At 47.6% G+C, this 144179-nt stretch overlaps 1 protein-coding gene across 1 annotated transcript; it reads right to left on the bottom strand.

The window, feature by feature from the left end:
* Window positions 1-24015: 24015 nt before the first annotated feature.
* On the bottom strand, window positions 24016-24579 carry LOC123439738 (heavy metal-associated isoprenylated plant protein 43-like). The gene is made up of 2 exons (XM_045116423.1): window positions 24513-24579; window positions 24016-24428 (listed from the first exon to the last, which is right to left on the bottom strand). Exons 1-2 carry the CDS (start codon window positions 24577-24579, stop codon window positions 24016-24018), a joined length of 480 nt encoding a protein of 159 aa, XP_044972358.1.
* Window positions 24580-144179: the final 119600 nt, after the last annotated feature.

Here is a 144179-nt window from a genome sequence, read left to right as displayed (position 1 = left end):
GTAGGGATAACTTTCTAAGACCATGTTATTTTGAAACGAAGCAATTACCTTGTTAGTATGCTTGAATAATTATTGTTTTATGTCAATATTAGACTTTTGTTTTGAATCTTATGGATCTGAATATTCATGCCACAATAAAGAATATTACTTGGATAAATATGTTAGGTAGCATTCCACATCAAAAATTCTATTTTTATCATTTATCTACTCGAGGACGAGCAAGAAGTAAGCTTGGGGATGTTTGATACGTCTCCAACGTATCTATAATTTTTGATTGTTCCATGCTATTATATTATCTGTTTTGGATGTTTTATATGCATTAATATGCTATTTTATATTATTATTGGGACTAACCTATTAATCTAGAGCCTAGTGCCAGTTTCTGTTTTTCCCATTTTTTTGAGTATTACAGATAAGGAATATTAAATGGAGTCCAAACGGAATAAAATCTCCGGAATGATTTTTCTTGGACTCGAAGACATCTGCCAGACTTGGAGAAGGGGGTAGGAGACCTGCTGGGAGGCGACAAGCCTGCAGGGCACACCTTAGGGGGCCCTGGCTTGTGGGCCCCGTGCAGCTCTCCTAACCCTAATCCTTTGCCTACAAATTCCCAAATATTCCCCCATTATCGAATAGAGCCACAAAAATACTTTTCCGCCATCGAGAGCCTCTATTACCATGAGATCCAATCTGGGAGCCTTTTCCGGTAATACACCGGAGAGGGAATTGATCATGGAGGGCATCTACATAACCTCCATTGCCCCTTCGATGATGCGTGAGAAGTTCACCACAGACCCGCGGGTCCATAACTAGTAGCTAGATGGCTTCTTCTCTCTCTTTGTTCTTCAATACCATGTTCTTCATGATCTTCATGGAGATCTATCTGATGTAATACTCTCTCGGAGTGTGTTTGTCGAGATCCGATGAATGGTGGGTTTATGTTCAGATTATCTATGAATATTATTTGAATCTTCTTTGAATTCTTATATGCATGATTTCATATCTTAGCAAGTCTCTTCGAGTTATTGGTTTGGTTTATCCAACTAGATTGGTAATTCTTGCGATGGGAGAAGTGCTTAGTTTTGGGTTCAGTCTTGCGGTGTACTCACCCAGTGACAAAGTAGGGGTAGCGAGGCACGTATTGCATTGTTGCCATCGAGGATAAAAATATGGGGGTTTCATCATATTGCTTTAGTTTATCTCTCTACATAATGTCATCCTGGGTAATGTGTTACTCTGTTCTATTGGAAATATGCCCTAGAGCCAATAATAAAATAGTTATTATATATTTCCTGTTTCAAGCTAATCGTTTATTATCCATTCTATAATTGTATCGAATGGAAACACGAATGCATGTGTGGATATATAGACAAAACAACGTCCTTAGTGAGCCTCTAGTTGTCTCGCTCGTTGATCCAAGATGCTTAAGGTTTCCTAGCCATAGACAAGTGTTGTTAGTTGATAACAAGATCACATCATTAAGGGAATGATGTGATGGACAAGACCCAAACTATAAATATAGCATGTGATCATGTCATTTTGCTGCTATTGTTTTCTGCATGTAAAGTATACGTTCCTATGACCATGAGATCATGTAACTCACTAACACCGGAGGAATGCCTTGTGTGTATCAAACATCACAACGTTACTAGGTGACTATAAAGGTGATCTATAGGTATCTCTAAAGGTGTTCGTTGAGTTAGCATGGATCAAGACTGAGATTTGTCACTCCGTATGACAGAGAGGTATCACGGGGCCCTCTCGGTAATACAACATCACAAGCAAGCCTTCCAAGCAATGTGGATAAAGACTTAACCACAAGATCTTGTATTATGGAACAAGTAAAGAGACTTGCCAGTAATGAGATTGAAATATGTATAGAGATACCGACGATCGAATCTCGGGCAAGTAACATACGGAAGGACAAAGGGAACATTATATTGGGTTAACTGAATCCTTGACATAGAGGTTCAACCGATAAGATCTTAGTAGAATATGTAGGATCCAATATAGGCACCCAGGTCCTGCTATTGGATATTGACCAAATAGTGTCTCGGTCATGTCTACATAGTTCTCAAACCCGCAGGGTCTGCACACTTAAGGTTCGATGAGTTTTCGGTATAGTTGAATTATTGATGTTGGTGACCGAATGTTCTTCGGAGTCTCGAATGAGATCACAGACGTCGCGAGGGTCTCCGGAATGGTCCATAAATAAATATGGATATATAGGATTGTTGCATTTGGCTTCCGGAAAGATTTCACGTATTATGGTAAAGTACTCGGAGTGATGTATGGGTTCCGTGGTTTTACCGGGAGGGGCCGCCCACCCGGGAGAGAACCTAATAGGCCCATAGGTGGCGCACCAGACTTTTGTGGGCTGGTAAGGCCAGCCCAATCATCCTATTTCTCCTATAAGAAATAAAGAAAAGGAGAAAGAAAATAAAAGGAAGGATTTGGACAAGATGGGAAGGAGTCCTCCACCAAACCGAATTGGAGGAGGAGGACTCCCTCTTGGGCTTGACCGAACCCTCCTACTTGGAGTAGGAGGCAAGCCACCCTCCCTCTTGTTCCTCCTATATATATAGTGGAGGTTCAACAGGATTTTTGCACCCCAAGCCTTTGTGCAGCCCTCTCTCGCTCCACTACTTCGTGACACCCCGTAGCTAGTTCGGTATGGCACGACAAAGCCCTATCGGAGTAGCTCCACCACCATCACCGCCACATCGTCGTGCTGCCGGAGAATTCAGCTACCTGTTCATCTCTCTTTCTGGATGAAGAAGGCAGAGATCGTCATCGAACTATACATGTGCTGAACGCGGAGGTGCCATCAGTTCGGTACTAGATCGGGATGGACTTCGTGGGACGGATCATGATTGGACGGAGAAGACGTTCAACTACATCAACCGTGTTTCTTAACGCTTCTCGCTTAGAGATCTACATGGGTATGTGGATCCGATCTCCCCTCTCATAGATGATCATCACCATGATAGGTCTTCCGTGTGTGTGGAATGTTTTCGTTTCCCATGCAACGTTCCCCAAGAGTGGCATCATGAGCCAGGTTCATGCATAGATGATATCTCGAATAGAACACAAAAGAGTTTGCGGGCATTGATGTTCAGTTTGCTGCCCTCCTTAGTCCTTTCTTGATTCATCGGATGGTTGGATCGAAGCGGCCCGGACCAACATTACTCGTACGCTTACGACAGATCGGTTTCATCGACAATCATGAAAATTGTTGCATAAAGATGACTGGCGGGTGTCTGTTTCTTTAACTTTAGTTGAATCGGATTTGACCAAGGAGGTTCTTGGACAAGATTAAATAACAATTTGCATATCACCGTTGTGGCTTTGCGTAAGTAAGATGGGATCATACTAGATACCCATAGCAGCCACGTAAAATTTGCAACAACAAATTAGAGGACGTCTAACTTGTTTTTGCAGGGTATGCATGTGATATGATATGGCCAAAGACATGATATGATACATTGGATGTATGGGATGATCATGTTTTAATAGTTAAATATCGACTGGCACGTCGATGCTACGGCAACCGGCAGGAGCCATAGGGTTGTTTTTATTATTTTGCGCTTGGAGTAGGTTTAGTAGTAACAACATAGTTAGCGCGACAACCTCGATGGTAGCACGATGATGAAGATCATGATGATGGAGATCATGGTGTGGCACCGGTGACGATGGAGGTCATGTTGGTGCTTTGGTGATGGAAATCAAAGAAGCGCAAGTTCATGGGCATATCATGTCACTTATGATTTGCATGTCATGTTAATCATTTTTATGCACCTTATTTTGCTTAGAATGACGGTAGCATTATAAGGTGATCTTGCACGAAAATTTCATGGTAAAATTGTGTTCTCCGCGACTATGCACCATTGCGACAGCTCGTCATTTTGAGACACCACGTGATAATCGGGTGTGATAGACTCAACGTTCACATACAACGGGTGCAAAATAGTTGCACACGCGGAACACTTGGGTTAAACTTGACGAGCCTATCATGTACATACATGTCCTTAGAACACAAGAGATCGAAAGGTCGAGCATGAATCATATAGTTGATATGATCAACATGGAGATGTTCACCATTGAAACTATAATCAAGTCACGTTATGATCGGACTTGAGATAGTGAATTTGGATCATGCTACATTCGAATAACTAGAGGGATGTCAATTTGAGTGGTAGTTTATTAGTAATATGATTAGCTAAACTCAATTATCTTGAACATAGTCTAAGTAATCTTTGCAAAACTTTATGTTGTAGATCAATGGCTTGCGTAGTAGCAACCCTGAATTTTTATACGTTCCTAGAGAAAGCTAAGTTGAAAGATGATGGAAGCAACTTTGTTGACAGGTCTCATAATCTGAGGCTTATCCTCATGGCTGGACAAAAGCAATATGTCCTTGATGAAGCGCTAGGTGATGCACCACCCGCTACGGTGACCCAAGATGTTTTGAACGCTTGGCAGTCGCGTAAGGATGACTACTCATTAGTTCAATGCGCAGTGTTGTATGGCTTAGAACCGGGACTTCAAAGACGTTTTGAACGTCATGGAGCATATGAGATGTTCTAGGATTTGAAGTTTATCTTTGAGAAGAAGCCCGGGTCGAGAGGTATGAAACCTCTGATAAGTTCTATGCTTGCAAAATGGAGGAGAACGGGTCTGTTAGTGAACACATACTCAGAATGTCCAGGTACTCTAACCGTCTAGCTGAGCTGGGGATTGAACTCCCGCAAGTGGTTTTCACTGACAGGGTTCTTTAGTCAGTCCACCTAGCTAGAAGAGCTTCATTTTGAACTATAACATGCAACGATGAATAAGTCACTCGTCGAGCTGTTCGCGATGCTGAAAGTCGCAGAGTCATAAATCCTGAAAGAGCATCAAGTGTTGATGGTCAATAAGACCACCAGTTTCAAGAAAAATGGCAAAGGAAAGAAGGGTAACTCCAAGACGAGTGGAAAATTTGTTGCCCCTCCGACGAAGAAAACCAGGGTTGGACCTAAGCCGGAAACTAAGTGTTATTATTGTGAGGGAACTGGTCACTAGAAGCGAAACTGCCACAATTATCTAGCCAATAAGAAGGCGGCCAATGCCAAACAAGGTATATTTGATATACATGTTATTTATGTGTACCTCACCAACTTTAGTAGTAGTGCATGCGTACTTTATACCGGTTCTATTGCTCACATTTGCAACTCGAAACAGGAACTGCGGAATAAACGAAGGCTGGCGAAGGATGAAGTAACGATGCGCGTGGGAAATGGTTCCAATGTTGATGTGATCGCTGTCAGCACAATCTCACTTCAATTACCACCAGGATTAGTGATGAACTTAAATAATTGTTATTTAGTGCCTGCGTTGAGCATGAACATTATATCTGGATCTTGTTTATTGTGAGACGCTTACTCATTTAAGTCAGAGAATAATGGTTGTTCTATTTAGATGAGTAATATCTTTTATGGTCATGCACCCAATGTGAGGGGTTTGCTCATATTGAATCTCGATAGTGAGACACTCATGTCCATAATATTGAGACCAAAATTTGTAGGGTTAATAATGATAGCGCCACTTTCTTGTGGCACTGTTGCTTAGGTCATACTGGTGTAAAACACATAAAGAAACTCCATGCTGATGGAGTTTGGAGTCACTTGATTTTTAATCACTTGACACCTGCGAGCCATGTTTCATGGGCAAGATGACTAAGACTCCGTTCTTCGGAATGATGGAGCATGCAAGTGACTTGTTGGAAATCATACATACTGATGTGTGCGGACCGATGAGCATAGAGGCGCATGGTGGATATCATTATTTTCTCACCTTCACTGAAGATTTGAGTAGGTATGGTTATATTTACTTGATGAAGCACAAGTGTGAAACGTTTGAAAAGTTCAAGCAATTTCAGAGTGAAGTTGAAAATCATCGTAACAAGAAGATCAAATTCCTGCGATATGATCGGGGAGGTGAGTATCTGAGTTAGGAGTTTGGTGCTCACTTAAGACAATGTGGAATTGTTTCACAGTTGACACCGCATGGAAATGTTTCTCGTTTATGGAGGTGACAAGAGCTCGTCGCAAAGGATTACATCGATGCAAGCTTCAACACAGATTTGGATGACTCTAAGTCACAAATCGGATACATATTTATTCTTAATGGGGGTGCGGTAAGCTGGTCCATGTCACATCCCTGGATCCCTAACTAGGGTTTAGTATTTGTGCTCATGTATTCTTCCATTGAATTCAAGAAATTGAAACAAAATCGAAGGAAGTGGTGAAACTCAAACCAAAAACCCTAGCCACTTCTTATTCAAAGGAATATCAAATCTTGCCAAAATCAATGAACCCAAAATGGCCTTCTTAAAAGTTCAATATTTGTGATAAATCTTGAAAACAAATTATCAAGGGAAAAAGCTATTTTCAAAACACCCTTGGCATTTTATTTAAATTCAGAAAAGCCGTGAATTCAACTTTATATTTGAATTCAAAAATATTCAAGTTTCAAAAATATTGAAAACTTTAGGAGTAGTTGGGAATATTCCAACTAACACTCAGGGCAATTCAAACTAATTTTTGAATTGCTTTTTGAAGCCAAAATAAATTGCCAATAATATCAGCAAATAAAATAGAAAACAGAAATAGAAGAAAAAGGAAAAACCCTAAACTATGCAAGGCCCAGCCCACCAGGGGCAGGGTCGTCTTCTTCCTGTGCCTTCTGGCAGAGGAGAGATCGACCACGGCGGCCTCCTCCACCTCCTGCTTCGCCGTGGTGCTCTCCGGTGCCCCGGGGACAGCGCGACAACAGGGATGACTTCCCCGAGCGCGTCCCTATCCTTCCCCGCTCTCCATTCTTCCCCCTCCTCTCTCGCCACAGGGAAGCCCCCCCCCCCCCCGAGTGCTCCATCCTCTCCGCCACATCGAGCTCGATGCGCACGCAAACGGAATCGTCCTCCCCGAGCCCTGCAACGCCCCATTGCCGTCGTCTTCAACCTCCGGCCGCCGGCAAATCGGCGGTGGATTCCCGGCTACATCCCCTCCTCGAGCAGTTTGAGCCTCCCATCATAACCACCGTGAGCTCGCGAGCATTTCCCGCTTGTTTCCCCTCGTTCTCCTGCACTCTAGCCACGAGATCGCCGAGCCCGAGCTCCGGCAGCCACCTCGGCTCGTCGCCGGTAAGCTCCGGCCACCCTCAGCCCCTCCTGATGCCCGTAGTGGATCATGCCGAGCCTGGGGATCATCCCAGTGCTCTCGGCACTCGATTCCGAGCACCACAGCCAGATCTGGTGCGTCTCCGGCGAAGATCCGCCGCGGATCTGGTCGCCGCCGGTCAGTCTCCGGCGGGGGACGACGTGGACGGCCTAATCCCTATTAGCTAGCACTAATTAGTCATTGACAGTGGGCCCTAGCAGTGGGTCAAACCCACTTAGGGGTTGGTCAGCGCGGGATTATCTCCTGTGTCGCTGACCAGTGGCCCCCACCTGTCAGGGTTGACCTCACCAGGTCGGTTGACCTGCTAACGCAGTGCTGACGTGGTTATGACGCAATAAAGAGATTTTCTGATTTAAAAGAATTCCAGAAAATGCCCAAAACTTCTAAAAATCATAGAAAATAATCTGTAACTCCAATGAAAATAATTTATATATGAAAAAGGATTAGAAAAATCCAAGGAATCTGATTTTGATACTTTCAAACATGTTTGAAAATGTTAACATCACCAAACAGATTAAATGATTAATAGAATAACCTTATTAAATAATTTAGAGTTGGAATTTGAAATCCATTTGAATTCCACTTCAAATATTATGACCAAACCATGATCAAGCACAACCAGCAGCCCAACATACCATCATCGTGCATGCTAAAACAAGATTACCTGAGCATCAGGTTGAATCAATTAAAAGGGTATTCGAAAATACCTTGTTTGAAGTGATATTTGAATCTTGATTCGAATCAACTTCAACTTAAGAAATGGTAGCTACATTAGTCTACCACCTTTCATTTTCATGCCATGCTCATGCATCATCCTGTTGCATATGATTGTTATTGATTGATGTTGTTTTACCGGTAGGCCCCGCTCCTCCAGATTCCACCGAATATCCGACTGACGGATATTGTCCCTCTGCTGAGCAACAAGGCAAGCAACCATTTTGATCATCCCGATAAATCCCATGTTCTCGCTCCTGCTCTTATTTCTTGCATTAGGGCAAATGCTTTCACTCCTTTTACCACGTTAGTTGAACCCACTTCCTTTGCATGACCTGTCCTTGTCACGGTAAATAGTTGAACCTTGCAACCTAGCATACCTGGTAGATGCTTGAGCCATGATGTGCCTTATCCTGCTATGGATGCTATGCTTAGAGTTGTGTATGGTCTGTCATCTGGGTGATGAACAGAATTGTGAGAATGTGTTCGGTAAGTAAAGGTTGTGTGATGAACCTGATTTGGTAAAGGTACCGGTGAAAGGCTATATAGGAGTACATGGTGGGTTGTTTCATTGGAACCGTCCTTAGGAACTGAGTTCCGTGTATGTAATCCAAGATGAGATACTACCACATGCTGGGCCCTGAAATATGACCCCGCTCGACTTATTAATCGCTTAGTACTCGGTCCAGGAGTTGCAAGTAGTTTCTGGTGTTTATAGTCATGCTGGAGGCCGTGCAGAGCGCTGACCTTAGAGGTGGGCTATGATGCGGTAGGCAGTGGCACGGTGTACCAAGTGGCACCCGGATGATGGGCTTGGGAACCCTGCGCACACCGCTTGGGGCCGCGGCGGAAACCTCGGCCGGACTTCCGTGCGGGTTACCCTCAGATAGGCGATAGACGTGGACTAAGTATTAGCATGGTTAACGGTCGCGGCCAACTCCCTCGCTGGGCTTCCGCTTGAAGGTTGCTGAGGTGCATGACGTGCACATGGCGATAAGTGGCGAGAGCATGTGTGAAGAAGTACACCCCTCCAGGGTTATGAGCTATTCGAATAGCCGCATCCGCGGGTATGGACTACTTGGAAACATATGTTGTTCATAGATAACTATAATGGCTACTCATAAAATTGTCAAGATAAGCGTGAGTGTCATGGACGGCATTTTCGTATGGAGACGGAATGATTCCACGATGGAGTATTGTTGTGGTGTTAGTGGACTTGTGTGCGAGAAATCAAAGTTGTCAAAACTATTTAGAAATGCAAGTTGTCTAGCCATGAGTCAAATGTTGGCTTTCCACATGAAACCCCACAACTCCTTATTGATACATTGCATGAGTAGATAGTTTATCCTAAAGTGTTGCTGAGTACTTTTGTACTCACGTTTGCTTAATAATTGTTGCACAGGTTGTTAATGACCCTAATGGAGGGTTCTACCTAGACATCGACGACGACGAGTAGCTGGTATCCCAGCTACGATCTGGCCCTAGGATGGGTCTCTAGATAGTCAGGCCATGTGCCTTTATCTTTCCCTCTGTCTGTACTCAGATAGTTTTAAATATTCTGCTTGCTTATAAGAATTGTGTGTATGACTTTTGATGATGGGTCGTGAGACCCCTACCTTGTAATATTATGCGTGTGGCTCTTCCGAGCCTTCTAAATAAAGTTGTATGTTATGGTTATGTTGTGATGCCATCGATGTATCTATACATATCGGTATGCCATGCGTACGTGTGTTGTACTTGATATGTATGGGGTTCGAATACCTAGCCGTAGGCTCTAGTAGCACTCCTTACAGGGAAATGCCCCTTTGTGATTCCAATGAGCCATGGTAGTTCGCTACTGCTCCGGACACATTGGTTGACCGGCATGTGTCCTTCTTAGCTGTTGTGTCTATCCCCTTTGGTGAAATGTCACGCGATGTAATGGAGTCCTTGTAGCTTGCTATGACTCGTCTACATTAGCTGGTGATCGACACCTGCTTTGCTGGGTCATGTATGCATGTCCCTGTGCGGAACTGCCGCTTTGGTTTATGACTAGACATGTCGATCCGGGTTCTTTTTCATTGGATTGCTAGCGACACAACTGCATACGTGAGTCAAAAGGCGCAAACGGTCCCGGCGAAGGTAAGGCTGCAGCCGTGGGGATAACCATGCGTAAGACCGCAAAGAGATGCGATGTGTTACAGGCTGGATTCCTATGGCTTAGGATCGGGGTCCCGATAGTGCAGTTCCAAGCAAAGCGTCGTAGCTGATTCTACATGCGAAGCGGAGTTCATAGATGACTCCGAGGCGGCCAAGGAGGGTTTCTGGATGAAGCAGTTCATGTTAGATCTTGGAGTAGTGCCAAGTGGACTGGACCCAATCAATCTGTTATGTGACAACACTGGTGCCATTGCTCTAGCCAAGGAACCAAGGTTTCACAAGAGGACAAGACACATAAAGCGATGCTTCAATGCCATCCACGATTACATCAAGGAGGAGGACATAAATATATCCAAAGTGCAAACGGATCTCAAAGTTGCAGATCCGTTGACTAAGCCTCTTCCACGAGCAAAACATGATCAACACCAGAACTGTATGGGTGTTTGATTCATTACATTGTAAATCACATAGAGATGTGAAGCTAGATTATTGACTCTACTGCAAGTCGGAGACTATTGAAAATATGCCCTAGAGGCAATAATAAAATAGTTATTATTATATTTCCTGTTTCAATATAATCGTCTATTATCCATGCTATAACTGTATCGAATGGAAACACAAATGCATATCTAGATATATAGACAAAAAAATGTCCCTAGTGAGCCTCTAGATGAGTAGCTCATTGATCAAAGATGGTTAAGGTTTCCTAGACATAGAGAAGTGTTGTCACTTGATAACGAGATCATATCATTAGGGGGATGATGTGATGGACAAGACCCAAACTATAAACGTAGCATGTGATCGTGTCATTTTGTTGTTATTGTTTTTTGCATGTCAAGTATACGTTCCTATGACCATGAGATCATGTAACTCACTGACACAAGAGGAATGCCTTGTGTGTATCAAATGACGCAATGTTACTAGGTGACTATAAAGGTGCTTTACAGGTATCTTCGAAGGTGTCCGTTCAGTTAGCATGGATCACGACTAGGATTTGTCACTCCGTATGACGGAGAGGTATCTTGGGGCCCACTCGGTAATACAACATCACAAACAAGCCTTGCTAGCAATGTGGCTAAAGAGTTAACCACGTGATCTTGTATTACGGAACGAGTAAAAAGACTTGGTAGTAACAAGATTGAGATAGGTATTGAGATACCGACGATCGAATCTCGGGCAAGTAACATACCAAAGGACAAAGGGAACATTATACGGGATTAACTGAATCCTTGACATAGAGGTTCAACCGATAAGATCTACGTAGAATATGTAGGATCCAATATGGGCATCCAGGTCCCGCTATTGTATATTGACCAGAGAGTGTCTCGGTCATGTCTACATAGTTCTCGAACCCGCAGGGTCTGCACACTTAAGGTTCATGACGTTCTCGGTATAGTTGAATTATTGATGTTGGTGACCGAATGTTGTTCGGAGTCCCGGATGACATCCCGGACATCACGAGCGTCTCCAGAGTGGTCCGAAAACGAAGATTGATATATAGGAGTGTTGCATTTGGCTTCTGGAAAGATTTCGGGCACTACCGGTAATGTACCGGGAGTGACGAATAGGTTCTGGGGTTTAACCGAGAGGGGCCACCCACCCGGGAGAGAACCTAATAGGCCCACGGGTGGCACACCAGCCTTTAGTGGGCTGGTGAGGCCAACCCAATAAGCCTATTTCGGCTGAAAGCAATAATGAAAAGGAAAAAACAAAATAAAAGTAAGGTGGTGAACACGACGGGAAGGAGTCCTCCACCAAACTGGATTCTCTTGGGTTTGGTCGAACCCTCCTACTTGGAGGAGGAGGAAATCCACCCTCCCTCTTGTTTCTCCTATATATAGTGGAGGTTTGAGAGGATTTTTGCACCCCAAGCCTTTGTGCAGCCCTCTCTCCCTCCACTACTTCGTGACACCCCGTAGCTAGTTCGGTACGACACGCCGAAGCCTTGCCGGAGCAGCTCCACCACCATCACCGCCACCCCTTTGTGCTGCTGGAGAATTTAGCTACCTCTTCGTCTCTCTTGCTGGATCAAGAAGGCGGAGATTATCATCGAGCTGTACGTGTGCTGAACACGGAGGTGCCGTCTGTTCGGTACTAGATCGGGATGGAGTTTGTGGGACGGATCGTGATTGGATCACGAAGACTACATCAACCGCGTTTCTTAATGCTTCCCGCTTAGCGATCTACAAGGGTATTTGGATCCGATCTACACTCTCGTAGATGATCATCACCATGATAGGTCTTTTGTGTGCGTAGGAAATTTTTTGTTTCCCATGCAACGTTCCCCAACATGTTCTTCATAAACTTAATACTCTAGATGCAGGCACGAGTCGGTCGATCTGTGGAGTAATAGTAGTAGATGGAGAAAAGTTTCGGTCTACTTGACACGGAGGTGATGCCTGTATGCATAATCATTGCCTTGGATATCTTCATAATTATTCATTTGTCTATCAATTGCTCGACAGTAATTTGTTCACCCAATGTATTATTTTCCTTCATGAGATAAGTCTCTAGTGAAACCTATGGCCGCTGGGTCTATTTTCCATATTATACTTTCAGATCTATAAACCAAAAATACCAAAAATATATTCATGTTATTTCTTTACTTTTGTTTTGCTTTTGTAGCTAGCAATCTTTTATATCTATCTCTATCAGATCTAATCCCTGCAAATAACTCTGAAAGGATTGACAACCCCTTTTTATCGTTGGGTGCAAGTGTTTGATTGTTTGTGTAGGTACTACGATTGGAGCCTTGCTTGTTCCTCCTACTGGATTGACACCTTGGTTCTCAACAAACTGAGGGAAATACTTATCTACTTTGCTGCATCACCCTTTCCTCTTCAAGGGAAAACCAACACAAGCTCAAGAGGTAACAGCCTGCTCCATTTCGTCCTTGAGTTTCTCGAATTCTTCATCCCGTGCTGCTGACCAAATCGACATAACAAGGTCAGACATTAAAATTGGGTGAGGCCTTCTGTATTAAAAGGGAGTAACACTATTTGCAGCAGTATTTGCAACTTACCCTGCTTTTCGTCAAGACGGACATTCATGCGACTCAGTTCGTCATAGGAAACTCTCAGTTTCTGGTTTAGCTCGGCTATCTCGAGCGCATTGGCATTCGTAGTGGAGCATGAAGCTTGCATGACAAAATTAGGAATTTCAACTATGGGCTATTGGCATACAAGGCATTTGGACGGAATTACTTTAGAATGCCGTTTTTATTGGAAAATATCGGGATTACTCTTCTTGCCTAGGAGTTAATCTGAGCTATGGATAAGGTTGTCAAACTTACCTGTGGCTCGGGGGCTGTTATACCCATGAAGGCATATATAACTTTGTAAATGAAATTTAAAAGATTACACGGCTTACCTTAAAACCCGTTAAGAAGTCGTTGAAGGCTTTGTTCAGTCTGCTATTAACGGTCTGAATACTTTTTAAGACCACACCCATATGGGTGCGATGTTCTTCATTATGGTTGGCCACCCAGACTGTTGGTTCTGTCACGGGCAGCGCTGGGGGCAATACTGAAGACACCGGAGCATCGGGTCCCCCGAAAGCTCTCTCCGGGCAATGCTCGGAGGGAATTTGGTTCTTTTCTCCACTTATGGAGAAGGAACCAGTCCCGTGGGTATGGAGCTCGACCAAAATCTCATGGTCTTCGGTGACCGGTGTATCAACACCAGTCGGGACCTCTCGGTCCTCGGAGGCTTGGGTATCGACTTCAGGTGGGACCTCCTAATCCCTGGCTTTGATGTACCCGCCTCGACCATCGCCACCTCGATAGTGGTCGGCGGGGTTTGATGGAACATCACCTCAGCCATCTCATCCAAGGACCGGGTAGGGGTATTATGAGACGCATTCCCACTCTTCGCCAGCTCGGCGGGCAACGAACCCTCCTCCGACACCTGATCCGTCGAAAGATCTCAAACCGGGCTGTGATAGAAAACAACTCAGTTCTCATTATTGAAAAAAAAATTGGTATAACTCTATTAACTTAAGGAGTGTATTCCATACCTTCTGGCCCGGGACTTGACCCTAGGAGTTCAGCAAGGAATCACCCGAAAGGCTCTGATCTCATCATCGGAGTCCGGGCCAGCACCGAGAAGGGCTTGCTCAGGCAATGTTTCTTCGGAACCCGAGGAGGTAGCCCCTCCTCACCCCCTCTGGTGCCTCCCTCTTCCTCACCTGAAGAGAACCTTTATATTCCTTCTCATCTGAATCCTCCCCCTCGTGGGTGGAGGAGGCATGAGCGTCCTTGAACTTTGCATGCGACGGACCCCTTAAATGGAGACCCCACGTGTCTCCTCCTTCTTATTGTCCGGCGCCACGTATGGCGCCTCTACCAGCATCAGATCCAGCAGAGGATTCTGGGGTTCCTCGGGTAGGGGAGCTGGACCATTTATGTTCTTAGCCAGCTCTAGCCAATCCGGCAAACAAAGAGGGATAGTAAGTCCTTCAATAAAATAAAGACTCCGAGTAACTATCAGAGCTCAGACGTACCTCCAAGGGGGAGTATTGTCATCAAAGCTGGTGTCTTTGTCCGTGGACGGCCACTCCTGCTGCGGTTTGAGCAGTATCTCCCACATGTCTTCATGAGTGGTGCAGTAGAACTCCAGCACCGTCCATGGCTCGTCGGCCTTGTGAGACCACATCGGGTTGCCCCGGTGTTGGCAGGGAAGGATGTGGCAATGTCGGTCAGCCAGATGTTCGGAGCCACCATTTTCTTGATGTGTTTTTTGCAGCAGCTTCACATCCAAAGTCAAGGCCCTGTCCACACCTTTCCTAACCCATGAGGTCAGCCTCACCGGGGCACCTGATGATGTGAACTCGACGGGCATCGCCCAGTTTGCTTCTCGAAGTTCAGTGATATAGAACCACTCTTTTTGCCAGTTCTTGATGGTGTCGATCAGTGTGCCTTCCAGCCATGGCACGTGGCAGATCTTGCTTATCATGACCCCTCCGCAATCGACTGTTGGCTGTTGACCGGCTTTGGCTTGACATTGAAAACTTTGAGCCACAGACCAAAGTGTGGATGAACCCACAGGAAGGCCTCGCAAACGATGAGGAAAATGGAGATGTCCATAATGGAATTCGAGGGAAGGTCATGGAAATCTAACCCATAATAAACATTAGACCCCTAACGAATGGGTGACGCCGGAAGTCCAGTCCCCGGAGGAAGTGGGGGACGAACACTACCCGCACCCTGGGCCTTGGCATAGGTATAACATGGCCCTTTTTTGGTGCTCCGTGTGCGATGCGGGCTGCAATATAGCCACAATGCTTCAGCTCCTTGATGTCCCCTTTAGAGACACAGGAGATCTCCCATTTGCCCTGAGAGCCCGAGCCGGCCATTACAGAGCCTGGGACGGAGGGCGACTCGAAATGGTGGGAGATGGAATGGATCTCGGCGCATGAGCTTGGAAGGAGAAGGAGCAAGGGTTTGGAATGCCTGTGATGGGATTTGTATCTTTTTCCCTTTTAAGGGAGGTCATGAAACCAAGGGTTTCCGCTTACTGCGCCACCAGCTCTGCCACTTCCCGAAACAGCCGCACCAATGGAACGTGGGTAGGCCGGCTCGGGTCATTAATTCGGACCCCTTAAATGTGGGGCACAATCTCTTTGTTGATAGAACGTGCCACAGGGAAAGTGGCTTCAAACCGCGATTCGAGGTTTTCTCATTATTTGTTATTGTGACTTTTCATCAGAAGAATTGTCGGATGGATGACTATTCACCTTTGGGCCTTCAAAATCCTTCAGATTTAATGATGCCCATTTTCGAGAATACGACGTCATTGGAGCGACTAAACTGATACCGGCCGAATATGGGGGAAAGTCATTATGCAAGCTGAATTGTCTATGTGTTCGGCTACCAAAGACCATACACATTGGCGTTGAAGGCTAGTTCGGGGGCTACTAGGGGAGTTCCGGATTAAGGGGTCCTCGGGTTGTCCCTTATGGACCGAGCATATGAGTTGCGTCATTGAAGACCGGATTATCTGGAAACTGCGTAATCAAAATGGAAAGCTCCAAACACCAGGTGTGCACTCCAAGGCAGGAGGACCAGCTTGGCCTATTTACCCCCAATCAAAGCCGGTAACATGTAACCTAGGGGCCATCGTGTCTATATAAACCAGAGGTTCTTAAGCATAGAGGTAGGTTATCTCATCCAGGGTTAGCTCGTACAGTCTCGAGGGAGATCAACTTTGTAACCATCGTCCCCTCATCAATATAATCAAGCAGGACATAGGGTTTTACCTCCTCAAGAGGGCCCGAATGTGGGTAAACCTTGTCTCCCCCCTTTACCGCAACCCATCGATCTAAGATCCATATTTTGGGAGCCCCTACCCAAGATCTGCCGGTTTTGACATCGACACTGAGGACCCCTTAACAGACTCCCTTAGTAGCCCCCAAACTAGCCGCCAATGCCGTAGTCTTGATCCTTAGCATCACGCATCCAAAGTCTTCGGCTTGCGGGGCGAGTTCTTCTCTCCATTTATGATCGACTAACACCAGTTCACCCGCCGATGACTTCATGATTTCCGAGCATAGGTATTCAATTTGGAGACGCTCCTCAGTTCTTCTGAACTGTTCTTCATCTTTGTTCATCGGTCTTGAAAATAGGTTCGACAAATCTTCCCATCACTGATCTTGAGGATCGTCGGGGTGTATCCGAAGAGTTCACATGTTGGGCATCCTCGGATCCCCTTTAAGTTATCAGCCTTTATTAATGCCTTATAATTATTCACGCCACACTTGGGTTTCAAATGTTTCCCGTGCGGCAGTATCCTCTTGCGTCCGAGTTCCAACGCTGAACTGCATCTGAGGTGTCCTTTCGCGTCTGAGCTCCAGTGTCGGACTGCATTCGAGGTGTATTTTTGTAGCCGAGCCCCAACGCTGGTCGGCATCTGAGGTGTCATAGATTACCTCGGTCTATGAAAATTAGAAGTAATTCATCCGAGCTCAAATGTCGGAATAGTCTTTTATGGACCCAGCCATTCACCTCCAAACTATATGCTGGAGTGCTTCCGAGGTGGTGCAGTACCTCGGTCTCGGGTTGTTTTTTGCGGAATTTATTTCCGATTGTTGCAATTTTATACTACCGAGATGTGTAGCCAGTAGACCTCAAGGTGTGTGTGGTCTAAAACCCGAGATGCACCATAAGGGTAAAAATAAAACCGTTGATCCCAGTAGCCCCCGAGACTGAGGTTGATTTGCGAAATCGGCCTCAGGATTAATTCCTTACTCGACATCATACTTTAGGAATGAAAACGCGGTGCACAGTAGCCCCCGAGACTAAGGTTGGGCGCGGCCGACCGACCTGAGGTTCGAATCTCCTCAGAAACTGTATTGCACTTGACGTGTATGTTTTAACAACGCCAAGGTGCAGGTCGGCAGGGAAGATCACGAACTGTGGGTCGGAAAAGATTTTCCGGTTGGTGTAATTTATTATATGATGAGCTGTATAACCAGTAGTCCCCGACACTTGGGTTGGGCAACATGGCCAACCCTAGGATCGTATCTCTTTGGGAACTATTTCATCGACTAAGTGTGTTTTGACAACACCGAGGTGGAGCTCGATAGGGAAGATGCCGAACTATAGGTCATAAAAAAATTCCTCCAAGAAGAAACATCATGCAGAACACCTCGAACAAGAGGATGTCCCGCCTCCTGAAAAAACATATAAATAGGTTAAATGTGCCATATGCTCGGCAATACCAAAAAACTTTTAGCAAAAACATTATATTCCAAACTAAATCAAGTTATTTGGTGCCAATCCGAAAATTGGTCTTGAAATTTATATGTGCTTCGGTCATGCTTTAACATGATACATCTGATCTGTGAGACTTCAAGCGGGTCAGCCTTTGGCTTCAACCTCCATATCCCGAGGGTGGAGTGTTTGTCCGAGGCCTATTTAGCGAACTAAACTCAAGCGGCTTTACAGAGAAATCGGGCTACCCAACTATTGACCAAACACCCGTGTCAAAAAAAGGAGTAGTAGAAAAAGGCTTTGCAACGACCAAGAAAAAACATTTATTATAAACGGCTCATATAAATATAAGAGCTCCGAGGTAACATGGAAAAGGAAGTGTTTTTGAAAACAATGCTCTTAACAAGCTAAGTTTTTAACAAACAACTTTGGTGTTTAACACAAATATAATGCTTGGTTGAACCGCATAGGAATTAAAATTTTAAAAAAGGTTAAGCATGAGAGTGACTTAGCTCGCTAATGTGCTCGGTGTTGATGATGAGGGCAGAGATTGTGGCGGGTCAAGGTCATGCCCCCTCAGCCGGTCACGAGGTAGCCGACGAAGAGCTCGGCATGATAAAGTGACAACACAACACTTCGAAAGGGCCGAGGGGAAATGCAAGGTCCAGCCGAGGAGACACAGTAGTTCTGCGATGTAACGACGAAGCCCATACGTAAGTCGACCATGTCGACGACGCAATTCGGTTGTCGGAGGTGTGACGAAGACGTCGATGCACCGTGGTGAATGTCTAACACGGTCGAAGCCGACCATCTGTGCACATAAAATAGTGCAAGTCAAAGTTAATATCAAATAATAATAAAAATCCTCTACTTTATTAAATTAAGTGAAGTAAATAGTTAGAAAAATATAGCCTGAGCGCCGAGGTTCCCGAGCGAAGAGTTAGGATTGATGAAGTCGCAATTCGACATTCTATGTGGCGAGGAGAAACCCTCTAGTCCAATCGAGGTGATGAAGCTGGTCCGCTGGTGACACCGAAGTCCACGGAACAGGTTGATGAAGAGATGTTGGAGCCTCCGGTCTAGCCGAGGTGATGGAGTAGATCGGTAAGGATAAGCTAGAGCCCCCTGCCAGCTGACGTGTTGAAGGAGGTTGGCGTAGCAGACGATGGCTTGAAGCGACGGCGCGGCAATGCCGATCCAGGTCAAAATTTGTGAAGCGGTCAATGCTGGATTGATAAAGCAACAGAGTGTCCATACCGTGCAACCCCGTGGGTGACGAGGTTCTCCTAATGAGTATTGATCCCTCGCCATGCCTAACTATTGATCGGCTGACCGAGATGATGATCCGACATGGTTGTCGTTGGCTCGATAGAGCGACAACGCATTCGATGCCGGCATAGCTCGGAAGTCGTCGAGAAACATTATCGAGTCGGTTTGAAACCCCGTGGGTGAAAATTTCCTTGGAAAAGGCTCAAAATTTATTGGCATGTGTTTTAGAACAACACATAATACCTTAAAAAAATTCCTTAAAAAGAATGTCCAAAACCCCGTTCATGAAGAAAGATGAACTCGGATCGGATTCGTTTTTGCGAAGAAAACAGATCCAAAATTCGTTGAACTCATCCGATGTTTGCGGGAGTTTGGTTGGTCGTATTGGCCTGAAATTTGAGGGGTGATTCCTACATAAGTTCGGCAGCCGGTGAATTGTGGGATTTTCAACGGATGTACGAGCAGGATAGTGGATCCCTCACACTAAACTCATTCAGATTCCTGTCCAGATTCGAAAGGGCTCCGGTATATCGGAGATCACTGGAATTCCTCCATTGGAACGTGACAAAATTTTGCAAGGTTGTTTTAGACACAATTCCGCAGAATTCCACCAAAGCAATTGTCAAAGTGACGCCTGAGGAAACATGGGCAATGAACATAATCCTTGTGCCGATCAATCTGCAGAGGAACCATCAATCCTTGTGCCGATCACACAACGAAACTCTTAATGAAAGCAGCAATGTCGGTGTGAAAACTGGTGGATCTAGGGTAGGGGGTGCCAAACTGTGGACCTTCGATCGATGAGTTGCAGGAGACAAAGGAGACAGTATTTACCTAGGTTCTGGCCCTCTTGATGGAAGTAAAACCCTACGTATTGCTCTTGTTTATATTGATGATGAAGTATCAAGTACATGCTGATCTACCTTGAGATCGTTTGTTGTGGTCTAAATCCTACGAGTAATGATCATATGAACATGAGATTGTCTATTGACTAGCCCGACCTCGGTTTATATAGTGCACCATAGGCCTAGGATAACAAGAGTCCTAGTCGGTTATGTCGGTGTAGAGGAGTCCTTGTCTTTATCACCAAGTCTTGTGGAATCTTCCTTGTATATGTCATCGGCTGCCCGAAGTAGCCCAGGAGTCTGGCCTGTAGAGATAGGTCGCCGATCCAAGGACCCCTTAATCCTCGACTCCCTCACCAGTGGTTGATAATCCCGTCCCCGCTATACTTACGAACTGTGACAATCAAACGGTGATTGCCAAAGCTAAAAGTTTAAAGGACAACATGCAATCCACAAAGCATATAAGAAGAAAATTGAAATCTGTCAGGTATTCAAGAAACTCCAGAGTAATATGATTATATCTAGACGACTAAGAACCTAGCAAACCCCTTTACAAAAGGGCTATCACCCATTGCGATAGAAAATGCATCGAGGGAGATAGGCATGATACCCACGTAATTTTCCATGGGGGTAACCCAAGATATGTGATCGTAGATCCCTTGAATTAAGACTTGGGAAAACATTCCAACGGTCAAGTGAGGAGAGTATCCTTACTAAGCTAGTTTGTTGGAGATGCAATACTCTCGTAAACTGTAAGGCATGTTGGCTTTGTCTTAATGTGTTTCAAAGCTTGTGTAAGCAATATGCTAACCTACAAAGCATTCTTTAGAGGAACACGCCTATGTGAACCCGACTACTGATCACAGTCTATGAGATTGGTTAACCTCTAGAAAGTTCATGAGAAGATAAGTAGTATGACTAATAAGCTCCATCCGTGGGGTTTAGCCTTCGGCAACCAGATATCAGCTGACAATAGGCAAAACTTCTGCATGCTAAATAACAATTCAAGACATAATCCATTGTTCATTTGTGAAGAAGTCTAATCCTGATGCTCTAGGTGTAAGTTCAACTTAACAGTCTTGACTGAAAATTTTGGTATATCCAACATTGTTTGGAATAGTTGACAAACTTATGTGCCTCGAGATCTCGTAGGGGATTGTTGGATTATAGATGAATTTAGGCCCATATAAGACAATAATCCCTAATTAATCTCTACGGCCCATGTGGGTGTGCGCCAAGTGGTGAAAAGTTTAGCATCATACTGCTATAGTAGTAAGAGTAAGACCCTTTATAACGGTTGCTCTATCACACACCATTGAAAGCTTGGGAAAAGGAGATGTACACGCGCACCTCCTCTTCCTCCGCCCACTTTGCCACGCCTTGCCTCGTCACGACGCGCGCACATCACGGGTTGCGGTTATGAGCCAAGCTGAGCTTTATTTTTACCGTTAAAATGGTTAATTATTTACGGATTAATTAAGGAGTCGTTAAGTGAAAGTGCCACTGTCCGGGATGTTGGAATGTGGTCTGTTCGCGGACACGGTCGTGGGCCTAGCCCATGTTCATCTTCTCGACGACTTATATAAGGAGGCGCTGCATGTGGAGTGAAATCTAATGTGTTCACTCTCTCCATCTTTGTGTAACCCTAGCCGTCATCTCTATTCCTCACAGTGTGCTGCTTCTAGAGATCCCATCCCGACGACTGCGTGCATGGTTGGTTCGGAGAGAAGGTGCCTCCGGAACCCCGTTCGAGATCCTGCCCGGGAGAACGGCAATAGGGTTTTTCGGGAGCATCTTGGCACGACTGCTCCCGACCCATCCACGTTTTCGCCCTCCTCTGCTTCGACTATTTTTTCTGCATCGACACCATGGTCGGCGTCACCGCCGTCAAGAAGAAGGACACGAACGACACCATCGCTGTTGCCGCCGCCGCCGCGTTGGCCTGTCGAGCCGGAGGGTATGATTTGTTGAAATATAATGTAATTCTTACGTAAAAATTGGATTACCTTTTTAATAATAATTTTATTTTTTATTGACTGGTAATAATGTTCATTTTTTGATAATAGCATTTTTGTGTACAACGGTGCTGCTCTCGATGGCCATGAAGGTGCCGAGGGTGACCAAGCAGGGTTGTACGCCGAACGATGTCTCACTTCCCCTGGCTGATGATTTTGCATGTCTTTGCGTTGGAGTGCATTGACAGGTACTGGTCATATGCTTCGTCGCATGCACCTCATATACGGATCCATGACCATACTGGGCTACCTCATGTATGGCGACGACGTTGAGTCTCTGGTGAACCGGAACCTCCCAGAGGGCAAGCTCAGCTCCAAGCTAGCAATCTACACCGCAGTGATCAACCCATTCTCAAAGTACGTTCATCGTCATCAGCATGGTCATCGTGGCTCTCACCGTCCCCTTCTTCGGCCACCTCATGGCGCTGGTCGGCTCGCTCCTCGGCATCTGCTACCTCTAAATCTTTGGCACAGCGAGGTGTAGCAGGGCTGACGTCGCGCTGATCGTCATGATCATCGTTCTCGGTTCCTTGGTTGCTGGAAGTGGGACTTACTCTTCTCCGCAGAAGATCATTCACGAGTTCTGAAGCCGAGTGTTCCACGAGTTCGGACCATGGTAACACCCCTGCCCGTCTGGTTGGTGTTCTATAGCAATGCAAAATTTCCGAAAGCGCATCTAAAGTGAACAGCAGCTACGTCTACTTAGTGTTGTCCAGTCATGATTGGTTGTAGGTGAGGCAGGGATAGTGCAGAACAGATTGTTTTACGCTCAAATGTATGTATGTTTCAGATGAGTATTTCTATTTCTAGTAAAGCGGGTAACTACGTACATGCTTATTGTAGGACAGCACTTTGTCGGCATTCCGCTGTGAAAAATCAAATGCACTGATCATTTAATTGTGGTTCTCCGGCTTTCATTTCCTGATGCTTTCAGGTGGCAGCCACGAGCATGGTCGCAGGATATTCTGACAGACTCCATTGCAAGTGTGTTTATCTGGCTGCAAGCACTCGTTGATATCTGCAAATCACACCAAGCACCATCAGAATTCCGCGGTAACCATTCCACGGAGTAGCATCCACCTTGGAGGTAAGGATTTCCTTGGAAACCAGAAGAACATTTGCACCTGTATCCCACATGCTTGCTTGTTCTGTCGTCGGTGACCTCTAGGCAGCGGCTATGAGCACTCAAGCACTTGTACTCCTTGCTCAGCATCGCCTCCCTGCACGTCGGGTCATCAACAGCCCACTTCACCATGCCAGATTCTACCTCGACGCCGGTGACCCCCGTCGGTGAGGATCTCCTCCACCGCCAGATGCTCCGCCTAATCCCTCCTCCCAAGAGCTGCCCCGCCGTTCAAGCTCTCGCGCCGCCGCCGCCCCGCCGCTCCCCCGGCGACCACCACGCCGCGCCGCCCGTTCCCCCGGCCAGAAACGCCGAGCCGAAGCACCCGCGCCCAGCCGTCGCGACGCCCGTCGCCAGCTGCGTCGTGCGTCGCCGTCGATTGGATCTGGCGAGCGCGCCGTCTGCTGCCGCCATGCCTCCTCGCCACGGAAAATGTAGGGTCTCATTCATAAAAGTGAAACGTTTTCCTCACTTAAAAAAAGACCGTGGGTTTATTAATAGAAAATGGAGGGATCTTTTTACAAAAATACCACGACGGACGACCAGAAAGCGCATATTGATATGTTTAGCTATGGGTATGAAATGCATATATGCATTTGCCATTCTCGCAATTTACTCGACAACAACCAACGTTGCCACGGTCAAAGGAGAAGAACAAAAAATCACCAAATTGCTCGAATCTCAATCAACAAACAAACAAACAAACGGATGCTCGGATGCTGGACTGAGAAACAATTAAAAAGTGCCGACTGCTGAGTACTTGAAAGACTGAAGTAACCAAGGGCATCACCGCTGTACACAAAACAAATGCTAACAATGGAGACACAAAGCGTATGAAATAAAATACTCCCTCCGTGTACTAAACACACAGGGCGCGCGCACGCACACACACGGTAAAATCGTAACGAGTACAGGTACATCCGCGCTAGGACAGTACTCCACCTGGGCCGCGCATGGCGCATCATCCTCCGGTTCCGGGTGACCTCTACTCGTACCAGGTGTATCCCAGGTGCGGCGCGCGCACGCCGTAGGCGTAGCCATAGCCGTTGCTGTAATAGTGGCAGCTGGGGAGGCCGCAGGGGCTGGAGTAGCAGCCCGGCGTGCAGCGGTACCCGTAGCCGCCATACGGAGTTCCCTTCCCGCCGCAGTCGTCGCAGCATGGCTCCTTGCAAGCCTTCTCGCACTTCTCCTTGCAGACCTTCTCGTACCTGTCCTTCCAGGCCTTCTCGCAGGCCTCCTGACAGGGGCTCTTCTTCTCCTTGGGCTTGTCGTCCTCCACGCTGACGATGGACGCGGCGAAGCACGACTTCCTCAGCTGGTGTACGACGCACACCGGGTCCACGGTGCCGACCACCGTCAGCGTGCATTTGTCCTCGTCCACGACCATGGACTTGATCCCTGGAGGGTCACATACATTCGGTAAAGAGAAGCAGCAAGGGGTGCAAGATAGACATGGAGGAAGAGAGTCAGAGAGATGTATACCCTCGAGCTTGGAAACAATTGACAGGATCCCACTCGTGCACTTCTTGCCGATGAGATCGGCTCTCATCACAATCTTCTGCAGGCCATTCAAAAGTGAAAACATATATTCAGTACAAATATTTTCATGGTCCCTCAAAAGACAGAGAAGCAGAACGAAGAATATGGTCGTCCATTACCTTAGAAGACATGGTGTGAGCTATCTTCCGTACTATTGGATCTTGGGGTCGACGCGGACTCTTCAGTGTGCAGAGAGCAAGACGCTTTCTGAAGTTATGAGAGACATGCCTCGTTCCAAGTCGTTTATATATGATCTGAAGTCAACTCTGCAACCTCCATATTGGTTGGGAATTAGTCGTACTCGTCGGAGCATATTCCTACGCTGTGTTATACCATAGTTTCCAACCCGAATTGGTCAGTCCACGTCTTCTTTTCTACATTCTTTCATTCGAGGAAATGTCAAAGACGCGGGTCTTTTAACACATTTGCGTTTTCAATCATGAGAGAGAAAGAGCGACAGCAACTCCGTGAATGTACCCGCGAAAATGAAGGAACATTCTGCAAGTTGCATACGGTGGCAAGTGAGGAACTAAGTCTACTCAAATGCCACTGAACCATTGGCTAGGAGCCGGTCATGCTAATCGTTGCATCACTTCTGGTACAAGGACTTTATTGATACACGGTGTTGCAATTGTTTTAGGATGAGGGCGACACGGACCGCGCCAAATGAGGGCGTCTCGGGCGGCGCCAAATCCTTCCGGCTCAACCCCTTCCGCACCCGGCAGCGGCTCGCGCGCACCTGTGGGCAGACGGCGTGTCCGCATCCGGCAGCACTTCGCGTCCATGAGCCGGTGAACCACGCGTCCCCATCCGGCAGCGCCACCTGTGCTCCAGCCGACGGATCCCGCGTTCGTAACCGGCAACGCTTCGCGCCAATCAGCCGGCGGATCGCGCGTCCGCACCCTGCAGCGCCTCGGGCGCACCAGCCAGCGGACACCGGTCCACATCCGACAGCACCTCGCGCCCATCAGCCAGCGGACCACGCGTCTGCACCCGGCAGCGCCTCTCGCGCACCAGCCGGCGGACCCCCTGTCGGCAACCGGCAGCGCTTCGCGCACATCTGCCTCACACTCATCAGTCGGCGAACCGCGTGTCCGCAACCGGGAGCGCCTCGTGCCCATCAGCCGGAGGACCCCGCGTCCGCAACTGATAGCGCCTCACGCACACCAGCCGGCGGACTCTGTGTTCGCCCCCAGCAGTGCCTCGTGCACACTAGCCGACGGACTCTGCATTCGTCCCAGCAGCGCCTCGCGCGCAAAAGTCTGCGGACCTCTTGTCCGCATCCGGCGGCGCCTCACGCCCATTGGCCGGCGGACTTCGCGTAGGGTCATAAGCCTGACCTCGCGTGCACCAGCTGACGGACTCTGCGTCCGCCTGATGGAGATATGTACCTAGGGCAGGGTTATAAGCCTCACCTACATGTCCTACCTAAGGGCACCTCATTAAAGACTTGAAGACTACAAGGAAGACTCCGACTGGATAGCCATAACATGTGAGTCACTCGGTAAGAAATCACTCAGAGGGTTTTCCCCCTTCACTCGACAATCAGCTTCCACTCGGAAGAACCAGAAGTCAGTCGACGCAGAAGACCAGAAGCCACTCCAAGAAGGCGGAAAGGCGAGCGTTCGACTAGTCCTCATAAGTAACATTAATTACATACGTTATCAGTAACGTACGCCTTTAAGCTCCATTGATCGAACCCTTAGTGGTCTGGTATTGATGAGGGGTAGCACACTCTATATAAGGCACCCCCTCTGGCACAAGGGTTCGCACCCCCTGTAACATGCATTCCACACTGCAAGAGCTCCCGAGCACTGAGACGTAGGGGTGTTACTTCCATGAGAGGGGCCTGAACTCATACATCTTGCGTACAAGCTTGTCGTAGCTAGGACTCTGCCCTCTCCTTTCGTATCCTACACCTCTACCGTCAGGTTCATTCCCACGACAGTTGGTGCCCACCGTTGGGTAGGCGTCTAAGCGACTTCCGGCATGTTTGCGATTTTCATTCTGTGTCATGTATTCTGGCTTCGATTCGTTCTTGGGCGGCGAGATCCATTTCGGCGCGCTCGTCTTCGTTGCCGATGACTCGGCATGGCTTCAGGAGGCGCCTCTTGACGTCGAGGCGCTCCCGGTCAGTGGTGCAACGCACTTCCATGCAAGTTCTTGCGGCATTCTCTTTTGGCAGCCATCGACTCCGGTGTCGACTCTTCGCCCCGCTGCTCGTCGTCACAAGCGATCCGGTCGCTCGCGACTCTAGCCATGGGTGAAACACGAGGTGGCTCATGAGGCGTCATCTCCGTAGATTGCGACAATCGAGCCTGCCGAACCTCTTCGAGGCGCGATCGACTCGGCGTCAGATTAGGGTGATGTCCCTTCCGAGTGCGAGAGCTGCAATTCTGTAGCGGAGGTCTTCATGGCGGGTTCTATGGAGAGCTCTCCTGGGTTGGGTCGCGGCGAACGCGAAGTTGGAGAGCCATCGAGTGGCTACGCCCGTCATCGTCCTCCGGTTTCCAATCAGCGGCAGCTCTTTTCGAGTGGACCACAGAACAAGGTCGAGGTATTTCGTACTCCAGTACTAAATGTTATAGCTGCCGCTAAGATAGCAAATTCCATTCAACCATCAAACTCACAAGCTGGTAGAGACTTAGAGCAGATTCGTACTTTGCTTCAAGCGGCGCAGCAACAAAACTCAGCTATGTCACAGTCGCTCTGTAGGTTGCAAAGTAATTCACCCAGAGCAGACATAGTTCGTTCAATTTACAGTCCAGGGTCAACTCAGCGTCGTAGAGACAGAGGATACCGGGAGGATCAACACAGAGATCAGGACCGAAACTAGTTTGCTCCCCGTTACCACCGTGATGACCGCCGTTGGGTGCATTGTCCTCCGAGGAATGGTACGTATTTGTCTTGGCACTATGACGATAGGTGCCCATTCGATGATGCGCGGAGTCCTGGGTTTGATGTGAGAAATGTACTCGCGCAGAGGACGATGGATAGGGGTAGGGTTCACAGAGATGGTTTTGACACAGATCGACTGAGTGGAAGCGGCACTGCAGTTTCTGGCCCCGTGTGTTTCAGTAGAGAAATCCGTTCTGCTGATATTCCCCCCAACTTCAGGTTGGCGGCTAGAATAAGTAAATTCACAAGAGAATCTAAGCCTGAAACATGGCCCAATGACTACTGAGTGGCAGTGCAGATTGGTGGAGGTAACGACAATGTCGTCATGAAGCATTTGCCTCCGATGTTGGATGGTTCAGCCAGGGCGTGGCTAAATTAATTGGCTCCTTCTAGCATCTACTTCTGGGAGGATCTCGCCCGAGTGTTCATCAAAACATTCGAGGGCACTTGCAACCGCCCTACTGGTTTGTCCGAGTTGCAACATTGCGTGCACAAGCCGAATGAGACTTTGAGATATTACATCCAGTGTTGGAACACCCTTCATCACACGGTGGAAAACGTTTCTGAGCACCAGGCAGTCTACGCTGTCAAGGTTGGTGTCAGGTATAGAGAGTTATATCTGAAGTTCAGTCGGACATGTGACATGTCCATGAGAAAATGATGGAGATTGCTGCCAGATACGCCAAAGGTGAACAAGAAGACCGCATCCCAAGCGGTAAGGGAAAAGCAGTCGACAATGATGCTGGCAGAAATTTGAATCGCAAACAGAAGCGCAATGCAGATGGTTCCACTCCGGCAGAAGCAGTTGCCCTGGCGGCACATGGAAAGTTCAAGGGAAAACCCAAAGGGAAATTTGCCCCAAAAAAGTCGAAGAATTGGTCAGATGTTGTGTATTTATCGTGTGCAATCCACATGAAGAAAGATGGAGATGGCAATCTGATATTGCCCAAACACACTACTCGTCAGTGTAGACTATTGATCCAACAGTTCAAAGATACTCCATCGAGTGAGAAGACTCCTAAGAAGGAGGATGAAGAGGATAAGGAAGATTTTCCAAATATCAATGTCACCCTGATGATTTTTGCTGATGTAGAGAGCAGAAGTCGATTGAAGGTCATAAATAGAGAGGTCAACATGGCAGTTCCGACCACCCCCTCATACCTCAAGTGATCTCAGACTTCCATAACGTTCGATCAGTCGGATCACCCTGCTCACGTCTCTACCCCTGGTCGACAAGCTTTGGTGGTAGACCCAGTTGTGGGAGGAGTTCGTCTTCGCAAGGTCTTGATGGATGGTGGGAGTGGGTTGAACATTCAGTATGCAGAAACCCTCAAATGAATGGGCATTCTGATGTCCCGACTGAGTGAAAGCAATTCACAGTTCCACGGGGTCATCCTTGGAAGAAGCCCAAGTCACTAGGGCAGATTGCGCCGGATGTGGTATTCAGCACAAACAAGAACTTTCGCAAGGAGAAATTAATGTTTGAAGATGTGGATTTTCAGAGTACCTATCATGTTATCCTTGGTTGCCTCGCTTATGTGCGCTTCATGGAACGCCCATGTTACATGTACCTCAAGATGAAGATGCCAGGGCCCACGGAAGTCATCACAGTCATAGGAAATCGATAGAGAGCCGGGGAGTGCTTGCAACAAGGCTCTAAGATTGTTGATCAACAGATGGCTGTGGTTGAACTGGAGGAATACCGGAAGAACACTGACCCTGCCGACCTGATGCGCTCCAAGAATCCCGCTTTTGAGTTCGCTTTTTCAGTTGGCTGGTGATGTAAAAAAAGTGAACATCCACCCGAAAGATCCTGGTGCTGCCCCGACCAACATCTCAACAACACTCGACATCAAATAGGAAGCCGAGCTCATCCAGTTCCTCCATGAGAACTGGGACATCTTTGCATGGAAGCCTGCTGACATGGCAGGTGTGCCTAGGGAACTGGATGAGCACCGACTGAGAGTGGATCCGAAGGCAAAGCTTGTTAGAGAGCATTTATGTTGGTCTGCAATGGAGAAGAGGAAGGCAATCGACGAGGAGGTCGCTCGACTCTTGGAGGCAAACTTCATACGCGAGGTTTACCACTCCGATTGGCTCGCAAACGTCGTCATGGTACCCAAGAAGGACAAGTCCCTTTGTATGTGTATCGATTTCAAGAACTTCAATAAGGTTTGCCCGAAAGACCACTTTCCGCTCCCCCGCATCGATCAAATTGTCGACTCGACTGTGGGGTGTGAGCGTTTATCCTTTCTTGATGCCTATTCTTGCTACCATCAGATCCGTCTGTTTTGTCCGGATGAAATAAAAACGACCTTCATCACCCCTTTCGGGTGCTTCTGCTATACCACCATGCCTTTTGGTTTGAAGAATGCTGGCGCCACTTTCATGCGTATGATTCAGAAGTGCCTGCTTGATAAAATCTGTTGGAATGTCGAAGCATATATGGATGATATTGTGGTCAAGTCTCGCAAAGGTTCCGACCTACTGACTAACTTGGCAGAGACATTTGCCAACCTTAGAAAGTATGATATCAAGCTGAATCTAGCTAAGTGCACTTTCGGAGTTCCTGGCGGCAAGTTACTCGGTTTCATTGTTTCCGAATGTGGGATGTCAACCCTGAGAAGATCGGCGCCATCATCCTAATGAGAAGCCCTGTGCGTGTGCACGATGTCCAGAGGCTCGCAGGCTGCCTGGCGGCGTTGAGTCGGTTCATCTCTTGTCTCAGTGAGAAGGCATTGCCTCTATACCGACTCATGAAAAAGTCTGATGTGTTCAAGTGGAATGACGAGGTAGAAGTAGCATTTGTCGAGCTAAAAGCCCTACTTTCCACCCAGTCAGTGCTTGCTGCTCCGCACAGGAAAGAACCCTTGCTCTTATACACCACAGCTACTAATCAAGTCGTCAGCATAGTTCTGACTGTCCAGTGAATAGACGAAGGCAAAGCTTACAAAGTCCAGTGCCCAGTCTACTACATTTCTGAAGTACTAACCCCTTCGAAGAAAAGGAACCCTCGTTACCAGAAGCTTCTCTATGGAATATAGTTATCACCAAAGAAGGTGACACACTACTTTCAAGATCATTCAGTATCAGTCGTTAGCGATGCTCCAGAGTCACATATTCTTAACAATCGGGACACATCTGGTCGTGTGGCCAAATGTGCCATCGAGCTCTTATACTTTGACATAAAGTTCGAAACAAAGAAAGCTATCAAGTCTCAAGAGCTTGCTAATTTCATGGCCGAGTGGGTGGAACAACAGCAGCCAGCTCAAATTCACTCGACACACTGGACCATGTTTTTGATGTCTCTAAAATGTTGAATGGGTGCGGTGCTCGTGTGGTAATGGTGTCCCCAAAAGGCGACAAGCTCAACTATGTTCTCCAGATTCACTTTGATTCCTCCAACAACGAGGCTGAATATGAAGCGCTCCTCTACGGGTTGCGTATGGCCATCTTACTCGGCGTTCAACGCTTCATGGTGTACTGCGACTCAGATCTGTTGGTCAATCAAGTGATGAAGGAATGGGATGTGAGAAACCTCGCCATGACTGGTATTGCCATGCAGTAAGGAAGCTTGAGAAGAAGTTAGAAGGTATGGAACTCCATCATGTTCCCCGATTGAAAAATCAAGCAGCTCACGAACCGGCCAAGATTGGGTCAACTCGGAAACCTCTCCCTACGAATGTGTTCCTGGAACACTTACATACTCCTTTGGTGCAAGAGGGTCCTTTCACCGAACAGCCCCCACAAACGATAAGCACCTCCAATCTGACTGAGATTGATGTTGCAGCAGACGTTGATTTAGTTATAGAAATTCTGGTGATCACGCCCGAGTGGACAGTACCATACATTGCATACATCCTGAGGCGAGAACTCCCGGAAGAAGAAGTTGAAGCTAAGAAGATTGTCCGCAGATCAAAGGCTTTTACTGTGATGGGCGATCAACTTTACAGAGAAAGTGCTACCGGCGTAGCTCAACGGTGCATCTCCCCTGAGGAGGGCTGACTGATCCTGGAAGAAATCCAATCGGGAATCTGTGGTCATCATGCGTCCTCTCGGACTATTGTTGCCAAAGCATACCGAGCTGGGTTCTTCTGGCCGCGCGCTTATGAGATGGCTAAAGATATCGTTGATCACTGTGAAGGCTGCCAGTTCTATTTTATCTTGTCTCACCACTACTAGAAAAAAGGCTGTTAGTGGCGCACCTATTTTGGCTATTAATGGCGCACTATAGGTGCGCCATTATTATCATGCCACTACTAATAAATAGTAGTGGCACACGCCTGGTGCGCCACTGTTAATCTACATAACAGTGGCACACCACCTGGTGCGCCATTACTATCCTAGACACTAATGGCGCACCAGCTGGTGCGCCACTAAAGTGCAATTTGGTGCGCCACTACTATGAATATTAGGATTTTTTTTTGCTTTTCTGATATTTGCACAAGTTACAAAATACATTATAGCACAAAATATAAACAACACAACATATAAATAGCAGATTTATCGAATACAATAGAAGATTAGTCTCTGAATACAATTCATCATATTAGTCTCTGAATTCAAAATAACAAGCAAAGTTAGAACATTACAAGTCTCGAGAACGCGAGTAGCGAGTTTGTCTTCACATTACAAGTTGATATCTAAACTACCATCACATAGAAGAGGGTTGCGGTCACGATGAGCATCATCGCAATAAAATTGATCTCTATCCGGTTCCTCCTCAGCTCCCTCCTCTCTCCCGCTAGATAGCGCGCGTATCTAGCTTCCGCCTCCGCCCTAGTGGTGTACCCATTGTAATTGTTACCTCTGAAATAGTGAGCCTGTCTCCGACACTCCTCCCAGTCGTCGTAGACTCCGGGAACCTCACCCTTGTACACGACATACGACGACATCTCTATGCACTAGACAAACAAAACGTTAGTAGCAATTCATAGATAATATATAAGCAATATATAGGTATACAACAAAAGGATCGGAAGTGAAAAGAAGCACATTAATAGAACGATTCATGGTCCTACTAATAAATAGCATCGACTACATATGAGTTGAATGACTGTCGAAACTAAAGAGACATACAAGTTCATTAAAGTTTAATTACAACATGAGCTAATCGATATTTCAGAACTACATAGCATCAGCACTTTCGACTCGACTCGGGGACCGGAGCGTGGAGGAAGCTGCCGTCTTTCATGATGGTCATGAATGTGCGGTCGTTGTGAGCCTGCATTTGTAGCGTTGTGTCAATTTCACTATTGGAAGGTTGACAGTTTAGGTAGAACTGCCCCGATCTAGAAAGGACATCTTGATAGATGATTTCCGCAAACTCCGACTAGATGCGAAAGAATTCTTGTCTGATGTCCTCGTCCTGGATTGTCGACATGCGTGCGTCCCATTCTTTGACATCATTTGGTAGCATACGGTGATGCTGGTCCCGTATGATCGCCCGCATGTGATGGAGGGCGTAGTAGGCATCCTTCTGACTGCCAGGCGGCTGCTTGACGCAGGGGAACATCGTTACGTGGGTGAACGCGTGCTTGCCGTACCTACGAATTGGCCTCCTGAAGGTGCCTCCAGATTTGGCGTAGCCGGGGAGGGCATCATCAAGAACTTTCTTGATATTTGTGTAGTCTTTCTTCGACTGACGGTCTGAGTCAAAATACGTGGCCATGGAATATTTCGGGCTTCAGAGGATGAGTGTGCAATGTGTGTCACTGAACAAAACACGGAATGTTAGATAAAAAAGAACGATCGAAATATAAGAAATCATATGCTACTGGGCGATGAGGGGATGACTTACTCGGAAAAGTAAGGCACGAGGAAGTTATTCTTATCTGCGTTCGCCAGAATTACGCCTTCGAGGTATGAACTCGTGACTTGCCGGTCCCCAGCGCTGCCAGAGATCTTGGCACGCATGTAGAAGGGGTCGACTATCACGATGTCCGGGATCTTGTCTCTAATGATCTGCATCTCCATACCGAGCGAAAATAGCCGAATGAAGGTGTAGTGCAGCGGATAAAGGTTAAGCATAGCGAAGATGTCATCAAACCGCAGGACGATCATACGCCCGATGGTGCTATCGACAAAGCCCTTGCCCTCTGGCACCTTGGCCACGAAAACCGGGTATGTCACATCATTCTCAAAGAGACGCCGCTTCTTTATATAAAGAACATCGTCATGCAGACTTCGCATAGCACCGGTTGCAGCATTGAGCAGATTAGTCGGTAGCATCGGCCTACCCGCCACATGCACCCTCCTCGAGATATCCTTAGATATTGGTGGCCCGTCCTGAGCACGGATCGTACTCGGTGCCAGCAGGCTCGCACCCTTGTTATTTTTTCTTTTCTGTCCCTTCTCCTTCTTCTGTTGTAATGGGATCGAGTTCTGCTCAGAGACCACCTTCTTGAGTGTGTTGGGGCTGATAATATTTCACACCTCGGCTATTTGAGTCTCGGTGAAGGCGGCAGCTGGAGGCGTCTCCTGAGAACTGAACAGACGACGCATGTTGCAATTGGGTTTCTCCGCGGTACCAGCTAGATCACCATCGTCTTTTGCAGGGTTGGGTTCTTGAGAAGGAGGCCCGAACAATTCGTCATCGTACCCATGTTCGTTGATGTACTTATCGATGTTAGAAAATGTACCGTCGTCGTCGTCCGGATCCTGTGCCATATGCATGTCCGGATCAGCTGATGGTGGTAGCGTTGCGGCGGTCTTGCCATGGCTTGTTGCCGGCACGACTGGTGGTGTTGTCTGTGGGGTGGTGTCCCCCGCCCCCAAACGAATCTGGCTCTTCGGCCAAAGCATGGACCAGTTTAAGCAGGCGCTGAGGGTCATCACATCATCTTCGTCGGCCCAGGGGGTCGATACGGAGGTAACAAGTCTTCGCAGCCCTGCAGCACCCGAACCAGTTGAACCCTTTACACGATGGGTGGCATCGGATTACCATGGAACACGCGGTTGCCTGGTTCAACGATTTTGGCCTTGGTGACATCGATCAACTCGCCGTCCATGAAGTGCAGGAGAGTGCATGGAACGTTGGCGGCGCCCTGCGAAAACATGTAGGGCGTCAGGGATGCCCAGTCAAAGGCAAGGAGATGAAGTCATCGGCCGAGGCTTAGTTACCGTGATGGCGTCGAGCTAGGCTAATGTCGAGGCACCGCCAACGACAGGCGTGCAAGTGACGTAGGGGCCGCTTGCTACCGAGGTGCCGGCCGACGTATTCTTCCCACACACGGGTGCATTAAGCTCCAATACCGGCGCCGATGCCGGAGGCACCTGCAATGCTACCTCCGCTGGAGATACCGATGTCGGCGCGTTGTGCAAGTTGCTGCCCGTGAAGTTGGGAATCGGGGGCGGCCCCTGTTGGCCGCCCGCAATCCACCCCCGCAACCCCTCAAGCAAGGAAGGCATAATGGCGGTGATCGTCGCTCCCAGTTGGTCTCGCACTTTCTCTTGGACTATCTCCGGAATCCGCGCCACTTGTGCCTTGAGTTCATTAACCTCGCACTCCTAGCTTTCCGAGCTAGTTTTTCTCTCCTTTCGCCCAGCTTTATAGTATTCCGACCATTTCGTGGACAAGCCTTCGCCGGCCACATGACCAGTTGACGATGGCTTACTGAACTTATCCTTGTGTTTCATTACGTTCAACGCCCTATTTAAAGTGGTGTCCCAAGGGGCAGGCGGGGAGCTCTGAGACCCCGCGCTACTGCTTTGAGTTTCCTGCGGAAGGAACGTGAACCATTTAGAAATTTGGCTTCATTAATTAGAATGCAACCATATGGAGCTAATTACGCGGGGATGTATTCCTTACCAGAACACGCTCAAGCTCCTTCACCTTCGGATCCGTGGTAAGCTCCTTTGTTACCGGGTCCACATTGTACCGGGCCCTTACATAGTTCCTGGTCTGCTTTTCATGGTATTTATCGAAGAGGGCGGTAGGCCTTGCTCGGCACGCTCCGCATCCTCCTTGTCCCATTTAGGTTCCGCCACTCTGTAACCGCCGGGACCGAGTTTGTGGACCCTAAGTTCAAGTCCCGCATATCTTCCCCCACTGACTTGATTCCGCGGATGCGTTGCTCTCGCACTTGATCTTGAACTCCATGTAGTCAGCTTCGCCGATCGAAGGATTTGTCTCCTTGATCTTCTCATAACTATCACCTTTTAGAATCCTTCTCTTCACCGAGGCTCTCCAAGTAGCCAGGGCCGTGCTCATCTTCGTGAGGGCGGCACTGTTCACTTTATTACCTGAGAGACGTGTGTTTGCGACGTTACCGGGGAACTTGTATCGTTCGTGCAGCTTCGTGAAGAGAAGGTTGCACAAATTCCCTCGGTCATGATGCCTTAGGTTCTCGGTGTTGATCTAGACGGTGCTCCGGAGAATGCACCCAAGTTGTCCCGCGTACCCACCGACTAATTCTTTGGGCGCCGTTGGATGCCCACTAGAGGACACTTCAGTAAATTCCTCCATGACGGTGTCGAGCATGTTCGGGCGCCGGTCCTTCCGTTGCTTCTTCGGTTGGCTGCCATCTGTCCGTTCGCTGCCATCATCATTGGTGGCATCCCCGGCGGCACCATCAGTGGTGTCATCGCCGACGCCACTAGGGGTTCTGTAGTCGGGATCGGTGTCTTCCGCGGCGTCCTCATAGCGGTGAGGTTCCTCCCCCAGCTCCTGGGACAGCTCCCAGAATGGCTTGCCCGAACCGCCGGCCTCATCGTTGTTGGCCATGTTTGCTCTAAATAGGAAAAAAGTCTACTAGAGTTATTGGATGAGATCAGGGTAGTATCTATTCTTCTAATATTTAGAGGAAAACTTAGAATAAAACATGCAAATTGATATGATGAAGATGAAGATTTGGGAGCAGATCTTAGGTTAGAGAAGATGCGGAGATCAACATATTCAAGAATTACTCGCCCCGCCTTGGAATTTGAGTCCCAGTTTGATCTTTATTTCTTGATTTATAAAATATTCTTACATTGCTTGACTGGCAACTGATAATACCATCACGCCTTGACATCGGACTTGACCCCTAAGATATGATCCAAAGGATATGGGTCATGTGCCATGTGCTAGTGTTGCCAAGTAGCCATCACAAATCCACCGTCCACCTAGATTTTTCTCCGCTTTAAGGTCTTATATGCTAGCTTGAAGTACTAGGAATTAACTAACGATCTTTATTTGCCTACTCTAGATCAGTTTTTTTAGCTTTTCACTGTACTGTCATGCTAATGGTTCTTCTAGGCCTTCACTACTGTGTTTCCAGAAACTCAACAGGTGGAGCAAAAAGATGGTTGCAGGTGAGTGAAAGCATGTAACCAGTGCACTGGGCTATTCTGCGTGTCCCGCCATCCTAGAATAATTTACTAGACTATATGTAATCCGAATGATACCTAATTTGCATATTTTGTCAAAGCATAAAGACAAGAAACAACACGCCACTCTCTCTAGAAAAAAATAGCTAGGGCCCTGATGCAAGTTGATAAACCCGACCGTCTGTAATTATGTAAGTACTATGTATGTATTGGGTTGTTCATGGGAAATTGATACTACTTAATGAAGCTACTACTCGGTGTAGTTATATATGTATGAATTGGCATTATGGGATGCTATATGCTAGATGGAATCATATCTAATGAATTGAAACAAATAAATCTCTGTCTAATAGAAGGGGGGTCGTAGTACCTAGCAATACAAATTGATTGGGGATTTGTTGGTAATTAACAAGATCTTCTCCTCTGTCGGAAGATCTAAAGATTGTATTATGGGGAAGGTGTGTCATCGTCATGTAATTTAGCAAGACGAAATGAGCAGCAAGGACAAATGACTTGGGAGGCGAGAGGAGAATATGAGGGAAGGGGAAGGTTTCAAAAGCACGTACAGGATGTAGTAAAGCTAGCTCCTTGTTCATTCCTGGCCTCGTGGGCTGATTGTTTCAGCTTTTTTTGCTGATGGAATGGGCCCTATTGTAGTGCCCCAGATGTAAACCTTGCCATATTTGGAACCTGTTGCATGTGGGTCCACCTTGTCAGTGATTTGATGTATCCAATTGTGCCATGACTTCATGTGATGTCCTTTGTATTTTTTCCTTTCCTTGCATGCATGCATGTCATGTCATCTCTTCCATGCATCTTTATGTCTTTGTGATTGCATGATGGTAGTGGTGATGTGGTATCTTGTGAGTCCAGTGCTAGGAATTTGGACCTGATATGTTTGTGAAGATCCCTGTCAAATTTCATCACATTTGGAGTCCTGTAGAGTATGTTTTGGTTGCTGTCAAAAAGCTTCAGAACAAAGACAGAAAGTCAGGTGCAGGAATTTTCACCAAGTCCCTGAGATCTGATGGGTTTGGGAATGTTTGTGGCCTTGTATCTTCTTGTGTTTAATTCCTTTTGGTGTGATTCTTGCTGGTGCTTGTAGTGTTCTTGGTTGGCTACAGCCACATATATTATTTGTCATATTTGGAGGGCTGTAGCTATGTTGCATGTAGCTCACAAAGAGCTAAGATGCAGATTATGGAAGATTGAGTAGTATAGTCATTTTGTTGATTGTGTGTGCTTAGTTGATGTTGTGGTGTTCTCCCTTGCTCCAATTCATTCATGTTGGGTTGTTATATGTCTTGGCAACCTGGGAATACCAGATTTGTGCCAGTTCTGGGTGTGGTGTTGATTCTTACACGTAGGGCTTCATATATTGTTTCGTTTATTCCCGTTGATCCGTAGCTCCGATTGTAATGTTCTCTATATGGTTTTGCATCGTTTGCACGATACGCATCTCTTCATGCCATTCTCATGCATGTCAAAATAGCTTAGTGTACAGTTCTGTCCAGAAACTTATAGTAGTTCCTTTTGCTTGTTCTAGTGATAGAAATAGTGAGGCATGCTCATTTTTCATCTCATGCATCATGTGCTTGTTGCATCTTGTGGTGCTGCTATTCATTGGTTGTTATTCTTATGTTGGGTAGCACCGGGATCGGAGAACGAATACGTGGACTCAGGAGAGTACGTGCCGGACGAACCAGAACCATTCCAAGCTGAGGATATCACACGCAAGATGATATGACCTTGATTTGTCACACCCTGTTTTTGGCTTTCCTCACTAACTAACTTATTTCAAAATTTAGGACCAATTAAAAAATTTGTGAATGCGTGTGATGCTTGGAGTGACTATAGTTTGCCTTGCTTGTTTGCATGATTGTGTTTGATACCTAATAGATCCTGTCACTCTCCTAATCACCTCCTTATTCCATGATCTCCTGCCTAATGATCATACCATGTGTTTACGATAAAATATCTATTTTCACCAATATTTATTTTTCCCAAAAAGCATTTCTTTAAATTAAACTTTCAAACCCCTGAGATGAGGTTTGTACTACATGTCCTCAAATTAGGGAGTTTCTTTTGCACCAATTGTTTTATTTAAAACCATTATCAAAATGACTTTCAAAAACCACCATATTATTATTTTAAAAGTTATTTTATTATTTTATTTAAAAGCCCTTCTGTGAGGCCAGAAATGGTCTCCTATGAAGGAAAGTTATTTTTATTGCCTTCAAAATATTTCAGAAAATTTAGGGAAACTCAGTGCATATATTTATTCCATATTTATGAGTTTCAACACATGGTCATGTTCAAAATATTGGGCAAACCCCTCCAAAACCATTCCTGCCTATTTCTAGCTTTTGGAATATTTCTATAAGAAATATTCTCAATAAATTCCAGTAAAATTATATCATGTCATCTATGATATTCTTGAAGATCTTGCCAAGTTTGATTTCAATCCAAGTTGATTGGACTCCCCTAATCACTCTAAAACCCTATTTCTCCAGAATCAAATTTGAGCAACTCTACATTGTGAAGTGTATCCAATTGTGCTCAAATTTGGTGGACATGTTCCAGTACTCCAATGAGGCATCCGCACCAAGTGGTACACCAAGGAGAATAGAGGAACTTGTCCTAAGACCCTCAAAACCCTCTTTGTTGATTTCTGACTTTGGTAAACTTTACATTATAAAGTTTCTCCAATTGACCTCAAACTTTTTGTGCATGCCTTAATGCTCAAATAATGCCCCTACACCAAGTATTGCATTTGTGGGAATTTATTTGAATAGGGTTCTAAGCAGAAACCCATTTCTGCCCCTTTCTAGGGTTTTTCAAGTCTACATTGGAAAACGTCTCCAACAAATCCCAAATTTGGTGTGCAAGCCTATTTTCATCTATTATTTGATCCTCTTAAGTTTCATAGCCATTGGAATCCATCTGGTAGCCCTACCACAGATCAAACACCTTGTGTGCACTCACTAATTTGGCTTCTTTTGCCCCTTCCACTTTTGCCCTTGAGCTCAACTTTCTACCACAGCCTCACATAGTCATATTTTACGCCCAGTAACTTTCCAATGGCCACTGATCAATTATTGGAGAAGTATCCTTTGTAAGTTTCTCTCATTTCACCCTTGGCAGCACTATTTAACCCTTCTTCCCATTCTTCTGCTTAAGCTATCACTCCCAACTCTTTCCAGAGCATCTAATATATGCCGAGGCTTCATTTAGAACCAAGATATGGCCTGCTTATGTGGGAAAAATGAGCATCACCTCTTCAAGTTCATTTTTGGCTGAAATGTGGCTTTGTACAGCAAGTACTAGCTACACTTGTTTTCTTGAGCTGAAACTTTGCAGTCTTGTAGTCCTTCTATAAATAAGAGTGCTGGACATGGTTTTACCTCAATTAAAACCCTGTGCAAACCACTCATGCCAGCCCCTAGTTTGCTGTTGCAAACTAAACCAGAGTCCAAACCCCATCAGACCACCTCCACTAGTCGCCAAACTCCACAGTTCCTTTGCTGCAGGTGTGCCCTACATGCTAGACACGTTTGACTGGCCATTTGGACCATGTAGACACGGGTTGCCGTGGTGACCACGCTCACAGCCTGCAATAATGGTGCTCTAACCCTTGTCCTCTTGCTGCAGCTTGTTTTCAACCGTTGCAGCATGTCTCAGGGCACCAGGGTATCCCAATTGACTGGTCCAACCTCCTCCCGACACTAGCTAGCCTCCAAGACGTCCCAGGGACGCGTGTCTACCCCATGCTCTCAGAGCTCCAGAGAGCCCTGAGCTCTCTCCCTCCTCTTCCTCTATCACCTCCTCCTCCCCTTGACCGTTCAAAGCATCTCCACCGACGGGCTAGCTTCCAAAGTCCCTCTGGGACGTGTGGCACCCATGCCCACGGGTGCACCCGAGAGCTTCCAAGCTCTCCTCCCTCCTCCTCCTCTCTTATCTCTTTTGCCGAGCCCCTCTAGCTCCTCCAGAACCCTCATCCTCTCTCCCTGGAACCCTCTCGAGCTCCCCTTCTTCTCCCCAAGCTTCCCCTCCTCCTGCCATAGCCATGGACGAGGGGTAGAGCTCCGGCCTCCGTGGGGCTAGCACGCTCGGAGCCTCCCCTTGATTCTTTCCTTCCCTACCAGAGACCTCATGCCACCGCAGCTCCTCCTCAACACCTACAGCTCTCTCTCCCTTCGCGGTTGGCCGAAGCCAAGGGGTAGATGACCTCCCCGCAGCCGCCATTATCGGCCTCCATTGCGGCCCTCCCTGCGGGCGCCGAGCTCTGGAATGGGAGCGGTGTGGCTTCCCGAGCTCGCTGGTGCTCCTACCTCGGTTGGGGGTGGCCGGAGGGCCGCTGGAGCCAGCCTCTGCCCCGGATGGCACTGCCCCATGCGCGCCTCAGATCGGGCGAAGGAGGAAGAATACCCGACAGGTGGGGCCCCGCGTCAGCCAGCCACCGGCCGGGCCCTCTCCTGTTAAGTGGAGGCGCCCTGGCGTGTTTGCGCCTCCACCTCGCCGAAGGCGCGTTTCCAGGACTACGCCTCCTACGTGGCTCCCACGCTGGTGGCCGAGCCACTGGGCCGGCCCGAAGGCCTATTTAACGCCTTGAGCGTTGGATAACCCTGAGGCTAAGTCTTTTCCCATTTTCTATTCTGTTAAACTTATAAATCACATCCAAAATTCATGCTAACTCCAAATTTATTGATTCAAAATTCTGTAGGTTTCTAAAATCATGTTCTATCCAGATCTGGGCATTGCAACTTTTTCCAAAATACTTTCTTGTGATAATAATATCTAAATGCCCATTTAGACATTTTAAACACCACCTTTCAAAAATCCCATAGGCTTCATTTCAACTCCAAATGGAGTGATTCAAACTCCGAGAGCCTTCTAAAATCATTCTCCATTTTTAGAACCCTGGTCAACATTTTTGTGTGACTTACTTCTGTTGCAATAAATAAATACCTCCTATTGCTATTTATTCCTCATTGTAAAATCTCTAGAATATTCATACCATCTCCAAATCCAGTGAAACCACTTCCTAAATATTTCTAAAATCATTCTCTGTTAAATGGGTGCCTCCACTCATTTTTAACAGAATGATTTCTGTTGGCTTATTCAATGGCCACCTATTGCTCCTTTCAACTATTCAAAAATCCTCGATGACCCAAATATCCTATATCAAGCTTCAGGTATTTTTCTTATGACCAGAGAGGTCCAAGAAAATAGAACTTCTATTTATAGAACACTTTTATTTCTGCTTGATGTGTGGCTTACTATAGTTGTTTCCGACGATAGTTGACGGTAGACGGAGTATTCGGAGTCGGAGCGGAAGACCTCGAAGACCCCGAGGACTTACGTGAGCAAGGCAAGCAGCCCTTTGACCATGACTTGAGCACAAACATTGTTGCATGCTAGTATAGTTGGTATTTTCCCGTTACATGTGATCACGATGCCGGTTCATCATTGTGGTGATGGCACCGGAGACTTCTTCAAAGCCCTTGTATGTTGATGATGTTATTCATGTGGCTCCTCGGAGCACAAACATGATGAGCTTGACCCTACCATCTGTGAGGATCATGCTACTGTCATGTTGACTAGTAAAGTTATAGGATCATTGCACTGAGCTTGACCCTACCCCTTGAGGGTCATGATAATACCATGTTGACAAGTAAAGATAGAGCATATTATCATGAGCATGATGATGAGTTAAATCAAGAGTTTATGAAAACCCCGTCAGGTGCCACTAATGCCCGGGGGTGATGATGAGTTGGTGTTCACTTTTGGTGAAGTGATGCACCGGTGTTTTGTGTGAGCATGGTTTCGGAAATGGGATTAGATTTATGATGTGTCGACCGTCCCAACCTTACCAGTACGACCACGATACTCCTTTATGGGACGGGGCTTTGTTGATTACTCTGGTCGGTACTAGCAAAGAGCCACATTACTAGTGGCGGGAGTGATCTTTGTCACTCTCGTGATGGGGTCGTGCCAGGTAGGACGACTATGCCATTATTATGAGTTCCAGGCACACCGTTGGTCCCTGCATGGTTGATACTGTCCAGAGTCGGTGCTCGTAAGACGTACAACATGTGGGCTGGGTACCAATCGAGTGGACCTCTTTGTCTAGTATCGTGAGGGGAAAGATGATGATCGGGTACTTACCTCGGGTATATGTGATATACCGTGATTCGTGGATGACACGGAAGTTTCCCGTTTCTCGTGGGTCCAGCGTACTACCTCTGCACAGTGTAAACTATTCGAATAGCCGTGTCCACAGTCAAGGACAGTTGGGTGGTGTTGCTTAAACTACATCTAGCGTTTCCGCATAAACCAAGTGTGAGTAAGTGTGTGTGGTGTTAAAAAGGTGTTGTTATGAGAGTAATAATATGACCAAGTTCGGTGACTTGGCATATAGGGTAAACCCGGATGGTTTAGCCCTCATTAATACATTGAGGCTATGACAAGTCCGATGACTTGGCATATAGGGTGAACCCGGATGGTTCAGCCCTTAGCAGATATGTTGATATCTGTAACCTGTTTTTCAAGAGTAAATCTTTAGTTGATGGATATTCATGATCATTCCACCCAGATGAGTTATACAAGGGATGCATGATATTGTTATCCTTCACTTTCATAGTTCGTATCATGGGCTGTTTGCGAGTACATTCAAAGTACTCATTGGCTTGCCACTGGTTATTTCATTGACCAGGTGTGAAAGACACGATACGGTGAAGATTAACTCGGTGACGTTCTTGCGAGCTAGGACGCTTCCCAGTCAGAATGCGTGTAGGTTAAGGCTGATGGCATGGGTTCACACTTTCAACCAATAATTCCGCTATTGGTCTAGTTTGGTGCTTTGGCGTTTAAGGCCCTATGTATGTAAGGCTCGACCGAAGTGGACATTTATTGTATCAAACGGTATGTATGGATGTAAGACTCTATTAGTCAGTACCCGTGTTTAGTGAGCATTGATCCTTGGGATCACTCGGCACGGCGATCTCGACTTACCAGTCGGGGTCCCCACATGATTCCATCTCTAGACTTGTTATGCTAGTTTGCGTTTCCATGTCATATTGCTCGCTGCCTACCACTGAATTAAATTGCCTCTTGACATGCCATGAACCCTTCCTAGCAAAACTTGTATGGCTAAGTAGGCTTTGCTCAGCTACTAATGTTAGCGTTGCTAGATGCAGGTGCTTTGACTCATGTGATAACATGAGCTTGATATCATTATCTTAAATTCTGTTATTTAATTATGACGGGATGCCTAGCCTTTTGCCGGGTGCTTTGTTCCGTTATTGCCGCCTTAGTTACCGGTTACCGATGTTTGATTCCATAATGATCGCTCCTAACACGTTCGGGGTTGTTATGGGGACCCCCTCGATAAATCGCGTAGTGCTAAGGCTTGTCCGGCAGGACCCAACATTGGTGTTAATTTGCTAATCACTTAATAATAATATGCATAGGGAGTAGCTACCCCGAGGAATTTAATCAACAACCCGGGCCAGTGCTCCTCATGAGTGTTGGTCCAAACTGGGCAGACTATGGGGCCAACACAGGTCAACCTGAGGTTTGGTACACCTGTAGTGTGACTCATCCGGCGTGTCCTGAGACTGAGATACGCGGCTCTTATCAGGGTCGTCGACACGTCGGGAGGTCCTGCTAGCCTTGCCTTACCTTAGCGGTATATCTTGCGTATAGGAATCCCAGTGAAGCTTTGGTTTCCCCCAGAGTTGAGGTTTTCCTCTAAGGAATCCGACGAGATCACGATATTCGTGATAGAGGATGCCTTTGCGGCCTGTGTACGTTTGTGATGGACTAGTTGGAGCACCCCTGTAGGGTTTAATCTTCTGGAAAGCCATGCCTGCGGTTATGTGGCAACTTGGAATATTTTGTTAACATCCAGTATTAGATAACTCAAACATAAGCTAATAAAATTGCCAACTGTGTGTGTAACCGTGACTGTCCCCTCGTAGATCTCTCTTCGAACGGGAACACGGTGGGTTTATGAATGCCGTAGGTAGGTGTTCAGGATCACTTAGTGATCAAGTAATCACGACCGCTAGTGTAGACCACCTTCATAATTTGTTTACGTAAGTTAGCCACTAAATCAAGCTTAGGATGCTACAACCTTATACACTCCACCCTTACCTTACCTAATAACATGACTAGTTCTGGCACCAAGGTCTTAGATTGCTGAGTCCTCGTGGCTCATGGATTCCTCCGAAACTCCCAACAGGTACAGGTACCCCAGAGACAGATGATCCCGACGGCACTCAGCTGGCGTGGCAGTACGACAAGGAGACAGACCGCCTCTACGTGAACTATCCAGAGGACTGAGGCGTGGTCGTGATCGTGGGCCTGCAGGCAGGGTAGCATAGCATTTCTATGTTTTGTAGTCCGTAGCGGAACTACCTTGATTGTATCTGTAATGTACTCTCAGTTATTAATGAGAAGACAATTGAATCCCGAATTGTCTACTTTTATTATTATTTGTGATGTGTTACTTGCTTGCGAAACGCTTAGATGCGCTTCTTTCCTATTCGGGGCCTCAACCCCCAGATCGGAAAGGACCGCATCTTGGTCGTTATACCTATAGACTAATATATCTAGCCATATGCATAATTGGGTCGGGGCCGCAAAAATATGGGGACCCTGTGCGGTGGCACCTGCTGGAATTGCGCACAGGGGTGGCCATGTGTTGCGGCGCGGCATGCAATGGATTAGCTAGACATTGAAAAGCTTCCACTCTTAAGGGAATTTGTTTGATACATATTTTGTCAAAGCATAAAGACAAGAAACATCCTAGAAAAAAGTACTAGTCCTTGCCCACAACCTAGGGTCAGTTTTTTTTAGCTTTTTTAGGTTTCTAGAATAAGCAGTCTTCAACTAAAAATATTTTTCTAAAAGTCTAGTAATCAAGTCTTAATTAGTAGACTTTGCTTTGTTTGAGAATCGGGCACCTTCTAGGTCAAGAAAATTGGGCATGACCTTTGCTAATTTTCTTGACCTACGAGTGCCCCATTCTTAACCGAAACGGAAATTAATCAACGTTTCAGGACAAAGGAGTAACCTTCAGAAGCCATGCTAAACAGCTTGACATAAATCCAATTCCAGCTTTCAAACTTCTTTATCTATTCAACACTTAACATATTCAGCTAGCAGTCTCTACAAATGGCCGACATGTAGGGAGTTCAACCGGATCGACCAGGAGTAACTCCAATTTCAGTCAAATGAAACGAAATGGACCGACACTCGTATAGTCATACTCATATGCAATGCACCTGGGTGATTATAATAATGTTTATTTCTACGTGGGTGCTGACGCAGCGCGAGTGGGCGTGCTGGTAAGGGCGGAAGCAGAGCGTGGCCGACTGCCGCGACCACCACCGTTTCTTCTACAGAGCAAAGCAAAGCAAAGCAAAACAACTGTCAGTCAGTGACTTGTTGTATGTTGTTTATGTACTCACAATAAGTACCACCTCAATATGTTGCATTAGAATTCTCCCATTTTAAAAAGTATATGCTTATGAGACCGAGAGTAATTGTTCAATTTGTCAAGTCATTTCAACTTCCCTTACAAATAGCCTTAGTAATTGATGGGGTTATAGTCCCAGGGTAGGGTCATAGGCCTGCCCTATAGGTCCTACCCAAGGACTACCCTTCATAGAAGACAAGGCCCTTAGACAGTTCCGAGTGAACTAAGGACGCCCCCATCATCCAGTCGACGACGATCCACTCGGAGCATATTTAACGTACCGACTGGAATCCACTCTGTACATCGTAACCTCCGAGGAGGGCAACGGTCATACATTTTCATACACCATTATTACCACTTAAGGCTTACGTTACCTGTAACGTAGGCATTTATTCGCCACTATTCCACCCTTGTCCACCAAGCCATTATGAAGGGCAGCGCACTCTATATAAGCCGCCCTTCCCCACTGGTGCAAGGTTTGGCACTTGCTGTAATCCTATAATCCACTCGACACTAAGCTCCCAAGAGCACTGAGACGTAGGGATTTTACCTCCACCGTAGAGGGGCCTGAACTCATACATCCTCGCCGTAGCTAAGTCTCTGCCCATCCTTTCGTACCCTATTGAAAGTGCGTTATATTGACTAGAGTGGGGTGAATAGGAGATTTTTAGAATTTCATCACTGAGGAAATTCTTTTTGAGGATATTCCTCACTGATGACTAACTTACAGCAGAAACAGTATAGGAGCAGACGTGCAAACGTTCACAACAGCAGTATTACAGAGTGAAGAATGTGAAAACAGATTGCACAGTAAGCAGGCACGCAGAATACAGATGATGATTAACTATTGTGAAGAATTTGGGGTTGAGGAAATTCAGAGACAGTCTTCCACAAATTCTTCAAACAGTCACAGTGAAAGTCATCAACACATAATACAGAGAAAGTAAAGAGTTGAGGAATTAGAACCCGATTCTCAGAGAAGACAGTCGTTGATGACCCAGTTCGAACCGCTGTGACAGTTGTACATCTGGTTTGGAGCGGCTTGGTATTGAAACCAAAGGACACCCAGTCCCGGGACACACAGTCCCTACCGTATTCTCCTTGAGCTAACGACACGCAGTCCTCGCCCAACACTCGTGGTAAGTCTTCAGGGCAGACTTCCAAACCCTCACAAACTTGGTCACCCGGCGATCCACAATTGACTCCTGGATTTCTCTAGACCATGACGCCTAACCGTCTGGAGGATGCATAGTCCTCAAAGGTAAAAGGCTTTAGTCCCACACATGAACAACTTCTTCAGTGATGCTCAATCACTAGGTTTGGTTTGTGGTTTCGGTGGGTAGTGTATTTCCTCACAGATGAATTACTCTCGAAGGCTCTGAGGAATTTGGGTTGCTCTTATGATAAGTGTCAGTTTCTAACGGACCAGCCAACCAGCTAGTGGTTGTGGGGGTGGCCATTTATAGCCTGGGAGAATCCCGACATGATTTGACACTAATGCCCTTAAATAATATGACCGTTGGAGTGGATAAGACCAGTGACTTGGCGTGGTTATCGAAACGGTCGGGACCCTCAACTGTGAGAGTCCTCATGTCGCTCATATTCCTCACTTGAGGCTTTTGGTAGGATTAGGCTTGGGTTGAGCATCATGAGGAAATTCATTCCGAAGTGTAACTTCGACCCCCTTTAACAGTACGGTGTTCCTATTCATCAAATGCGAAGAAACTAAAACAGAAAACGTAAATCTTCACGCTTCAATTTCTTCAGAATGATTTTCTTCAGGAACCACTGGTCTTCTCAATATCAGTATCTTCATGAGGAATATCAATTTCATCGCAGATTCCTCGCGATTCATTTCTTCAGCTTCAGACCAATTTCTTCAACTGAAGATATACATTTTTAGGGGTCGATATTCTTCAAATATCTCAAACTCCTCAATGACTTATGGATCCTGTCTACACTTATAAACACATTAGATACTTAACCTATAAGTCTTCAAACCACCAAAATCACTAAGGGGCTCTAGATGCACTTACACCTATACTTCTACTGTCAGACTTATACCCACAACAGTTGGCGCCCACCATGGGGCAGGCTTCTAAGCGACTTACGGCGAGTTTGCGATTTCATCTTTTCGTCATGGCGTCCGGCGGAGATCTGTGCATGGGTCATGAGATCCTCTTCGGTGCCCTCTCCTTCATCACCGACGATTCTACATGGCTTCGGGATGTGCCCCTCGACGTGAAGGCGCTTCCAAGTCGCGGGGCTACGCACTCCCGTGCCAGTTCCTGCGGTGTTCTTCTTCTCCAGCCATCGGCCCTGGTGTCGATCCTCGCCCCCGTCACGCGCCGCAACAAGCGATCCTATCGTCCGCAGCTCCAGCGTTGGGCGCGACACACCCAGGTCCCGCCGCTATCCCAGTGCTCGGAGTCAGTTCCGACTGAGCTACCTTCCGAGTATCCGGGTCACGGGCCTGCAGCCGAACTTCTCATGGCCGATTCCCACGAAGGTCCCCTCGTGACTGGACGGAACGAGTGTGAATTCGGAGAAACATCCGACGCTCGTCGTCAACACCATCGTTCTTCGAGTCGACGCTCTCGCTAGAGCAACGTCGAGGTGTTCCGCACACCCATCCTCAACTTGGCTGCGGCCGCCAGGATAGCCGATTCTCTCCAGCCAACTGATTCAGAGGCTGGTAGAGGGATCGAGCAGATCCGTGCCCTGTTGCATACGGCACGGCAGAAAAATTCAGCGGTCTCCCAATCGCACAACAGGATCCACAACAGTTCTGTTCATGCAAACACGCATCGGTCGGTTTTCAGTCCCGACTCTCATCAGCGGCGCAGAGGAGGCATCCGTTCCAGGGACCCGAGTCGGAATCCGCTTCCCATATGGTCTCATCCAGAAGATCGTCGCCGTTCACGTACTCCTCCACGAGGTGGGCCTTACGGGCCCCGGCATCACGATGATCGTCGTTCGGTCGGTGACGCGCATGATCCAAGGCCTGACGCAAGAGGGTACATCGCCCAGAAGAAGGCCAACAGAAGTCGAGCCCACCGTGATGGTCACGATAGAGACCGTCCGAGTGGAAGCAGGACCGTCGTTTCTGGCCTCGAGTGCTTCAGTCGGGCCATCCGCTCATCTGACATCCCTCCCAACTTCCGATTGGCTACGGGAATCAGCAAGGTCACAGGAGAGTCCAAACCAGAAACTTGGTTGGACGACTACAGAGTGGCGGTCCAGATCGGGGGCGGAGATGACCATGTCGCCATGAAAGATCTCCCCCTGATGCTGGATGGCTCGGCGCGAGCTTGGCTAAACCAGTTAGCTCCGTCAAGCATCGATAGCTCGGCAAATCTGTCCCGAGTCTTCATCAGGACCTTCGAGGGTACGTGCAAACACCCTGCTGGTCTCGTAGAGCTCCACCACTGTGTCCAGAAGCAGAACTAGCCCTTGCGCGATTTCATCCAGCGCTGGACAACCCTCTACCACACGGTGGAGAACGTCATAGAGCATCAAGCAGTTTGCGCCTTCAAGGCAGGCGTGCGGTACAGAGTCCTGTACCTGAAGTTCGGTCGGACAAGCGACATATCCATGAGCAAGATGATGGAGATAGCCGCGCGCTATGCAAATGGCGAAGAGGAGGACCGCATACGTAGCGGCAAGGATAAGTCAGTCGCCGACGGAGATGGGAACATCATTCGGAAGCAGAAGCAGAAGGCTCAATCCACTCCGCAGGCAGAGGCAGCTGCTGTTAGAAATGCCAAGTTTAAAGGCAAGGGGAAAGCTTAGTACACCCGCAAGAAGAGGCAATCAGGAAATTCCATCCTGGATCAACCGTGTCCAATCCACACGAGGATGGATGAAGAAGGCAATGCCATATTGCCGAAGCATACCACTCGGCAGTGTCGCCTCCTGATCCAAGGATTCGGCAAAGGACAGTCGAGTGAAAAGGACACCGAGCAGGATGATGAGGACAAGGAGGATCCGTTCCCCCAAGTCCATGCAACGCTGATGATTTTTGCTGATGTGGAAAGTAAGAGTCGACTGAAGCTGGTTAACAGGGAGGTGAACATGGCAACCCCATCCACCCTCACGTTCCTCAAGTGGTCACAGACTGCGATCACCTTTGATCAGTCAGACCATCCAGCACAAATGTCGTGCGTATAAGTCTGACAGTAGAAGTATAGGGTACGAAAGGATGGGCAGAGCCTTAGCTACGGCGAGGATGTATGAGTTTAGGCCCCTCTACGGTGGAGGTAAAAGCCCTATGTCTCAGTGCTCTTGGGAGCTTAGTGTCGAGTGGATTATAGGATTACAGCAAGTGCCAAACCTTGCACCAGTGGGGAAGGGCGGCTTATATAGAGTGCGCTGCCCTTCATAATGGCCTGGTGGACAAGGGTGGAATAGTGGTGAATAAATGCCTACGTTACAGGTAACGTAAGCCTTAAGTGCTAATAATGGTGTATGAAAACGTATGACCGTTGCCCTCCTAGGAGGTTACGATGTACATAGTGGATTCCAGTCGGTACGTTAAATATGCTCCGAGTGGATCGTCGCCGACTAAATGATGGGGGCGTCCTTAGTTCAGTCGGAACTGTCTAAGGGCCTTGTCTTCTATGAAGGGTAGTCCTTGGGTAGGACCTATAGGGCAGGCCTATGACCCTACCCTGGGACTATAACCCCATCATTAGTCCCCGAATGGATAGGGGTTGGAACGATGAAGTGATGTCTGGAGTATGGAATCGACTGGTATGGAGGTGAATTTGGCGTTGTTTGCCTCGATCCATTTTATCCTTTCAACCAGTGATCCAAGTGAATATACCAGTGAAACGAACCGTTAGGGAGCGAGTGCTTCCGCGGAATATTTCGACGTGACTGGTCAAACTGACAGCGCCGGATTTTCCGGGATCCTCAAATTTCGGTTGTCGCGCGGTCAGCGGGGATGACGACATCACCATCGAGTAGGTTTTGCCTCCTCGATTATCGTGCCTTTATCTTCTCCACTAACCTCGCAGCGGCCGGTTGGCGGGATAAGATCTCGGGTCCACCTGTTAGTGACCCAGTCGGAAGCCTATTTAAGCCTCCCCGACGGGATTTCCTGTTGCGCTGCTCAACCTCCTCTCATTAATCACGCTCCTCCTGCAGCTCTCTACACACCTCAAGCCTCCTCCTTCCCCTCCTCCTCTGCGGATCCGTCGCCTTCGCCATGACGAAGGGGCAGACCAGCAAGCTCGAGTCGCAGAAGAAGAAGAAGGGGGCGGCCCCTACTCAGCGCCGGCCGCGGGCGCTGCCGGCGGGTTGGATCCAAGGGGATTTCCTCCCCTCCTCAGTGACGGAGAACGACGTGCTGGAGCTGGTGGAGCATGGCATGGTCGTCAACAAGTCCTGGAGGCTACCGGAAGGCGAGACGGAGCCGGCGCCGAAGGAGGGGGAGCGCGTTCTGCTCCTCAACCATGCGGCCAGAGGCTTCTCCTTGCCTCCCCATCCTTTCTTCCGAGTTATCATGACTTACTTCGGGGCGCAGCTCCATCACTTTCCTCCGAACGCAATAGCTCACCTTGCTGCATTCGTCACCCTCTACGAGTGCTTCATTGGATGCCCTCCCCACTGGGGGCTCTTTAAGTATGTCTTCTCCGCTAGATCCCGAACCGTCAAAAAACTTAGCCAGTCGGACGATAAGACCCACATCCTCCTGCTCTGCGGGGGTTTAGGCTTCCAGAAGAAAACAAAGAGTAGTTATCCCTCTCTCCAGCTATCTGAGTCAGTCAGGAACTGGCAATCGTCCTGGTTCTATTGCCAGGACATTGCTTGTCCGAATGCTTCGAGTGGGTTGCCACCTTTTAGTTTAGACCGTCCGGGCCCTCCCACGAAGCTTGCGCTCTCTAAGGGGGAAAGGATCCAGATCCAACCTTTGGTCGATGCGCTGATAGCCTTCGTCCGTAAGGGAGTCACCGGCACGGACCTGCTGGAGACTTTTCTGGGTCGGCGCATCCCGCCGCTGCAGGCCCGACACCATGCCATGTGGCACTACGCGGGGCCTTCGGATTCCACTCGGTCTCACCCTGAGGACGTGAGCGGGGAGACTGTGAGTGCGTTGGTCCGCAGCATCACATGCGCGTGTGATAACCCTGTGGGAACCCGGCGGGTGAAGCCCTTCCGCGTCGAAAATCCTCCGCCGAATGAGGTGAGTACATGTTATCAAGTGCTTTTAATCTTCTCAGCTTTATTGCTTTTCTTGTCCCGCTAAATGACGTTGCTCACTGTGTTTTGTGCAGGAGTGGGCTAACTGGCATTCTGCAGTCTCGAACGGGAATCCAGCCGGGGAAGAGGAGGGCAGCCAAGAGGGCAGCGCGGACAGCGCCGAGTACGTCTCTGACAGTGGGGAGACGGAGGAGGAGTCAGAAGAGGAGGAGGAGGAGGATGGGGAGCAGAGCTCGCCACCCTCACCACCAGAGCACCGAACCAAGTGCCATCATGACCCCACTGCTTCGCCGGCTCATCCCGCGGCCCCGAGTGCTCCACCAGCTCCTCCCGTGTCTCCGAGTGCTCGGAGCGTGAAGAGAGCGAGGGGTGCTTCTGCCGAGCCCGTGAACCAGCCGTCCAAGGTGGCAAAACCTAGTGGGCCTAAGCCTCGGAAAGCTTTGCCTCGGATGAGGTTCGCTGTTCCGGTCGCCTCAGCGTAAGTGTCTTGTTCTTCTATCTTCCTGCGGTATCCGATTGAACTTCTCTTTTTGGGAACTCATGCTTATCCGTCGAGTGGATTTCACTCAACAGAGCTGCTACCTCCGCCACCTCTCTGCCGCGCCAGGACGATGTTCCCATGGACACAGATAATGCCGCCACGTCCCAGCAAGGTACGTTGTCACGACTCCGAGAGCTGTATTACTGTTTTGCGAGTGCTGTCTTTGATCTTGACATTTTTCTGTAATTTCATTTTGTTCAGTCGGGCTTCCTTCGGAAGTGATCCATCTGGAGGATCACGACCAAAGGGGGTCGGAGCCGGCTTTGGTGCCTGTCCCTGGGGTTATCCCATCTGCTGCCAATCCCACCATGAACGTGCGGCCTACTGAGACGGTGCCGCCGACTGAGACGGTGGCCCTCACGGCGGAAGCGACTGGAGCGGAGCTCGGGATGCCCAGGGAATCTTCTGCTGCGCCGGGTCCGTCGGCCGTTCAATATGATGCCCGACGCCTCCTAGAAGATCAGGTAAGAGCCGCCAAGGACGCCATGATGCAGGTGGAGCTGATGGTGGGCGACGCCAAGGGAGCGTATGACTCCATCGCGTCCCTGTACAAGAAGAGCTTGGAGCTTCGGGACGATATCGGAGTAAGTGCGCTAGTAAGTGTTTTAGTTTCCTCTTGTCACCCACTGGGGGTTTCAGCGATATACTCGGTTACCGTCGGATGATTTTGTAGTGGGTTCACTTCGAGTGAACCCAGTGGGTGTAGTCCCCGTGACTTCTCTCGAGTGCTTGCACCGGCAGTTGTCTTTATATGTATTTTCCGTAATCTGAACAGATCAGAGCTGATCTGCCGGAATGGTACCAGCGGGGGCACTCCTAGTGCACCCACTGGGTGTAGTCCCCGAGAGTAGTGTTACTCGGGTCAAGTAATAGTAATCTCATAGTGTTGTTGGTTTGATATGGAGCTCAATAGGGCCGACCTGTTCGAGCTTCATACCAGTGGGGTCACTCTTAGTGAACCCACTGGGTGTAGTCCCTGAGACCGCTGTCGATTGCTTGCATCGGCAGGGGTCTGAAGAATTTTGAGATTTGATTGCTTTGTCATATTTGTCGAGACTTTTTCCTTGTTGAATGTGTCTGATCCTCCCTTTGTGTCTATTTGGCAGAAGACTTGTGAAATGGGATCTGCGTACAATGCTCTGAAGGCTGAGAAGACTCAGCTTGCTGCGGACTTTGAGGTGGCTGTGAACGACCTGGCTGGTGTGAAGAAGGCTCTTGCTGACCGAGAGAAATCTTTGGAGGAATCCCTGGAGACCAACAAGGCACTGGTGGCCGAGGTAGACAAAATGAAGAAGGAGAGATCTGACTGGATGGCTTAGCTAAAGGTGATGAACACTCGGTGCAGAGCGCAGGAGAACAACGTCAGCGACTGGGCGAGGAAGATGGTCGCACTGCTTGGCGGTAAGTTCTTGCCGAGTGCTTTTTGACTTTGGAGTTCACTCCGCGCTTATTTTCTGCTTGTCTTTTCTTTGCAGATTTCTGCCGGGACGTTGAGGCTGAAGCAGCCGAAATCGAACGGCCGCTTGTTCTGAATGTTCCACTCGGCGATGAAGTTAACAGGGACATGCTCCGAGCGCATTCTCGCCTTAACAGGGTGGGCCCTTTCATTGGCCGCCTGAGAAAAGTTGTTCGCCGAATCGACAAGGAGCTGTGGCCAGAAGACGACTCCCGGAGCGAAATAGATGGGTTGATGACTCGGCTGGAAGACGTCCCAAGCAGAGTGCAGCCATGGAAGAAGTCTGCCGCTCGGTGTGGTGCGGACATGGCGCTATCTTTCGTCCGAGTGCACTGCAAGGAAGCCCGTGAACAAAAGCTGAAGATGTTGCAGGTTGCCAACACCAAGAAGCTTCGATTCGAAGATTTCATGGAGACCTTCCTCGACACAGCCACTCACATTGCAGACGGAATCGACCTCGACACCTTTGTGGAGCCTGCCAGTCCCGGCGACGCTTGAAAAAACTTTATGGTTAACGCACATTTACCTAGGTATGCAGAGTGGTATCTGTATTAAACTTTGGCCACTGTTGTTGGCCGTCACATTTGTGGTTCGGTGTGGATAAACTTGATCCACACCGAGCCGACTGATCGTAGATCCAACTTGAATTCGAATCGGATCTTTTGCTCTTCTTTCGCTGAGTTTCTTTTTTGACACGATTTTGGCTCGTGGTTTTTGTTTGGCATCTCTTGGTGAAGCCAATGGCAAACATGCGGAGCATGTAGTTGTCAGTTGTCTTCACATCCACATGAGCCTCAATGAGGGTCTGCTAAGTCTCCGAGTGCGCACTCGGAGCGAGTTTTTACTCAGGCGACTCTGGGTCGCGGCTAAGTCCCCGAGTGTGACTGTTAGTGCGCACTCAGAGCGAGTTGTTACTTAGGCAACTCTGGGTCGCGGCTAAGTCCCCGAGTGTGACTGTTAGTGTGCACTCGGAGCGAGTTGTTACTCACGTAGTTGTCAGTTGTCTTCACATCCACATGAGCCTCAATGAGGGTCTGCTAAGCCTCCGAGTGCGCACTCAGAGCGAGTTTTTAATTAGGCGACTCTGGGTCGCGGCTAAGTCCCCGAGTGTGACTGTTAGTGCGCACTCGGAGCGAGTTGTTACTTAGACGACTCTGGGTCGCGGCTAAGTCCCAGAGTCTGACTGTTAGTGTGCACTCAGAGAGAGTTGTTACTCACGTAACTTTCAGTTGTCTTCACGTCCACATGAGCCTCAATGAGGGTCTGCTAAGCCTCCGAGTGTATCTCAAGTATACACTCGAAGGAAGCTTTTTACTTAGGCGACTCTGAGTCACAGCTAAGTCCCCGAGTGTGACTCTTAGTGTACACTCGGAGCGAGTTTGTACTTAGGCGACTCTGGGTCGCAGCTAAGTGTCCGAATGCGACTTTTAGTGAACACTCGGAGCGAGTTTGTACTTAGGCGACTCTAGGTCGCAGCTAAGCCCCCGAGTGTGACTTTTAGTGCACACTCGGAGTTAGTTTTTTAGACCGGAGTCTGCAAACGCGGAAGAATTTTGAATCGGCAAGAAATCAATCTGCTTTGTATTACTTCAATGATACTTGTTCTTTACATTGTCTCCGTCGGCGGTTACGTGTAGAAGCGCTTCAGTAGATCTCCATTCCATGCTCGCGGCTCGTCCGTTTCCCTGTCGAGGTTGTAGAGTCGATATGCTCCGTTGTTCAGCACCTTAGAGATGATGAACGGTCCTTCCCAGGCGGGAGCCAACTTCTGTGGTCTCTGCTGATCCACTCGGATTACCAGGTCGCCTGCTTGGAACGTGCGGCTCCTGACGTGCCGCGCGTGAAATCACCGCAGATCTTGTTGATAAATTGTTGAACGGATCAGTGCCATCTCGCGCTCTTCTTCTAGAAGATCCACTCCGTCTTGCCTGGCTTGCTCTGCTTCGGCTTCGGAGAAGAGTTCGACTCGTGGAAAGTTGTGAAGCAAATCACTCGGAAGGACTGCCTCTGCTCCATAAACGAGGAAGAACGGGGATCGCCTTGTCGATCTATTCGGAGTTGTGCGAAGGCACCAGAGCAACGAAGGCAACTCCGTGACCCATTCGCCGGCGGCATGTCCAACTTCTCGCAGGAGTCGAGGCTTCAACCCTTGAAGAATAAGTCCATTCGCCCGCTCTGCTTGCCCGTTTGTTTGGGGGTGCACCACGGATGCAAAATCCACTCGGATACCTTGGCCTGTGCAAAAACCTTTGAACCTGTCCGAGTCAAAGTTTGTGCCATTGTCGGTGATTATGCTGTGCAGAACCCCGTATCTGGTGATGATGTCTCTGATAAATTTGATGGTCGTAAGGGCGTCAAGCTTCTTGATAGGCTTTGCTTCAATCCACTTGGTAAACTTGTCGACTGCTACCAGTAGATGAGTGACTCCTCCTTTGCCTGTTCTGAATGGTCCAACTGTATCTAATCCCCACACGGCGAATGGTCAAACAAGAGGAATTGTTTTTAGCGCAGACGTTGGGTTGTGGGACTTGTTTGAATAGAACTGACAACCTTCACAACGGTCGACCATATCTTTTGCCATTTCATTCGCCTGCAATCAGAAGAAACCAGCTCTGAATGCTTTGGCGACGATTGCCCTTGAGGAGGCATGATGACCGCAGGTTCCCGAGTGAATTTCTTCCAAGATTAAATATCCCTCTTCAGGGGAAATACACCGCTGAAGGACGCGTGAAACACTTTCCCTGTACAACTGGCCATCAATGACGATGAAGGACTTCGACCTGCGGACGATCTGCCTAGCTTGGACTTCATCTTCTGGTAACTCTTGCCTCAGGATGTACGCAATGAACGGAACAGTCCATTCGGGAATGACAGCTAGAATCTCCATGATCAAATCAACCACAGCGGGGACCTTGACTTCAGTCGGATCTGTTGAGCTCTTCGGTTGTACTGGTTTCTTTGTAAAAGGATCTTCTTTCACCGAGGGAAGGTGTAGGTGCACGAGGCAGACATCACTCGGGACCGGTCTCCGAGTGGATCCAAGTTTTGCCAATTCATCTGCTGCTTGGTTTTTCAGTCGGGGAACATGGTGAAGTTGAAGACCTTCAAACTTCTTCTCGAGCTTCCTTACTGCGTTGCAGTATGCAGTCATGGTGGGGTTCCTTACATCCCATTCCTACATTACTTGATTAACCACCAGATCTGAGTCGCCATAGAGCATCAGGCGACGGACGCCGAGTGTGATGGCCCTGCGCAACCCGTAAAGGAGAGCTTCGTACTCTGCTTCGTTGTTGGAAGAATCAAAATGTATCTGCAACACATACTTGAGTTTATCACCTTCTGGGGATATGATCACTACGCCGGCGCCGGAGCCATTCAACATCTTGGACCCATCGAAGAACATGGTCCAATGAGCCGAGTAGATGTGAGTCGGTTGCTGTTGTTCTACCCATTCTGCTATGAAGTCAGCCAGAGCCTGAGACTTTATAGCTTTCTTGGCTTTGAACTTGATGTCACAGTATAGCATCTCCATTGCCCACTTTGCCACTCGGCCTGATGCGTCCCGATTGTGGAGAATTTCCGACAACGGAGTATCAGATATGATAGACACCGAGTGGTCTTGGAAATAATGAGCCACCTTCTTTGCAGTCATGTAGATCACATAAATAAGCTTCTGATAATGTGGATACCTCTGCTTGGAAGGAGTCACGACTGCAGAGACATAATATACTGGCCGCTGAACCTTGTACGCTTTGCCTTCTTCTTCGCGTTCGACTGTCAGAACGGTGCTGACGACTTGATTTGTAGCCGCGATGTACATAAGAAGGGGTTCTTTACTGAGCGGGGCAGTAAGAACCGGTTGGGTGGAAAGCAGGGCTTTGAGGTCGTCAAATGCAATTTGGGCTTCGTCTGTCCACTCGAAGGTGTCTGACTTCTTCATGAGTCGGTACAGAGGTAACACCTTCTCGCCGAGTCGAGCAATAAACTTGCTCAAAGGCGCTAGGCAACCTGTGAGCCTTTGAGCATCATGTAGATACCTTCGAGTGGACAAACGAAGCCCAAATTGCATTCGACGACCTCAAAGCCCTGCTTTCCACCCAACCGGTTCTTACTGCCCCGCTCAGTAAAGAACCCCTTCTTCCATACATCGCGGCTACAAATCAAGTCGTCAGCACCGTTCTGACAGTCGAACGCGAAGAAGAAGGCAAAGCGTACAAGGTTCAGCGACTAGTATATTATGTCTCCGAAGTCCTGACTCCTTCCAAGCAGAGGTATCCCGATTATCAGAAGCTTATTTATGGGATCTACATGACTGCAAAGAAGGTGGCTCATTATTTCCAAGACCACTCGGTGTCTGTCATATCTGATGCTCCATTGTCGGAAATTCTCCACAATCGGGACGCATCAGGCCGAGTGGCAAAGTGGGCAATGGAGATGCTATACTGTGACATCAAGTTCGAAGCCAAGAAAGCTATAAAGTCTCAAGATCTGGCTCACTTCATAGCAGAATGGCTAGAACAACAGCAACCAACTCACATCTACTTGGCTCATTGGATGTTCTTTGATGGGTCCAAGATGTTGAATGGCTCCGGCGCCAGCGTAGTGATCATATCCCCAAAAGGTGATAAACTCAAGTATGTGTTGCAGATACATTTTGATTCTTCCAACAACGAAGCAGAGTACGAAGTTGTCCTTTACGGGTTGCGCATGGCCATCACACTTGGCGTCCGTCGCCTGATGGTCTATGGCGACTCAGATCTGGTGGTTAATCAAGTAATGATGGAATGGGATGTAAGGAACCCCACCATGACTACATACTGCAATGCAGTAAGGAAGCTCGAGAAGAAGTTTGAAGGTGTGGAACTTCACCATGTTCACCGATTGAAGAACCAAGCAGTAGATGAATTGGCAAAACTTGGATCCACTCGGAGACCGGTCCCGAGTGATATCTGCCTCGAGCACCTACACCTCCCCTCGGTGAAAGAAGATCCTTTTACGGAGGAACCAGTACAACTGAAGAGCTCAAGAGATCCGACTGAAGTCGAGGTCCCCGCTATGGTTGATTTGATCATGGAGATTCTAGCTATCATTCCCGAATGGACTTTGCCGTTCATTGCGTACATCCTGAGGCAAGAGTTACCAAAAGACGAAGTCCAAGCTAGGTTGTTCGTCCGCAGGTCGAAGTCCTTCACCGTCATTGATGGCCAGTTGTACAGGGAAAGTGTTTCAGGCGTCCTTCAGCGGTGTATCTCCCCTGAAGAGGGACAGTTAATCTTGGAAGGAATTCACTCGAGAACCTGCGGTCATCATGCCTCCTCAAGGGCAATCGTCGCGAAAGCATTCAGAGCTGGTTTCTTCTGGTTGCAGGCGGATGAAATGGCGAAAGATATGGTCGACCGTTGTGAAGGTTGTCAGTTCTATTCAAACAAGTCCCACAAGCCAACGTCTGCGCTGAAGACAATTCCTCTTGTTTGGCCATTCGCCGTGTGGGGATTAGATACAGTCGGACTATTCAAAATAGGCCAAGGAGGATTCACTCATCTGCTGGTAGCAGTCGACAAGTTTACCAAGTGGATTGAAGCCAAGCCTATCAAGAAGGTTGACGCCCTTACGTCCATCAAATTTATCTGAGACATCATCGCCAGATACGGGGTTCCGCACAACACAATCACCGACAATGGCACAAACTTTGACTCGGACAGGTTCAAAGGTTTTTGCATAGCCAAGGTATCCGAGTGGATTTTGCATCCATGGCACACCCCAAACAAACGAGCAAGCAGAGCGGGCGAATGGACTTATTCTTCAAGGGTTGAAGCCTCGACTCCTGCGAGAAGTTGGACATGCCGCCAGCGCATGGGTCACCGAGCTGCCTTCGGTGCTGTGGGGCCTTTGCACAACTCCGAATAGATCGATAGGGCGATCCCCGTTCTTCCTCGTTTATGGAGCAGAGGCAGTCCTTCCGAGTGATTTGCTTCACAACTCTCCACGAGTCGAACTCTTCTCCGAAGCCGAAGCAGAGCAAGCCAGGCAAGACGGAGTGGATCTTCTAGAAGAAGAGCCTGAGATGGCACTGATCCGTTCAACAATTTATCAACAAGATCTACGGCGATTTCACGCGCGGCATGTCAGGAGCCGCACATTCCAAGCAGGCAACCTGGTGCTCCGAGTGGATCAGCAGAGACCACACAAGTTGGCTCCCGCCTGGGAAGGACCGTTCATCATCTCTAAGGTGCTGAACAACGGAGCATATCGACTCTACAACCTCGACTGGGAAACGGACGAGCCGCAAGCATGGTATGGAGATCTACTGAAGCGCTTCTACACGTAACTGCCGATGGAGACAATGTAAAGAACAAGTATCATTGAAGTAATACAAAGCAGATTGATTTCTTGCCGATTCAAAATTCTTCCACGTTTGCAGACTCCGGTCTAAAAAACTAACTCCGAGTGTGCACTAAAAGTCACACTCGGGGGCTTAGCTGCGACCCAGAGTCGTCTATGTACAAACTCGCTCCGAGTGTGCACTAAAAGTCGCATTAAGAGACTTAGCTGCGACCCGGAGTCGCCTAAGTCCAAACTCGCTCCGAGTGTGCACTAAGAGTCACACTCGGAGACTTAGCTGCGACCCAGAGTCGCCTAAGTAACAACCTGGTCCGAGTGTGCACGAGAAGTCACACTCGGAGACTTAGCTGTGACCCAGAGTCGCCTAAGTAACAACTCGCTCCGAGTGTGCACGAAAAGTCACACTCGGAGACTTAGATAAGACCCAGAGTCGCCTAAGTATGAACTCGCTCCGAGTGTGCACTAACAGTCACACTCGGAGACTTAGGTGCGACCCAGAGTCGCCTAAGTAAAAAATCCGCTCCGAGTGTGCACTACAAGTCACACTCGGAGACTTAGCTGCGACCCAGAGTCGCCTAAGTACAAACTCGCTCCAAGTGTGCACCAAAAGTCACACTCGGGGACTTAGCTGCGATCCAGAGTCTCCTAAGTAAAAACCTTCCTCCGAGTGTATACTCGAGATACACTCGGAGGCTTAGCAGACCCTCATTGAGGCTCATGTGGATGTGAAGACAAGTGACAACTACATGAGTGACAACTCACTCCGAGTGTGCACGAAAAGTCACACTAGGGGACTTAGCTGTGACTCAGAGTCGCCTAAGTGAAAAGCTTCCTCGGAGTGTATACTCGAGATACACTCGGAGGCTTAGTAGACCCTCATTGAGGCTCATGTGGATGTGAAGACAACTGACAACTACGTGAGTAACAACTCGCTCCGAGTGCACATTAATAGTCACACTCGGGGAGTTTGCCGCGACCCAGAGTCGCCTAAGTAACAACTCGCTCTGAGTGCGCACTAACAGTCACACTCGGGGACTTAGACGCGACCAGAGTCGCCTAAGTAAAAACTCGCTCCGAGTGCGCACTCGGAGGCTTAGCAGACCCTCATTGAGGCTCATGTGGATGTGAAGACAACTGACAAATACATGCTCCGCATGTTTGCCATTGGCTTCACCAAGAGATGCCAAACAAAAACCACGAGCCAAAATCGTGTCAAAAAAGAAACTCAGCGAAAGAAGAGCCGAAGATCCAATTCGAATTCAAGTTGGATCTACGATCAGTCGGCTCGGTGTGAATCAAGTTTATCCACACCGAACCACGAATGTGACGTCCAACAACAGTGGCCAAAGTTTAATACAGATACCACTCGGCATACCGAGGTAAATATGCGTTAACCATAAAGTGTTTTCAAGCGTCGCCGGGACTGGCAGGCTCCACAAAGGTGTCGAGGTCGATTCCGTCTGCAATGCGAGTGGCTGTGTCGTGGAAGGTCTCCATGAAATCTTCGAATCGAAGCTTATTGGTGTTGGCGACCTGCAACGTCTTCAGTTTTTCTTCGCAGGCTTCCTTGCAGTGCACTCGGACCAGAGATAGCGCCACGTCCGCACCACACCGAAGGGCAGACTTCTTCCATGCCTGCACTCTGCTTGGGACGTCCTCCAGCCGAGTCATCAACCCATCTATTTCGCTCCGGGAGTCGTCTTCTGGCCACAGCTCCTTGTCGATTCGGCCAACAACTTTTCTCAGGCGGCCAATGAAAGGGCCCACCCTGTTAAGGCGAGAATGCGCTCGGAGCATGTCCCGGTATCATCCTACGGTATCCGAGTATATCGCTGAAACCCCCAGTGGGTGACAAGAGGAAAGTAAAACACTTACTAGTGCACTTACTCAGATATCGTCCCGAAGCTCCAAGCTCTTCTTGTACACGGACGCGATGGAGTCATACGCTCCCTTGGCGTCGCCCACCATCAGCTCCACCCGACATCATGGCGTCCTTGGCGGCTCCTACCTGGTCTTTCGGGAGGCGCCGGACATCATATTGAACGGCCGACGGACCCGGCGCAGGAGAAGACTCCCTGGGCATCCCGAGCTCCGCTCCAGTCGGTTCCGCCGTGAGGGCCACCGTCTCAGTCGGCGGCACCGTCTCAGTAGGCGGCACGTTCATGGTGGGATTGGCAGCAGATGGGATAACCCTAGGGACAGGCGCCAAAGCCGGCTCCGACCCCCTTTGGTCGTCGTCCTCCAGATGTATCACCTCCGAAGGAAGCCCGACTGAACAAAATGAAATTACAGAAAAAGGTCGAGATCAAAGACAGCACTCGGGAAACAGTAATACAGCTCTCGGAGTCGTGACAACATACCTTGCTGGGACGTGGCGGCATTATCCGTGTCCATGGGATCATCATCCTGACGCGACAGAGAGGTGGCGGATGTAGCAGCTCTGTTGAGTGAAATCCACTCGACGTATAAGCATGAGTTCCCAAAAAGAGAAGTTCAATCGGATACCGAAGGAAGATAGAAGAACAAGACACTTACGCTGAGGGGACCGGAACAGCGATCCTCATCCGAGGCAAAGCTTTCCGAAGCTTAGGCCCACTAGGTTTCGCCACCTTGGACGGCTGGTTCACGGGCTCGGCAGAAGCACCCTTGGCTCTCTTCATGCTCCAAGCACTCGGAGCCACGGGAGGAGCTGGTGGAGCACCCGGGGCCGCGGGAGGAGGCGGCGGAGCAGTGGGGTCATGACGGCGCTTGGTTCAGTGCTCTGGTGGTGAGGGTGGTGAGCTCTGCTCCCCATTCTCCTCCTCCTCCTCTTCCGACTCCTCCTCCGTCTCCCCACTGTCAGAGACGTACTCGGTGCTGTCCGCGCTACCCTCCTGGCTGCCCTCCTCTTCCCCGGCTAGATTCCCGTTCGAGACTGCAGAATGCCAGTTAGTCCTCTCCTGCACAAAACACAGTCGGCAACGTCAGTCAGCGGGACATGAAAAGCAATAAAGTTGAGAAGATTAAAAGCACTCGACAACATGTACTCACCTCATTCGGAGGAGGATTTTCGGCGCGGAAGGGCTTCACCCGCCATGCTCCCACGGGGTTATCACATGCGCCTGTGATGCCACGGACCCACGCACTCACAGTCTCCCAGCTCAAGTCCTCTGGGTGAGACCGAGTGGAATCTGAAGGCCCCGCGTAGTGCCACATGGCGTGGTGTCGGGCCTGCAGCGGCTGGATGCGCCGACCCAGAAAAGTCTCCAGCAGGTCCGTGCCGGTGACTCCCTTACGGACGGCGGCTATCAGCGCGTCGACCAAAGGTTGGATCTGGATCCTTTCCCCCTTAGAGAGCGCAAGCTTCCTCGGAGGGCCCGGACGGTCTAAACTAAAAGGTGGCAACCCACTCGAAGCATTCGGACAAGCAATGTCCTGGCAATAGAACCAGGACGATTGCCAGTTCCTGACTGACTCAGATAGCTGGAGAGAGGGATAGCTACTCTTTGTTTTCTTCTGGAACCCTAAACCCCTGCAGAGCTGGAGGATGTGGGTCTTATCGTCTGACTGGCTAAGCTTTTTGACGGTTTGGGATCTAGCGGAGAAGACATACTTAAAGAGCCCAGTGGGGAGGGCATCCAATGAAGCACTCGGAGAGGGTGACGAATGCAGCAAGGTGAGCTATTGCGTTCGGAGGAAAGTGATGGAGCTGTGCCCCGAAGTAAGTCATGATACCTCGGAAGAAAGGATGGGGAGGCAAGGAGAAGCCTCTGGCCACATGGCTGAGCAGCAGAACACGCTCCCCCTCCTTCGGCGTCGGCTCCGTCTCGCCTTCCGGCAGCCCCCGGGACTTGTTGACGACCATGCCACCGAGGAGGGGAGAAAATCCCCCTGGATCCAACCTGTCGGCAGCGCCCGCGGCCGCTGAGTAGGGGCCGCCCCCTTCTTCTTCTTCTTCTTCTGCGACTCGAGCTTGCTGGTCTGCCCCTTCGTCATGGTGAAGGCGACGGATCCGTAGAGGAGGAGGGGAAGGAGGAGGCTTGAGGTGTGCAGACACCTGCGGGGGGAGCGAAATTAGTGAGAGGAGGTTGAGCAGCGCAACAGGAAATCCCTCCGGGGAGGCTTAAATAGGCTTCCGACTGGGTCACTAACAGGTAGACCCGAGATCTTATCCCCCCAACCGGCCGTTGCGAGGTTATTGGAGAAGATAAAGGTGCGGTAATTGAGGAGGCAAAACCTACTCGATGGCGATGTCGTCATCCCCGCTGAGCGCGCGGCAACCGAAATTTGAGGATCCCGGAAAATCCGGCGCTGTCAGTTTGACCAGTCACGTCGAAAGATTCCGTGGAAGCACTCGGTCCCTGACAGTTTGTTCACTGGTATATTCACTCGGATCACTGGTTGAAAGGATAAAATGGATCGAGGCAAACAAGGCCAAAGTCACCTCCATACCAGTCGGTTCCATACTCCAGACATGACTTCATCGTTCCAACCCCGATCCATTCGGGGACTAATGATCGGGTTATAGTCCCAGGGTAGGGTCATAGGCTTGCCCTATAGGACCTACCCAAGGACTACCCTTCATAGAAGACAAGGCCCTTAGACAGTTCCGACTGAACTAAGGACGCCCCCATCATCCAGTCGGCGACGATCCACTCGGAGCATATTTAACGTACCGACTGGAATCCACTCTGTACATCGTAACCTCCCAGGAGGGCAACGGTCATACGTTTTCATACACCATTATTAGAACTTAATTCTCACGTTACCTGTAACGTAGGCATTTATTCGCCACTATTCCACCCTTGTCCACCAAGCCATTATGAAGGGCAGCGCATTCTATATAAGCCGCACTTCCCCACTGGTGCAAGGGTTAGCACTTGCTGTAATCCCATAATCCTCTCGACACTAAGCTCCCAAGAGCACTGAGACGTAGGGCTTTTACCTCCATCGTAGAGGGGCCTGAACTCATACATCCTCGCCGTAGCTCAGGCTCTGCCCATCCTTTCGTACCCTATACTTCTACTGTCAGAGTTATACCCACGACAGTAATGCATTTGTTCCTATGATTGCAAGAAACTATTAAACTAGAACAAGAACCCAAGAGATAACATGGACAAGACTTACCAAAGTGGAGACATCTTGTAGAGCAATTAAATTATACAATAAGTTGCTTATCTATTAAAAACCAACGAAAAAAGCTCATGGAACAACTGGAACTATAAAGCTAACATTGATGCCATTGTTTCGTCCATTTCATAACCAAATTAGGTTCCAGAACTGTTATATATGATGGACCAGCCTAGTTTCCATGGTCTTACGGTTGTCTACTCATTTTCACTAACCAACGGGGCAAGGTCAACAATATACTAGTCTTCAACAAGCAAGGCCAAATTTCCCCATCATGGCCGACTTACAATCGCATCAAGCTTATATAGTTCAGGCAACGAATAAGAGTTAGTGCTTCGAGCCCCCACCGTCCCAATGGATACGAAATAATTATAATAATGTTCATGCATGTTCACTTCCAGGGAATAGTTCAGGTTCAGTTGGTTCACTTATGGCCAATCGTTTACCTCAGCAGGGCACCAGTCAACTAGGAAATCGCGGTACGTACTACTGACAACTTGTACGTAGTGTGAGTATGTACAATATTTATGTGCCATCACACAAAAAAGGCGTAGAAGCTTATATCTATTGTCAATTGGCATTAGCAGAATAAGAGAGACCTATATATTTGCCTATCAAGAATAAAGTATTTTTTAACTTCCGATAACTTGTTCCATGGGCTAAGCGTAGCATCTTAATCTGAGACCCCCACTCAAGTGTATGATATAGATAACTAATACAATCAGGGACACATTTCTTATCTTTTGGTCATCAACAGGGCAAGTTCAGCAATTTCAAACAACAGGGCAAGGCTAGCACTATCAAACAACAGGGTCAACGCTCAGTTTAATGTAGAATCAATCACAAATAACACACGTCGTGCAGCGGGTAAGAGCCCAACATATAGCAGCATACTAATAAATCATATGTTTCTAGGGTTCTAGGGTTTGTGCGCGAACGAACGGGGGACGAGATCAGAGAAGAGGGTGGGCTCCGGGCTGGCGAAGAGGAAAGGAGTGCTCTTTGGAGGATGCTCACCTCGATTCGCCGCTGTCGCCGCCCCTGGTCGTGGCCGGCATCATGCGGAGCTCGCCCTCGGTGGTGCATGAGGGCAGAGAAGTGGGGGGATGCAGCCGGGGACAAGGAGGAAGCAGGGGCGCCTGGGCCTTGTTTGCCGTCACCGGCGGTAGCCACGGGCGTCGGCTGGAAGGGCGAGACGGGCGGGGGTGGGGGCCGAGGGTGGGGCATACGACGGAGTGGGAGATGAACGCGGCCATCGAGAGGAGAGGTGGGGAGAAACAACTGGCTGTGGGGAGAGTGAGGGGAGGGAATGAATTGGTAGGGGGAGGGTTAGCAATGGCGCACCATTTGGGGGTGCGCCATAAGTACAGTGATAGCAATGGCACAACTTCTAGGGGTGCGCCATAAGTACAGTGATAGCAATGGCGCACCTTCTCCTGGTGTGCCATTACTAACTTTTTTTTTGGATTTTTAGTTGCATGTAATAATTTTGGTTATCACTTTTTTTCAGGTAAGTGGAGTGCTGATTTGGACCTGATGTTGGCATTACTATTTCTTTTTTTCCTTAGGTAGTAATAAAATTTAGGGCGGTCAATTTAGGGCAAAGCCACTTTTCGGTGGTCAATTTAGGGCAAAGTTTGTACAAAAACACCTTTTAGTCATTGGTTAAACTCCATTGATTAGGTCCTTTTCGGAAGAGACAACCGATGACACCGATCTAGAGATGCTTGCAAAGTCGCAAGAGACCAGTGGGGCCTGATGAACACTGCTCTACCAAACGGACACGGATCGCGCGGGAAATCAAACATTAGATGAAGGATGGACAAAGGACCCGTCCATACATTTCTGAGGCCCTAGGGCGAGACAACAAAATGGGGCCCTTGTAGACAGATAAAAATTTGGAATTTATCGTTGTTCAAAAGAAATTCAGTAATCAGTACATAGTATAGTTTAGTAGTCTTTGAACAGGGAAAATGAAACACACACGACATAGTATAGATCAATGGTCTTTGAACAAGGACAATATGACATTGTGCAAAGATTTAGAATTAGATGACATGGTTGAAATCAAGTGACATGAAATAGCAGTCATCAAAGATTGAGCTTGCCACTGACACACACACGCGGCCGACACGTCGTGATTCGATCTTAGCTATATTTTCACAATGATCTTCTTGCCCTTCTTTCTCGCGGTTGAATAATTTAGCCCCGAAACCCCTTGAATTCTTCTCTTGAACGAACGTCCTTTAGGTAGGGTAGTCCTGTTTCTTCTTGTGGTGTGTGCTACTTCATCGTCGTCGTCATCTTCCATCTTCGGGTCGCCGTACTTGTCAAAGTCTTGCTCATTGGCGACTCCATCCATTCCGATGATGTTCCTTTTGCCTCTCCACACAACAACACGACTGGGCTTTGACAGGTCGGTAATGAAGAAGCATTGGTCTACTTGGCAAGCCAGTACCCATGGCTCATTTTTCGCGGTGACGTTTGTGCCAGCGGTCTTGGATTTGGCTTCATGTATAACCATGGTGGTGAAATACCGGTCTTATTTTAGGACATTCTTGGCCCATCTCACACGGAACATTAGAACCTTCTCTCCAACGTAGCTCAGCTACCAGATCTCCTCGATCCTTCCGTAGTATCTGTCCTTGTCGTTACCGGTGTAGGATTCCATCGTTACCCCGGAGTTCTGATAATCACTCTTCATGTCCTTTTCCTTGGTGTAGAATGTGTAGCCGTTGATATCGTATGCCTCATAGGTCATCAGGTTGTGCTCGGCGCCCTGTGACAAGGCGAATATGAGTTTTTCTTCCGCGGAATCTTGTCCTTGAACCAACACGTGAAACATGAGTTGTGCTCTTTGATTATATCTCTGTCTGTCCTCTATTGGCCTCGGTCATTGTACTACTTCTCAATAAAGGTTTTGTGCTCTACCACCCAAGGATCGACCACGTCTATGTGTTGTAGCGCGACTAGGTTTGCCCTTTCAAAGTCGGCGAGTCGACCCTTGAAGTCGACATGCATTTCGCGGCAACCCTCGCGGTGACCCCATCCAGCGAGCCTGCTGAGGTGCCTGTTGACGGGAAGACCAACAGGGTTCTCGATACCTAGATAATTCGTGCAGAAGGATATCCACTCTTCGGTCAGAAAGCCCTGGGCTATGCTTCCATATGGATGTGCCCTGTTGGGATCGTATCCTTTGATGACACCATTCATCTTTTCGAACGGCATCATGCTGTGCAGGAACGTCGACCCGAGTTGGATGATATCCTCCACGATATGGACCAGCAGATGCACCATAACGTCGAAGAATGCGTGCGGGAAGTACATCTCAAGCTCGCATAGTATCACCACGATCTCTTCCTGTAGCCTTCTGACGAGCCTCACACCAACCGACTTCCGAGAGATGAAGTCAAAAAAGTTGCATAGGCCAAATAGCGTTTCACGGACATGCGTGTCCATGATCCCACGGATTGCCACTGGAAGTATCTGCGTCATCAGCACATGACAGTCGTGAGACTTCATCCCGCTGAACTTCTGCTTTGCTGAGTCTAGGTATCTGCTTATCTTCCCCGCGTAACCGTAAGGAAGTTTTACTCCTACTGGGCAGGTGAAAAACTGCTCGATCTCCTTCTGACTTAGAGTGAAGCACGCGGGAGGGCAGTCCTATTCGATCTTCTTGGCCTTTTTGCCTTTGCGATGATTTTCTGTGTTCTTCGCCTCCTCCTCCTCATCATCATCATCATTAGGGCGTTTTGCGTGAAGCTCCTCCCTGATGCCCATTGATTGCAAGTCTGCCCTTGCTTTCGGCCCATCTTTGGTCCTCTCTGGCATGTTGAGGAGGGTACCAAGAAGAATCTCGCACACTTTCTTCGTGATATGCATGACATCAAGGCTGTGAGGCACACGGAGGATGTTCTAGTACGGCAAGTCCGAGAAAACAGACCTCGTTTTGCATACCTTCAGCAGCGGCTCTGGCGCCTTTCGCTTCTTTCCCGGCGGTGGGCACTCTTTCCAATTTTTCAACAACTCGTCTATTTCCTCGCCGCTCCTCATATGTGGGGGTCTTCGGGGTTCGGTTTCACCATCGAACAGATCCTTGCGTTTTCTCCATGCATCATCATCGCGAAACCACCTTCGATGTCCCATGAACACGATTTTCAAAGACCTGGGATCTCTTTCTAGCTGGCGATACGCTGTGTCATCCATGCACCTGACGCATGCACAAAATCCGTGGACCACCTACCCCGGGACATATCCGTAACCGAGATAGTCGTGCACCGTCGTGAGCAGTGCGGCTCTCGTAGGGAAATATTGTTTCGCTGCGGCGTCCCACGTATTGGCTGGCATTTTCCACAGCTTGTCTAGCTCCTCTTTCAGCAGCCCCAAATACAGATTGATGTCATTCCTTGGTTGTTTTGGCCCTTCAATTAGCATACTCATGTGAATGTACTTCCTCTTCATGCACATCCAGGGGGGAAGGTTGTACATCCACACAAACACAAGCCAGGTGCTATGTGTGCTTCTCTGGCTGCCAAATGGATTGACTCCATCGGTGCTCGGGCCCAGCATGATGTTCCTTGGATAGTCCCCAAATTCTGAGTGTTGAAAGTTCAACGCTTGCCACTGGCTCGCATCCTTAGGGTGATTGAGCATCTTGTCTTTTTTTATTTATCTCTGGATCATTTCCGTCGTCTTCTCGCTTCTTCTCCTCCCTATCCGCGTGCCAACGCAGGAGCTCTGCTTGCTTAGGGTCCGCGAAATACCGCTGCAGACGAGCAGTGATCGGAAAGTATGATACGTCTCCAACGTATCTATAATTTTTGATGGTTTCATGCTATTATCTTGTCAAACTTTGGATGTTTTGTATGCCTTTTATATCATTTTTGGTACTAACTTATTAACTCAGTGCCAAGTGCCAGTTCCTGTTTTTTCCGTGTTTTTGACCCTTTTCAGAGGAGGATTTGAAACAGAGTCCAAACGGAATAAAACTTCCGAAAAGATTTTTTCCGAAATAGAAGACGATCGAGAGACTTGAGAACCAAGGCAGAGGGTCACCAGGGACCCCACAAGCCACCTAGCCACGACCAGGGGGGCCCGCGCCTCCCAGGCTTGTGGGCTCCCTCGGCCTCCTCTACCCTAGGTCTTTCGCCTATATATTCCCTAAAATCCTAGAAAAAACCAGGAGATCAACAAAAAAACTTTTCTGCCACCGCAAGCTTCTGTCTCCGCAAGATCCCATCCGGGGCACATTCTGGTGCCCTGCCGGAGGGGGATTCGGATACGGATGGCTTCTTCATCAACACCATGATCTCTTCGATGATGCGTGATTAGTTCACCATAGACCTATGGGTCCATAACTAGTAGCTATATGGCTTCTTTTCTCTCTTGGATCTTCAATACAAAGTTCTCCATGATCTTCATGGAGATCTATCAGATGCATTCTTTTTTGCGGTGTGTTTGTCGAGATCCGATGAATTGTGGATTTATAATCAGATTATCTATGAATCCTATTTGAGTTTCTTCTAATCTGTTATATGCATTATCCCATATCCTTGTAATTCTCTTCGAGTTGTGGGTTTTGTTTGGCCAGCTTGATCTATGATTCTTGCAATGGGAGAAATGCTTTATTTTGGGTTCATACTGTGCGGTGGCCTCACCCAGTGACAGAAGGGGTAGCGAGGCACGCATCGTGTTGTTGCCATCAAGGGTAAAAAGATGGGGTTTTCATCATTGGTTTGAGTTTATCCCTCTACATCATGTCTTCTTGCTTAAGGCGTTACTCTGTTCGTCATGAACTCAATACACTAGATGCATGCTGGATAGCGGTCGATGTGTGGAGTAATAGTAGTAGATGCAGAAAGTATCGGTCTACTTGTCTCGGACATGATGCCTATATGTATGATCATTGCCTTAGATATCGTCATGACTTTGGGAGGTTCTATCAATTGCTCGACAGTAATTTGTTCACCCACCGTAATATTTGCTATTTTGAGAGAAGCCTCTAGTGAACACTATGGCCCCCGGGTCTACTTCACACCATATTTTCAGCCTTACACTTTTACTTCGTTGCACTTTCCGCCTTCAAATCTCACTTTGCAATCAATCTTGAAAGGATTGACAACCCCTTTATTGCGTTGGGTGCAAGCTCTTTTGTGTTTGTGAAGGTACTCTGGACTTGACGCGATTCTCCTACTCAATTGATACCTAGGTTCTCAAACTGAGGGAAATACTTACTGCTCCTGTGATGCATCGCCCTTTCCTCTTCAAGGGAAAAACCAATGCAAGCTAAAGAGCCGACATAAGATTTCTGTCGCCGTAGCAGAAGAATTTCTGGCGCCATTGCCCGGGAGGATCAAGTCAAGAACTCATCCAAGTAAGTGTCGCAAACTCATCTCTTGCATTTACTTTTTTGCCTCTCGTTTTCCTCTCCCCCACTTCTGAAAAACAAAAATTTACAAAAATAGTTTCCTTTTTCGTTCGCCCTTTTTCTCTCACTTTCTTTCTGTTTGCTTGTATGCTTGCTTGCTTGCTGAAGTCACCATGACTGAAAACACCAAACTTTGTGACTTCTCAAATACTAATAATAATGATTTTATTAGTACTCTGATTGCTCCCGCCACTAGTGCGGAGTCATACGAAATCAATGCTGCTTTGCTGAATCTTGTTATGAAAGAGCAATTCTCCGACCTTCCTAGTGAAGATGTCGAATCCCATCTTAATACCTTCATTGAGCTTTGTGATATGCAAAAGAAGAAAGATGTGGATAATGATGTGATTAAATTGAAGCTTTTTCCTTTCTCGTTGCGAGATCGAGCGAAAACTTGGTTTTCGTCTTTGCCCAAAAATAGTATTGATTCTTGGAATAAGTGCAAAGATGCTTACATATCCAAGTATTTTCCACTGGCTAAGATTATCTCTCTCCGTAATGATATCATGAATTTGAACATGTTGCACAATCTTGGGAGAGAATGAAATTGATGATTAGAAATTGTCCCTCTCATGGCTTGAGTCTTTGGATGATTCTATAAATCTTTTACGCTGTCTTGAATTTCGCTTCTAGAAATATCTTGGACTCCGCCTCAGGTGGAACTTTCATGGAAATCACGTTAGGAGAAGCTACAAAACTCCTAGACAATATCATGACGAACTACTCTCAGTGGCACCCTGAAAGGTCACCTACTAGTAAGAAGGTACACGCTATAGAAGAAATTAACTCGTTAAGTGCTAAGATGGATGAGTTAATGAATTTGGTTGCTAGTAGAAGTGCTCCTTTAGATCCTAATTATATGCCCTTGTCTTCCTTGATTGAGAGTAGCAACGCTAGCTTGGACGTTAATTTTGTTGGTAGGAATAATTTTGGCAACAACAATGTTTTTAGAGGAAACTATGTTCCTAGGCCTTTTCCTAGTAACCCCTCTAATAACTTTGGAAACTCCTACAACAATACTCATGGAAATTACAATAGATTATCCTCTTATCTAGAGAGTAATATCAAAGAGTTTATCAACTCGCAAAAGATTTTCAATGCGTCCATAGAGGAAAAAGTACTCAAAGTTGATGATTTGGCTAGGAGCGTTCATAGAATGTCTAGTTACATTGATGCTTTGAAAGTTAGATGTGATCCTCCCAAGATCAATATGGATGAAACTTTGAAAGCTATGCATGTTTCCATGAGTGAGAGCAAAGAAAGAACCGGCCAAAATTCGTGCTAGACATGAATGACTTAAAAAGGCGTGTTCTCGTGATAAGAATCACGAAGATCTTAAAGTGCTTGGTGTGACTCCCATTGAATCTTTGTTTTCTTGTGTCAAACCTAATGATGATGGGGCTGGATATAAATCCACTTTGGTTGAAAAACGCCCCAATGATTCGGAGTCCATCTATCTTGATGCTAAAAGCATTGAAACTAGAGTAGAAGATATTAAAACTTTGAGTAGTAATGAAATTACTACTTTGGATTTCAACGAATTCAATTATGATAGTTTCTCCTTGATTGAATGCATTTCCTTGATGCAATCCATGCTAAACTCTCCACACGCTTATAGCTAAAACAAGGCCTTTACCGATCATATCGTCGAAGCTATGATAAAATATCTTGAAGAGAAACTTGAATTGGAAGTTTCTATCCCTAGAAAGCTTCATGATGAGTGGGAACCTACTATCAAAATCAAAATCAAAAACTATGAATGCAATGCTTTGTGTGATTTGGGTGCTAGTGTTTCGGTGATTCCAAAGTCTTTATGTGATGTTCTGGGTTTTAATGAGATTGAGGAGTGTTCTCTTAATTTGCATCTTGCGGATTCTACTCTCAAGAAACCCATGGGAAGGATCAATGATGTTCTTATTATTGCAAATAGGAAGTATGTACCCGTGGATTTCATTGTGCTTGACATTGATTGCAATCCTACATGCCCTATCATTCTTGGTAGACCTTTCCTAAGGACTATCGGTGTTATCATCGATATCAAGGAAGAGAATATTAGATTTCAATTTCCTTTAAAGAAGGGCATGGAGCACTTTCCTATAAATAAAATAACATTGCCGTATGAATCCATGATGTGGGCTACTTATGGTTTGAGCACCAAAGACGACGATACGTGATTCTATCGCTTTATGCCTAGCTAAGGGCGTTAAACAATAGAGCTTGTTGGGAGGCAACCCAATGAATTTATCTTTTTTTTTTCTGTTTTGTTGCGTCCACAGCATCATAATTTTTTTATGATAGTGTCTTTTGTCTTTCTTTTTTGTGTTTGAGCCAAGCAAAACCTTTATGACTAGTCTTGGTGATGGTTGTTTGATCCTGCTGGAAAAAGACAGAAAATTTTCACTCACGAGATTATTTTTCATTTTTATTCAGAAAGAGCTTTTGAGTTGATTCTTTTTGCTTCCGGTTGATATGCCTTTTGCACATGTAGTCGTAATTCTTCAGAATTTTAGAGGTACCAGAAGTATACGAAGTATACATATTGCTATAGACTGGTCTGTTTTTGACAAATTCTGTTTTAGTTGAGTTGGTTGCTTGTTTTGATGAAACGATGGATAGTATCGGGGGATACTAGCCATGGAAAAGTGAGAATACAGTAATCTAACACCAATATAAATAGAATTCAAGTTTGCTACAGTACATAAAGAGGTGGTAGTTTGTTTTCTTGTGCTAATGATATCACGAGTTTCTGTTTAACTTTTGTGTTGTGAAGTTTTCAAGTTTTGGGTGATGTTCTCATGGACAAAGGGATAAAGAGTGGAAAGAGCTCAAGATTAGGGATTCCCAAGGCATCCCAAGCCAAATTCAAGGACACCAAAAAATCCTAAGCTTGGGGATGCCCCGGGAAGGCATCCCCTCTTTCGTCTTCAATCCATCGTAACATTACTTGGAGCTATATTTTTATTCACCACATGATATGTGTTTTGGTTGAAGCGTCTTGTATCGTAGGAGTCTTTTCTTTTTGTTGTTTCAAAATCATCCTTGCTGCACACCTTTTGAGAGAGACATGCACTCATCGTGAATTTGCTAGAATGCTTATTGTGCGTCACTTATATCTTTTTAGCTAGATAATTTTGCTCCATGTGCTTCACTTAGATCTTTGAGAGCACGGCGGTGCGTAACTTGGTAGTTGGCTTGTGCTATGAAAGTAGTCCCAAAGGTGATAGGTACCCAAAGAGGATACAAAAACCTCCATCTTCATGTGCATTAGGTATAAAGAGAAGTTTTGATTCCTCTCAATTAGTTTTGAGACATGGATTTGGTAATATTAAGAGTTATGTTAGTAGGGTGTTGTGAATCTAGAAATACTTGTGTTGAAGTTAGTGATTCCCGTAGCATGCACGTATGGTGAACTCCTATGTTAGGAAGTCGGAGCATAATTGATCTATTGATTGTCGTCCTTTGTGTTGAGGTCGGGATCGCGCGATGGTTAACACCTCCCAACCCTTCCCCTAGGAGTATGCGTTTAGCACTTTGTTTCGATTACTAATAAAAACTTTCGCAACAAGTATGTGAGTTCTTCATGACTAACATGAGTTCATGGTATAGATGCACTTTCACCTTCCACCATTGCTAGCCTCTCTAGTACCGCGCAATTTTCGCCGGTGCACAAACCCACCATATGCCTTCCTCAAAACAGCCACCATACCTACCTACTATGGCATTTTCATAGCCATTCCGAGATATATTGCCATACAACTCCCACCGTTCCGTCTCATGACTTGTGCCGTCACTCTCATATTGCCGTTGCATGATCGTAAGATAGCTAGCGAGATGTTTCAACGTCATACGCCAAGCTAGATCATTGCACATCCCGATACACTACCGGAGGCATTTCCTATAGAGTCATCATCGTTCTAAGCTTTGAGCTGTGAGTAAATAAAAGTGTGATGATTATCATTATTAGAGAATTGTCCCATGTGAGTAAATAAAAAAAAGAGGCCAAAGAGCCCGAATAAAAAAATGAAAATAGGCCAAAGAGCCCAAAAAAAAGAGGAGAGAAAAAGAGAGAAGGGACAATGCTACTATCTTTTTGCACACTTGTGCCTCGTAAAAGCACCATGTTCTTCATGATTGAGAGCCTCTCATTTCTTCACCACCATATTCTAGTGGGAATCTTTATTATATAACTTGTCTTGTATATTCCATTGATGGGCTTCCTCAAAATTGCCCTAGGTCATCGTGAGCAAGCAAGTTGGATGCACACCCACTAGTTCTCCTTTTGAGCTTTCACATACTTATAGCTCTAGTGCATCCTTTGTATGGCAATCCATGCTCATTCACATTGATATCTATTAATGGGCATATCCATAACCCTTTGATACGCCGAGTTAATGTGACCATCTCCTCCTTTTTGTCTCACAACCACCACCACACTCTATTCCACCTATAGTGCTATATCCATGGCTCACGCTCATGTATTGCGTGATACTTGAAAAAGGTTTGAGAAAGTAAGAGTGCGAAAACAATTACTTGGCCAATACCGGGGTTGTGCATGATTTAAAATAGTTGTGTGGGGATGATGGAGCATAGAGAGACTATATGATTTTGTAGGGATAACTTTCTTTGGCCTTGTTATTTCGAAAGTTCATGATTACCTTGCTATTTTTCTTGTAGTATTATTGTTTTCATGTCAATATCAAACTATTGTTTTGAATCTTACAGATCTGAACATTCATGTCACATGAGAGAAGTTACAAAGGACAATTATGCTAGGTAGCATTCCACATCAAAAATTCACTCTTTATCACTTCCCTACTCGAGGACGAACAGGAGTTAAGCTTGGGGATGCTTGATACGTCTCCAACGTATCTATAATTTTTGATGGTTTCATGCTATTATCTTGTCAAACTTTGGATGTTTTGTATGCCTTTTATATATTTTTTGGGACTAACTTATTAACTCAGTGCCAAGTGCCAGTTCCTGTTTTTTCCGTGTTTTTGACCCTTTTCAGAGGAGGATTTGAAACGGAGTCCAAACGGAATAGAACTTCCGAAAAGTTTTTTTTCGAAACAGAAGACGATCGGGAGACTTGAGAACAAAAGCAGAGGGTCACTAGGGACCCCACAAGCCCCCTAGACGCGGCTAGCGGGGCCAGCGCCTCCCAGGCCTGTGGGCTCCCTGGGCCTCCTCTGTCCTAGGTCCTTCGCCTATATATTCCCTAAAATCCCAGAAAAACCAGGAGATCAACGAAAACACTTTTCCGCCGCCGCAAGCTTCTGTCTCCGCAAGATCTCATCTGGGGCACGTTCTGGTGCCCCGCCGGTGGGGGGATTCGGATACGGAGGGCTTCTTCATCAACACCATGACCTCTCCGATGATGCGTGAGTAGTTCACCATAGACCTACGGGTCCATAGCTAGTAGCTAGATGGCTTCTTCTCTCTCTTAGATCTTCAATACAAAGTTCCCCATGATCTTCATGGAGATCTATCAGATGTAATCTTATTTGCGGTGTGTTTGTCAAGATCCAATGAATTGTGGATTTATGATCAGATTATCTATGAATCTTATTTGAGTTTCTTCTGATCTCTTATATGCATGATTTCATATCCTTGTAATTCGCTTCGAGTTGTGGGTTTTGTTTGGCCAGCTTGATCTATGATTCTTGCAATGGGAGAAGTGCTTGGTTTTGGGTTCATACCGTGCGGTGACCTCACCCAGTGATAGAAGGGGTAGCGAGGCACGCATCGTGTTGTTGCTATCAAGGGTAAAAAGATGGGGTTTTTATCATTGGTTTGAGTTCATCCCTCTACATCATGTCATCTTGCTTAAGGCATTACTCTGTTCGTCATGAACTCAATACACTAGATGCATGCTGGATAGCAGTTGATGTGTGGAGTAATAGTAGTAGATGCAGAAAGTATCGGCCTACTAGCCTCGGACGTGATGCCTATATGTATGATCATGGCCTTAAATATCGTCATGACTTTGCGCGGTTCTATCAATTGCTCGACAGTAATTTGTTCACCTACCATAATATTTGCTATTTTGAGAGAAGCCTCTAGTGAATACTATGGCCCCCAGGTCTACTTCACACAACATTTTCAGCCTTACACTTTTACTTCGTTGCACTTTCCGCCTTCAGATCTCACTTTGCAATCAATCTTGAAGGGATTGACAACCCCTTTATAGCGTTGGGTGCAAGCTCTTTTGTGTTTGTGCAGGTACTCTGGACTTGACGTGATTCTCCTACTGGATTGATACCTTGGTTCTCAAACTGAGGGAAATATTGACTGCTCCTAGGCTGCATCGCCCTTTCCTCTTCAAGGGAAAAACCAACGCAAGGTCAAGAGACGACAGAAGATTTCTGTCGCCGTAGCAAAGTACCACACCACTTTTCGAGGAGCTTTCTTCCTCTTATTGTATCGAGTGACGCCGCACACCGGACATATGGTAGACTCCGCTTGCTCGTCCCGATAAATGATGCAATCGTTCATGCACACATGGTATTTCATGTGCGGTAAATCCAGTGGACACACGATTTTCTTCGCCTCCTCGAAACTGGTCGGGCACTTGTTCCCCATGGGAAGACGTTCGTGCCAGAATGACATGTTCTCGTCGAAGCATGTGTCAGTTATTTTGTGTTTTACCTTCATCTCCAGAGCCATGAGTAACCACGGGTATCCTCGGGCTTGCATCCTTCATACAATGGAGTAACCGCGTCTATCTCAAGTTGATCCAGCTTGGCTTTCTCTCGTGCAACAGCTCTTGAGTTACCCGTCTGCTTGAGAAGCAGCTCTCGAATATGAGGGTCCTGCACCCAGCCCATCGATGGTCCATCGTCGTCTGCTCCGGCATCTTCATCTTCATGATCATGCCCTTCATCTTGATCTTCCTCATCATCATGTCCGGCATATTCTACATGATGACCGTGTCCTGCATCTACTTCGTGATCATGTCGTGGAGATTCTTCATCTTCTCGCCCGCCCTGGCCGCTATTGTCTTGCTGCCCTTGCTTATTTCTTGCCCCGCCCCCATGGACAACTTCATAATCATCTTCATCACCTTGCCACCGATAGCCATCCATGAAACCACACACGAGCAGGTGGTCCCGCACCTGTCTGGAATCTGGGTCCATAAGGCTCTTCAGCTCGCATCTTCGACACAGACATCTTATCTCCGTCTCGTTCTTTTGAAGCATCTCGGCCTTCGCGAAGCTCAAAAACCTATTCAGGATGCCTTCGGTCATCGTGCGGACCATGGTCTCCTACGGGGTAGAGCAAAACGATATTTGAGAACCAATTTTGTTGGCATGGCTTTGCTTCAAAATAGGACCAAAAAGAATGCATAGTGCCATATTCTCGCCGAAACAGAAATGAATCAACATTCCGGCAAAATATTGGCAACTACCGCATTTCAAATAACGGTACCTGCAAACACAAACATATGCAACACCACAAACATACGTCGATCTAGGCCATAAAAAGTGTGTATGTTGGAGGGAGAAAAAAGTAGATCTAGAACATACAGAAAGCTTTCCCCTTACTTACCTATCGAAAAAAGGAAATTTGACCACTTAATTTGGGTGAATCTATGGTGAAAATGAGGTGAGGCGGAGGAGGCAGCCGAGACCAACAAGGTTGGTAGAGGTGGAGAGAATGAAGTGGGGGGAAAGTGAGTGTGAAGTGGCTGTCAAAAATATCTAGCTGCTCTCAGGTTACCAATGGCGCACCTCCTAAGAATGCGCATTGGTAACCAGGGTTACTAATGGCGCACCTGGTAAGAATGCGCCATTACTAGTTCTGAAAAAAAATTGATTTTTTTTGTTAGTAGTGGCACACCATGGATGTCGTGCGCCATTACTAGTAAAAACTAATAATGGCGCACTTTCCCCTGGTGCGCCACTTCTAAGTCTAGGAAGGGTGTGGGGCTAGGACAAAACTAGTAATGGTGCACCACACACCAGGTGCACCATTAGTAATATGGCCATTAATGGCACACCTATATCTGGTGCGCCATTGCTATATAGTAGTGGCGCGACACATACATGGTGCGCCATTAATGTCCATATTAGCTATAGCCGTTTTCTAGTACTGCATGCTAACAGCAGTCCCCGGCAACAACACTAGAAGAATGTTGTTGACATGTACCTGACTTGATGCCTTCGCGACAACAGAGCCAAAACTGCTCCGAGTTGCTCAACAATTAGCAATTGTCTTGCAACGGCCCACTAGCGCGTGGGTTCGCGGCAGTTTTCGAGGGTAGAGTATTCAACCCAAATTTGTTGATTCGCCAGGCAAGAAGTGAGAGCATACTCTCGAGTATTAGCAACTGAATGTGTTAGATTCAACCACAACTGAAAGATTAGTATCTGCAAGCAAAGTATCAGCAGCAAAGTAGTATGATAACAACGATGCAAGAAACGATCTGTTGACGGTAGACTATTCCTAACGGTTGTATCAATGGCGCCAGAAATTGCCCGTGGACGGGAAATATTCTTTCCTGTCAACATCGTGCAAACCAAAATTGTAGAAGGTAGTAGCAGTGTAACGAGTAGCAGCAGTGGCAAGGAACAGCAGTAGTGACAGTAGTAGTGACAGTAGTAGCAAGTAGCAACAGTAGCAAGTAACAGTAGTAGCAAGTAACAGCACCAGCAATAGTAGTAACAATGGTAGCAACATAGCAAGTAACAATAGTAGCAAGTAACAGCAGCAGCAACAGTAGTAACGACAATAGCAGCAGAGCAAGTAACATCAGTAGGAAGTAACAGCAGCAGCAACAGTAGTAACAGCAGCAGTGGGACAAACTCGTAGGCAATGGGTCGGTGATTCGTTTGGATGACATTCATCATGCAACAGTTATAACACAGAGATATATGTGGTTAGCTCCCGTTCGTCAATGTGTGTAGTCATACGTGCTTAGGGAAAAGAACTTGCATGACATCTATTGTCCATCCCTCCCGTGGCAGCGGGGTCCAAAAGGATAGTACAGGATATTAAGGTTCTCCTTTTAATAAAGAACTGGAACAACGCATTAGCACTTGGTGAACACATGAACTCCTCAAACTATGGTCATCATCGGGAGTGGTTCTGGTTATTGTCACTCCGGGGTTGCCGGGTCATCACACATAGTAGGTACCAACAACTTGCAAGATCGGATCTAAAACACACATATATTGGTGGCAACATAACAATTTCAGATCTGAAATCATGGCACTCGGGCCCTAGTGACAAGCATTAAGCATGGCAAAGTAGTAGCAACATCCATCTCAGAACATAGTGGATACTAGGGATCAATCCCTGTCAAAACTAACTCGATTACATGATGATCTCATCCTAGTCATCACCGCCCAGCGAGCCTACGAATAGATTACTCACGAACGATGAAGAGCTTCATGAAATTGGAGAGGGAACAAGGTTGTTGATGACGATGGCGACGATTTCCCCTCTCCGGAGCCCAAAACGGACTCCACATCTATCCTCCAGATGAAGAACAGGATGTGGCGGCGCCTCCGTATCGCAAACGCGATGAAATCTTCTCTCCTGATTTTTTTCTGGGCGAAAGTGAATTTATAGAGCTGAGTTTGGGAGAGGCAGAGCCACGTGGGCCCCACAAGCTTGGTTGCCGCAGCCAGGGGTGTGGCCGCGGCAACAGGGCTTGTGGCCCACTGGCCCATCCCCTCCGGTGGATCTTTGGACAGGTATTTCTCATATTTTCAAGAAAAAATCTCCGTAAATATTCAGGACATTCCGAGAACTTTCATTTCTGCAGAAAAACAACACCATGGCAATTCTGCTGAAAACAGCGTCAGTCCCGGTTAGTTCCATTCAAATCATGCAAATTAGAGTCCAAAACAAGGGCAAAAGAGTTCGGAAAAGTAGATACGATGGAGATGTATCAACTCCCCCAAGATTAAAACCTTGCTTGTCCTCAAGCAACTCAGTTGACAAACTGAAAGAGAAAGAAAAACTTTGACAAACTCTGTTTGATCTTGTTGTTGTAACTATGTCTAACTCGTAACCAGAATTTCAGCAAGATCACAAGTAAACCACATAAGCAAGTGACACAAAGGTCTCACGGTAAACTAATAGCAATGGCATAATCAGCTAGCGAGCAAATAATAATGAGTTTCAGATACCAACAATTCAATCAAAACAAGCATGAAGCAATATGAATAGGTGGTATCTCGCTAGCCCTTTCTGAGACCGCAAAACATAAATGCAGAGCACTTACAAAGATCAAGGGCTGACTAAACATTGTAATTCATAGCAACGAAGATCCAGTCATAGTCATACTCAATATCAATCAAAAGCAAATCATAAAAATGACAGAGGTGCTCTCTAATTGGTGCTTATATAAGAAGAGGATGACTCAACAGGAAAATAAATAGACAGGTCCTTCGCAGAGGGAGGCATTGATTTGCAGAGGTGCCAGAGCTCAAGCTTTGAAAACAGAGATAATAATTTTGGGTGGCATGCTTTCATTGTCAATGCAATGACCAAGAGTTCTGAATATCTTCCATGTTACTCATGCTATAGGCGGTTCCCAAACAGAAAAGTAAAGTTTTAACTCCCCCACCACCAATCAATCACACTCCACGGCTAGCCGAGTCCTCGGGTACCGTCCATACTAACATCAATCCAGGGGGAGCCTTGTTTTACAGTTATGTTTTCGATTTAAGCGTGGAACTGGGCATTCCAATTACCGACCCCTTTCTCGTGAATGACAGTGAATAAACACATGTCGAGGATAACACGCCTAACATGGAAGATACCAATAGCCCCTTGTCACCACATGAGCGGTTCGGGCATGCAAAACATATTATTTCTTGAAGGTTTAGAGAATGGCACATGCAAATTTACTTGGAACGATAGGTAAATACCGCAAATAGGTAGGTATCATGGACTCTCATGGAAAAACTTTTGGGTTTATGGAAGTGGATGCAGAAGCAGTATTCCGCTTAGTACAAGTGAAGGCTAGCAAAAGACTGGGAAGCGACCAACTAGAGAGCGACAACAGTCATCAAGATGCAATGAGTTTGGCTAACATGGAGTGCAAGCATGAACAAGATATAAATCACCATGAACACGAACATCATAGAGGCTATGTTGATTTTGTTTCAACTACATGCATGAACATGCGCCAAATCAAGCCACTTGAATCATTCAAAGGAGAATACCATCCTATCATACTACATCATAGTCATCTCAAAATCTATGTTGGCATTCAAGACAAACCATTATAAGATCCTAGCTAAATAAGCATGGCATCGGAAACTATGTTCTCTAAGTTGTCAGTGCAAACATGGTTCTCTCACAACAAAGCTGAATCTAGGATGACAAGCTAGTCATATTTACAAAAACAAAATAGATAGAGTTCATACCAGCTTTTCCAGTCTCAGTCACTTCATCATATATCATCATTATTGCCTTTCACTTGCACGATCGAACGATGTGAACAATAATAAGTGTGCTCGTGCAATGGACTAAGCTGAATCTGCAGGCAAACACAAAGGAGAAGACAAAGTAATATGGCTCTTTGAAAGCTAAATAGGTATGCATGCAAGAGCCACTAAACATTGTAACCAATATCTTCTACCTTGACCCAAAGAAAAAGAAAACTATTTACACGGGAAAGCTCCCAACCAGCAAAAAGAAGAAAGGAAAATTCTTTTTTGGGTTTTCTCAAAAGGACACAAAAACAAGAAAACAAGAAAACGAAAATAAACTAGCATGGATAATACAGCGGCAAAGTGCAAACACCGGTAACAAAGTGAAAGCATAAGCATGAATGTAAGGTCGGTGAGAACACGTACTCCCCCAAGCTTAGGCTTTTGGCCTAGCTTGGTCTACTCCCAAGGCGGGAAATAACCAGCTCCGGGATACTCCGGAGCGGACTGTGAATGCCACTGCTGTGTGAGCTCCTCTGGCTCCCACAGATAAACTGGCGTCTGGTACTCGACTGGCGGCTCGGGCACGGGCACCTGTGGTTGGGCTAAGCCCCAATACGCGTAGATGTCCGAGGGCATAATAGTGTTCCTGCCCGCATGAAGATCGAACAAATAAGGAGCAGGCAAAGTAATAGTCTCTCGAGTACCCTGACTAAATACCAGGTTATAAATCATCCGTCTACTAGCATCTCTATCCAGAAAATCATGGCGAACCATGCTGTCATAATCTAGATATTTTTCAGGAAGAAGCATTTCTTCTTCCTCGCGAAGTTTAATAGGTATCTCAAAGTGTCTAGCAAGACGAGTAGCGTAGATACCTCCATAGACGACACCTTTGGAACGGTTGGTGTTCAATCGCTGAGCTACTATAGCACCTAGGCTATAAGTCCGATTGCTATAAAGACCTTCGCGCAAAACCGCAAGGTCTGGAGAGCTAAGTGATCCAGCCTCCCCACGGCTAATCAAACATTTTCCCACAAATAATGAGAAGTACCAAAGCACAGGAAAATGTATGCTAGCAATTCTAGCGCGAGACACTCCTCTCTCCTCTCCAACAACAATAGTACCTATGAAATCTTCCAAGTCCCGTGGACGAGGATCATGAATATCCCCAACATAAGGTAATTTGCATGCATTGCAAAAGTCCTATAGTGTCATGCACTGGGGGATATCGTACAACATGAACTCAACCATGGGAGGATTCTTCCTCGGATAAAAGTTGAGGCTTTGAACGAAAATATTGGTGAGGAGGAGGTACTGTGAGCACTTATCTTCAATGAACGCGGTAAGACCTGCGTTCTCCACCAAGTAATAAAAGTCATCATAAAGCCCGGCGGCGCGTAAAAATTCATCACTTGGCCACTCGCACGCTCGAACTTTTGTGACTCGAGGAACGACGTACTTGGGGTGGTTCTTCTCATCCTCCTTGGGGTTACAGCTTGAAGATCCTCTCAGGAACCTCCTCATCTTTTTCCTTTTCTAGCTCTAAAAAATTCTGAAATTTTTAGAGACTTCGAAAGAAAAGTGAGTAAGGATTAACCCAACTCGTAGCAACTACTCCTACTAGTGCCTAGAGACCGTATCACGCGCTAAAACTACTTGGGACCAGCTAATATCAACATTTCAAGCTCAAGAACAGGGTCACCAAGGTAGCAAGAATACGCGAAGGATAAAACACTAGAGCAAAAACTAATTGGACCAATGGAGGAGTCACTTACGAAGGAGTAATTTCCCCAAAATGGTTCGGAGAATGATGCTTTGAGCAAGGAGATCAAAAATCACAGCCAAATGAGCAAGAACACGGGTTTGAGCTGCGAAACAATTTTTTCTAGAGGTAGAGGAAGAGGATGGGAGCTGGAATCAGTGGAGGGGGCCCCTGTGGGCCCCACAAGCTTGCTTGCCGTGGCTAGGGGGGTGGCCGCGGTGACAGGGCTTGTGGCCCACTCGGGTGGCCCCCAGGCCAGCTCTCAGTCCCAGTATTTTTCAAATATTCCAGAAAAAATCATACTAGATTTTCAGGACCATCGAAGAACTTTTATTTTCAAGGTATTTTTCTCGAGGACGCTAAAACAGAAAACATGAAAACTAAACTAAACCTATCATTTTTCTTCTAAGCAAAAGAAAGCGAAAGCTTAAAACAGAGGTATGTGACTCTTTGATTCATCCATTTCATGGTCATCCAAAGAAATCCGTCAATGGGGTTGATCAAATCCGTATGACAAAACTTTCTCGAATCGCAAGAGAGAATGGACAATTTTCGAATACCACTAAGTCACCTCAATGGGGATATGAATCTCCCCAACAAGCAAATCATACTTCATCTTGACACGAGGAATAGGGCATTCAAAGCTCCCAATAAGAATCGATGAAGTTTTTTCAATAGCATTGATGCAATGTACTTGATATCGTTTCTTCGGAAAGTGCACTGTGTGCTCATTACCGTTGACATGGAAAGTGACATTGCCTTTGTTGCAATCTATAACAGCCCCTAAAGTGTTTAAAAAGGGTCTTCCAAGGATGACAGCCATGGCATCGTCCTCGGGAATATCCAAGATAACAAAGTCTGTTAAGATAGTGGTGTTAGCAACCACAACAAGCACATCCTCGCAAATGCCGACAGGGAAAGCAGTTGATTTGCCGGCCATTTGCAGAGAGATTTCAGTGGGTGTCAACTTATCCAGTTCAAGTCTATGATAAAGAGAGAGAGGCATAACACTAACACAGGCTCCAAGGTCACATAAGGCAGTTCTTACGTAGTTTCCTTTAATGGAGCAAGGTATAGTGGGCACTCCGGGATCACCAAGTTTCTTAGGAGTTCCACCTTTGAAAGTGTAATTGGCAGGCATGGTGGAGATCTCAAGATCTGGTATCTTTCGTTTATTGGTCACGATATATTTCATGTACTTGGCATACGGAGACATTTTGAGCATATCAACTAACCGCATCTGCAAAAAGACGGGTCTTATCATTTCAATAAAGCGCTCAAAATCCTCATCATCCTTTTTCTTGGATGGCTTAGGAGGGAAGGGCATAGGTCTCTCAACCCATGGCTACCTTTCTTTACCATGCTTCCTAAGAGTGAAGTCATCCTTATCGTATCTCTTAGGTTGTGGGTTATCAGGATTAATCGTAGGGTCAATCTCCACATCCTCATCATTGCTAGGTTGAGCATCATTATGAACATCGCTGTCCATATTGCCACCAGGTTCATGTTCATCACCAGATTGTGTTTCTGCATCAGATGCAGAAATATCATTTGGTTCTTCACGTGTGATAGTATTTGGTGAACTAACATGCATGTTTGTATCATCCTTCTTCTTCTCCTTAGGATGACTGGGTGCATTTGCATTAATTCCTTGAGAATCTTGATCGATTCTCTTAGGATGCCCTTCAGGATACAAAGGTTCTTGAGTCATTTTGCCTCCTCTAGTAATGACTCTGACAGAGTTTTCATTTAATTCATTGAGCAAGTTATTTTGAGCTTTAAGTACTTGTTCTAACTGAGTAGTAATCATAGAGGCATGTTTACTCAGAAGCTTCAGATCATTGACATTTCTGTCTACACAAGCACTTAAATGACTAAGCATACGAGTACTTTGTTCCAAATGTGTGCTAACATAATCATGGAAACTCTGTTGTTTGGAAAAAAAGTTGTCAAATTCATCAAAGCATAGGCTAGCAGGTTTAACAAAAGGAATATCACTCTCATCAAACCTACGCAGAGAATTTACTTCCACTACCTGTATCAGGTTATCGAGACCATGGATCTCTTCGATAGGTAGTAGATTTTTGACATCTTCAGATCTAATGTCTTTTCTTGCATAGATTTCTTGGCTTCTTGTATATCTTTGGGACTGAGGAATAGGATACCTCTTTTCTTCGGAGTTGGCTTAAGAGGTGGTTCGAGAATAGTCCAAGTATTATCGTTGATCAAGATGTTGTTCAGTAGAGTCTCAGCTTGTTCTACAGTTCATTCCCGAAAAACACAACCGGCACAACTATCTAGGTGGTCTCTAGAGGCATCGGTAAGTTCGTTATAGAAGATATCAAGTATCTCGTTCTTCTTAAGAGGGTGATCAGGCAAAGTATTCTGTAGCCGGACGAGCCTCCCCCAAGCTTGTGGGAGACTCTGTTCTTTGAGTTGAGCAAAGTTGTATATTTCCTGCAAGGCATCTTGCTTCTTATGGGCAGGGAAATATTTCTCACATAAGTAATAGACCATATCCTGGGGACTACTCACACATCCAGGAGCAAGAGAAGTGAACCAGGCTTTAGCGTCATCCTTTAGAGACAAAGGAAACAACTTAAGGATATAGTAGTGGCGGATCTTCTCCTCACTAGTGAAAAGGGTGGCTATATCGTGTAGTTTGGTAAGATGGGCTACGACCGTCTCAGACTCATAACCGTGGAAAGGATCAAATTCGACTAGAGAGATTATCTCAGGATCGACAGAGAATTCATAATCCATATCGGTGATAAAGATAGGTGAAGTGGCAAACTTCAAGTCGTATTTCATCCTAGCTTTCAGAGATTTTTCCGTCCACTTGAGAAGTAATTTCTCAGCATCATAGGCATCCTTACACGCAAGAAAATCGTCAGCTATCTCTCCCTCCATAACATAACCCTTAGGTATATCAGGCAATTCATATCTATGAGAGCTAGAACTAGCAGGAGCAAAAGCAAGTTCTATCTCAATAGTATCGGCAGTTTCAGAAGCATCACGAGCATTGGCAGTAACTCTAGCAATATAAGCATCAAGGAATACCCCTAATGGCACATCAGGCAAAGTAGTATCTCTAGCAGTATAAAGAATAGCATCATCAGGCATAGCATCTCTAGGAGTATCAGGCATAGCATCTCTAGCAATATCAGGCATAGTATCTCCAGCAATATCAGGCATAGCAGTATCAGGCATAGCATCTCTAGCAGTATCAGGCATAGCATATCTAGCAGTATCAGGCATAGCAGTATCAGGCATAGCATCTCTAGCAGTATCAGGCAACATATCAAGATTTCTAGCAGGAGCTGATGTCGCAAACTTACTCATAACTGAAGGTGAATCAAGTGCAGAGCTAGATGGCAGTTCCTTACCTCCCCTCGTAGTTGAGGGCAAGACTATGGTTTTTCGATCTTTCAGATCCTTCATAGTGATAAGCAGATACAAATCCCAAGTGACTCAGAGAATATAGCAATCCCTCCCAGGCAACGACGCCAGAAAAATGCTGCTAACGGCAGTCCCCAGCAACGACACAAGAAGAATGTTGTTGACGTGTACCTGACTTGACGCCTTCGCGACAACAGAGCCAGAACTGCTCCTAGTTGCTCAACAATTAGCAATTGTCTTGAAGTGGCCCACCAGCGCGTGGGTTCGCGGCAGTTTTTGAGGGTAGAGTATTCAACCCGAATTTGTTGATTCGCCACGCAGGAAGTGAGAGGATACTCTCGAGTATTAGCAGCTGAATGTGTCAGATTCAACCACACCTGAAAGATTAGTATCTGCAAGCAAAGTATCAGCAAAAAAGTAGTATGATAACCACGGTGCCAGAAATGATCTGTTGACGGCAGACTATTCCTAACGGTTGTATCAATGGCGCCAGAAGTTGCCCGTGGACGGGAAATATTATTTCCCGTCAACGTCGTGCGAACCAAAATTGTAGCAGGTAGTAGAAGTGTAACGAGTAGCAGCAGTGGCAAGGAACAGCAGTAGTGACAGAAGTAGCAAGTAGCAAAAGTAGCAAGTAATAACAATAGCAAGTAACAGCAGCAAAAACAGTAGTAGCATCGGTAGCAGCAGAGCAAGTAACAACAGTAGTAGCAGAGCAAGTAACAGTAGTAGCAAGTAACGGCAGCAACAACAGTAGTAACAACAGCAGTGGGACAAATTCGTAGGCAATGGGTCGGTGATTCGTTTGGATGACATTCATCATGCAACAGTTATAACACGGAGAGATATGTGGCTAGCTCCCGTTCGTCAATGTGATGTGGGCATGCATTCCGTGTGTAGTCATACGTGCTTAGGGAAAAGAACTTGCATGACATCTATTCTCCATCCCTCCCGTGGCAGGGGGGTCCAAAAGGATACTACAGGATATTAAGGTTCTCCTTTTAATAAAGAACCGGAACAATCCATTAGCACTTGGTGAACACATGAACTCCTCAAACTATGATTACCACCGGGAGTGGTTCCGATTATTGTCACTTCGGGGTTGCCGGGTCATAACACATAGTAGGTAACTACAACTTGCAAGATCGGATCTAAAACACACATATATTGGTGGCAACATAATAATTTCAGATCTGAAATCATGTCACTCGGGCCTTAGTGACAAGCATTAAGCATGGCAAAGTAGTAGCAACATCAATCTCAGAACATAGTGGATACTAGGGATCAACCCCCGTCAAAACTAACTCGATTACATGATAGATCTCATCCTACTCATCACCGCCCAGCGAGCCTACGAATAGATTACTCACGAACGATGAAGAGCTTCATGGAATTGGAGAGGGAAGAAGGTTGTTGATGACGATGGCGACGATTTCCCCTCTCCGAAGCCCAAAACGGACTCCAGATCTGTCCTCCAGATGAAGAACAGGATGTGGCGGCGCCTCCGTATCGCAAACGCGATGAAATCTTCACTCCTGATTTTTTTTCTGGGCGAAAGTGAATTTATAGAGGTGAGTTTGGGGGCGGCAGAGCCACGTGGGCCCCACAAGCTTGGTTGCCGCGACCAGGGGGTGGCCGCGGCAACAGGGCTAGTGGCCCACTGGCCCATCCCCTCCGGTGGATCTTTGCGCAGGTATTTTTCATATTTTCCCGAAAAATTCTCCGTAAATTTTCAAGATGTTCCGAGAACTTTCATTTCTGCACAAAAACAGCACCATGACAATTCTGCTGAAAACAACGTCAGTCCGGATTAGTTCCATTCAAACCATGCAAATCAGAGTCCAAAACAAGGGCAAAAGAGTTTGGAAAAGTAGATACGATGAAGACGTATGAGTGCACAATCGTGCATCTGCCTTGAAGACCATCCCACTCGTGTGTACGTTTGGTGTTTGGCGTTTGGACATGGTCGGTCCTTTCCGAACAGGCCACAGTGGATTCACACACCTGCTTGTTGCAGTCGACAAGTTCACTAAATGGATCGAAGCAAACCTATAAACAAGCTGGACTTGCGCACCACCATCAAGTTCATGAAGGAAATAATGTTCCGTACGGAGTTCCTCACGGCATCATAACAGCCAATGGTTCTAACTTCGACTCGAAAGAGTTCAGACGCTTTTGCTCTGTCACACCCTGTTTTTGCTATCCCCTCTCTGTGTTGTAAAATTCTGAGCTTGTAAATACATTTTCAAAATTAATACTGTGAGTGCCATGATTGAGATTCAATGCTTGTATGCTTGATCATGTGAGGTTTAAAAACCTAAATTCTTTTTTGGTATTTTACTGATTTCCAAAAACCTTTGATAACCATAGTAAAACCACCTTAAGTTGCACTACATGTCCTTGATAGCAAGCAGTGCTACTACTCATATTTGGTAATCTGATTTTTACCTATCTTTATATTTCAAAATCACAAATAATAATTTTTATGAGTATTTTCCTAATTAAATAACCTGTCCATTTCTAAGGTCAGAATTGGTATTCCAACATGGAAAAATAATTTTCTGCTTTGGAAAAATCTGATTAAATTTAGAGATTATTAGAAGGACATATATTTTCCTTACATGGGATTTTAAACCCCATTTTATATTATATTTATTGATTAAAACTATAAAAGCTATTTCTGTCTGTTTTGGCATTTTGAGATATTTCCAAGGGAAATATTCTCAATAAATTCCTAGAAAATTCTAGTGATGTCCCTAAGCCTTGTTTGGTGTCCCCATAAACCTTGATCAAAGGTGGATAAGGACCCCAAATATCCGAAAAACCCTGTCTGTCCAGAATCAAGTTTGAGCAACTCTACATAGCAAAGTTTGTTCAATGGGACTAAAACTTTGCAGGAGTGCCTAATACCTCAAATGAGGGTTCTACACCAAAAATAGGATTTGTGGGACTTAGTTTGCCCACACTCCCTTTAGAAGAACAGATCTGGTCATATTGGAGAGATTTCAAGTTTACAAAGCTAAACTTGTCCATTGGAGCTCAAATTTGGTGGAACTCCATGGTTTATCCCCAAAACCAAACCTGTTAAGTCTCAGCACCAGTGGTGGGGTGCAACCCCCTGTGACCACTGTCAAACACCTTCTGACAGATAGGAAAAAGCCACCTTAGCCACAGCTAAACCAAACTCCTTTGCTTCAAACTCTTAGATTAAGTAGCCAGTACCAGTAGCTAACCCCAGTCAACTGGCCCCTCACTGGTTCAAAGTGGAAAGGCCAAAAACCCCAATTTAGACATCAGTTCATGACTGACAGCACCAGTATTTCTTGCCTCCTTTGACCAGCCGAAGCTCCCACTAAAACCAAACGGCTAGCCATACCACCAGCAAGTGCCAAGACATGCTAGACACGTCCAAAGTGCCTCAGAGCGCACCAGCATGCTGTGGCATGCCAAAACTGCGCTCTGGGCGCGCTACAGGGAGTCCCCGAGGTGGGGGCGACGCCCTCGGCTAGTTCCATCCTCCCCCGAGATGTCCAACCCCTTCCCCGACAACCCCTCTGCGTTAGGCAAGCCTCAGGGCCCCTCCTCTCTCACGCAAGAGCTCGCGCGACGCGTGCCCGCGCGCTCCAGATTCGGCCAAGCTTCCGCGGCCAAGAATGCTCAGCTCTCCTCTCTCTCTCTCTGCAGCAGACGGTTCGGGCAGTCCAATACCACGTCCTGAGACCGTGGTATTGACCCCAACGTCTCTCTGCACCCCCATGCGCGCCATGGTGAGTCACCAGCGCACCCGAGTTTGCTCACCGTCGTGGGCCTATAAATAGCCCTCCCCCTTGCTCCAACACCCCTGAGATAGCTTCGCCGCATCCACTAGCACCTCCCAAGCCACCCCAGCAACCCAGCAGAGCCCCGATGCTCGGGATCGACCGAGGCCCCTCCGCCTCAGAGATCCGGTCGATCTCCGGCTACACGATGGCTCCTGCGCCCCTCGACCCCCCCAAACTGACCCCCTTGATACTAGGAAGCTTTCCCCCAACTCGCCCAAGCTTTTCCGTGTCTCTAGCCACCTCCTCCACCACTTCCCGAAAACCCTCCGCCAGGGCCTCCTCGTCGCCGGCGAACCCCTGCCTCCCCGTCGTTGTTTCGACCACCAGCAGGTAGGCGATGGTCAGGCGAACTCATTGGAGCTTGAGCACGTCGGCAGCCACGTCGGCGTCCTCCTCCTCCTCTCTGGCTGGAGGTAGGAGACGACCGCGACAGGTGTGCCCCACCTGTCGGTGGCCCAGCCTCCTCCCCCGCGCTAGCCTCGGCCACTGACGCAGGGCCCCGCACGTCAGGTTCAAACCTGACGGCGCGCGCGCGCCTGGGCAGGCCGTCGGCTGGCCATGGGCCAGCCCAGCTCTGGGCCGAGCCAGGCCAGGAGCTCGCCTGTGTTTTTCTTTTATTTTCAAACCTGGATTTCTAAGATTTTTATAAAAACATTTAACCAGTGTAAAAATATAATTCTTCCACTATTATTCTTTTAAAAATGAGTAGAATTTAATAATATGCTTAGATAAATTTTTCCAGCAACTAATCTATTTTACAATATTAAAAAGGGCTAAAATGGAATAGTTTTGCTTCTGCTTGGTTGTTTTAAAAAAGATTCCTTCAAGGAAAATTTAGGCAAGTATTTTTAAAATGATATCTTAGATTTATCAGAAATAGGGAACATTTTTAAAAATGACTTTGTGGATTGTTTCTGTCTGAGCTATTTCTTATTTGTTGTTTTATCGACGATAGAAAACCCGTGTGACGAGGGAATCGGAGCGGAAGACCTCGAAGACCCCGGATACTTAGCTGACCAAGGCAAGCAACCCTTTCACCATGACTGAGCATATGTTACTTTGCATGTTACGTTAGCAAGTTATTCCCGTTGAATATGATCATAAGTGTCGGTAATCATTTGATATGATTTTACCGAAGGCTCCCCCGGAGCACATGCATTGAGCCTGACTCTACCCTTGAGGTTCATGCTAATACCATGCTGAAAAGTAAAAGTAGCAGCAGTTTTATCATGAGCATGTTGTTATCATAAGAAAGAGTTTATGAAAACCCCGTCAGGTGCCACTAATGCCCGAGGGTGATGATGAGTTGGTGGTCACTTTTGGTGAAGTGATGCACCCGGTATTTGTGTGAGTAAGGTTTAGGAAATGGGATTAGATTTATGATGTGTCGACGGTCCCAACCTTACCAGTACGACCACGTTACCCCTTACGGGATGGGGCTATGTTAATTACTCTGATCGGTGCTAGCAAAGAGCCACATTACTAGTGGCGGGAGTGAGTGTAGTCACTCTCGTGATGGGGTCGTGCCGGGTAGGACGACTATGCCATTTTTATGAGTTCCAGTCACACCGTTGGTCCCCGCATGGTCGGTACGGTCCAGAGTTGGTGCTCGTAAGACGTACAACATGTGGGCTGGGTACCAATCGAGTGGACCTCTTTGTCTAGTATCGTCAGGGGAAAGGCATTGATCGGGTACTTACCTCGGGTATGTGAAATACCGCGAGTCGTGGATGACACAGAAGTTTCCCGGATCTCGTGGGTCCAGCGTACTACCTCTGCAGAGTGTAATCTGTTCGAATAGCCGTGTCCACAATCAAGGGCCGTTGGGTATTCCTTCTTAAACTACGTGCTGATATTTCCGCATAAACCAAGTGTGCGCGAGTGAGTGTGTGTGGTGTTGGAAAAAGGTGTTGTTATGGAAGTAATAATATGACCAAGTTCGATGACTTGGCATATAGGGTGAACCCGGATGGTTTAGCACTCAACTAATACATTAAGGATATGACCAAGTTCGATGACTTGGCATATAAGGTGAACCCGGATGGTTCAGCCCTTAGCAGATATGTTGATATCTGTAAACTGTTCTTCAAGAGTAATTCTTTAATTTGATGCATATTCATGATCACTCCACCCCGATGAGTTATACTAGAAAATGCATGATGTTGTTATCCTTCACTTTCATTGTTCATATCATGGGCTGTTTGCGAGTACATTCAAAGTACTCATTGGCTTGCCACTGGTTATGTTATTGACCAGACATGGAAGGACCGGAGTTTGGAGATGAGTACGTCTTCGGCGACACCCCTGCAAACTAGGACGCTTCCGAGTCAGAATGCCTGTCGGTGTAGGCTTGATGGCATGGACACCCGCTTAAGCCCCTTTGTTTCTCCGCTTTTAGTGTACTCCTGTGATTTGGCCTTAGGCCCTGTCTTGTGAACTTGACCCTTCGGTCACGTGTTGTAATAATCGGTACTTGGATGTACGACTCTTTATTCAGTATCTGTGTTCGGTGAGCATTGATCTCTAGGATCACTGAGCACAGCGATTCTCGACTAGTAAGTCGGGGTCCCCACATGCTCTACTCCACGCACCCGGGTGGACTATGCATTCGTCGCACACCCCCTAACCAATGGACAAATTGAGCAGACGATTGGCCTTATCCTTCAAGGGTTGAAGCCTCGACTCATGCGAGACTTGGAACATGCAGCTAGAGCTTGGGTATCTGATTTACCGTCTGTTCTGTGGGGCTTGAGGACAACTCCCCAGCGGTCAACTGGACGCACACCCTTCTTCTTGGTGTATGGAGCTGAAGCCGTCTTACCGAGTGACATTCTTCACAATTCTCCCCGTGTGGATCTATATTCCTAGGCTGAAGCTAAAGATGCGCGACAGGACAAAGTAGATCTCCTAGAAGTAGAGCGCGAACTAGCCTTGATTCGATCGACTGTATAACAACAGGATCTACGTTGCTTCCATGCGAGGCATGTCTGGAATCGGGCGTTCCAGAAAGGCGATCTGGTTCTCCGAGTGGATCAACAGCCACCTCACAAGCTTGCCCCCACGTGGGAAGGACCTTTCGTCGTTAGCAAAGTACTAAATAATGGATCGTATCACCTTTACAACCTCAAGAAGAGAATCAATGAACCGCGTGCTTGTAATGCAGACCTACTCTAACGCGTTTATGTGTCACACCCTGTTTTTCACCACAAGTATTTTATGTTGCAAAATCAGAGCTTGTTAATTTTTTTTTCAAATAATGTTGAGAGTGCAATGTAAGCCCTTGTATGAGTGAATGCTTGCTTGCTTCATGACTCAAAACCCATGAAAAACTTATTATTTTGCTCTCTTCAAAAACCCTTTTTCCTTTATATCAAGATCACCTTCATCATGTTGGGATACACTACTAGCTCATGAAGCCAAGTGGCACTTCCAACCAAAGTTGGTGATCTGATCCAAATATTATTTTCATTCATTAAAAACATTAATTGGTGATTTAAAATATTATTTTCCTATTTTATATTTATGTCTGGTTCTAAGGCCAGGAATGATATTCCCACAAGGAAAATTGCTTTCCTGCCTTAGAAAATTCTGAGTAAATTCATGGAAGCTCAGAAGGACATATATTTTCCATATATAAGATTTTCAACCCTATTTTATATTAATATTATTTGAGTAAAACCCTGAAAACCATTTATGTCTGTTTTAGCTTTTTGAGATGTTTCCAAAGGAAATAATCTCAATAAATTCCCATAAAATTACAAGAGCCCTCCCAAGCCATATTAGGTGCTCACATAAAATCTCACCTTGATCCAAGGTGGGGAAGTGCACCAAATGAGCCCAAAACCCTCTCTGTCAAGAGAAGAGTTGGAACAACTCTACATTGCAAAGTTTCTCCAATGGAGCTGAAACTTTGCAGAGGTGTTTGACACCCCAAATGAGGACTCCACACCAAAGATGAGATTTGTGAGACTCTGATTGGCCACACTTCCTTTGTAAAGGACAGATCTGGTCATTATGGAGCATTTCCAAGTTTACAAAGCTAAACTTGTTCAATGGAGCTCAAATTTGATGGAACCACATGTTTTTACCCCATGACCAAACCTGTTAAGTGTCAGTTCCAGTGGTGGAGTGGAAGCACCCCAAATCACTGTTGAAGACCTTCTGACAGGAAGGTTAAAACCCTCCTAGCCACTGTTTTACCCAATGGCGAAGCCCCAAAGTTGGTGAGTTAGAGCCCCAGAACACCCTAAGCACTCAGTCAACCAGCCCCTCCCCAACTACAAGCACAAGTGACAAGATCTTCAATTTGAGCCGCAGGCCAGGGCTGGCAACACTGGTGTTCCGTGCCTCCTTTGACCAGCTCGTGCTCCCACTAGCACACAACGGCTAGGCACACTCCCAACAACACTCAGGACATGGAGGACACGTCCAAAGTGCCCCAGAGCGCGCCAGCATGCCATGGCATGCTAAAACCGCGCTCTGGACGTGCTACAGAGAACCTCCAGCAAGGGGACGTCGCCCCGGCCAGTTCCAACCTCCCCATTAGTGTCCAAACGCTACCCCGACAGCCACTCTGTGCAAAGCTACCATCAGGGGCCCCCTCTCCTTGCGCAAGAACTCAGGCGACGCCTGCCCGCGCCCGCCCGACGCGGCCGAGCATGCACGGACGCTGCAGCTCGACCACACTCGCTCTCCCTCCGCGGCCGATGCACCAGAAGGTCCTAAACCACGTCCCGAACCCGTGGTTTCGCGGCCAGCACCTCACTGTGCACGCACGCACGCCATGGTGAGTCACCGACGCGGCCGAGTCGGCTCACCGTCGCTGGCCTATAAATAGGTCTCCCCGGCACCCCAGCACACCCAGGCAGCTTCAGCACAACCACTAGACTCCCCCTAGCCGCCCAATCGAGCTCGCAGAGCCCCGGTGCTCGAGATCGACCGAGGCCCCTCCGCCTCGGAGCTCCGGTCGATCTCCGGCTACACGTCGGCTCCTGCGTCGCCCGACCTCCCATTGCACTTCCCTTGACGCCAGGATCATTTCCCCCAACTTCCCCGAGCGAATCCGTGCCCCTAGCCACTAGCTCGACGCCATCCCGAAACCTTTCCGCCACGGTCACCTCGTCGCTGGTGATCCAGACCCCCTCCGGTGACGTCCCGACCACGAGCAGGTAGGCGGGGGAACGAGGGACCCATTCCTGCTCCTAGATTGCCCTGATGGCAACGGTACCCTCGCCGGTGTCCGTCTCCACCTGTCGGTGTCCTGGGGCAGCCAGAGCGCGCATACGCTGACGCTGACCCCAGGGGCCCGCATGTCAGGTTTGAACCTGTCACGCGCGTGCCTGGTGGCCGGTCTGCTGGCTGGGCCGGCTGGGTCCCCCCTGGCCTTTTTCTTTTATTTTTAACATGCTAGCTTAAATGATTTTTATAAAAATATTTAGCTAGTAGAAAAATATGATTCTTCCACCATCAATTTTCTAAAAATGTGTAGTAATTGATTCTGTAGAGTTTGACATTTTTCAAAAACAAAATCTGTTTTCGTATAATAAAATGATATTAAAAGCATTTTTTTGATCCTGTTTACTTTTAAATAAATATTCTCAGCTAATAAAAACCATAGGAAACATTTTCCAAAATAATAAACTGAATTTATTCAAGCTTTGCAACATTTTTAAAAGCACCTTGTGATCTGTTTTGGTGTGAGCTATTATTTATTTATTCCTTTCTCGATGGTAGAGTTACCGAGTGACAGAGGATTCGGAGCGGAAGACCTCGAAGACCCCAGATACCTAGCTGACCAAGGCAAGCGGCCCTTTGACCATGACTTGAGCACATACATTGATGCATGCTAGAATAGCAAGTACTTTTTCGTTGCATGAGATCACAGTGCCGGATCATCATTGGTGTGATGGTACCGAAGGTTCTTCAAAGCACTTGCATGATAGTGATGTTATTCATATGGCTCCTCAGAGCACAAGCATGATGAGCTTGACCCTACCATCTATGAGGATCATGCTACTGTCATGTTGACTAGTAAAGTTATAGGATCATTGCACTGAGCTTGACCCTACCCCTTGAGGGTCATGCTAATACCATGTTGACAAGTAAAGATAGAGCATATTATCATGAGCATAATGATGAGTTCAAATAAAATTTTATGAAAACCCCGTCGGGTGCCACTAATGCCCAAGGGTGATGATGAGTTGGTGATCACTTTTGGTGAAGTGATGCACCGGTGTTTTTGTGTGAGTATGGTTTCGGAAATGGGATTAGATTTCTGATGTGTCGACCGTCCCTACCTTACCAGTACGACCACGATACCCCTTTATAGGACGGGGCTTTGTTGATTACTCTGGTCGGTGCTAGAAAAGAGCCACATTACTAGTGGCGGGAGTGATTGTCGTCACTCTCGTGATGGGGTCGTGCCAGGTAGGACGACTATGCCATTATTATGAGTTCCAGGCACACCGTTGGTCCCTGCATGGTTGATACTGTCCAGAGTCGGTGCGTGTAAGACGTACAACATGTGGGCTGGGTACCAATCGAGCGGACCTCTTTGTCTAGTATCGTCAGGGGAAAGATGATGATCGGGTACTTACCTCGGGTATATGTGATATACCGCGAGTCGTGGATGACACGGAAGTTTCCCGGATCTCGTGGGTCCAGCGTACTACCTCTGTAGAGTGTCAAACTATTCGAATAGCACTGTCCACGGTAAAGGACAGTTGGGTGGTGCTGCTTAAACTACGTCCAACGTTTCTGCATAAACCAAGTGTGTGTGTGTGAGTTCGGTGAATGGTGTTAATAACTGGAGTTACTTGAGGAATTGATATGACCAAGTTCGGTGACTTGGAATATAGGGTGAACCCGGTGTGTTCAACCCTTATCAGATATGTCGATATCTGTAACCTGTTCTTCAAGAGTAATTCTTTAACTTGTTGCATATACCTGATCATTCCACCAAAGATACATGTTACTGTTATTCTTCTCTATCAATGTTCATATCATGGGCTATTTGCGAGTACATTCAAAGTACTCATTGGCTTGCCACTGGTTATATTATTGACCAGACAAGGAAAGACCGGAGTCTGGCGACGAGTACGCCTTCGGAGACGAACCTGCGATCTAGGACGCTTCCAAGTCAGAATGCCTATCGGTGTAGGCTTGATGGCATGGGCACCGCTTAGCCCTTACGATTTTCCGCTACCCGATGTATCTGTTTAATTGGCTTTAGGCCTCGCTCTTGAACCCAACCTTCTGGTCGTTTGATGTAATAATATCGGTACTTGGATGTAAGACTCTATTATTCAGTATCTGTGTTCAGTGAACATTGATCCTTGGGGTCACTGGGCACGGCAAACTCGACTTGCTAGTTGGGGTCCCCACATTATGCTTGATAACCTATTGGTTTGATGTAATAAGAGAGTTTTTTGAACAATGTTGCCTCTCAAAGTCATGATTCCTACAACTCTTGTCGATTCCGATCGTGCAATTTCACAGTCAATATATACTCCGACTGACGGGCAATCCTCTCACTCGGGGGCTTAGCTACGAACCAGTCTTCACCTAAGTATAAAACATACTCCAAGTGACGAGAAATCATCTCACTAGGGGGCTTAGCTGCGACCAGTCTTTGCCTAAGTATAAAACCCGCTCCGAGTGACGAGTAATCCTCTCACTCGGGGACTTAGCTGCGAACCAGCCTTCGTCTAAGTATAAAAATTACTCCGAGTGACGAGCAATCCTCTCACTCGGGGGCTTAGCTATGAACCAGTCCTCACCTAAGTACAAAACCCGCTCCGAGTGACGAGTAATCCTCCCACTCGGAGGCTTACCTGCTAACTAGCCTTCACCTAAGTATAAAACATACTCCGAGTGACGAGAAATCCTCTCACTCGGGGGCTTAGCTACGAACCAGTCTTCGCCTAAGTATAAAACCCGCTCTGAGTGACGAGTAATCCTCTCACTCGGAGGCTTAGCTGCGAACCAGTCTTCGCCTAATTATAAAACCCGCTCCGAGTGACGAGGAATCCTCTCACTCGGGGGTTTAGCTGCGAACCAGCCTTCGCCTAAGTAACAAAATTACTCCAAATGACGGGCAATCCTCTCACTCGGGGGTTTAGCTGTGAACCTGTCTTCGCCTAAGTATAAAACCCGCTCCGAGTGACGAGTAATCCTCTCACTTGGGGGCTTAGCTACGAACCAGCCTTCGCCTAAGTATAAATATTACTCCGAGTAACGAGCAATCCTCTCACTCTGGGGCTTAGCTGCGTACATGTTTTCGCCTAAGTTAAAAACCCCTCTGAGTGAATAGCAACTTATTCACTCGGACGCTTAGCCGTGAACCAGGCTTCGCCTAAGTTTAGAACTCACTCCGAGTGACGAGCGATCCTCTCACTCGGGGGCTTAGCTGCAAACCAATCTTCGCCTAAGTATAAAACTCACTCCAAGTTACGAGCAGTCCTCTCACTCGGGGGCTTAGCTGTGAACCAGTCTTCGCCTAAGTATAAAAATTACTCCGAGTGATCAGAAATCCTCTCACTCGTATGCTTAGCCGCGAACCAACCTTTGCCTAAGTTTAGAACTCACTCCAAGTGACGAGAAATCCTCTCACTCGGGGGCTTAGCTGGAAACATATTTTTGCCTAAGTTAAAACCCCTCCGACTGAATAACAACCTATTCACTCGGAGACTTAGCAGCGAATCAGTCTTCGCCTAAGTTAGACTCCGGTCAGGTGAAAAGCAATCTTTCGACTCGGATACTTAACTGCGAATCAAACTTCGCTTAAGTAAGGGACTTCCCCAAATGTCAAGAACATTCAAAAACCAAACAAACTTAGCCAAACGCAGATAAACTCAAACATATCTAGCACGGATTAAAATTGTTTATGCGGACGGAAGTACTCAGTATCAACACCCGGACGAAGTTTTAACGCATACATTAACACTTGGCATACCAAGGCGAATAAAAGTTTGGACCGTAATCGAAGTTTCTTTTCAAGGCTCACTAGGACCCGTGGGCTCAACGAAAGTGTCAAGGTCGATCCCGTCCGCAATGCGCGTGGCCACGTCGATGAAGGTATCTATGAAGTCCTCAAACTCTAGCTTCTTCGTATTAGCCACCAGGATAGCCTTCAACTTATCTTCGTTGGCTTCCTTGCAATGTACTCGGACGAGCGAAAGAGTTACGTCGGCTCCGCAACATGCAACAGACTTCTTCCACGCCTGCACCCTGTTGAGAATCTAGTCGAAGCGGCTTATTATTGACTCCATATCAGTTTGGAGAGTGTCTTCGGGCCACATCTCCTTATAGATCTTCCCCAACGCGATTCACTGTCGGGGGACGTACCCTTTGACCTTCAGAAGACGGGCATTGAGGCGAAACATATTCATAGACAGAACATCTGAAACAGGTGACTTGATAGGGTCCAGATGCAGCTCCACTTCTTCACTCTCCTTATAAAGGTCTTGGCAGAATTCTACATGAAGGAAAGATGAAAGGCCATTCGCAATTCATCTGGTAAAATTTGAAGAGATTCACTCGGTGAAAGAAGCGTACCAGTGAGCGTGCCGAGCATCTTGCTAACGGAGTCCCCCAGATACTTCTCCATGGATTTTCCCCTTCTGGCCATTTGCTCAAGTTTTTGGCCCACTCGGATCGCTCTTTCTTCAGTTTGGCGTTCTCTTCTTGTATCTTGCTTACTGCCAAGAGCTTCTCCTCGACGACCACATATTTCACCTTAGCCTCTATGAGGACCATATCCTAATCCGCGAGTGCCTTCTTCAAGACATCAGGTCATTGGTTGTCACTTCCAGATCGAGCTGAAGCTGGTTCTTCTCTGATTCAAAGTTCGCATACTTGGCTCCAATCTGAGAGGTTTTCTAAAAACATCAAGGAAATAGTTAATTCAACACTCGGGAGAAATGTAGTTCAGTCGGCCGAACAAAAAAACATATTCACTCGACAGACACAGTGGTTCAAGTACTCTAAGTTTGAAAAAGGACCGTGCATCCAAATAGTCTCGGGGACTACACCTAGTGGGTGCACTCAGCGTGTCCCCACTGGATACAAATCTACTCGACCAGGTCTGGCCTGGCAGAGTCAAAAAAAGAGAAGAAGAGTGTGTCTCCCAATCAGACCCCTGCTGATGCAAGCACTTGACAGCGGTCTCGGGCACTACACCCAGCGGGTGCTCTCAGCGTGCTCCCACTAGATACAAAACCACTCGACCAGGTTCGGCTGTTGGGGAACGTCGCATGGGAAACAAAAATTTTCCTCCGCGCACGAAGACCTATCATGGTGATGTCCATCTACGAGAGGGGATGAGTGATCTACGTACCCTTGTAGATCGTACAGCAGAAGCGTTAGAGAACGCGGTTGATCTAGTGGAACGTCATCACGTCCCTCGATCCGCCCCGTGAACAATCCCGCGATCAGTCCCACGATCTAGTACCGAACGGACGGCACCTCCGCGTTCAGCACACGTACAGCTCGACGATGATCTCGGCCTTCTTGATCCAGCAAGAGAGACGGAGAGGTACAAGAGTTCTCCGGCAGCGTGACGGCGCTCCGGAGGTTGGTGATGATCTCGTCTCAGCAGGGCTCCGCCCGAGCTCCGCAGAAACGCGATCTAGAGGAAAAACTATGGAGGTATGTGGTCGGGCAGCCGTGAGAAAGTCGTCTCAAATCTGCCCTAAAAGCCCCATATATATAGGAGGAGGGAGGGGGACCTTGCCTTGGGGTCCAAGGGACTCCCAAGGGGTCGGCCGAGCCAAGGGGGGGAGGACTCCCCCCCCAAACCGAGTTGGACTTGGTTTGGTGGGAGGAGTCCCCCTCCCTTCCCACTTCCTCCCTCTTTTTTTTTCTTTTCCTTTGATTTCCTTCTCTTGGCGCATAGGTCCCCTTGGGGCTGTCTCACCATCCCACTAAGGGCTGGTGTGTCTCCCCAAAGCCTATGGGCTTCCCCGGGGTGGGTTGCCCCCCCCCCCCGGTGAACTCCCGGAACCCATTCGTCATTCCCGGTACATTCCCGGTAACTCCGAAAACCTTCCGGTAATCAAATGAGGTCATCCTATATATCAATCTTCGTTTCCGGACAATTCCGGAAACCCTCGTGACGTCCGTGATCTGATCCGGGACTCCGAACAACATTCGGTAACCAACCATATAACTCAAATACGCATAAAACAACGTCGAACCTTAAGTGTGCAGACCCTGCGGGTTCGAGAACTATGTAGACATGACCCGAGAGACTCCTAGGTCAATATCCATTAGCGGGACCTGGATGCCCATATTGGATCCTACATATTCTACGAAGATCTTATCGTTTGAACCTCAGTGCCAAGGATTCGTATAATCCCGTATGTCATTCCCTTTGTCCTTCGGTATGTTACTTGCCCGAGATTCGATCGTCAGTATCCGCATACCTATTTCAATCTCGTTTACCGGAAAGTCTCTTTACTCGTTCCGTAATACAAGATCCCGCAACTTACACTAAGTTACATTGCTTGCAAGGCTTGTGTGTGATGTTGTATTACCGAGTGGGCCCCGAGATACCTCTCCGTCACACGGAGTGACAAATCCCAGTCTTGATCCATACTAACTCAACTAACACCTTCGGAGATACCTGTAGAGCATCTTTATAGTCACCCAGTTACGTTGCGACGTTTGATACACACAAAGCATTCCTCCGGTGTCAGTGAGTTATATGATCTCATGGTCATAGGAATAAATACTTGACACGCAGAAAACAGTAGCAACAAAATGACACGATCAACATGCTACGTCTATTAGTTTGGGTCTAGTCCATCACGTGATTCTCCCAATGACGTGATCCAGTTATCAAGCAACAACACCTTGTTCATAATCAGAAGACACTGATTATCATTGATCAACTGGCCAGCCAACTAGAGGCATGCTAGGGACGGTGTTTTGTCTATGTATCCACACATGTAAATGAGTCTTCATTCAATACAATTATAGCATGGATAATAAACTATTATCTTGATACAGGAGTTATAATAATAACTATACATGTATTATTGCCTCTAGGGCATAATTCCAACAGTCTCCCACTTGCACTAGAGTCAATAATCTAGCCCTCACATCACCATGTGAATTACATTGTAATAAATCTAACACCCATACAGTTCTGGTGTCGATCATGTTTTGGCCGTGGAAGAGGTTTAGTCAGCGGGTCTGCTACATTCAGATCCGTGTGCACTTTGCATATATTTACGTCCTCCTCCTCGACGTAGTCGCGGATGAGGTTGAAGCGTCGTTTGATGTGTCTGGTCTTCTTGTGAAACCTTGGTTCCTTTGCTAAGGCAATGGCACCAGTGTTGTCACAGAACAAGGTTATTGGATCCAGTGCACTTGGCACCACTCCAAGACCCGTCATGAACTGCTTCATCCAGACACCCTCCTTAGCCGCCTCCGAGGCAGCCATGTACTCCGCTTCACATGTAGAATCTGCTACGACGCTTTGCTTGGAACTGCACCAGCTTACTGCACCCCCATTAAGAATAAATACGTATCCGGTTTGCGACTTAGAGTCGTCCAGATATGTGTCAAAGCTTGCATCGACGTAACCTTTTACGGCGAGCTCTTCGTCACCTCCATACACGAGAAACACCTCCTTAGTCCTTTTCAGGTACTTCAGGATATTCTTGACCGCCGTCCAGTGATCCACTCCTGGATTACTCTGGAACCTACCTGCCATACTTATGGCCAGGCTAACATCCGGTCTAGTGCACAACATCGCATACATGATAGAACCTATGGCCGAAGCATAGGGGACGGAGCGCATATGCTCTCTATCTTCATCAGTTGCTGGGCACTGAGTCTTACTCAATCTCGTACCTTGTAACACTGGCAAGAACCCTTTCTTGGACTGTTCCATTTTGAACCTCTTCAAAACTTTATCAAGGTATGTGCTTTGTGAAAGTCCTATCAGGCGTTTTGATCTATCCCTATAGATTTTAATGCCTAGAATGTAAGAAGCTTCTCCTAGGTCCTTCATAGAGAAACTTTCATTCAAGTAACCTTTTATGCTCTCCAAAAGCTCTACGTTGTTTCCAATCAGTAATATGTCATCCACATATAATATTAGAAACGCCACAGAGCTCCCACTCACTTTCTTGTAAATACAAGATTCTCCAACCACTTGTATAAACCCAAATGCTTTGATCACCTCATCAAAGCGTTTGTTCCAACTCCGAGATGCTTGCACCAGTCCATAAATGGATCGCTGGAGCTTGCACACCTTGTCAGCATTTTTAGGATCGACAAAACCTTCGGGTTGCATCATATACAACTCTTCCTTAAGAAAACCGTTAAGGAACGCCGTTTTGACATCCATCTGCCAGATTTCATAATCGAGAAATGCAGCTAGTGCTAACATGATTCTGACGGACTTAAGCATCGCTACGGGTGAGAAGGTCTCATCGTAGTCAACTCCTGGAACTTGTGAAAAACCCTTTGCCACAAGTCGAGCTTTATAAACGGTCACATTACCGTCAGCATCCGTCTTCTTCTTAAAGATCCATTTGTTCTGAATAGCCTTGCGGCCCTCAGGTAGTATCTCCAAAGTCCACACTTTGTTCTCATACATGGATCCTATCTCGGATTTCATGGCTTCTAGCCATTTGTTGGAATCTGGGCCCACCATTGCTTCTTCATAATTTGCAGGTTCATTGTTGTCTAACAACATGATTGACAAGACGGGATTACCGTAGCACTCTGGAGCAGCGCGTGATCTCGTCGACCTGCGTGGTTCAAAAGAAACTTGAACTGGAGTTTCATGATCATCATCATTAACTTCCTCCTCAACCGGCGTCGCAACGACAGAGGTTTCCCCTTGCCCTGCGCCACCATCCAGAGGGATGAGAGGTTCGACAACCTCGTCAAGTTCTATCTTCCTCCCACTCAATTCTCTCGAGAGAAACTCCTTCTCGAGAAAAGTTACGTTCTTAGCAACAAACACTTTGCCCTCGGATTTGAGATAGAAGGTGTACCCAACTGTCTCTTTTGGGTAACCTATGAAGACGCACTTTTCCGCTTTGGGTTCCAGCTTTTCAGGCTCAAGCTTTTTGACATAAGCATAACATCCCCAAACTTTAAGAAACGACAACTTTGGCCTTTTGCCATACCACAGTTCGTATGGTGTCATCTCAACGGATTTCGATGGTGCCCTATTTAAAGTGAATGCAGCTGTTTCTAATGCATAACCCCAAAATGATAACGGCAAATCAGTAAGAGACATCATAGATCGCACCATCTCTAACAAAGTACGATTACGACGTTCGGACACACCATTACGCTGTGGTGTTCCAGGCGGTGTTAACTGCGAAACAATTCCACATTGTCTTAAGTGAGTACCAAACTCGAAACTCAGATATTCACCCCCACGATCAGACCGTAGGAACTTGATTTTCTTGTTACGATGATTTTCCACTTCACTCTGAAATTGCTTGAACTTTTCAAATGTTTCAGACTTGTGCTTCATCAAGTAGACATAACTATATCTACTTAAATCGTCAGTGAAGGTGAGGAAATAACGATATCCGCCGCGTGCCTCTACGCTCATTGGACCACACACATCGGTATGTATGATTTCCAACAAGTCACTTGCACGCTCCATTGTTCCGGAGAACGGAGTCTTAGTCATCTTGCCCATGAGGCATGGTTCGCACGTGTCAAGTGAATCAAAGTCAAGTGACTCCAAAAGTCCATCAGCATGGAGTTTCTTCATGCGCTTTACACCAATATGACCCAAGCGGCAGTGCCACAAAAATATGGCGCTATCATTGTTTACTCTAACTCTTTTGGTCTCAATGTTATGTATATGCGTATCGCTATCAAGATTCAATATGAACAATCCTCTCACATTTGGTGCATGACCATAAAAGATGTTACTCATAGAAATAGAACAACCATTATTCTCATACTTAAAAGAGTAACCGTCTCGCAATAAACAAGATCCAGATATAATGTTCATGCTCAACGCAGGCACTAAATAACAATGATTTAAGTTCATCACTAATCCCGATGGTAGTTGAAGTGACACTGTGCCGACGGCGATTGCATCAACCTTGGAACCGTTTCCTACGCGCATCGTCACTTCGTCTTTCGCCAGCCTTCGTCTATTCCGTAGTTCCTGCTTCGAGTTGGAAATGTGAGCAACAGAACCGGTATCAAATACCCAGGCACTACTACGAGAGCCGGTTAAGTACACATCAATAACATGTATATCAAATATACCTGATTTTTCTTTGCCCGCCTTCTTATCTGCCAGATACTTGGGGCAATTGCGCTTCCAGTGACCCATACCCTTGCAATAGAAGCACTCTGTTTCAGGCTTAGGTCCAGCTTTGGGTTTCTTCGGCGGATTGGCAACAGGCTTGCCGCTCTTCTTCGAATTGCCCTTCTTGCATTTGCCGTTTCTCTTGAAACTAGTGGTCTTGCTCACCATCAACACTTGATGCTCTTTACGGAGTTCAGACTCTGCGACTTTCAGCATCGCAAACAACTCGCCGGGAGACTTGTTCATCCCTTGCATGTTGTAGTTCAACACAAAGCCTTTATAGCTTGGCGGCAGTGATTGAAGGATTCTCTCAGTGATAGCTTCTTGCGGGAGTTCAATCCCCAGTTCAGCTAGACGGTTTGAGTACCCAGACATTTTGAGCACATGTTCACTGACAGACGAGTTTTCCTCCATCTTGCAAGCATAGAATTTATCGGAGGTCTCATACCTCTCGATCCGGGCGTTCTTCTGAAAGATAAACTTCAACTCCTGGAACATCTCAAATGCTCCATGACGCTCAAAGCGACGTTGAAGTCCCGGTTCTAAGCCATACAAGACTGCACATTGAACTATTGAGTAATCCTCCTTACGTGCTAACCAAGCGTTCTTAACATCCTGATCAGCCGTAGCGGGTGGTTCATCTCCTAGCGCAGCATTAAGGACATAATCCTTCTTCCCAGCTTGTAAGATTAGCTTAAGATTACGAGTCCAGTCTACAAAGTTGCTTCCATCATCTTTCAACTTAGCTTTCTCTAGGAACGTATTAAAATTCAGGATGACACTTGCGTGAGCCATGATCTACAACACAAATATATACAAAGTGGACTTAGACTATGTTCAAGATAATTAGAGTTCAACTTAATCAAATTATATGCTAAACTCCCACTCAAAAAGTACATCTCTCTAGTCATTTGAGTGGTTCATGATCCACTTACACTATCCCAAGTCCGATCATCACGTGAGTTGAGTATAGTTTCAGTGGTAAGCATCCCTATGCTAATCATATCAACTATATGATTCATGATCGACCTTTCGGTCTCATGTGTTCCGAGGCCATGTCTGCACATGCTAGGCTCGTCAAGCTTAACCCGAGTGTTCTGCGCGAGCAACTGTTTTGCACCCGTTGTATGTGAACGTTGAGTCTATCACACCCGATCATCATGTGGTGTCTCGAAACGACGAACTGTAGCAACGGTGCACAGTCGGGGAGAACACAATTTCGTCTTGAAATTTAGTGAGAGATCACCTCATAATGCTACCGTCGTTCTAAGCAAAATAAGGTGCATAAAAGGATTAACATCACATGCAATTCATAAGTGACATGATATGGCCATCATTACGTGCTTCTTGATCTCCATCACCGAAGCACCGGCACAATCTTCTTGTCACCGGCGCCACACCATGATCATCCATCAACGTGTTGCCATCGTGGTTGTCATGCTACTTATGCTATTACTACTAAAGCTACAACCTAGCAAAATAGTAAACACATCTGCAAGCACATATGTTAGTATAAAGACAACCCTATGGCTCCTGCCGGTTGCCGTACCATCGACGTGCAAGTCAATATTTCTATTACAACATGATCATCTCATACATCCAATATATCACATCACATCGTTGGCCATATCACATCACAATCATACCCTGCAAAAACAAGTTAGACGTCCTCTAATTTTGTTGTTGCATGTTTTACGTGGTGACCAAGGGTATCTAGTAGGATCGCATCTTACTTACGCAAACACCACAACGGAGATATATGAGTTGCTATTTAACCTCATCCAAGGACCTCCTCGGTCAAATCCGATTCAACTAAAGTTGGAGAAACCGTCACTTGCCAGTCATCTTTGAGCAAAGGGGGTTACTCGTAACGATGAAACCAGTCTCTCGTAAGCGTACGAGTAATGTCGGTCCAAGCCGCTTCAATCCAACAATACCGCGGAATCAAGAAAAGACTAAGGAGGGCAGCAAAACGCACATCACCACCCACAAAACCTTTTGTGTTCTACTCGAGAAGACATCTACGCATGAACCTAGCTCATGATGCCACTGTTGGGGAACGTCGCATGGGAAACAAAAATTTTCCTACGCGCACGAAGACCTATCATGGTGATGTCCATCTAGGAGAGGGGATGAGTGATCTACGTACCCTTGTAGATCGTACAGCAGAAGCGTTAGAGAACGCGGTTGATGTAGTGGAACGTCCTCACGTCCCTCGATCCTCCCCGCGAACAATCCCGCGATCAGTCCCACGATCTAGTACCGAACGGACGGCACCTCCGCGTTCAGCACACGTACAGCTCGACGATGATCTTGGCCTTCTTGATCCAGCAAGAGAGACGGAGAGGTAGAAGAGTTCTCCTGCAGCGTGACGGCGCTCCGGAGGTTGGTGATGATCTCGTCTCAGCAGGGCTCCGCCCGAGCTCCGCAGAAACGCGATCTAGAGGAAAAACTATGGAGGTATGTGGTCGGGCAGCCGTGAGAAAGTCGTCTCAAATCTGCCCTAAAAGCCCCATATATATAGGAGGAGGGAGGGGGACCTTGCCTTGGGGTCCAAGGGACTCCCAAGGGGTCGGCCGAGCCAAGGGGGGAGGACTCCCCCCCCAAACCGAGTTGGACTTGGTTTGGTGGGAGGAGTCCCCCTCCCTTCCCACTTCCTCCCTCTTTTTTTTCTTTTCCTTTGATTTCCTTCTCTTGGCGCATAGGTCCCCTTGGGGCTGTCTCACCAGCCCACTAAGGGCTGGTGTGTCTCCCCAAAGCCTATGGGCTTCCCCGGGGTGGGTTGCCCCCCCCCCGGTGAACTCCCGGAACCCATTCGTCATTCCCGGTACATTCCCGGTAACTCCGAAAACCTTCCGGTAATCAAATGAGGTCATCCTATATATCAATCTTCGTTTCCGGACCATTCCGGAAACCCTCGTGACGTCCGTGATCTCATCCGATACTCCAAACAACATTCGGTAACCAACCATATAACTCAAATACGCATAAAACAACGTCGAACCTTAAGTGTGCAGACCCTGCGGGTTCGAGAACTATGTAGACATGACCCGAGAGACTCCTCGGTCAATATCCAATAGCGGGACCTGGATGCCCATATTGGATCCTACATATTCTACGAAGATCTTATCGTTTGAACCTCAGTGCCAAGGATTCGTATAATCCCGTATGTCATTCCCTTTGTCCTTCGGTATGTTACTTGCCCGAGATTCGATCGTCATTATCCGCATACCTATTTCAATCTCGTTTACCGGAAAGTCTCTTTACTCGTTCCGTAATACAAGATCCCACAACTTACACTAAGTTACATTGCTTGCAAGGCTTGTGTGTGATGTTGTATTACCGAGTGGGCCCCGAGATACCTCTCCGTCACACGGAGTGACAAATCCCAGTCTTGATCCATACTAACTCAACTAACACCTTCGGAGATACCTGTAGAGCATCTTTATAGTCACCCAGTTACGTTGCGACGTTTGATACACATAAAGCATACCTCCGGTGTCAGTGAGTTATATGATCTCATCGTCATAGGAATAAATACTTGACACGCAGAAAACAGTAGCAACAAAATGACACGATCAACATGCTACGTCTATTAGTTTGGGTCTAGTCCATCACGTGATTCTCCCAATGACGTGATCCTGTTATCAAGCAACAACACCTTGTTCATAATCAGAAGACACTGACTATCATTGATCAACTGGCCAGCCAACTAGAGGCATGCTAGGGACGGTGTTTTGTCTATGTATCCACACATGAAAATGAGTCTTCATTCAATACAATTATAGCATGGATAATAAACTATTATCTTGATACAGGAATTATAATAATAACTATACATGAATTATTGCCTCTAGGGCATAATTCCAACATCGGCCTGGCCGAGTCAAAAAAAGAAGAAGACTTCCAATCAGACCCCTGCCGATGCAAGAGTTTGACAGCGGTCTCGGCGACTACACCCAGTGGATTCACTCAGTGTGCCCCAAGTGGATTAGAAACAAGCAACCATACGACACAAGAAAACACCCACTGGGTGCAAAGTCAAGATGGACAGGATTCAATCGGAAATGAACTTACAATTGCACTTACTAGAACGTTAGCTTGAAGTGCCGAGCTGTCATCGTACGCCAACTTGCTAGCCTCATACGCCTCGTTGGTCCGCAGCATCATCTGTTCAGCCTGAATCATGGCCTCTTTAACAGCTCCAGTATGGTCTTCCGAGACACGGTGCATAGGATATGCAAGCATTGAAGGAGTTGGCATTGCACTAGAGGTAACCTGAGTTACCGGAAGAGGCACAGTCGACACTATAGTCACCACAAGCGAACTGGCTAGAGGAGCTGTAGTCACAAGAATCGAACCGACTAGGGGAGCACTCGGCACCAGCGTTTCAGGCATGGTTTTAGCTAATTCAGCAGTCGACCACCGCAGTTCTTCATCGTCCTGCAAGAAGATGACGTCTATAGCTGTCAAGCGAGTAATATCAGTTAATCCAATTGATCAATCATGTCTAGAAAAGAGAACAGAATGAAGACTTGTCATACCTCGTTGGGAGGTGTCCATGTCCACAGCATCCAAGTCCATGGGATCCTCTTCATCTCCAGGAGGCGACGACACCGAGGTAGCAGCTCTGGCAAACAAATTCCACTCGCACATCAAAGGCATGGAATTTCACAATGGGAAAAGAGAGAAAGAGATAGACATTCACGTTGAAGAGACTGGCACGGCAATCCTCATTCTGGGTAGAGCCTTTCGAGGCCAGGGAGCATCAGGCTTGGGTTGTTTGGCGGCCTTTTCTGCTGACTCAGTTGCGGCAGCTCGGTCACGCTTCACATTCCTAGTGCTGGACACTAAGTTCTTGCTTGGGGTGGCCACCGGATCATGGCGATGCTTGGATCTAGACTCAGGGCACGGAGGAGACTGGTTCTCTTCCTCACTCTCATCTGAGCCGTCTTCGGTCCCCTCGCTGTCCTCGGCATAGTCGCTCTCGACGCTGGCACCTTCGCTTTCCCCACCGATGTCAAGCTGGTCCCCATTCGACATGGGTGAATACTTGTTTGTCCACTCCTACAAGATGTAAAAATAGCAAAGTCAATCGGCCCAAGATTCAATCACTTGACACAGACATGAAAGTAGTCGGCAAGGAAATAACTCACCAAGTTCCGTGGCTTGTTTTCAGTAGAGAAAGGCAAGACCCGCTTGGCTCCTAATGGATTGTCGCACGCTCCAGTGATGCCTTTGGGCCAGTGGGCCATGGTTTCTTCAGAAACCTCCTCCGGGTGCGACCCAGTGGAATCCTGAGGGCCTGAATAATGCCACATGGCATGATCCCTTGTGTGAATAGGCGAAATGCGCCGACTAAGGAATGCTTCAAAGAAGTCCATCCCAGTCACTCCGCCACGGAACAACTTAACCACCTCATTTACGAGTATACCTACCTGAGTATTCTCCTCATCCGACACGTTTATCATTCTAGGAGGAGTCGGTCGCTCCAAAGTGAGTGGGGGGAAGGCCATTCAACATATTTTGTAACACCCTGATTTTTCAAACTTTTTCGTTTTAAAATATTTTTGAAGATCACTTGCAATTTGGTGGATTTTCAAATTCTCAAAGCAACATGGATTGTGAAGTCTCTGATCTCTTGTCTCAAACAACCCAAGACCTTTTTCTTCTTACTAAAACCTTTCTAGGATTTATTTGCAATATTTTATTCCTTCAAATAATTCCCTTTTTCTATTTTGGGAATTATAGCATCACTATGGGTTGTGAAGAAACCTATAGCTTGGATGAGCTTTAAGACCCAAAACTTTTACAACGTCTTCTCAATACCATATCATTTCAAAATATTCAAACATATTTCTTGGTCCAATGGAGAATTGTGGCGAGAATAATTATTTCTTCTCTGACCAGAATTGTCGCTTTGTGAAGCAGCCCCATGATTCCTGTTTTGGAAAATTCCCAATAAATTCCTATAGATGCTAGGGATCATATATAGTTTCAATATGTAAAAAAAACATCCAATGGTCCAATACAAATTTTGAGCAAAAACACTCCATTAAAACTGAACCCTTGTGAAGGAAGTGCTAGCTAGGAGTGCACAATGGAGCTACAATTCTTTTGGGCATGTGTGCACCACGAAATGACACTTCCCCACCAAATCTCACTGATAGCAAAGCTTCCAATTGAGTGCTAGGAGCTCATTTGTGTTCTGGACCAGAAAGATGGTTTTCAAAGGAACTATATTCATTTGACCTTCAAACCTTGCGAACCTTTGCCAGTTTAGAGTCTTTTCTATGCTGATCCTCCTAGGCATCTTATCTAGCTCCAACCTCAACCCAATTGAGCTCTAAAACCACCCAAAGTCTGTAGACAGAAACTGTTGTTGATGTTCCTAGTCGCAGGAGAGAGTGTATGATCAGGCAAGCAGTGGATGGTGACTAATGGGAGGCTAGTCGACCCTATGGACAAAGTCTCCAGGCCTGCATGGCATCACGATGGCCACAACCGTGGTGATCACGGTGCTGGCATGCCACAGAGTACGCTCTGCGCAAATACAGTGACAGCGGAGCCGCCCTGAGCCGTCATTCGTTGCCCCATCCTTGTCCTGAGCGCCGACGAGGTCCCTGGTAGCCGCGTGGCACCTCCCGAAGCCTCTGGATCTTTGGAGAGGGACGCCGCCGCTCCCAGTCAAGCTCCGCCACGAGGAACACGTGGGCTTCGGCCACTGTGATCGTCCCCAAGCCATTAATGGCTCCGGACCCGTCCCGTCGCTCCCCTGACCTCCTCCATCACCTCACCCCCACGCCACGACAGCCAGCTCGTCGTCCTTGCTCCAGTGGCAAGCCCGAGCCTCGCCGCTTTGGGAGAGCCCGGCAGCGCTCGTTGCTGGCCTATATAAGGCGCTACCCCAACCCCTCCTAGCCATCAACCCTCCCCTCTACCCTTGGATTAGCCCTGGAGACCCCCAGCAACAACCGGGAGCTCGTCTCCCTCAGCTACGGTGAAAGGCTCCGCCGCCAAATCGCCTCTGTCGCCAGCCACCTCCTCCCTTCGCTAGTCGAATCCGAGGCCTCTATCGTGTTCCCTTGGTCTCTCCGGTCCTCCTCGAGCCTTCGGTGAGCCAAAGCCCTGCCGGAACCGTCATCGTCGACGACCACCGTAGCTTCGGCCCACCGAAGAAGAAAGGGTGACGCCGTCTGTCCACCTCCGGAGGAGCTACGGGTACAGGGGGAACTACCGTCAAGAGCCCGATCGATTCCCATCGTCTCCCAGCCCCGCCGCTGTCTCTATCGCCGATGAGTGCCGCCGGTGAGCCGCCCTCCTCTGTTCCCCTCCTCTCTCTCGGTTTTAAAAAGGGAAGGCCCCACCCATTAGTGTTTGAGGCCCGCGGCCGAAGCGGTAAGTGGAGGCGCCCCTCCACTTTACGCCTTCGACATGGCCCCTCCCAGAAAATTCTTTTCTTTTATTAATTTCAGATTCAAACAGAAACTTTGAACATTTAAATCTTTTTATTTACAAGTCCAAATCACTTGATTCTTTTTGCATTAAGTTGGTATTGGATTTCTTTACAATCTGGTAAATTTTGGTATTTTTCCCACACTCATAGAATTTCTGGATAATAAAAAGGTATTTAATGACTTTCCTTTTCTTTTGCTATTTCAAACACATTTTAAGAGGAAACTTTGAAGACCAGGAGTGTTTGAACAACCCCACTGATCAAGGAAAGCCATCATATCCATGTGATGTAGTTTTGCATAGCATAACTCACATCTGCGTGCATTATACTTGCTTAACTTGTTAAGAAATAATCATTTAATAAACAATCATACAGAGATATATGCTTGCGGTTATAAATCACTATGGTTACTGTGGCATAGTGGTTGATCATGAGTCACCTGTCCGGGCATAATCGTACAACCACATCTTGCCGGTATGGGAAGTCCGTGACTTGGGCTGTCCGCGTGATCTCTCACCGATATTCCCAAAGAGGGAGGGTTATGCACGTGTGCTAACTTGGCCGGGTGGGCGGTGATAAACCTGTGAGCCCAGTTAAGTTGAGTTGGGCCCGTCCCCGGTTGGTACGGTATTGTTTGGCCACGATGGTGGCAGGTGTCATGAGAACACAGGGCCACCCAGGGCAGGACTCCGGAGGGAGTAGTTGCCGGGGATATGATGAGAGAGTCACGGTTCTGGCAAGTTTCGTTGGAGCAATGTTGGTCCACCCGAATGGGATCGCGAGGTCAGTGCTCCAGAGTGTGGGTAAAGTGTGCAACCTCTTTAGAGTATCACACATATTCGAATAGTCGTGTCCACAGTAATGGACAGCCCTACCAGACCTCACTAGATGGTCAACCCTGTGGATGTTATTAAGGATGGAAGAACCCTCCAGTTGAATGGATATGCTTGTTAACCATTCCGTTGGTTGTGAGACAACCCCGGACATGAGAAAGTGGATATTATAAAGCCAAGTGGTATTATTCCTAATTTTTTGCCATGCTATGGTTTGCTGCATTACATGGTTATTATGAGCTTGCGAGTACATTCCAAGTACTCACCTGGCGTATCATGCCAGATGTAGGAGAACTCGAGGACGGAGATCCTGATGATGTGTACTAGGAAGTGTCCACAATAGTGTCCCTATGTATGGATTAGCCGCTATGTTCTGCTATGCTATAGAAGTACTTGGTAGTTTCAAGGCCCTACTATGTCTCATAAATAATGTAGATACTATTGTAGCACCAAGGGTGCCTTTGGCCTCACTATCATTGTAAGATATGTACCTGTCACCTTGTTCTATCAATAAAGTCAGTTCAGTTCTGTTCCAACTTGTTTAGTGTTTCCAGAAGACACGATCTCTGGGTTGGAACCACTGGTAATCCGATTCATTGAATCGGGGTGCCACAATGCTTGGTATCAGAGCCAGGCTGACTGTAGGACACCCTAGTAGCCATGTTAGCACAACGGGTGGTATGGGGTCGTGAGTATGCATTTGCTTGTTGCATTTTGAATGATGCATTTGATTGTTGCATTGCATGCGTCCTGACGCATTGTTTTACCAACCTTTGGCTTTGTGAGTGTAGATGGCACCGTTTCCGTATCATTTCCAGTATGAGCCTGCACCATCCTCCTTCCCATAAATGCCGCGGAATATCTGGTTTTGACTATAGCCGCATGGCGAGGAACCGGTGTACCAGGTGTTTCGGGAGCAGCTTGCCGAGTCCGTGTACGAGTTCCATGCTCAGGCTTACCTGGTTTTCAGCTCGGATATTGGCAGCTATTCTGGCTCTACTAAGGGCGAAACGACTTCTACTCCAGAGATGGCAATCCGGTTTGCCGCAGTGGAGGCTCTCACCGACTTGCGCTACCACGAGGTGGAGATGCACACTCATCCAGGTTTCTTCCACTACCCCACCTTGTTGCCTTCGATAGGGTGAGTCATTTCTTCTCCTATAGACCCGGCATGTGACCGTGCGACTGCTGTGCTGTCTCCTATGTGAGCGCCAGCTATCGTATGATCGAGACCCTGGCTGAGGAGCTATCCCGTCTTCGGGCGGCACTTGTCATTGCAACTGCAGTGCCACCCCCACCCCAGTCTTCTGTCCCACCCTCAGATGCACCACCAGTTCGACCACCACCTGGATTTGAGATCCCAGTTAGTTCTTCAGCACCGCCAGGCACTTCATCCGGCAGTCCCCGTGAGACTCATTCTGAGTGGGCCTCACTTCTTGCCACTTCTTTTTCCCAATGCTGAGGCATCGTGCTCCTTCAGAAGCATGACCGTCTCGCCAGCATCGCCGTGTAGCCTTTGCTCCGGATATTGAGGTCAACATCATCAATTCAGAGTCCGACTCAGGATCAGACGACGAGGAGTCAGAGATCTTCTAGTGTTCGTGCCATCCGCGCCACTAGAGCCGAGGTTGGAGTTGTTGAGCATGTATCTTTGCATATGTCAACTGCCGTGTGAGCAGTCTAGTCATGATATGTTCCCCCAGCTTGCCAGGAGTGATGTTAATTCGCATTGTATAATTATGATATTTGCTTTTTCACCTTTCCATGAGAATTTCTTTGGTGTTTTATGAACATGCTTTTCCCTTATGGATGTTGCTCATCGATTCGGTACTTTGCAATGGGAACACTAATTTAGGAAGAAAGGAAGTTGTAGTCAAGGCAGCGATGGAACCCCTATCCGTCGATCCGCCACACAGGCAGGTCAACCACCACTAGACCTACCTCCTTCACCACCCCAGGCACCAAGTACTGAGCAAATCATGAGGATGTTTGAGGAAAAGAGGAATCAGGACCTCATGCAATTCCTGAGAAGCATGCAGGGTATGGTAGGCCAGAATAACCACAACGGGGCACGATCCAAGTTGTCATATTTTCAGCGTACTAAGCCCCCCAATTTCGGCCAAGCTGCGGATCCAATTGAAGCCGACGACTGGTGAAGGACTATGGAGAAGAAGCTCGACATAGCCCGTTGTCAGGAAGCAGACAAGGTTCCTTTTACCACTCACTACCTAGAAGGGCCAGCAACCATATGGTGGGATAATACTAAGGTAACATGGCCCTGTGGAGAAGAGATTATATGGGAAAGATTCAAGGAAGCATTCCGCAAATATCATATCCCTACAGTTATTATGAAGGTGAAGCAAAGAGAATTTCTTGCTCTTACACAAGGAGGCATGACTATATCCGAGTATCTGAACAAGTTTAACAATCTGGCACGATACTCGACTCATGATCTATCCACTGAGGAAAGGAAGATTGACCGCTTCCTAGGCGGTCTAAACCAAGCCCTCCATTGCCAGCTTTGTATGCTGGACTTTCCATACTTCCAGACGCTGGTAAACAAAGCCTTCATAGCCGAACGAGAGCTTAAGACCGGATACGATGACCGCAAGAGGAAGTTTGAAACCAAGAAGGACAACAAAGAGCAGATTGCACAAAAGCCACGTACCTGGCAACCAAACACCACTGTCTACAAGTCCACTTGGAACAACAGTAACAACACTAACAAGACAGTAAGCCACAACAAGGCCTTCGGCAAACAACCAGTGCTAGAGGATTGTCACCGCAACAACACATGTTTCACTTGCGGCCGAAGTGGACACTATGCAAAGCAGTGCCCCACCAATAGCGGAAAACCATCCTCCGACATCAAACCGCAGGTCAACACTATTGGACGCCGCCCTAACCCTAAGTTTAATCAAGGACGCGTCTACCATATCTCTGCCGAAGAAACATGCGAAGCTCCAAAAGTCGTTATCGGTATGTTCTCTCTGAACAACATACCAGCAATAGTTTTATTTGATTCCGGGGCTTCCCATTCATTTATTTTGAGGAGTTTTTCCGCCATACACCAATTTTCCCCTTCGTTGTTGGATAAAATCATGGTGGTACAATCCCTTGGCTCCATGCTGAGAACAAATCTCGTATACCGGGATCTAGAAATACGGATACAAGGAGCTACCTTTCCAGCTACACTAATTGCCATCGAATCCTCAGGATTAGATGTAATACTGGGGATGAACTAGTTGACAGCCTATCAAGTGTGCATCAATTGTGCCACCAGAACTGTGACGCTGGTTAATCCGGCCGGTCAAACCGTCCAGTTTGTCGCCAACAACATGAAGAGAAGGAACGGAATGGCATACAAAGCAGATGTCACGGATATGAACTTGATTCCAGTGGTATGTTAATTTCCAGATGTGTTCCCCGAGGAATTTCCAGGAATGCCACCTGACCGGGGGTTGGAGTTCGCAATCAAACTAGTTCCCGGTACTGCCCCAATTTACCAGAAATACTATCGTATGCCAAGACCGGAATTGGCAGAGCTAAAGAAACAGTTGGACAAATTACTGCAAAAAGGATACATCCGCCCAAGCATCTCACCATGGGGATCACCAGTACTGTTTGTCAAAAAGAAGGATGGAAGTTTGCGAATGTGCATAGACTATCGTCAGCTAAATGAGGCCACTATTAAAAACAAGTACCCACTACCATGCATCAATGACCTGTTCGACTAGTTGATTGGAGCACGATTATTCTCCAAAATTGACCTCAGGACTGGGTATCATCAGCTAAAAATCAGAGAAGAAGATATACCTAAGAGAGCGTTCACCACCCGATATGTCCTGTATGAGTTTACGGTAATGTCATTTGGACTGACAAATGCTCCATCCTATTTCATGAGCATGATGAACAAGGTCTTCATGGATTTCCTGGACAAATTCGTGGTAGTGTTCATCGATGATATTCTGATATATTCTAGGGATGAAGAGGATCACAAGCGTCACCTCCGTGTTGTCTTGGAAAGACTAAGATCCCATGAACTCTATGCTAAGTTCAGGAAATGCGAGTTCTGGCTAAAGGATGTGGGATTTTTGGGACACATCCTCTCAGAACAATGTGTGGTCGTCGACCCCAGTAAGGTAACATCAGTGCTAAACTGGAAAACACCAGTCTCGGTGACAGAAGTTCGTAACTTCCTGGGATTGGCAGGCTACTACCGATGATTCATAGAAGGCTTCTCCAAGATAACCAAACCATTGACGGAATTGCTCAAGAAAAACCAGAGATTCATATGGACGACAACATGCGAAAGCAGTTTCCTGGAATTAAAAATAAGACTAAAGACCGCACCTGTTTTAATCCTCCCGGATATTCACAAGAGTTGTGACATTTATTGTGATGCTTCCCGACGAGGAATTGGCTATGTGCTGATGCAGGAAGGGAAGGTTGTAGCATACGCCTCCCGACAGCTACGACCTCATGAAGAGAACTACCCAGTCATGACATGGAACTAGCAGCCGTGGTTCATGTATTGAAATTTTGGAGGCATTACCTCATTGGGCAACGGTGTGAGATATATACGGACCACAAAAGTCTTAAGTATATTTTCACCCAGCCCGATCTGAATCTCAGGCAACGACGATGGCTTGAACTAGTCAAGGACTATGACCTTGGGATCAACTATCATTCGGGAAAAGCCAATGTGGTTGCAGACGCTCTTAGTCGAAAGCCAATCACGTTAAATGCATTATTGGGAAGTATGCATCCGAGACTGCAAGAAGAATTCATTAGTCTCAACATGATACTATGCGGTCCATTTACCGAGAGACCTTGGAAATTACCCCCACCCTCATAGAAGAAATCAAGAAAGCTCAAGGCTCAGACAAAGTAATCAAGAAGATCAAAGAGTCACTGCCAAAAGGGAAGGACAAATCCTTCTGAGTAGATGACCAAGGCATCCTATGGTTTGAAAAAGGGATATGCGTCCCCGACAAAAATAGCCCGAGACAACAAATACTCTGAGGAGCGCATGATTCTGCATATTCTATTCATCCAGGAGGTACGAAGATGTACCAAGATCTGAGAAAGATATTTTGGTGGTCAGGGATGCGAAAGGATATAGCATATTATGTCGCCTGCTGTGATATATGCAACAAGGTTAAGGCAGAACACCAAAAGCCCGCAGGGTTACTACAACCTTTACCGATTCCCCAATGGAAGTGGGACGACATATGCATGGACTTCATTGTCGGACTACCCAAGTCAACAAGAGGCAATGATGCTATCTGGGTCATTGTGGATATGCTCACTAAGGTAGCCCACTTTATTCCGGTAAATACTACCTTCAACGCCAACTAACTCGCATAGTTATACATGTCTTCGATAGTAAGCCTACATGGGGTACCCAAGTCAATCACCTCAGATAGAGGCTCTCTATTCACCTCAGCATTCTGGCTACGACTACACAAAGCCTTGGGAACCATGCTAAAACACAGCGCCGCATACCACCCTCAGACGGATGGACAAACAGAAAGAGTGAATCAAATACTAGAGGACATGCTTCGGTCATGTGCCCTCACCCATGGGCCCAAATGGGAAGATAGCCTACCCTATGCAGAATTTTCCTACATCAACAGCTATCAAACAAGCCTGACGATGTCACCCTTTGAGGCATTGTATGGTAGAAAGTGACGAACCCCATTGAATTGGTCACAAACAGGAGACAGACGCATCTTTGGAACCGACTTGATGCTGGAGACCGAGAAACAGGTCAAGGATATTCAGGAACGCCTTCAGGCAGCAAAGTCCCACCAGAAAAGCTACTATGATCCAAAGCACCGAGAAGTGACCTTTGAACCAGGAGAATATGCCTATCTCGGAGTAACCCCCATGAAAGGAGTGAGAAGGTTTCACACACAGGGAAAGCTCGCACCGAGATATATCGGTCCCTTTCTAGTGATCGCAAGAAGAGGCAGAGTCGCCTATCAGTTAGAGCTACCGCCCGAATTGTCAGATGTGCATGATGTCTTTCATATCTCACAGCTAAGAAGGTTTATTGCACCTCCAATTAAGCAGGCAGATATGAGTGAGCTAGAATTGGCTAAGGATCTGACCTATGAGGAGAAACCTGTCAGAATCTTGGATGAGATGGAATTAACTACCAGGAGTAAGGTGCTTAAGTTTTATAAGGTACTATGGGAACACCATACTGAGGAAGAAGCTACATGGGAGAGAGAAGATTTCTTGAGATCCGCATATCCATACTTGTTCCCTGAGCAACCGAATCTCGAGGACGAGATTCATCCTAAGGGGGGTAGGTTAGTAACACCGTGATTTTTCAAACTTTTTATTTTTAAAATGTTTTTGAAGATCACTTGCACTTTGGTGGATTTTCAAATTCTCAAAGCAAGATGGATTGTGTAGTCTCTGATTTCTTGTCTGAAACAACCCAAAATCTTTTGCTTCTTACTAAAACCTTTCTGAGATTTATTTGCAATATTTTATTCCTTCAAATAATTCCCTTTTTCTATTTTGGGAATTATAGCATCACTATGGGTTGTGAAGCAACCTATCGCTTGGATGAGCTGTAAGACCCAAAACTTTTACAACATCTTCCCAATACCATATGATTTCAAAATATTAAAAATTATTTCTTGGTCCAATGGAGAATTGTGGCCAGAATAATTATTTCTTCTCTCACTAGAATTGTCCCTTCGTGAAGCAACCCCATGATTCCTGTTTTGGAAAATTCCCAATAAATTCCTATGGATGCTAGGGATCATATATAGTTCCAATATTTAAAAAACATCCCATGGTCCACTACAAATTTTGAGCAAAAACACTCTGCTAAGTTTCTGCTAAAACTGAAGCCTTGTGAAGGAAGTGCTAGCTAGGAGTGCACAATGGAGATACAAATTTTTGGGCATGTGTGCACTACCAAATGAAACTTACCCACCAAATCTCACTGATAACAAAGCTTGCAATTGCGTGCTAGGAGCTCATTTGTGTTCTGGACAAGAAAGATGGTTTTCAAAGGAACTATATTCATTTGACCTTCAAACCTTGCCAACCTTTGCCAGTTTATAGTCTTTTCTATGCTGATCCTCCTAGGCATCTTATCTAGCTCCAACCTCAACCCAATTGAGCTCTAAAACCACCCAAAGTCTGTAGACAGAAACTGTTGTTGATGTTCCTAGTCGCAGGAGAGAGTGTATGATCAGGCAAGCAGTGGATGGTGACTAATGGGAGGCTAGTCGACCCTATGGACAAAGTCTCCAGGCCTGCATGGCATCACGATGGCCACAACCGTGGTGATCACGGTGCTGGCATGCCACAGAGTACGCTCTGCGCAAATACAGTGACAGCGGAGCCGCCCTGAGCCGTCATTCGTTGCCCCATCCTTGTCCTGAGCGCCGACGAGGTCCCTCGTAGCCGCATGGCACCTCCCAAAGCCTCTAGGTCGCCGAAGAGGGCCGCCGCCGCTCCCAGCCAAGCTCCGCCATGGGCAACACAGTGGGCTTCGACAACTGTGGTCGTTCGCAAGCCATTAATGGCTCCGGACCCGTCCCGTCGCTCCCGTGACCTCCTCCATCACCTTACCCCCACGCCTCGACAGCCAACTAGCCGTCCTTTCTCCAGTGGAAAGCCCGAGCCTCACTGCTTCGAGAGAGCTCGACAGCGCTCGTCACTGGCCTATATAAGTCTCTGGCCGAACCCCTCCTAGCCGTCACCCCTCCCCTCTACCCCTGGATTAGCCCTAGAGACCCCGAGCAAGAGCCGGGAGCTCGTCTCCCTCAGCTTCGGCGAAAGGCTCCGCCGCCAAATCGCCTATGTCGCCAGTCACCTCCTCCCTTCCCCAGGCGAATCCGAGGCCTCCATCATGTTCCCTTGGTCTCTCTAGTCCTCCTCGAACCTTCAGTGAGCCAAAGCCCTGCCGGAACCATCGCCGTGGATGACCATTGTAGCTTCCACCCGCCGGAGAAGAAGGGGCGACGCCGTCCGTCCATGTCCGGAGGAGCTACGGGCACAGGGGGAACCGCCGTCGAGAGCCCAATCCATTCACGTCGTCTCCCAGCACCGCCGTTGTCTCTATCGCCGGTGAGCACCGCTTGTGAGCCGCCCTCTTCTATTCCCCTCCTCTCTCTCTGTTTTGAAAAGGGAAGGCCCCACCCGTCAGTGTCTGAGGCCCGCGGCAGAAGCGGTAAGTGGAGGAGCCCCTCCACTTTACGCCTTCGACATGGCCCGTCCCAGGAAATTCTTTTCTTTTATTAATTCCAGATTCAAGCAGAAACTTTGACCAGTTAAATCTTTTTATTTACAAGTCGACATCACTTGATTCTTTTTGCATTAAGTTGGTATTGAATTTCTTTACAATCTGGTAAATTTTTGTATTTTTCCCACACTCATAGAATTTCATGTTAATAAAAAGGTAATTAATGACTTTCCTTTTCTGTTTCTATTTCAAACACATTTTCAGCGGGAAACTTTGAAGACCAGGAATGTTTGAACAACCCCAGTGATCAAGGCAAGCCATCATATCCATGTGATGTAGTTTTGCATAGCATAACTCACATCTTCTTGCATTATACTTGCTTAACTTGTTAAGAAATAATCATTTAATAAACAATCATTCAGAGATATATGCTTACGGTTATAAATCACTATGGTTACTATGGCATAGTGGTTCATCATTAGTCACCTGTCCGGGCATAATCGTACAACCACATCTTGCCGGTATGGGAAGGCCGTGAGTTGGGCTGTCCGTGTGATCTCTCACCAATATTCCCAAAGAGGGAGGGTTATGCACACGTGCTACCTTGTCCCGGTGGGCGGTGATAACCCTGTGTGCCCAGTTAAGTTGAGTTGGGCCGTTCCCGGTTGGAACAGTTTTGTTTGGCCACGATGGTGGCAGGTGTTATGAGGACACATGGCCGCCCAGGGCAGGACTCCAGAAGGGAGTGGTTGCCGGGGATATGATGAGAGAGTCACGGGTCAGGCAAGTTTCGTTGGAGCAATGCTGATCCACCCGAATGGGATCGCAAGGTCAGTGCTCCAGAGTGTGGGTAAAGTGTGCAACCTCCAGAAAGTGTCAAACCTATTCGAATAGCCGTGTCCACGGTATTGGACAGCCCGACCAGACCTTAGTAGATGGTCAACCGTGAGGATGTTAGTAATGATGGAAGAACTCTCCAGTTGAATGGAGATGCTTGATAAGCATTCCGGTGGTTGTGAGACAACCTCGGACATGAGTAAGTGGATATTATAAAGACAAGTTTTATTATTCCTAATTTGTTGCCATGCTATTGTTTGCTGCATTACTTGGTTATTATGAGCTTGCGAGTACATTCCAAGTACCCACCTAGAGTATCATGCCAGATGCAGGAGAAGCCGAGGATGGAGGTCCTGGTGATGCGTACTAGGAAGTGTCCATAGCAGTGTCCCTGTGTATGGAGTTGTCGCTATGTTCTTCTACGCTACAGAAGTACTTAGTAGTTTCGAGGCCCCGCTATGTCTCATAAATAATGTAGATACTTTGTAGCACCAAGGGTGCCTTTGGCCTCACTATCATTGTAAGATATGTACCTGTCACCTTGTTCAGTTCTGTTCCAAGTTGTTGAGTGTTTCCAGAAGACATGATCTCTGGGTTGGAAACACTGGTAATCCGATTCGTTGAATCGGGGTGCCACATATTTGGAGATGTAATATCATTACAGTAAAACCAAGTCGACTGCCAATTCCGGACTAACTCGGGAAGGGTGATCTGAGGATACATACTCCTACTCCTCTTTTAAATCCCTAGACCACCACACAACTGAATGACGTGAGTCCTACTATCACTCGGATTAGCTTTCTTCACTGATTGGGAGCGCACACTGAAGACGTGTTTAAACAGCCCCCAATGAGGAGGACAGCCCAAAAAGCATTCGCACAACGTAACGAATGCAGCAAGGTATGCGACGGAATTGGGAGGAAGATGATGAAGTTGCGCACCAAAGTAATTCAGAAAACCGTGGATGAAAGGATGAGGGGGCAAATAAAAACCTTAATGTGAGTAAGGAGGAGGACTCGTTCTCCTTCGCGAGGCTCCGGCTCGACCTCCCCTTCAGGCAGCCACCACGACTTCTCAGCTATCATCCCGTGTTCGATGAGCTCCACAACATCCTCCTTCCAGACGGTTGACGGGAGAAAATCTCCCTGGATCCACCCTGGTGGCAGCGCGGATCGGCCGCGTGGCTTCTTCGACTTTCCGCCCTTTTGGCACGCTCAAGCTGGCTCGTGTTGCCTTTCATCATCTTGGCAGGAGCGGAGACAGATCAAAGTAGCATCTGTGAGGCGGAGCTGGAGAGGAAGCAGGGGAGAATCAAGAAAAGGCACTACTCCAACCCTAGCGTCGGCCGTATTTATAACCGCCCGAGTGAGTCATTGACTAGTGGGCCCGCCGGGTGTCTGTCTATCCCGATAACAGAGGAGGCGCGATATGTGGTGATAAGGGCGGTGCGATAATCGAGGCATCATTGGCGCAGTTGCCCTAGTTGTTGTGTCATGACCACAAAGCATGCGCTAACCGAAATTTCAAATCCCGTGAAATCCGGACCTGACGAAGTGATCCATCACATCTCAAGATCCCGTTAGTCACTCGGATCAACCTCAATGCTCAAATTCACTCAGACGCACTTCACAGCAGAATCGGTCAGCGTGAATGACGAAGACTTAAACCGACGCATAGTTCTACCAAGCCCCGAAGCACATTCAGGATGTGTATGCCTCAATAAATTTGGCATCGACCACTTCCTCACTCGAACTCCGATCCATTCGGGGGCTAATGATGGAGATATGTACCTAGGGTAGGGCCATAGGCCTGACCTACATGTCCTACCTAAGGGAACCTCATTAAAGACGTAGGACTACAAGGAAGACTCGGACTGGATAGCCATAGCATCTGAGTCACTCGGTAAGAAATCACTCGGAGGATTTTCCCCTTCACTCGACAATCAACTTCCACTCCAAAGAACCAGAAGCCAGTCGACACAGAAGTCCAGAAGCCACTCCAAGAAGGCCGACAGGCAAGCATTCATCTGGTCATCATAAGTAACATTAATTACGTATGTTATCAATAACATACGCCTTTAAGCTCCATTGATCGAACACATAGTGGCCTGGTATTGGTGAGGGGTAGCGCACCCTATATAAGCCACCCCTCCCCTCTAGCACAAGGGTTCGCACCCCATGTAACATGCATTCCACACTCCAAGTGCTCCCGAGCACTGAGAAGTATGGCTGTTACCTCCACGAGAGGGGCTTGAACTCATACATCGTGCGTACAAGATTGCCGTAGCTATGACTCTGCCCTCTCCTTTCGTACCTTACAACTCTACTGTCATGTTTATTCCCACAACACAGCCCCCGACAACACCTTGCACCCATCAGTTGGTGGGCCAGCATCCGGCCCCGGTAGCGCGTCACGCCCAACAACCGGTGGACCACACGTCCGCCCACAGCCGTGCCTCGAACGCACCAGCCGGCGGACTCCACGTCCATCCCTCGCAGTGCCTCGCGCCCAATAGCCGGTGGACCACTCGCCCGCCCCTGGCAGTGCCTCGCGCCCTCCAGCCGGTTCACTCCGCGTCGGCACCCGGCGGTGCTTCCCGCCCATCTGCCGGCGGACAACGCATCCGCACCTGGCAGTGCCTCACGCGCACTATCCGGTGGACTCCGTATCCGTGTCTCGAAGGGCCCCCGCCCGTCAGTCGGCAGACTCTGTCTCCATGCCCGACATCCTCGATGCCACCATATCCTTGTGCAACAGCAAAGACCCTTCTCCCGATTCTTCGAGTCATCCGGAGGCTCGTTGGCTACACCTAGCGGGTCCCCTGGCGCACCCACGTTGGAAACAACCAACCGACGGACTCCACGTCTACGCCCCGCAGCGCCTCATGCACATCGGCTTGCGAACTCCGCGCCCTCGCCAGGCAGGGCCCCCACTTGAAGCAGGCCATGCGGGCTGCGGTTCGCAGCCGACCATCATCAACAACTCCTACAACAACAACGACGACTACGAAAACCCTCCGCCCGACTCTTCGAGTCACCTGAAGGCTCGGAGGCTAATGTCGAGGGGATGACCCCCGGGTACCCCAAAGGCAACAAGTTGGACAGGGTGCCTACCCACCCGGGCCGGCTGCTCCGACTCGCATAGACGGCTGGCTGTTCCAGCGAGCTCGCTGCCCAAAGACAACTACGACGTCCCATCAGACACGTGCGGACGAGACAACCGTAGATCATAGTGGGGCACTATTGACGAGCAGTAGTGCGCTGTACACGTGTCACGCGGTATCATCTAAAGTGTAATTTGTCCCCTAGACCCTGATTTATAAATGGCCCCAGGGGACAAGCATAGCCTAGCTCACAAGCTACATATAGCTTGGCATGTAAGCTACCCATGGTAGCTTACACGTCAAGCAGCTTGGCATGTAAACTACCCATTTTAGCGTACATGCCAAGCCATACACCCACACACCTATGCCCATATAAGGGGCCTCATCCCACCACTTATGGCATCCTCTCACACTCTCCCATATAAGGCAAGAAGCCCATGGCTCTCCTCTCCCATACAACTCCAGGTGCAACCTTATACTGCAAATATACCTCATATACATACATGTATGAGTAGGGTTATTATCTCTCTGGAGAGCCCCGAACCTGGGTAAACCACCATGTGCTGCTACCCCATCCCGTCACGGATCTTCCATGGTAGCCTTGCTCTCACCTCGATTAGACACCCCCTGGCATCTGTTGTGAGAAAACGACGACAATCAATATATGCGTGATGCTGAATTTAAAGATGTGGTGCAGAATTGTAAAGAAGGGAGAATATGGAACATGTTTGTCACTAATGATGGATTTGTGTTCCATGCTAACACGCTATGCATGCCAGCTAGCTCCGTTCGTCTTTTGTTGTTTCATGAGGTGCATAGAGGAGGATTAATGGGGCACTTTGGCATTAAGAAGATGGAGGACGTACTTGTTACACATATCTTTTGGCCAAAGATAGACATGATGTTGAGCGTTTTGTGGCTCGCTGCACTACATGTCAAAAAGGAAAGTCACGACTCAATCCTCATGATTTTAATATGCCTTTTCTAGTACCTAGTGTTCCTTGGGAGGATATATCTATGGACTTTGTTTTAGGTTTACCTCAAATAAAGAAGGGGAGGGTTAGCACATTTGTTGTCCTAGATAGATTTTCTAAAATGGCACACTTTATACCATGTCATAAAAGTGATGATGGTGCTAATGTTGCTCATTTGTTCTTTTGTGATATTATTCGCTTGCATGATGTGCCGAACACAATTGATTCAGATCGTGATGCTAAATTCCTTAGCCATTTTTGGAGATGTTTATGGGCTAAGTTGGGGACTAAACTGCTTTTTAGTACTACATGTCACCCCAAACTGATGGAGAAATTGAAGTAGTCAATAGATCATTGTCTACTATGCTTAGGGCTTTTTTGAAGAATAACTTGGAAATTTGTGAAGAATGCTTGTCTCATATTGAATTTGCTTATAATAGTTCATTGGATTCTACTACTAAGATGTGACCTTTTGAAATTGTGTATGGTTTCCTACCTCGTACACCTATTGATTTGTTCCCTCTCCCATCTTCGGAGAAGGTTAATTTTGATGCTAAATAACATGTTGAATTGATCTTAAAAATGCATGAAGTAACAAAGGAAAACGTTGAGCGTATGAGTGCTAAATACAAACTTGCTAGAGATAAGGGTAGAAAACATGTTGTCTTTGCACGTCGAGATCTTGTTCGGTTACATTTGTGTAAGGATAAATTTCTTGATTTGTGCAAGTCAAAGGAAATGCCACGTGTTGATGGTCCTTTCAAGGTGTTAGAGAAAATAAATGATAATGCATATAAACTAGAGCTGGCTATAGAGTTTAGGGTTAGTCCCACTTTTAACATTGCATATTTGAAGCCTTATTTGAGTGAGGAAGATGAGTTTTCATCAAGGACGACTTCAGTTCAAGAAGTGGATGATGATGAGGACATCAATACCATTGTTACACCCACAACCCCTGCTGCTATACATACTGGACCAGTTGCTAGAGCATGCACACGCCAATTGAATTACCACCTACTTTCGTTTCTTGGAAATCCTTCTTATGTTCATGAACATATGATGCTGCCTAAGTTAGATAATTTTGTTTTACTTATAAATGAAGGACCTAGAATGGACAAGAAGGATGGCCATGAACACACGCAGGATAGAACAATGGAACTTCCCATGGTGACTTTCACACTTTGAAGCCATCATAACGAGAACATGAAGGCTATATAACTTGTTTCACATCCGGTTCTAGATAACTTGAAGTAAACGTAACTAAAACTTGCCAACTGTGTGTGTAACCATGGCTGTCTATTCTCATGAGTTCTCTATCCGGAAGAGGACACAGTGGGGTTATGTCTGACATAAGTAGGTGTCCACGATCATTCATTTGATCATTATTAGTTCTCGTCCGTTATGCATAGACCATCCCCCTCTTATTCTTGTACTCGTAAGTTAGACACCTCACATAAATTCTTAGACGCTTGCTGCAGCCTCACCACTTAACCATACCTCACCCATTAGGCTTTGCTAGTCTGATACTTTGGAAATGAGATTGTTGAGTCCCTGTGGCTCAAAGATTAGTACAACAACAGTTGCAGGTATAGGTAAAGCGATACTTTGACATGAGCATGATGATTGTTCTATTTGGAGTTTCTTCTCCTTCTTCTTCGATATAGGTTGGGTACCAGTACGACAACCTGGGATAGCAAGGATGTACGTCGCTCTTTTATCATGGTAATTGATTTTAGAAAATTAAACAAAGCTACTAGAAAAGATCATTATTCTTTACCTTTCTTAGTCCAAATTCTTGAAAGATTATCAAAGCACACACATTTTTGCTTTCTATATTGTTATTATGGTTTTTCTCAAATACGTGTGTCAGAACCTGATCAAGAGAAAACCACTTTACTTGCCCTTTTGGAACCTATGCATATAGATGTATACCTTTTGGATTATGCAATGTACCTTCTACCTTTCAAAGATGTATGACTGCTATATTGTCTGATTTTTGTGAAAAGATTGTTGAGGTTTTCATGGATGATTTTTTTGTTTATGGAACTTCTTTTGATGATTGGTTGAGCAACCTTGATCGAGTTTTACAGAGATGCGAGCAAACTAACCTTGTCTTGAATCGGGAGAAGTACCACTTTATGGTAAATGAAAACATAGTTTGTTAGTTTTCAATAGAGTTTATGCTTCATACTTCGATGATGTGATGAATTGTTACTTGTTTATGAGAAGTTTTATGATGAGAGTTATATGATGAAAATGTTGTGATGAAGTATTTTATAAAGTTTTTTTGTTGTTATAATAATGAGCATGATGCTAATATGTCTGTATTTTGTTTTTATCAACACATCTCTCTGAAACCATGTGGTCATCATTTGCATTATCGGCTTCCGCTAGACGATAAGTAGGGTCTAAGCTTGGGGGAGTTGATACGCCCATTTTGCATCATGTTTTGCTACTATTATTTATAGTGTTTTTATGCATTATACCACTTTACGGAGTAATTATAAAGCAATTTATCTCATGATATGCACGGTTTACACCAGTAGGGAGAATGTTGACTCATGCAATCCTAGAATTGAGAAAGCTACATCAGAGATACCTATTCTATGCTTCTCAAAATGGGCTGAAATTTCAGGAGGATTTTTCATGGAATAAATATCAAATATTGGAGGAAAGAAGTACCAGAGGGGGGCTGCCAAGTGCCCACTAAGGACCAGGGCGTGCCAGCCCCCCTAGTGCGGCCTGGTGGGTTGTGGGCCACCCAACCCATTAATGGAGACCATCTTTTGGTAAATATTCTCTTTTGACTTGGAAAAAAAGAGAGAGTACTTTTGGGATGAAGCGCCGCCACCTCGAGGCGGAACCTAGGCAAGATCACTTTTGCCCTCCGGCGAAGCGATTCCGTGGGAGGAACATCCCTCCTGGAGGGGGAAATCGAGGCCATCATCATCACCAACAACCCTCTCATCTTGGGGAGGCCAATCTTCATCAACATCTTCAACATAACCATCTCCTCTCAAAACCCTAGTTCATCTCTTTTGCTCAGTCTTGTATCGGAACCTCAGATTGGTACCTAAGGGGGTGACTCGTAGTGTTGATTACATCTAGTAGTTAATGCTTTGTGGTTTATTTGGTGGAACAACATATGTTCAGATCCAATATGATATTTAACACCTCTCTGATCATGATCATGTTTATCACTTGTGAGTAGTTACCTTTGTTCTTGAGGCCACGGGAGAAGTCATGTTGCAAGTAGTCATGTGAAGTTGATATTCGTTCGATATTTTGATGATATGAATGTTGTGATCCCCTTAGTGGTGTTATGTGAACATCGACTACATAACACATCGCCATCTTTCGGCCTAAGGGAATGCATTGTGGAGTAGTTATTAGATGATGGGTTGCAAGAGTGATAGAAACTTAAACTCTAGTTTATGCGCTATTCCATTAGGGGCTGATTTGGATCCCTATGTTTAATGCTATGGTTAGAATTTATTCTTAATACTTTTTTCGTAGTTGTGGATGCTTGCGGGAGGGTTAATCATAAGTGGGAGGATTGTTCAATTAAGAGTAGCACCCAAGCAACGGTCCACCCACATATCAAATTATCAAAGTACCGAACGCGAATCAACCGGACATGACGAAAGTGACTAGATGAAACTCCTGTGTGCCCTCAAGAATGCTTTGCCTATTATAAGAAACCATTCCGGACTGTCCTTTGCCAAAAAACAACTAGGCTACCTTGCTGCACCTATTTTTACTATTGCTACTCGTTACTTGTCACAACTATCTTGCTATCAAACAACTTGTTACCACTATTTCAGTGCTTGCAGGAATCACCTTGCTGAAAACCGTTTGTCATTTCCTTCTGCTCCTCGTTGGGTTCGAGACTCTTACTTCTAGAAAGGACTTGACCCCCTTTACTTGTGAGTCATCAACTACTATTTGTGCTACTGTCACACCTACTACTCAATTGCTACTGTTACTACTGTTACCAAAATTGCTACTTTCATTGTTACTCTTACTATTGTCATTTGTTGTGCTACTAAATCCTTGCTGCAGAGGGATATACCAGGTGCGGCTGAATTGACAACTTAATTGTCAAGGCCAATGAATATTCGTTGGTTTCCCTTGTGTCGAATCAATAAATTATGGTGAAATACTGCGCATGAATACTATCACGATCCCCTATACTTGTGGGTTATCAACGTTAAGACGAGTTTCCTTAACAGGGCGTTAGACGAGGAAATTTACATGCAATAGCCAGATGGCTTTGTAGTAAATGGTAAGGAAAGAAAGGTGTGAAAGTTATTGCAATCTTTGAGTGCCATGAAACACACACCTACGCAATGGCAAGATATGTTTAATACAACTTTGACATAGGATGGTTTTGTTATTAATGAAGCTAGCAAATGTGTATGCCATCGCCATGGTGGGGGCGAAGGTGTTCTACTTTGTCTTTATATCAATGACACACTCACATCTACGACCCACCTCAAAGTCATTAAGGAGGTCAAGACTTTTCTATATCATAAATTTTAGATGAAAGACCTAGCTCTGGACGATGTTATCTTGGATATCAAGCTGTCGCGAGATAATGATGTTGGGATTACACTTTTGGAATCCACTATCTTGATTAGATTTTGAGTCATTTTTGATATCTGACTACAAACCTTCTGCAACACCATATGGTTCTTGCGTGCGGATTCGAAACTTTGAAGGCACGATTGTTTCCAACCCAGAATATGTGCATTGGTATGCTATTGAGAGAGACATGCATTATTTGCAAGGTACTGCGAACTACGGAATCCACTATTCTTGGTACTTGATGGTACTCGAAGGGTATAGTGATTCGAATTGGATATCTGATGCTGATGAAATGAAAACCACAAGTGGGTATGTGTTCACACTTGGTGGTGGTGCTGTTTCGTGGAAGTCTTGCAAGCAGACAATTTTAAGGACATCGACTATGAAAGTAGAAATCACAACATTAGACACATGATGCGTCGTAGAGGAATGAATTTGACAGCTTTTGATGCATTTCCCAGTTTTCAGTGTGAAAACCGACGGATCTGGGGAAGGGAGTCCCGAATTGTGGACCTTCGATCGATGGGTTGCAGGAGACGAAGGAGATAATGTTTACCCAGGTTCGGGCCCTCTTGATGGAGGTAAAACCCTAGACCATGCTCTTGTTTATATTGATGATTAAGAATCGAGTATATAGTTGATCTACCTCAAGATCGTATGTTGTGGTCTAAACCCTATGAGTAATGATCATATGAATATGAGATTGTCTATTGACTAGCCCAACCTTGGTTTATATAATGCACCATAGGCGTAGGATAACAAGAGTCCTAGTCGGCTACGTAGGTGTAGGGGAGTCCTTCTCTTGATCACCAAGTCATGTGGAATCATCCTTGTATATTTCATCGGCTGCCCGAAGTAGCCCAGGAGTCCGGCCTGTGCAGATAGGCTGGTGGTGACGGGGATATTACCCCTGGATATACCAAGAGTGGAGATTAGCCATCTCCAAGACATTCAGGGGCCGCCTGCCCCCCAGGCTGGCGGGCGATAGCCTGCCCGTTCGGCTGACACAAGTCCGACCGGGTCACGATAGCCTTCCAATTCGGCTGACACAAGTCCGGCCGGGTCACGATAGCCTGCCCATTCAGCAAACAAGTGCTTGGCCGGCTGGAGATAGCCGCTCCCTTTAGCCCATACATGGCCGGCCGGCTAGCGATAGTCTGCCGACTTATCCAACGCATGCCTCGTCGACTGGCGGGGTCTGGGACGCCGGCTGACCTGCCACCTGCCGGACGGCCGGCTCCCGTCCCGTCGGTCTGAACTATCGTACGAAGACAAGACCACACGAATGATCACAGGCTATCATGGCACAAGTACGCGCTGACACACTCGGCCCTGCTGCGGCATGATGATGGGAGGGTCAGCGAGGTTACACGGCCTCAGTCCCTGCCGACACTGATCGAGAGAGACGGTTCTATAGCCACGTTCGCCCCCCTTCGCGTGCGCCGTTATGACTCTTCGCGCCGGCCGCTGATGCACACGGCCGGCGAGCCCCGCGAGAAGAATCAATACTGGGTGGGCCACGCAGACAGACCGAGAGGCTAGCAGCCGCCCCCCACCTCCTGTCCTACCCTTCACCGATGTACCTCTCGGGTTACAATATAAAGCCTCATCTCAGCCACCGAGAGGGGCACTCTCACATTCACCTCGAGGTTCACATCGAGGCTGAATACATAAATAGAGAGAGACACACACCCAACACCACTGAGGCAGCGAGACCGGCATCCGGGGCTCCGTCTCCCTCCTCGCGAATAGCTCAAGGAGCACCTTTGTACTATGATTCTCATATAGTCACACATGCAGGACTAGGGGTTTTACCTCATCGGAGGCCTTGAACCTGGGTAAATCGGTGTCATGTGTATTGAACCTACACACGTTCCTAGACACCGTCGGTGCCTATCGGCCCCAAACCACGAGTTAAGCTACCCCATGTCATTTGTCCTGGAAATACCAAAATTGTTGGTGCCCACCATGGGACCGACAGTGACGCCGACTTGAGTGACGTTCTGGGTTGGACCCTTCACCACTTCCGGGGAGCGCGTGGCGCACGGCTTGGTCGTGTGCGACGGCATGCTCGACTGCGTCAACGAGAACGCCCACTGTCCAGAGGGTGTTGACTTCCCCGTTGATGGCTCCATCATTTCCTTTGGCGCACACAGCATCTACGTCGCGGTCATCACCGACAGATATCCGACCGAGGTGCTCAGCTGAGATGAACTGCCACCGGTTGGCGATAGCAAACTCTCCCGCAACATTGACGAGTTGTGCGACCATGTGGTAGTGCTCACCGTTACCTCACATGGCAGTGTGTCCGGGTATCGGACCCCGATTTGCACGGTGATGGGCACGCTTCGCAGCCCCATCCCTCGAGTGGCCAACCCTGCGGTCGCCACCCAAGAGCTCGATGCTCACCGCCTGCAGCTGATGAGCGAGGCGAAAGCGCTAGAGGCTACTTAGCACGAGTTCGAGGCCACTCGGCGCGAGTTCAATGTGGCGCATGGTCTCACGTCGGCTATCCCCGGACCCAGCAGACTAGAGCGCGTGCGGCACCGAGGAGGCACAGTCGGCAAGGAGCTTCCCAACGACTGCCCCGTCTATGATACCCCAGTCAAGAACATGCGAGTTGCGCAAGCCGCCACCATTGAGCTGGAGGGGCTCGACAAAATCCCATGCTGCCGAGGAGGAAGGCATTGCTGCCCATCGTCCTTCGGGCCGTGCATCCTCATGGATCCTTTCCCCGAAGGCTTCACCTTGGCATGCTCAACCCCTAAGTACAATGGATCTACCAAGCCCGAGGATTGGTTGACCGACTACACCACCGCTGTCGGTATCACCGGCGGCAACAAGCGCGTAGTCGTATTCTATGCGCCCCTCATGCTGCTCGGCTCTACCCGGACCTAGCTTAACAACTTGCCGGCTGGCAGCGTGAATAACTAGCTCGACTTCCAGGAGGAATTTGTGTGCAACTTCAACGGCACGTACAAGCGCCCTGGTCGGCCCGGGCAGCTTACCGTGTGCGTACAGGGCCCGGGCGAGCCGCTCCGCGACTACCTCACGCGGTGGACCGAGCTCCGCAACTCCTGCGAGGTCGTCCATGAAGTGCAGGCGATCGAGTACTTCATTGACGGCTATCGAGACGGCACCTTCCTCAAGCACAAGCTTATGCGTCGGGAACCTACCACTCTTGCACAGGTGATGGTCGTCGTCGACCAGTATGCCCTAGCCGAGTCTTCCATGAGGCTCCCCGTACTCGTCGATGCGGCCGGCAAGCCGACCATGTCCAAGTCAGCTGCCGCCCAGGCAGCCGGCCGATCCAGCTGGATCAGGGAAAGCGCAAGACCGACCAACCGGACGCCCGCCACGACGCCCAACAGGTCGTGGCCATCGAGGATGGCCGCATGGCAGACGGCCAAGGCCCCATCTGGCGCCAGCGCACCAACGAAGGCAAGAAGGCATAGTAGGCCAAGTATACCTTCTAGTCCATGCTCGACGGCCCCTGCAAGTTCCACAACGGGGCCAAGCTGGCGACGCACACCGCTCGGCAGTGTAGTTGGTTCACCAAGATCGCACGTGGCGAGGTCATGCCGCTTGCGCCGCCGCTGCCGCCTTCAGCTCCAGGAGCCAGCGGGCCCACAACGTATACCCTCAACAGGATGCCACCTACGACCTCTTCACCAGCGAGCCTGACGACAAGCACAACCAGGGCAAGCCCGTGCTGGTCCCACCGGTCCCCCAGTGCATGCACTGGTCAGACAAGTCGATCACGTGGGGCCGCGAGGACCATACGGCTGTGATGACGAAACCAGGTGGCTACACGCTGGTGCTGGATCCCACCTTCGTCTTACAGTAAAGCACGTGTCGCTTCACGCAGTGTCGGCGATGCTAGGTCGACACCTATGGGAATCAACATGAAACTTTGATGATCGTAGGGTGGGGAAAGATGACGTCAAGAGCAGAGCTAACGACCAACGTGGGGCAAGCCTTTTTACCCAGGTTCGAGCCGCTTACGTGTAAAACCTACGTCCTACTTGTGTGATCGTATTAAGCGTTCTGTTGTTCGTTATAGTGATTGATGATAACCATCTTCTAGCCAATGTTTAAAGAGTCTAACCCCTTGTGAATGAGCTAAGGGCCTCCTTTTTTAGGCAAAGGGGTCACCTACAGTGCTCGGTGGTAGGTTCACGTGAGGTTACAGTGAACCTAGAGTGGTGCTTTTCCATCTACCGCTGTCAGGTGCATTAAATACACATCTTTTCCTTGTCCGCAATGTGCTGGTGAAGACACATGTCCAGGCGTTTCGACACCTGCACCCCTGCGTTGGCGCATGCGGAATGCGCTGGAACTTGGGGGGCGGTGGCACTGTGGCAAGGGCGGTTGGCCTCCAGTGCCCAGCCCGTCATCCCGGCAAGCGGTTGTCGTCCCGGCAAGGGAGGTTCGCCGAGGCCTTTTGCCTGGAGAGTTCATCACGCGCACTAAATGGGTGTGCCTTGGTTATCTTCCCGGCAAGGCGGGTTTGCCGGGGCCTTGTTGTCCAAGGCCCAAACAGGTGCACGGGTCTTCGTGGCTAGATCTGCTGTTTGTTTCCTTTCCCCACGATGCGCATTGGATGCGCGAAGTGGGAGGTCATGCACAGAGTGGCCTCTTCGTCTCCTGAAACGCCTCGGCCACGCACGTGGCATGCAGAGTTATGGATGGATTGGTGGCAGACGAGGCCTTGAAAGGCGTAGTAGTGGTTGGGCCCGCCCGTGCATGCACTGGCGCATCAGGGAGGTTCTCTGTTTGCTCGTGAGCTCGAGCTATTGGGCGCGAGGGGTGGTGGCTTCTGGAGCAAGGGAGGCTAGCCCTCGCGCCCTGTCCTATAAATTGGGAGGGTTTGCGAGGGGTTTTGCTCACCCAACTCCCTCTGAATCCACCAATTCCTCGATCTTGGCCTTCAGAATCTTCTCCTGTCTGTAGGTGGCGCTCGCCCCTAACCATGGTTAGGGGACGAGGTCAGCCACCGTCGGCTGCCAGGGCGGCGAGGGGATCCCGTTCGGATCATGCCACAGCTTCTGGGGGTGCCGCAGCGGAAGACATCCCGAACACCCATGGCAGAGGAAGGGCGAGGGGCCGCGGTCGCCGCGGAGGTCGAGGCTGGGGAGGCGGAGCACTACTCCCACGCCTCCGCCTTCTACGGGGCTTGCTCCTATGGCGGCCCTCCATGTTGCTTTAGGGCCCCCACGTGTGCTTCTCAACTCGTGCGAAGGTAGCTCGAGCGGCATTGGGAGCTCTGCTTTGAGAGACGGTGACGAGGGGGACATCGGCGGCAGTGGCGCTCCTCGCAGGTTGGGAGCCCGGGGGTCATGTCGGAGTACAATCCCCCAAGCCCCGACTGACTGTCGTCCCTGCCGCCGGGGCCCGATCACGCCTCTCCCCCTCCTTGCCGGGGCCCGCATCAATGCCTTGTCTTCGAGACGGTGCGACCATTGGACCCGACCCCTTCACTTCTTCTGGCGTTGCTCTCCACTACGCAATTCTAGTCCAGGAGGGGCCAGCCTAGGTTGGGCAGTGGGCCTGCCCACTTTTTGTCTTTTTGAACTTCGCTCCTTCGTGTAGGTAGATCCTCATCAAAAGACAGAGTCTTTAGGTTAGGATAACGATGCCTTGTAAGAAAAGCCAAATGTATCCATTCGGAGGAATGCAATGACCGTTTTCCCCTTCTCCAACTCCGTTCTTTGTTTGATTCGTTTTTGCATAATCTGGGAGCTTGCCGGCAACTACCGGCAAGTCTCCTTGCCGTGTTCAGTGCAACCATGGAAATCGCCAAGTGTAGCTTGAGACAAAATCGGGTGCTACGTAGCTTCTTGCTCTGTTGATCAGGTTCGCAACTGTTTAAAGGCGCTCTATGGCCATTCAGGTCGTTTGAACGACTTTGAAACAAAGACAAGGTGCACCGAACTTTGGGAAGGTCCCAGTACGCGCAAACTCCACACACAAAGACTGGAAACTTTCGAAGGGAAAAAGCAAAGAATCTATCTACTTCAGATCTGAATCTTTAAGCCTAAAAACTCATCTGGTCACGCCATGGTTGTAGGGCGTTTGAGTCTTTTGCCAGGGCGTCGGAGCCTTCGGCAAGCAGGGAACCACCGCTCCCGGCGGCCTTTTCCTCCAGCAAAGTCTTCATGTCGACGGTCCTTGACCGTCGTTTCGAGGAAAAGCCGGCCAGTGTGTAACCCCTTTGCTTTTCTCTTGCTAGGCTGTGCTTGCGGAGCCCCCGAGCGCGTCTTTGGGCGACGATGCGATGCTCTGAGGGCGCAACACTCGCACTCGAGCGCGTGCCAGGGCTTCGGGACCGTGTGTTACATCGTCAACGACTATGGATCCCTCCGTGGAGGTGCGTCCTCCGGAGTATGCGTTGGGGCCTTCGTGAAGTGCCCAGGCATGCCCTCGGCAGCTGCGCATTGGCCCCCCAAGCGACGCATCGGCCTAACGACGCTGCTCTTGGAACTTCCACCTCCCTGCCTCGCGCGCGTGTAGCAACGTGCTCGCGCAGGCCTTGGGAAGCCATAGCAGAACAGGGAGACCGCCGTGGTACCCCGTTTCTGGGGAGTGCGGCATAGCGCCCAAACTTCGATGGAGCCGGTGCTGAGTTTGCTCTGATTCACGCACAACTCCACACCCCCTACGTGGCGTGCCAAAGATGTCGATGATAGTAGGTCGACACCTATGGGAATCAATGTGAAACCCTTGTGATCGTAGGGTGGGGAAAGAGGACGTCAAGAGCAGAGCTAACGATCAACGCCCGACAAGCCTTTTTACACAGGTTCGGGCCGCTTACGCGTAAAACCATACGTCCTGCTTGTGTGATCGTATTAAGCGTTCTATTGTTCGTTAGAGTGATTGATGATAACCGTCTTCTCACCAATGTTCAAAGCGTCTAACCCCCTTGTGAATGAGCTAAGGGCCTCCTTTTATAGGCAAAGGGGTCACCTACAGTGCTTCGTGGTAGGTTCACGAGAAGTTACAGTGAACCTAGAGCGGTGCTTATCCATCTACCGCTGTCAGGTGCATTATATGCACATCTTGTCCTTGTCAGCAATGTGCTGGTGAAGACACGTGTTCATGCGTTTCAACACCTAGACCCCTGCACTGGCACATGCGGAATGCGCTGGAACTTGGGGGCGGTGGCACTGTGGCTAGGGCGGTTGCCCTCAAGTGCCCAGCCCGTCATCCCGGCAAGGGAGCTTGCTAGGGCCTTGGGTCTTCCTCCCGACAAGGAAGCTTGACGGGGGCTTCGGTTGTCGTCCCAGCAAGGTTGGTTTGCCGAGACCTTGTGCCTGGTGAGTTCATCACACCCACTAAACGGGCGTAGCCTTGGTTATCTTCCCGGCAAGGCAGGCTTGTCGGGGCCATGGTAATCTTGGGGGTGCATCTTGTGTGGATCCTGCCACGCCCTACCGTCAGGGGCTCTTTGCGCCCGTGCACAAGTCTGGGACACTAGGGATCCCAGTCTTCAGTGCACCAACACGCGTGTATTCATTGATGGCGGTAGCGGCATCAACATCCTCTACCACAACACCATGCAAAAGCTCGTCATCGTGGAGTCCAAGCTCCAGCCGACTTGGGCGGTGTTCCACGACATCGTCCCTGATCACTCTTGCTCGCCGATTGGTAGGGTCTAGCTGGGCCTGTTGTTTGGCTAGCCAAAGAACTTCCGCTGTGAGCCGATCTGGTTCGAGGTCTTCAACCTCGCCAGCTCCTACCACGCTATCTTGGGCCGGCCTGCCTTGCTAAATTCATGGTAGTCCCGCATTACGCCTACCTGAAGATGAAGCTGGTAGACCCTCACGAAATCATAACAATCACCAGGAACTACAAGAAGTCATCCGAGTGCGCTCTGGCAGGACACAAGCTGGCCGAGTCGCTCTTTATCGCCGAGGAGCAGCGACAAATCGACCGGCTAGTGGCCCTTGCACACGAGCCGGCGGCCTTGCCCGAGCCCCGGCTGAAGCAGCCGCCTACTGAATCTTAGTTCCAGCCGGCCATCGGCAAGGACACCTAGAGGGTCCCTCTGGACCCGGCTAACCCCACAGGCAAGTACGTCTTGGTGGTGGCCGGCCTCAGCAGCAAATAGGAAAGCGAGCTCATCGACTTCCTCCATGAGAATCGGGATATCTTTGCATGGTCCCCAAAGGACATGCCAGGGGTCCCGAGGAAGTTTGCCGAGAACTTCCTCCACGTCCGGCTGAAAGAAAAGTCGGTCCGGCAACCCCTGTGCCGCTTCTCAGAGGAGAAGCGGAAAACCATTTGTGAAGAGGTTGCTCGGCTGCTAGCAGCTGGGTTCATCATGGAAGTCTTCCACCCAGACTAGCCTCATGCATGTGTATCAACTACACAAGCCTAAACAAGGCATGGCCCAAGGGTCTGTTTGCTCTGCCTCGTATCGATAAAGTGATCGATTCGACGGCCAGCTGCGAGCCGTTGTCCTTCCTAGACGCCTATTCACACTTCCACCAGATCAAGCTAAATCCAGCGGATCGGCTAAAGACAACTTTCGTCACACCCTTCGGTGCGTTTTGCTACATTACGATGACGTTCGGGCTGAAAAATGTCGACGCCACGTTCTAGCACTACATGCAGTGATGCCTCTATGGGCAGATCAAGCTAAATCCAGCCGATCAGCTCAAGAGAACTTTCGTCACACCCTTCGGTGCGTTTTGCTACATCAATCACTACTGGAATTCAGAATTTTGCCATTTGCCTTACCTTTGTCGTCTGTTGACGCATGGCAAAGGTACTCTTTGCCGTCAGCTGTCACAGTGACGAGGACAAAGAGGTGGCTCATGGCAAAGGTTTAATTTGCCGTCGGCCACCTCTTTGCCGTCCGCTGGCGGAAGGCAAAGGAGCCCTATGCGGACGGCAAAGGGTGGGCGGACGGCAAAGCTCCCCCCAAACGGCCGAAAGCCCACCCCCACCCACCCCGCCGTTTTGTCGTCCGCCACCCTCCCTTTGCAGACGGCAAAGGGGGCATGGCCCTAACGGCTCCGGCCCCTCTAACGGCTCCCACCCCGCACCCACTCCTTGCCCTCCTACTGCCTCTTTCTCTCTCGCGCGCGCCGTCCTCTGCCCACCCGCCGCCACGGTAGCTCCCCTCCCCAGCCGCCAGCGCCGCCTCATTCCCGGCCGCCGCCCCTTCCCACCCCCCTCCCGACCGCCGCCCCCTCCCACCTCCTCCCCGGCCACCCCCCCTCCCAACTCCCTCCCAACCGCCCAAATCACACCTCCCTCCCAATCGCCACACCCCTCCCAGCTCCCTCCCGGCCGCCGCCTTCATCCGACCTCCCTCCTGGCGGCCCCTCCCCTCCCACCACCCTCCCGGCCACCGCCCCCTCCCACGTCCCTCCTGGTCGCCGCCCCAGCCTTTCCTCCCCTATGCCAGCGACCCCGACGCCCTCCCCTCCGGTTAGTACTGTTTTTCATATTTTTTTGTTTTTTTCCTGTTTTTTCTTCTTCTTTTTTGCTAGAATGTCCAAATAATAAAAAGAAAAAGTAGAAAAGGTAGAAGAAGAATATGTAATTTAGTGCTAGGTTTAGTTTTTTCTGTTTTTTTATGTTAAATTAGATAGTTAGTTTATTAGGTAGAAAATGTAGATAGAAAAGACAAAAAATAGATAGAAAAAACTTAGAAGAAAATAAGATAATAATAAACTAGAAGAAAAAAGAAGAAGAAGAAGAAGAAGAAAGAGGAGAGGAGGAGAAAGATAAAAGAAAGAAGAAGAAGAGGAGGAGGAGGAGGAGGAGCAGAAAGAGGAGGAGAAAAAAGACGAATAATAATAATAATAATAAGATGATCAAGAAGAAGAAGAAGAAGAAAAAGAGGAGAGAGGAGAAGAAGAAAGAAGAGGACCCCGGCCCCCGACCCCCGGCGCCCGACGCCACTAACCCCCGACACTGGCCCCCCTACCACCGATGCCACTGACCCCCGACCCCCGACTCCACTAACCCCCGACTCCGGACGCCCGACGCCATTGACCCTCGACTCTAGACGCCACTAACCCTCGACCCCCGACCCCCGACGCCCGACTCCACTGAGCCTCCACTCCCGACGCCACTGACCCTCGACCCCCGACCCCCAACGCCACTGACCCTCGACCCCTGACCTCCTACCCCTGACCCCCGACGCCAC

The sequence above is a fragment of the Hordeum vulgare genome, chromosome 3H (genome assembly GCF_904849725.1).
Source record: "Hordeum vulgare subsp. vulgare chromosome 3H, MorexV3_pseudomolecules_assembly, whole genome shotgun sequence".
NCBI classification, from domain to species: domain Eukaryota; kingdom Viridiplantae; phylum Streptophyta; class Magnoliopsida; order Poales; family Poaceae; genus Hordeum; species Hordeum vulgare.
This window is presented reverse-complemented; position numbering and strand designations above follow the sequence as displayed.

What these genes read in the sequence shown, in the direction of transcription:
- LOC123439738 (XM_045116423.1), bottom strand. Translation starts at nt 24,579, where the DNA reads ATGAGAGCCGATCTCATCGGCAAGAAGTGCACGAGTGGGATCCTGTCA. An exon ending in AATTGTTTCCAAGCTCGAGG is followed by an intron (nt 24,429 to 24,512) that starts GTATACATCTCT and finishes GTGACCCTCCAG; the next exon opens with GGATCAAGTCCATGGTCGTG.